This window comes from Ostrinia nubilalis, chromosome Z (genome assembly GCF_963855985.1).
Source record: "Ostrinia nubilalis chromosome Z, ilOstNubi1.1, whole genome shotgun sequence".
NCBI classification, from domain to species: Eukaryota; Metazoa; Arthropoda; class Insecta; order Lepidoptera; family Crambidae; genus Ostrinia; species Ostrinia nubilalis.
This window is the reverse complement of record NC_087119.1, coordinates 9,634,437-9,778,615: the sequence shown is the minus strand read 5'-3', so window position 1 is coordinate 9,778,615 and position 144,179 is coordinate 9,634,437. Positions and strand designations below refer to the sequence as shown.

The 144,179-nt window shown below is 37.3% G+C and overlaps 4 protein-coding genes and 1 long non-coding RNA gene across 5 annotated transcripts; 2 read left to right on the top strand and 3 right to left on the bottom strand.

Moving 5' to 3' along the window:
• Positions 1–68,245: 68,245 nt before the first annotated feature.
• Positions 68,246–70,286, bottom strand: LOC135086938 (lipase 3-like). Its single transcript, XM_063981762.1, has 2 exons — positions 70,276–70,286; positions 68,246–69,644 (listed from the first exon to the last, which is right to left on the bottom strand). Exons 1-2 carry the CDS (start codon positions 70,284–70,286, stop codon positions 68,246–68,248), a joined length of 1,410 nt encoding a protein of 469 aa, XP_063837832.1.
• A 2,818-nt stretch (positions 70,287–73,104) lies between these two features.
• LOC135087017 (lipase 3-like) lies at positions 73,105–74,559 on the bottom strand. Its single transcript, XM_063981870.1, has one exon. The coding sequence runs from the start codon at positions 74,540–74,542 to the stop codon at positions 73,121–73,123; it is 1,422 nt and encodes a 473-aa protein (XP_063837940.1). The 5' UTR covers positions 74,543–74,559; the 3' UTR covers positions 73,105–73,120.
• Positions 74,560–81,308: 6,749 nt separating this feature from the next.
• On the top strand, positions 81,309–91,643 carry LOC135086887 (uncharacterized). The gene is made up of 3 exons (XR_010260625.1): positions 81,309–81,391; positions 81,998–82,122; positions 91,473–91,643. It is a non-coding gene; the product is annotated as an uncharacterized LOC135086887 (long non-coding RNA).
• Positions 91,644–95,843: 4,200 nt separating this feature from the next.
• LOC135086843 (V-type proton ATPase 116 kDa subunit a 1-like) lies at positions 95,844–109,446 on the top strand. The gene is made up of 13 exons (XM_063981651.1): positions 95,844–96,009; positions 96,541–96,721; positions 96,938–97,114; positions 97,387–97,599; positions 97,970–98,120; positions 98,841–99,002; positions 99,382–99,590; positions 102,813–102,922; positions 103,109–103,233; positions 104,218–104,453; positions 107,084–107,294; positions 107,722–107,893; positions 109,039–109,446. Exons 1-13 carry the CDS (start codon positions 95,876–95,878, stop codon positions 109,190–109,192), a joined length of 2,235 nt encoding a protein of 744 aa, XP_063837721.1. The 5' UTR covers positions 95,844–95,875; the 3' UTR covers positions 109,193–109,446.
• A 12,116-nt stretch (positions 109,447–121,562) lies between these two features.
• Positions 121,563–132,249, bottom strand: LOC135086574 (uncharacterized). The gene is made up of 7 exons (XM_063981325.1): positions 131,992–132,249; positions 129,626–129,784; positions 128,282–128,462; positions 126,258–126,509; positions 125,416–125,490; positions 124,987–125,102; positions 121,563–121,814 (listed from the first exon to the last, which is right to left on the bottom strand). The coding sequence occupies exons 1-7, from the start codon at positions 132,157–132,159 to the stop codon at positions 121,623–121,625; spliced, it is 1,143 nt and encodes a 380-aa protein (XP_063837395.1). The 5' UTR covers positions 132,160–132,249; the 3' UTR covers positions 121,563–121,622.
• Positions 132,250–144,179: the final 11,930 nt, after the last annotated feature.

Sequence of the window (144,179 nt, the reverse complement as noted above, 5' to 3'; positions counted from 1 at the left end):
GATCTGCCCCCTAGACAAGTGGCAAAATCTGACATTCTATTCGGACGGATTCGATTTTCGAAAAGTGTGACTATATAGTCTAGTCTATTAAGTCATTGAACGCCGAGACGCTAGACACAATGGAAATTGTATTGTTCGAGGCTCACCGGTGAGCCGCGTGGCGTCCAAAGTGTTAATAGACCCACTGATCGCGTTCGAAGCACCTGTGCGGCGCTAAACTCGTCACAACATGCAACGAGACAATGGGCCAACTATCCGGCCGCCGGATATCCGGCTATCCGACCTAGCAGCTGGCCGGATATCCGGTATCCGGTATCCGGCCAAACAACTATCCGTTTCATCTCTAGTCGCGATATGAGTGACAATACGATACCTAGTGAGTGAAGCCACGGGCAATATCATACTCATTACTAACTTTAGTCTGAGTCTCGCAAATCTTAATCAACCTTTCGTCAGGCTAACGTCAGTCACAGGCCGCGGTTATCTTTGAGAAGTCCGCAAAAAGAAAAACAACAAAGGAAAATATCCAAGAAACTGCCTGAACCAAGGATTTATTCAAAACTGGACTTTGAAGAGCATTTTGATTTGGATTACGCAATATCGTTTTATCTGACGTAATCATATTTAGAGCACCTAAGCGTAGCTATTTTTGTTTGTATTTTGCTGTAACAGTTACTTTATTGGATGACGTCATTATTTAGCTCCGTGTGTGTCCTATTCTATAACTTAAAATGATAATGATCAAGACACGATCATGTTCAATGTTCATGACCTATACTCGTTTTTTTAATGGGTTTGCTCTTGATCCAAATAATGTCACCAGAAGGTTACAATGTTCATTTTAGATTGATGAACTCTACTGGTAAACATCAACTCCAGTTCTACTTGTGCTTTGAAGGTATTGAGATTACATGAATTTGAGAGCGGTGACGTACACAGCGACATGGTGACGTTTACAGCGTAAACTAAATTTTCCCTGTGAATATTTTAAAAGATGTGGCAAAGTGCATCGGTGTATCGATCACCTAAAGTAATATCATATAGCTCGTGTTTCAGACATGAAAGTGATATCATTATGCAGCACTAGAACACACTTTGAAGTCTAAAAAAGGACATAGAGACATGCGACTTTGACTATTCAATACTGCTTAAAATCGTAAAATATTTAGAGAAAAAAAGATTACTTAATGAAAAAAAAACTTAAAGTTTTGCTCTTATGGAGCCTTTACGTGTCTCATAATCTTTTCGCCCTACCAGCGCTTCGAGACCAACATTTGGCAAGTGCTGACAAGAAGCGCTCACAAACCGCAACAAACTCACTCACTTTCGACTTTATCTCCCAACTAGCGGCCGCCCGCGACTTCAAACGCGTGGATCCCGTTTTACCCCCTTAGGGGTGAAGTTTCGTAAAATCGTTTCTTAGCGGATGCCTACGTCATAACATCTACCTGCATGCCAAATTTCAGCACGATTCGTCGAGTGGTTTGGGCTGTGCGTTGATAGATCACTATGTCAGTCAGTCAGTCAGTCACCTTTGAGTTTTATATATTTAGATTGTAGGCTTAGTTGTGTTGTGATCAAAGTTCCTTGAGCTTTATGTTTTAGTAAGCTCCGTAGCAAATCAAGCGTTATTTTCCTACACAACGGGATTTATTAACGCACGAACATTTTCGATGTTTGTGGTTAATAAGGGTAAGGCCTAGGCCTCAAAGTTATTTCCGCTTTCCAGTCGGCGCACAACCGGTCTACTTCATGCCGATCTCGGTTTATCGGCTCTACCCTTCTCTATTTCTCCTTTACTCCAACATGAATTCAAGGGAGAGAGAAGGGGATAGTTGAGTACCTAAATAAAAATGTTTTTTCAGTAGAAGACCGCAGTTGGCATTAGTGTTGAATTAGCTAGCTTGGATAATTTTAAATTAAATGAACATGCAAAAGATGATAAAAATAGAAAAAATCCTGACAAGACTGTTATAAAACAACTGACGTGTACCCACTTGGATATCTCATAAGCTGAGTTGCACCATCTTACTTTAACTTTGACAAACGTCAAAAATCTGTCAAACTCCATATTAAAAGCACCGGTTATTGTTATTGTTACGGTTAAATAAGGTGGTGCAACTCAGCCTTACTGTCTTCAGGTAAGCTAACTTGGATATAGGAGTAGTCTGTCACACATAAAAATGTTGGAGTTTTCGTAAGAAGTTTTAACTAAGATCCTTTGAATCAACGATGTTCAGTTATTTAGTCACCACTAAAGAGAATATACATTATTTATCATACATCTATCATTCTGAACCACAACTGCCTTTTCGTGGAAAATTTCGCCTGTATTACAATGAATTAAGACGCCAATGTGTGGTGTGCTGTCGTCCGTACATCTCGTAAGTACTATGTTAATTTTAGCACACGTGTAAGCAGGTATTATAATTCCAAGGTAAGTTTAAGGTCGGTCACGTCATCAAAGTTTAGCGATTTTGCTCGATTCAGTGGTTAGCACATCGTGGGTAGTATTAGGTTAAATAATATCAAATGGTTTTACTGTAATTTTATAATCTGAAACTACCTATTCCCGCGACTTCGTACGCGTGAAAATAGTTTGAATAATATTTTCCGTTTGTTCAACTTTTTTTTTTGCTCCGCCCCTATTAGCTGTAGGGCGATGTTATACATCCTCTCTATTCCTCGATCAATGGGCTATCTAACAATCGAATTCGACTCGGTCCAGTAGGTAGGTACTTAATCTCAGAATTAGCGCGTTCAAGCAAACAAACAACTCTTCAGCTTTATAATAAATTAAAAATAATAAAAGTAGATTTTGACGATACCTTAGTATTAAGAGAGGATGTTTCTCCCTATTTTAAAAATCACGGAACCGGGAGACTCTCAAGTTCACCCTTGTCACCCAGGGGTTAAAACACCTCTTGGGTAAGGTCCCTCCACCATAGATCACCATCACCCTTACTGAGACTGTAGCTAGATTTATTATATTATCGAAGTCGTGTTGTGTACTGTTAAAAATGAAAGTAACTGTACATCTATTCGTATAGGTAAGCATTTAAACTAACCTTGAATTATTTCTGTAGCAAGATTGTTTTTGGGAAACGAAGATGAACTAGTTGTTGTTCTTAGCCATCCTGAAGTTGTGAAATAAGGCATGGAAGATTGGTCTCTACAAAGTGCGCCATTTTTCAATTGCTTTTGTTTAATTAGTATTTAAGTTCGCAAGAACTATAACTGAGTGAGATCCGCGACTTGTTTTTAGATTTCCTTGCAATATCAACTTTCAAAATCGATTTATCGAACGACGACGGGGAAAATGGCAATCTACAACTAATTTCCGCAGCCCCTGAATTTATTTCATTCATAGTTTTTGTTTCACATAATAGTTGGCTTGCAAAACTGACGTTCCACCTGACCTACTCGCAAACCGATTCAGCAAGCTCTAGGTCAGCTAAAAACGTCGGAACCGTTAACATATTCGCGCTCACGCGCCCCGTTATCTACCAACAGCAGCCGGCAGCCACGCGTGTCACTTGTTTATTTCTAGGGATAATCTTCGCAGACCTACTGTTAAATGGTTAAATGTATAATGTAAATATCATAAAGACGGATTACAATGGTAATATTGTTATTAAGACTGAGACCGAGCGGGGCTTGAATGATGGCCGGTTTATTCAGATTGAGGGTTAATATGGAAATCTGATTTGTTGGTGCTACATTTATCTATCTTGGGTTTATTCACCTTTTTGTGAGGTTTAGATATGATAACGCATTGTTCCTTTTGCTGCGAACAATTAGTAAAATTTAATTAATAATGTCAATTATAATTACAACATCTATAAATATAGGCCTTAGTCATTTAGCTACTCAGCGAAAAAATTGCTACTTTACTAGATTAGTATCGATTTTTTTAGTAAAAATATGTAAACGTTACTACTAACTACTATCTTTTAGTTAAAAAGTAGTTACATAGTAAAGCAAACATTTTTAAAGGGAAAATGTAGAGAAGTTTTACATTTTCCCTTTAAAAATGTTTGCTTTACATACGTTTAAAGACTTATACTTACCTAATCATGAATTTGTATTTTATACCGGCAACATTATGTAAAGTAGGCCCTAAAACAACTCCTCTTGAACATAATGCGTTATCAGTTCCACCCTATACACCGTATAATCTAAAGGGGTCTTAGTCTACAGCCGAATCCTCTTAAACAGGTTTTCATTTTACATTATGGTGCAATTCGGGCCCAAATTACCGAAGGAAAATCGGTAAATATTTTTAATATTTACGTTACAAACGGAACGTTTCTTCCAATGGATATATCCGAATTTTTTGTTCGAAAGAGACTGTTCAACATGTGATTGTTGGTATGGAAACCCGCCAAGTAATTCTGTTAGGATGAAATAAACTTACCAATACCGGAGTAAGAGTAGATATAAATTTCATGTTACCGGTTCTACGATGTAGTAAACCGGATAAATACTCAAATGTTTTAGACGGAATGAATAATTTATGGCTGTGGAAGTGTTAATGATAAATAAGGGGTAAGGTGGGTCGGTATAGCAAGAGGATCGATTGCGGCGGAATTAACAAGTTTAGATCAGGCGATAATTAGTTTTCTTTGGATACCTTTTGTTGGAAATTTTAAACTTAATAATGAATATTTTAAACCAATCTACTGGATTATCGGACTTTAAAATATACAAAATACACATTGTTGGACAACTTTGTTCTGCGATTATCAGAACTCATTTTATCTATGTACCTATATCCAACCCCAAAACATGATATCCAAAACGATCCGGCCCTTTCGTAGTGCTCTTTGTAATAGTATAGCGAGTAATAAAAAGGCTTCCTCGTTGCAGATTATAATTAAAACAGTTTACGAAAATAGTAATTAACCTGCTACCTTGTTTGAAATTTAATCAAGTCGTGCTGCTACCTTATTGTTGGGTTATGGTTGTGATTATCAGATTCTTGCGATAATAGCAGTTATATTGTTTCAAATAGGTATTATGTGCATATCTATGAAAATCCTGGGGATCATTACTTATGTTTATTATGACGTGCAACAAGTTTACAATAAAAATTATCTTTTAGCAGCTTTTGCCTACGGCTTCATTCAGTTTCTATTCTAATTCCTTCAGGGTCTCAATCAGGTGAAAACAGCTACGTTTATTCCAATCATACTGTTCCCCAATTGGTTTCGCCGTGTCATCTCGTTAAAGCAGGTCCGTTTAAAAAATAAAAAAAGAGGCGCAACATAAATTAGTGTCGGAAAAAATGGGTTCTCCGCATAACGTGAGATATGGCCAATATAACAGGCATGATGTACGCTGGATGGGAGTAGCGCGGTCAATATTGATACGCCTTTATGACCCATTTACCTTTTCGGTTGGCGCGTAACGCCGCCCGGAATTCCGTCGGAGCGCCGTTTAAAATTCACGCTGCTCTCAAAAGCGTAACCTGTTTACACAGCGAGCGGTCGACGGGCGATTTTTGCTTTCTTTGAGCGCTGACGTTGAGCGTGCGCGCACCGATTTCACGACGAAATGGCGTTAGCTGTCAATTGGACTGGACGGGAACGGGACTACTGCGTTTATTTTTCATCTGAGTCATCAAAAGAGTTAAAAGAAGGAATATTTGATGAGCGCCTGAATCTATTAACGAAAGTATTGAAGCTGATGGATATTCGCTCGTAGGACCGTTTCAGCCAAATGACGTCAACTGCTTGGCAATGGTCAAGGACCGCTCCTTCCAGATAGGTACTTCCAGGTGATCCAGGTACTTCTCGTGACCTTCACCAGATCTTCGGTCCTGGGGGAGGCCTGCGGTGTGGTGTCATTTCTATGACTGCTTGTGTTTAATGCTGTCCCGATTCAAAAATTGTCAAGTACTTTCAAACTCCAGTTATAAATAACCTTTTTGTCAACCACCCTTTTACTAATTTCGTTAGCGGCGACTAAGCAAAGTCTGGTGGTTTATTTTCTTTTGCTAGAAGGTTTATTGGTTCAATTTTGCCGTAGGCTTTGACTGTTGAGTACTGTTGACATTAAACTGGTATTTTATTTCTTTTCTTTGTTACCTTCGGTGACTTTGCTGGAATTGCTTGAAAATGTGCCTCGCTTTTACTCGAGAACATTCTTCTTTTAGCGTCAAGTAAAGACTTCACGTATTTTGCTCATTCTCACTTCAGCTTGTCAATTGTCAATCTTTAGGCTCCACCTCCCTTCATCCCATAGCTCATACTCATTTAATAGTAAAACTAAACTAGAAGGCTCTGACTTTGTAAGCAGTTAAGTACGACATGAACTAATTCGCCAAGGGTTTAACTCTGAGAGCGGAGGTATAACTCAAAGACGCGCTTGCATAATAACTAAGTGGTTTAATTACCGTTAAACGTCATTTCTACTTTATTTTTAGATTGGAAAAGTGTTAAGCGATCGGCGCAAGCTGGTGTTAATCCATATTAGTTAAACGCTTTAAGAGGTTAGTTACCTAACTGGCGACAGTTTGATCGGAATAATGAGGAAGTTAGCTTTCAAATTAGCAAGTTGTTATTAAAAGTGGCGTGACTTTTGTTTTTTTTTGTCTTTGAGAAGATTAATCAGATAGGTAACATAGATTCTACTTTTTGTACACTGTTAATTTTGGATAAATCGATTTTGCATTTGTCGTAATTTGAGAGGGTATAAACTTCCTGTAAAAAAAACGTAATATATTTTCAAGTTTATTTGCAAAATTACCAACTGGTTTTGTGTTTGGTTTCTCTATATGAAAGATTAAATATAGTAGCGGTATGAAGCCACTGTAGCTAGGTTATTATTTTAGGATACAAGTAAGGTCCGGCCGGCTCGTGATATCAAATAATCAAATAAGAATCATATTATACCAACACGTGTATGTAACCAACATTGAACTGTTAACCAAACAACATTGGTGTATTATTGTCATAATTTTTTTAACTTTATTTCGGTGAAAAGTTAGACTGAGTTGCACCACCCAACTTTGACCGTAACTACAACGATAACCGGTGTTTTTGTATGGAGTTTGACAGATTGATGACGTTTGTCAAAGTTAAAGTAAGATGGTGCAACCCAGCCTTAATGTTTGCGTCACAAAACGGTAAGTGAAACCAAAATGAATGCCTCGCACTATCAGTCTTCTTCGCCCTGACTACTCGGCAACTATTCGAAAAGCGTTCAACGCTTCCAACTGAAGCGGGTACTTTGAAGAACTTGAAAATTTAATAGTGGAGAATATTGAAATGCTGTATGGAGATCGACTTTGTTTTCAACTTCTTTTTTTACTCTTAATGGTTTGCAGATCAAACTTAGTTTACCTAGTATTTTAACAAGTGTAGAACTGATAAAGTTTTCAACTTTGTTTTTTGTTGACCGTATTAAAATTTGCATAATGCACATAGTTTTTTAATATAAAAACGAGAGCTAACTTTTATTAAAACTACTTTTCAATTAGATTGATTATTATGACATTCTTTCAGTCTATTATGAAAACTGCAATCAAGTGCTTCATTTGAAACGGTTTCTTTATCTACAATTTTTCATTCTTCGGTAGAAAACACTGATTGCGTGACTGTAGAACAATTGAATCGTTGCAGTGCGAAGCTTCAAACCTTTTTGCGGCTGGACGCGAGTGCGTCGGTTTTTTACCGACTATTGTCAGTTTATGCCAGTCTAAACTACTTTTTAATTTTTCATCTTCGCACCACCGTGCGATTTTTGAGCGAATTTTTTGTAATAAAATTCATCTTTGTTTTGGGGAATGTATTGTTTTCTCGGGTAAACAGACCGAATGGCGTCCTTTTAAGGTCTGGCCCCGGGTAAAAGGTGTCGACTCATAAAATAAATTGAAATGCTTGGTCGATTAAGATTCGCGGTGGAGCGCGAGACGGTCGCTCCGCTCCAGCGATAAATCAACTCGACGCTTTTATGTATAAAAAAGGAGAAAGAGTGGGGAATGACGTTTATTTGTTCCAAACTATATTTGAACGGTTCCAAGGATTCAATGCTTATTAGGTGCCTATGGAATTCTAATGAAGATTTTAAAGTATTTTTTTTTATGACGAATTGTATTTATGTGTATTGCTAGCATTTACAAAATATTACTAACATAATGTACATAATAATATTGGTAATTCTCGTAGTTGTGATTTTAAAGAAATGTCAAAAATGCCTCATGCCAATTATAGTTATCAAAATGTAAGCTAAGAACCTTAAACCAACTATAAAAAAAACAATAACGGACACAACTATCAGATTACCCAAATCGTGAATCCTCAAGAAAACTTAGTCAAATTTCATCCTAAAGTGCCTTACAATAAAAATCTAGCTGTGGAATTGAAATTTCACATTTCGTCGCACTGGGCATGGCGCGGAGGGCTGCCTGAGAAAAATTGATAACTGGAAAAAGTTTTCTGTCCCCGCTTTAATTAGGTAGAAAATACGTTGCCAGCGAATATGAAATGCATCTGCGAAGTTCCTGATGCTTGTTAGACTTGTTATTTAAACTAATAAAGTGGGGGAGATGTTTGCTATTTTTACGAAATGTTAGTGTAAATCATAAAGTATACCTAGTGGATTAGAGCAACAAAGAACTGAGTGAGCAAGATGTCACTACGGGACTATTCCCACCTCTCGTTCCCACCACTGCAACTCCTGTGTAGCCAGGATCTACAGCTTGACCGCCACAAAAACCCAACCAATGAAGGTCAAGTTTGTCCCGGGGGAAAGTTAAACTGTCATTGGACCCGAAATGAAATTAATCAGAAGAACATAGGAGGAGTTCGAAGCAAGATGTCACTAGCAGCAACACTGTGATAAAAAGAGACGCGTCGTCACGTCAAACTTGCGTCAAATAAAATAATTTTTAAATGTGTATATTTCTTAGCACGTCATTTTACATCAACAATATTGAACATAATCTCGTAATTTTAGAGTTACTTTTACGGTGAACATTGCCTGGCTAATAAGTTTATTAATTCTCTAATTAATCTTTTAATTAGTGATCATGTAATTATTAATTAATATTCACTATTCTACAGGGTGACAGGTAAAGCGATACATTCTTTGATAGGGGTTAAAGTAGAGCTTATTTGCAGTCATTTAAGTCATATGACACCATGTCCGAAACTTGTTCATTTCCAAGTTATTCAAGATTTAAGTATTTTTAAAAAAATCTCCAGTTTTTATGTTAAAATGTACCCTTGTAATGAAGAATACGGAATAATGTTAACTTTTTTGTTGTATTCGTATAGCTAAATAATAGGATTAACATTTTAAATTAAAATTTGCAAGAAAGAATCGTCATTACTCAAGTTAAAGCTAAAAAACCATGTATCATTTTGCAAAAAAAAATAAGTTTTAGGTAAATAAACGAACAATTTCCAAGAAAAAATGTATGGAATGTTGTGTACAAATTACAGAACTTAGTTCCTTGATTCATTAGCTATTCAAAAAGGTACAGGTGTTTAACAAACATTACATCATTATTTTTTATTTGAATTTAAACGTCTAGTAGATACTTTCATAAAAAAAATTAATTAATAAAAAAGTCACACTAACAACTATTCTTGGGTCTCAATAAATGAAAAACTTAGTATTTTAATAATAATTGTATCCCCTAATTTTATCTGGGTACATTATTTTAAGTCCTGCTCAAACTGTGAGCCCCGTCTTCTAATACAAGCTCGTAGTCTGTTTCTCACTTCTGTTTTTGTGACTCTTGTTGTCAAACTTTGCTGAATATCTTGAGCTGCCCTCTGAATGCGCTCAAGAAGCTTTCACACACACAGCACACTTTCGACTCAGTGTACGCCAATGGATGGATCAACAATATCCACTTCGTTGGATTGGGCGCGGTGGCCAGCCAGAAGTCCGGATCTGACCCCTTGCGATTTTTATTTATGGGGTAACATGAAGTATATCTTGTATGTAACCCCCGTAAACAACGAGCAAGAGCTTCGTGAGCGCATTCAGAGGGCAGCTTAAGATATTCAGCAGTTTGTCAACAAGAGTCACAAAATCAGAATTGAGAGACAGACTACGAGCTTGTATTAGAAGACGGGGCTCACAGTTTGAGCAGGACTTAAAATAATGTACCTAGATAAAATTAGGTGATACAATTATTATTAAAATACTAAGTTTTTCATTTATTGAGACCCAAGAATAGTTGTTAGTGTGACTTTTTTATTTATTACATTTGTACGCGCCAGCATTAAAACCTCATACATTTCAAACTCATGTCACACTATTCTATCACTCATTCTGACAGTCCTTTTCCTATCCTCTCCCTCCCACCTTCAGTCTCGCTCTCGCATCGCAACGCGCCGCTTCGCCTACCTATCTGGGCGTTAATAATAAATAAGTATCCAAAATAAACCAATTCAAATAAACTCAAATCGCGCGCTAAACTCATCTCAATAAAATTCAAGTGTTTGTGAAAGTGAAAGAAGAACCAAGCTTGGACCGTCCTGTGGAGTCTGCTTAATCGAAGGTATCCCATCCCATTCCTATCCCAATCTCCTACAACTCCTTTCTGGTCCTTCGAGCCGGATGGTTCATTTCCTATCCTTTACACTTACAGAAAATCACAACTACACATTTTCACGCATCCGTCATTTTGACAACCCTCTAGAAAATTCTAGAAAATTCGCTCGTGACACATTCTTTCTGGAAAGTTCGATTCGTTTGACATTTGGCACATTCTAGAAATTGCTATTCACTCAAACGTCAACTCGTTGTTTGTAAACACGTATATTTTTTAAATTCAATCTTTTAAAATTTTATTTCAATTCAATTTCAAATTCGCTTACATACGCTACGCATTTTATTTTCCTACTGGATTATAAATAAATACGCACAACTCAACTCATTTTTTAACGCTAGCTCTCGTGCGTGTGTTTGCTCACCTACAATACAATGGAGGGAGTAAAACGCAAAATTAATTTGCTTGAAGCTAAAAAAGAAGCGCTTTTTCAGAGGGTTCAGGAATTATACGACCTCAGCCTAAAGGTCTCCGACCCTCAGATTGAACAAATTTTCATGTCTCGCATGCATTCGATTGAAAAAACAAGATCGGATTTTCTTGATACTATTGACGAACTTAATTTGTGTTATATGAAAAATGATGAGGAACTCAAACCTACATTTGCCGCACTCAACTCGTTTGATGATTTGTACTGTAACATCCTTTCGGTGCAAAGCTCCATCGCACAACTAAAGGCCAACACAGAGCGTCGCAAACAGGATTTCGTAAAAAAATTACCGCCTTTAGAACTAGTCTCTTTCGACGGAGCCCCTTCCAAGTGGCCCGTTTTCTACCAAAATTTTAAAACGCTTATTCATGAGAACACTGATTTGTCTCCAGGTGAAAAGGCTCAATACCTTATAGGAAAACTTTCCGGAAAAGCACTTACAATTTGCTCGGGTATTCCACCGACTGGTGAGAACTATTACATAATTTGGAACAACCTATTAGAAAAATACCAAGACATAAGAGTACAAGCCTCTATGTATTTGGAACAATTAATAAACTTCAAATCGCAATCTTTAGATGAATTTTTGGAACAGTATTGCTCAGCTGAAGCTGCCTTACGACGTTTACAGATTGATGACCTTTCCGATTTCATTTTGACTCATATTGCTCTCAGTAAATTAGACAAAGACACTCTAAATTTATTTGAACAATCCATTAAGCACGTAAAAATGCCTACGTTTAATGATCTCAAGACTTTTATAAAAGAACAGAATAAGATCCATTCTTTACGCTCATCTTTTACGCAGAATAAGCTGTACGTTAATAATAAAACGAATTTCGCATCGCAGTCTAAAAACTCGAAACCGACACAGTCGTTTGTTTCTAATACAGCTTCTGGAGTAAAACCCAATCAACATTACTTCCAATCTCAACCGAATTCGCAAGGCTCATACACTCCATCCGCTGTACGCAAGAATTGTCAACTTTGTAAGACGGAACCTGAACATGCCCTGTTCAAATGCAGTTATTTTCTCTCGAAAAATGCGCCAACTCGCCACTCTTTAGTTACTAAATGTAACTTTTGCCTCAATTGTTTAGGCTTTCATAACATTAAAGATTGCAGATCTCAAAATCGTTGCTCAGTTTGCCAACGGAAACATCACACTCTTATTCATATAGATAATTTTAACGTGAATAGACCTATGACGTCACAACAGCTGACTTGCAGCGCGACGCTTTCGCCGACCGACGCGTCCATGTCCGCGCCCGGTCCGGTCACGCCGCCGTTGCAATCGATGCCAACCAACAATGTGTCTCTCTCTGCAGTCACGCCGTCGATCGCTGATGAATCTAGTACCACGGTCTTATTACCCACCGCGTCAGTGTATACTTATGACAATAATAAGACGTGTCAAAAATTACGCGTGTTTCTAGACACAGGTTCGATGAGCAACTTTATCACAAATAAATGTTGTGCGCGACTGAACTTAAAAGTCAATCCGCTACCTACCACTATTAAGGGCATAGGTCAGTCTGAAAGTGTGTCGCTAGGATATGTATCTTTCACAATTGCCTCACGCTTTGATCCCAGGTGTAAATACACTATTAAGGCCGGGTAGCAGAGAAAATGGCGAAAATGAGGTTTTCATTTTTCATTTTTGAGGTATTAAACAGTTAAATTAAAGGCTAAGATTTTTATTGGGCATAGTTGAGGATATTTTCTAGGGTTATTAACGGATGGAAACACGATTTGATGAAGTTGACTCGATAGAATAAATTCCCAAAGTTACCTCTATTCGTTTTCTATTTATGGTTTTATTTTTAAAATAAGCGATTTGAGATTCTAAATCTTTTACTAAACTAAAGTTCAGAAATAACTTGAGGGCTTTTAACGGATGAAATTTTTATATTGCGTTTTATTTAGTTACTATGTTAAAAAATGTGGAAAAAATCGTCCATGACGGCTTGGACAATCTCAATCAGTCGCGCGGTGGCGCTTACGGAGGACGGACGCGTGTCAGTTTTTTGGCCGTGACAGTTCGCGATTTGTCAATATTTTTGACAATGATGACTTTGATGAGTCACAGTATAATAATATCAGTGTTACTGGAGAAAGCTTAAATTTTTGATAATTAAGAATTATCAATTTTGTCTACCTATTGAAATTTAAATCGTTCGCATCCTTTTAGACGAAGACTCTACTCATGATACATAGTACATTCCTCAAATATGAGACAAAACCAATGAGTTAAAATTACATTTTAATAGTACCTACATACAATCGTCTTACACTCTTTAGAAGAGCACACTGACACAAATAAATAATAAAAAATACTGTCTAAGGTCTGTAGCTAAAGGTCTAAGCTGTAAGATAGAAGAATCTTCTAGCCAAAAAGATGGCAGATGCAGCAGATGTCAACGGATTTAAAACTGGAGTTCATGAGACTCCTTGTAGACTTGAGTGTCTAGAGCGTCCCTTCCTCCACCATGCGTAAGAATTTTCACAAAAATACTGTCTAAGGTCTGTAGCTAAAGGTCAAAGCTGCAAGATAGAAGAATCTTCTAGCCAAAAAGATGGCAGATGCAGCAGATGTCAACGGATTTAAAACTGCAGTTCATGAGACTCCTTGTAGACTTGAGTGTCTAGAGCGTCCCTTCCTCCACCATGCGTAAGAATTTTCACAAAAATACTGTCTAAGGTCTGTAGCTAAAGGTCTAAGCCGTAATATAGAAGAACCTTATAGCCAAAAACATGGCAGATGCAGCAGATATCAACGGATTTAAAACTGGAGTTCATGTGTATCCTTGTAGTTTTGAGTCTCTAGAGCAGTGGTTCTTAACCTTTAAGTCATGAGGGACCATTTTACCAAATTTCTGTCATGTCAGGGACCACCTCATAATCGGTCAAAACCAGTTTGACTGCAAAAATCAGTTAAAAGTGGTTTTGACCAAGGTGTGCAAGTGCACATCGTGGACCACTTGGAATGCCTCCAGGGACCACCAGTGGTCCGCGGACCACCGGTTAAGAACCACTGCTCTAGAGCGTCCCTTCCTCCACCATGCGTAAAAGTTTTCCAAAAATACTGTCTGAGGTCTGTAACAAAAGTCTAAACTGCAAGATAGAAGAATATTTTAGCCAAAAACATAATGTGGTTATAAAGGTGTACCAAGGGTACATGCTACACCTTTTTGTTCGATTGTAAGAGTACTGGTTTACTCACAAATCCGTTTTATCTGATTTTCTGAAATCTTTTAATTACACTGGTGTTTATCATTCAAATCAATGACTAATGTTTGAACTAATTTGGACATATCAAGGTCTATCATTGGTATTTTTTTCAAACTTCTGCGTTGAGCCATTTACGAGATCTGGGACATCACAAAACATTACCCCAGCAAAATTCTAAATAACTTGAGAACCTCAACACGAACAAATTTTGCTATTCGTGGACAAATTACTACGCAACAAGAGCTATCTATCCATGTATTTGGTTCCGGGATAGAACGACTTTAAAAAAAAAATTGCCAGGGTAATGTTTGAAACGTTACCCCAGCAAAATCTGTGTTTTCCTAATAACTTTAAAACTATAATTTGAACGAATTTTGCTATTAGTGGACAAATTTCTGCTCACGATGGACTAATTATCTGCTATACTCTCGACTCTCTAAAGCACAACATTTATAAAAATTTTGCTGCGGTAATGCACTCCAGGTAACCGTGTGTGATGCTCATTGCTCATAGTGATTTTCGATACAGAGCCCCTTACATACGTTATACATAAATTATGGAAAGAAAACACCCAGAACAATACAAACAAATATGTATGCAATTTTAGTAAGATATTTTTATTTATTAATAAACAAAAAGACTGAACAAAATTGATGCGTGTACTGATTAATGTAATTAACTACATGCAAAGCTTTGTGAATTGCAACAACTATAATTTATTATCCAAGCTCTAAATAATCGCTACTACGAGTAACTGATCATAAAATGTTTTTCCAATCGCTCAAGCTCCTGAGGATCTACCGATAGGTCGGGTGACGTAATCTTGAAATTCTTTTAGCCGGCGCGGAACTTCCGGAAGGTCGGGTGACGCCACGCCTCTTTAAACCGTGTTTACTTTGGCAGTTATATTCTATATTTATTCGATTCTAAAAATTAAATATATTCCCAAAAATTTTGAAAGTTGTTTTAATTTGTATCACTTGGATATGATTTGTATTAGAAAGTGCTGTGAGTGTGACGCTTGAACGGAAGGAAGTCAACCTATCCTAACCAACTGCGTATTTCTAAACTGCGTATTTCTATACTGTGTAGCCGCGAGAGCTCTTTGGCGCGCTGTCTTCGGCGAAGTATTGCGCGCGCAGATTTTGACAGCGCGAAATACCTACTTTAGCAGAAATACCAAGCCTTAACGCACGCGTCATTGATACAATAACTGATTATTTACCTAATGTAAAGGTTGACATAACCCAGTTATCGCATTTACAAGGTCTTCCTATGGCTGATGACAGCTTCGATATCCCTGCTGAAATCGATTGTTTGTTAGGCAATGAGATATTCCCGCTTCTTTTAGGTAGTAATAAAATAACTTCACCGCAATCCTCTGTCATCGCTATCGAAACCACGCTCGGATATCTCGCTATGGGACGCGCTCAGTGCTACTCAGCTCATTCACGCAATGATAATAAAGCATTCTTTTGCAATGTAGACTCGCACTCATTAGAATCACTCACGCAACGCTTTTGGGAGCTTGAAAGTGTACCTACTAAGAGACACATCAGCCCTGACGATGATATATGTGAAAACATTTTCCAATCAACTCATTCTCGCGACGACTCTGGGACGTATACCGTTTCTTTGCCATTTAAACTCGACCCATCAGAACTCGGCGATTCTTACTTTACTGCTAGGCGTCGCTTCTATAACTTAGAGAAAAAGTTAGACTCAACTCCGGGCTTACGCACTAACTATAATGAAAATATTCAAGACTGTATCGATCGCGGTTTTCTGTCAAAAGTCGAAAACGCATCGAATTCAGAGGAAAATACTCCAAATTATTATATACCTCATCATGCAGTATACCGACCAGATAAACTCACTTCAAAAACTCGAGTCGTTTTAGATGCAAGTTGTAAAACAACCTCTGGAAAGTCGTTAAATGATGTTCTTTACACTGGCCCAAACTTACAAAGTAATATTTTTGATCTTTTAATTAACTTACGCATTTTCTCAGTCGCTTTATCTGCTGATATTGAAAAGATGTATTTCTGTGTGAAGCTTGATCAAAATCACCACCCGTTTCAACGCATATTATTTCGATTTGATCCTGAATCACCGATTGATACTTATCAATACAATAGGGTTTCTTTTGGCGTTTCTAGCTCGCCTTACCTCGCTATGCGTGTCGTTCGCCAACTCGCTGAGGACGAGCGCGCGAATTATCCTATCGCCGCGTCTGAAGCTCAATCCTGTATGTATATGGACGATTATGTCTCATCGATGGACGGGTTAGAAAAAGCTGAACAATCTTACCATCAAATGGTTAAGATGTTCATGGCCGGGGGGTTTAAAATGGTTAAGTGGATCTCGAACAACCCTGAGCTTATAAATAAGATTCCCGATTCGCATAAAAATCCACAGCTCGTCGATTTTGACACTGACTCAGAAATTACGACAAAAATCATAGGCATGCAGTGGCTTCCTAATGATGACGTTTTTCTTTACAAAATTAACTCTACTAACTCTGACCAATGCACAAAACGCACGATTCTTTCCGCAACCGCTAGATTATTCGACCCTTTGGGTTTGCTAGGCCCTGTGACAGCGTTTCTTAAACTCTTAATTCAAGAATGCTGGCAGCGCGAACTTGAATGGGATCAGCCAGTTCCAGACTCAATAAAAAATAAATGGAATCGGTTTGATAGTGAGATTAACTATTTATCGCAATTAAAAATACCTCGTCACATAGGAATCACCGCGGGTTGTCACGTCACTATCATGGGCTTCGCGGACGCCAGCGAAGTATGCTACGGAGCTGTAGTTTATGTGCGCGTGAGCTCTGATGCAGATTCACCCGGTGAAGTCTTTCTTATCGCATCCAAATCGCGCGTCGCGCCTTTAAAGAAAATATCTCTTGCGCGGCTTGAACTGTGCGCAGCGCTGCTCTTAACAAATCTTTTGTTATCGGTTCGCGATAGTATAGAGAATCGTTATCCTGTTAACTCAATTTACGCATTTTCAGACTCGACTGTCACTCTCACGTGGATACATTCTCCCGCGTACAAATTTCACACATTTGTTGCGAATAGAATTACTGAAATTAATTCGAAACTCAACGCAAAAATTTGGCATCATGTTAATGGAAATGAAAATCCTGCAGATGTAATATCGCGACCTGTAACTCCTAAAGCATTATTAAATCAATTAAATTGGTTTCACTCTCCTCAATGGACAGCTCAGCCAATCTCGCAATGGCCTATCGAGCCATTTCAAGTTTCATCTAACAGTGTTCGACTGGAAGAGAAAACTATCGCTCTTGTTTCAGAGACAAGCTCTCAATCGAACTCTCACCCTTTCGATCGATTAACACCTTTGCTGCGGCAGTAAATTTCTAATACTTTCCATTCCTTCGGTACAAGGTCATTAAACCTGGTATTAAAACTTACATTGTGGCGGCACAAGGCTTAAAGACCTTGTAATATTTAAGATATATTAATTTTATTTTTTGCTTCATGTTAATAGATATTGTGTTTTTTTTCTTTGAATATTAATAATAATGCATTTATTGACATACACCTGAAGGCGTTCGTGAATAACTTGTTTAGTATAAAAATTATAGCTATATTCAAAATACAAGGCTTATGCACCCTGTGCCGCACTGAAGTAGGGAAGTCTGGTGGGTATTCTAGGGATGTGAAATACAAATATCGATAGTTTAAATTAAGTTTTAATAAAAATTTAAAAAAGTAAGAAACAAAGATGTTTTAATAATTTAGTCTAAATATTTTACAAATAAGACATACGTGCATAAATACTTAAATAAGCTATATTTAAAGAAAACATATTATTTAATAACATTTAGTTACAACTTAAATGTACTTAAATGTTTGTCACGAAAAACATTATTTAAATTAGCAATAAATCGTGTAGCAAATTAAATTATAATCAATTTGCAGTTTTGATTTTGTTTGTTTCTCTTGTCGCCATGTCGACATGTGCGTTTCTTACGAATGCGAGGCAACACTGGCTGCACGAAACTAGCGTGGGGTGCGGTACCAGGTGCGCAGGGTACAAGGTGCTTCGACCTGGTTTCGCATTGTGAAGACATTTTATTACTTCCGTGCGGTACCAGGTCTAAAAACCTGGTATTAAGGTAGGTACATCATTGGATTCTATTTTAAGAATACATCATAGATATATATTCATCACTTTCCTACACCGGACCCAATTGAAGTTATGCCTTTCGCACGACAAGGAAGACTATAATTTTCTTAGCCGCACGGTAAGCGAGACGTACACAAGGTCGATAGACCTGGTTTCGCACTCAACGTGTTAATTGATCGCATTTCCACGTACCCAAAATTATTACGCGCTACTGTGTACGTGTTACGCTTCGCAAAAATACTACGTTCAAACGGAGTGGTTACATCCTCTGATTTAGAACTCGCTGAACTCTATTTAGTACGCCATATACAGGCACTATTTTTTACTCAAGATATGCACGCAATTAAAAATAATAAACCCTTTAACAAATCGCTTCTCAAACTTAACCCTTTCATTGACTCTGATAATATACTTCGTGTCGGAGGTCGACTCACTCACTCTCAACTCAACTATGGACAAAGGCATCCAATCATTCTATCGCCTAAACATCGCTTCACTCAACTTTTAGTTGATTACTTTCATGTATGTAATTTACATACTGGTCCTTCACTTCTACTCAGTCTGCTTAGACAGAAATTTTGGATACTTTCCGCACGTAACTTAGTACGTCAAAGAGTGCATCAATGCAATATCTGTTTTCGTTTAAACCCTAAATCTACAAACCCTCTTATGGGCGACTTGCCATCATTTCGCGTTTCAGAAGCTAAAGCCTTTGTTTATACATCGGTCGATTATGCAGGTCCCTTCTTTATTACTCACATTCGCCGCAGAGGTGTTAAAAGCCAGAAGGCTTATATTTGTTTATTTTGCTGTCTTACAACTAAGGCTCTACACATAGAGTTAGTTTCAGACTTAAGCTCTGATCTATTTCTCGCCGCTTTTCGTCGATTCATTTGTAGAAGAGGCCCCGTTTCCATGATATATAGCGACGGAGGTACTAACTTCATTGGCGCTAAACGCAAGCTTGACGAAATTTACGCTCTTTTAGAATCTGACTCTCACAAAAATTATTTAAGTTCACATTTGGCTGAACAACGCATTAAGTTTCTTCATAGTCCACCATATGGTCCGCACTTTAACGGCATCACAGAGATAAATGTTCGTTATGTAAAAACGCATCTTTATAAAGTTATTGGTCTTCAAGTGTTAACATACGAAGAGTTCAACACTGTACTTGTACAAATAGAAGGCTTATTGAATAGTAGACCATTGTGTGTTCTTAGCTCTGACCCATCTGATATATCCGCTCTCACTCCCAATCACTTTCTCAATATAACTCCACTGAAATTCTTACCAGTAGAGAATGTCTCTGATATTTTTGACAATCGGTTAACGCGTTATCAGTTAGTCAATAAATTAGTGCAAAGCTTTTGGCGTCGCTGGAGTCAGGAGTATTTAACTTCTCTACAACGCCGTGAAAAGTGGAATACGGTGACCAAACCGATAGATGTGGGCTCTGTTGTTGTTATAAAAGATGACAATGCGCATCCTCTTTGTTGGCCATTGGGTGTGGTTGTGGAAGTATACCCCGGAAAGGACAAAATCATTCGCACCTTAAAGATTCGCACTGCAACCGGTACTTATGTTCGGCCTGTAGTTAGAGTTTGTCCTCTTCCTTTACAGTAACTCAAATAATGCTCTTAATTTTAATATTCTTAACTTTAATTTAACTCAACTTTAATTTTAATTTAACTCAACTTTAACGCTAATTTAACTCGTTTAGTTCTCTCTAACGCATGCTTTTTACGTTTTTAACTTTATTTTTTCTTACAAACGCTACTCAATCTAGAGGAAGACCTCTAGGCCGGGGGAGTTGTACGCGCCAGCATTAAAACCTCATACATTTCAAACTCATGTCACACTATTCTATCACTCATTCTGACAGTCCTTTTCCTATCCTCTCCCTCCCACCTTCAGTCTCGCTCTCGCATCGCAACGCGCCGCTTCGCCTACCTATCTGGGCGTTAATAATAAATAAGTATCCAAAATAAACCAATTCAAATAAACTCAAATCGCGCGCTAAACTCATCTCAATAAAATTCAAGTGTTTGTGAAAGTGAAAGAAGAACCAAGCTTGGACCGTCCTGTGGAGTCTGGTTAATCGAAGGTATCCCATCCCATTCCTATCCCAATCTCCTACAACATTTTTTTATGAAAGTATCTACTAGACGTTTAAATTCAAATAAAAAATAATGATGTAGTGTTTGTTAAATACCTGTACCTTTTTGAATAGCTAATGAATCAAGGAACTAAGTTCTGTAATTTGTACACAACATTCCGTACATTTTTTCTTGGAAATTTTTCGTTTATTTACCTAAAACTTATTTTTTTTGCAAAATGATACATGGCTTTTTAGCTTTAACTTGAGTAATGACGATTCTTTCTTGCAAATTTTAATTTAAAATGTTAATCCTATTATTTAGCTATACGAATACAACAAAAAAGTTAACATTATTCCGTATTCTTCATTACAAGGGTACATTTTAAGATAAAACTGGCGATTTTTAAAAAAATACTTAAATCTTAAATAACTTGGAAATGAACAAGTTTCGGACATGGTGTCATATGACTTAAATGACTGCAAATAAGCTCTACTTTAACCATTATCAAGGAATGTATCGCTTTTCCTGTCACCCGTATAGCTTGTAATCAGAATCAAATTTTTGGTTCAATTTCAAAGTTTTTGCCAAACTCTGTAAATAACTGAAGAGTCAATAAAATTCAAAGACAAACAGTAACAGAGTTATACAATCCAATCTAAAGACACAAAATAAGAATTCCTACTTGTATCTTTAAATAAGAACTCGTTAGTTACGTCGGTACAAAGCTTTGTCGTACTCGCATTGATTTAGAAACAAAATAGAATTTGTTTGGAAGAGTTCTCAAACTCGGTACATGGTTCCGAGACGTGTAGTTTCCATCATATGAAAAGTTTACGAAATGTAACGAGAGGAGGAGAAAATTTTAACAATGCTATGCTCAGTTTGTATCAAAACATCTAGGGGCGGTGTAGGGAAACTTCTAACGGTACCGTGCGGCCCGAACATCGGCTCGCATGCAACTTCGCCCACTGAGTTGCAAAATTATCAACTGGAAGACTGATGCAACGACTCGCATTCGAAGAAAGCCAGATCATAGTTATTTGTAAGTTGCTGACCTTATGATAGTTAGATCAGTTGGATGACTAATTGATATTGTGTATTTTTCCGAGAGTTCAAACTTTTCCTTCAGATTAATGGCCCTGTCGTTTTTGATTACCTACCTACCTATCTACATCTAGTTAATTTGTGGACAAATGCTCAAGAAAAATGATTATTGCGTAGGAGTTTTAGATGCGATATACACACTAAATATTTTACGGTATTAAACAAAATATGTATTTTTGTGTGATTGTTAAATTCACAAAAAGTGACGTCGACAATTTACCTCACCCTATCGCAAAATTACCTTCCTCAATTGATTTCGAACCCAAATGCTGAAGACTTAAAGTCCATTAGGAACTTAACATGTCATCATGGTTGTTGTGACGTTTGTCACTATCTGTACGTTTGGTACAGCGGCTCGACAAATAAAAGTTATTTTTACTGTTACCGCTATTAAAATGCAAATTTTATGCCAACCATTGATGCTAGGGTTAATTCGTTCTATCAGGCTGACATTTTATCTGTCCATCGAAGTATAAAATTATTTTTCTCAATTGAATAAGTATTCAGGCCATTTGATCTTGATTATTCTACGAGTAACTTGAGCCACCATTGAATGTTTCAAGTTCTTGCAACTAATATCCTTAAAAAAACATAGTCCAATGTGTCCAACACCAGTTATATTATGAGTAGGCACTTACTAAAGCACCGTAACGTCTTTGCCTGTTCAAGAATCAAACCCAGAACTTATCAGTCGTCCACACTCAAGATGGTCTAGAAACTCCATCCAACAGAACAAAAACAAGGCATTAGCACTTCGGTGAAGTACGAGTACCTAACTGTGTATTAACATTTACTTGGCCCCATCACGTTTGTTCTCGTGTAGTTCGCAATCAAAGCCAAGTCGAGTTTAGTTTTGCTATGATAAGTGTTATAACAGTATTAACGTTACATTTGATGCAGTTTAATCTTGCTTGTGAGACTTAAGTTCGCTCAAACACTCTCGTCTACGTCAAATGTGTCTAAAGTTATGGAACTGCGTCAGCCATAGCGGAGGAAAGTTGGACAGCCTTGATTTTATGGCCGTGCCTCAGACGTGAAATACTAACATCGGTTGTATTTCAAAGAACCTCTGTGTATACTACAACGAGTTTTTAGAGTTCCGTAGCAAATCCAATTTTAGAAATCATTTGTTTTTCAAGTATAAGTCGAAATATTTACAAACAAGTGTTGTGTAATAAAAAGTGCGAGTTGTAATTTAAGCATTGTGGGAAAGACTCAAAATGGCGAAACTGTGCAAAATGGCGACGAGGTTAAACGCAATGCGCTATTTTTGGATATTACTTACACACTTTAAGTTAGGTAGGTACTGAAGGAACAGATAGATTGTTCAAAATCTTTCAGTGACTGTAAGCTCCTTTTTCCTATTATGTTATTCAATACTCATCAATGTGTCTAATCTATACTAATATTATAAATGCGAAAGTAACTCTGTCTGTCTTGCGATCACGCCTAAAACAATGAACTTATTTTAATGAAATTTGGCATAGAGATAGTTCGAGTCCCGGGAAAGGACATAGGATGGTTTTTTCGCTTGAAGCAAGCCCTTTCTTTGTATTTTTATTAACCAAAGTACATAAGTAGGTAGTAGTTTAGCTACTATTGTATAAGTATACAAAGTAGCTTCAAGTATGCCTTGAAGTAAGTAAGTAGGTTACGTTTCTAATGCCCCTACTTTGTAATTCTTTTTATAAGGTAAAATAATGAAAGTGAGGCTTTTTATATCATTTTCCATAGAAAATAACTAATGCACTTTGTGTTACCTTAGACTTCTTTTGTCTAGAGACTATGCATTATTAATGGAACCGGTTCTAATAACGAGTTAATAAAAGGATATTCTTTGTGAAATATTTCTTACAACCCTGTGGCCCATTATGAGACGATAATAATAAAGTTTAGTTCATTTTTCTTTGTTTTCAGTACTAGGTCAGCCACTAGACGAAAAATACAGTTTCATGTTCCGTAATGGATGAATTAGTCTTTATTTTACTCAATCATTGACTAGGACAACTATTTTTTACTTGGTTAAAATTTTTCAATTTCTTTTTATTTAGTTTTTCCGTTTTCCATGAAGTGTTCCATAATACTTATTACTTATTTTACTATTCGGGGTAGAAGCGAATTCTACAAAGCAGAGATTCATCCCTTATTGATTTTTTTAATGGTGTTACTTTGTTTTATACTTTCATAAGTAGAATAACATTATTTTTTTTATTACCAAATCCCTTCAAATTCCCTTCCTTCTTAACATCTTAAGGGATTTTTCTTAAAGCAAACGAAAGAACGTAAAACGTGATTCGGGAAGTTGTAATATGTCCATAGGCACGCAATGCGCGTACATTAATGTTTCGCTACATGTGTTGCGTACAATAACGGGGGTTCCCCCCATGCCAACATTCCGGTATTTTGGCACATTAAATTGTTTGGAGTTTCATAACTGGATGTGTGGAATCAATGAGTAGGTACTTTTTCTTCAATTTCTAATGGGTGCATAAAGATTTATTTGTCTTATTTCATTATTTTACTGTCGTGAGCCGATAAATTAAATAAATAACTGTGCGTTGCAGTTTGATTCAAAATAATATTTATATTATGTAACTAGCGGCCGCCCGCGACTTCGTACGCGTGGATCCCGTTTTACCCCCTTCATCTACCTATCTTACGCGGTTTAGATTTTTTCATACAAATGTTTTTTCCCGCTAACTCCCGTTCCCGTGGGAATTTTGCAATATCCTGTTGTAACTAAGCTTTTAGTTTACTAAGGTATCTGCATGCCAAAGAAGAACGGTCACGCCCCATACAAAAAAAACCCAGACCCGACAGAAACGAGACATACCTCAGTTTTTTTATCATGTCTTAATTAGTTAAATTATATATTTCTTATATTCGAAATCTATGTAGGTATAACACCAAAATATTACCCTTTGTTTTTGTTCAGGCGTTATACAAAAACTAATACAAAATGCCTATTTATCACCAACATTGGTAAATGTATGTACCTAAATGTCTATTACAGCTGCTATGGAATGTATCTAGGTGACCTGGAGATACAGCCGGATTATACAGGGTGGAAACGATAAGTGATCTTACTCGATTATTTCTAAACTATACAAGATATTGAAAAACTAGTTACTGATTCTGAAAGTGCTTCACGAGCTCTTTCAAGTGGTACCAATAATAGGAAGGAATTATGGAAGCTGATAACATTGAATTTTTGGATTTTGTAACTTATTATTTTTTCCACCCTGTATAATCCGGCTGCATCTCCAGGTCACCTAGATACATTCCATAGCAACTGTAATAGACATTTAGGTACATACATTTACCAATGTTGGTGATAAATAGGCATTTTGTATTAGTTTTTGTATAACGCCTGAACAAAAACAAAGGGTAATATTTTGGTGTTATACATAGATTTCGAATATAAAAAATATATAATTTAACTAATCAAGACATGACAAAAAAACTGAGGTATGTCTCGTTTCTGTCGGGCCTGGGTCACAAATGACCGTTCTTCTTTCAAGCGTCTAACTTAAGCGAATTAGATTTTTCCCGTGGGAATTCCTAAATATACTATAACCTGTCCAGGAGTATGAAGAATAATTGTACCAAGTTTCGTTAAAATCCGTCGAGTAGTTTTTGTCTCTATAAGGAACATACAAACAGACAGACAAAAATTTTACTGATTGCATTTTTGGCATCAGTATCGATCACTAATCACCCCCTGATAGTTATTTTGAAAATATATTTCATGTATGAGCATTTCTTATTATTTTTACTATAATACTTCTTATAATTTGTGAAAATAGTGTATTAAACTTGATAATATTTAAATGTATCTACTATATGAAACCTATAACATCTAATGAATGTTAATTATAGTTTTAAAATTGATATCATACGTCCTTTGAGTTTTAATAAAGAAGTAATTAAATGAAATGCTGAGTATTAATTAGTAAAGTATGAGAAAGAAAAATGACTTCGTTTCAGACGGTGTATTATTTTAATAAATAATTTCAACTCATTAAGACTTTTTAAAACAAGCATTTAAGACTTTCATAGTTTTAATATTTTTTCAATCATAATTTGTTTTACAATTATGCACTTAATTATACTTTAACTTTTGTTTTTACTTCGCGATATACTTTTTTAGGGTTCCGTAGTCCTGAAAAGGAACCCTTATAGTTTCGATATGTCTGTCTGTCTGTCCGAGGTTTTGCTTGGAAACTATTAGCACTAGAGAGCTGTACTTTTGTTTTTTTTTTCATCTTCTACCCCATCGTGTGGGGTATCGTTGGATAGATCTTCTATAATGACTTAGGGGTTCCGAAACCTATTTTCCATTTAGGTATCCGATTGCAAATTATTAAAGTTTAAAGTGCCAATTTTTGTTCGCGTAGGGCGTCCCCCCCCCCCCCCCCCCTAAAAACTAAACTATTGGCTTTAAAAATCTGGAAAAATTTGTAATGATACTGCTTTTCATAAACTTTCTATAGAGGTTAAGATACATCAGTTAGTTTAAGAGTAATAGTCAACTTATGTATTATAAAATTTATTAACTAGTGAAAATTCCTTACAAGAAAATATTAAAAGTGACTTTAGATGAAGTGATTGCTTGTTTCTGAAATATATTGTGTTAACGACGGACAACTACGGAACCCTACACTGCACGTGGCATGACACGCACTTGGCAATTTTTTTCTACTCAGGTGTTAAAGTAGTATAAACATATTTTACAGCTTATTTAATTTGAGCATTTAATCAATAAATGAATATCATTTAAAAAAACATTTAATCACTACACGGTGTCAAAATTAAGCTTATGAATTTTAATTCTCCCCTCTATATGTCATCGCACAAATTAATTTGCTAAACTGATGGATCTCTTGAGAAAACGTTGATAAGGGCGCGTAAAATATATAATTATAAATATTTAATCTCCGGAACTCCCCTACGTTTACTAAACGGTCTGTTGTTTAAAGCACTTGGCTTTATAATAATACCGTAAATTTTCTCTCACTCGTTCCAAACAACAGAATATTAACTTACAAAAAGAAATAAGTTTAGAAAATTCAGACCTAATTATAATGTATTTTTAAAACTTGAACACACTCGTAAAATTTTAATGTAACATTTGTAAAGCGACACAAAAAGGTACGCAAGCCTTTTTTATCTCTTAGGCCCAAAAACATTTACAACGAAAATAATTTAAAACCTTCATTATAATAGAGACCTTAAAGCATCGTTTCCGTGAATATTTTAAAATTTTCAACATTTACGAAATCACTTTCACGAATATCGAAATGTAAAATTCGCGTTAATTTAAACAAACGATTATTTTCTTTTTAGTTTTTATTTTATAATGATGTTAAAGGTAAAATACACTTGATTTCTAAGAACCGAGAACTTTTTTATTCACAATTTGTAAAAAAGCAAGAAATATCCGACTGAACAAATTTAAAAAAGCCGTAACCTTTACAAATTGATCTGTTTTTTTTTTCACCTTTGCCATATTTTGTTTTATTCAACGTTAAACGTTGAAATGTTTGTTTCCAAAAATATTCTCAAATGATGAAATTTCAGTTTTAATTCCAGGAAATCCAAACGATTAATTCCAGGAAAAACATTCGCGGCAGGTTAACACGCGCTCGTAAATGTTTTAAATGATAAAATTTATCGAATCGAAATCATGTAAAATATTATATATGTCATAGTCAAAGGACGATATGCAGTCTCTTCGCTGAATGACTGGTTTATCCTAGGTTTGACCAAGGCCTTCAGGCAAACCCCGAAGTGAATTCTTATTTCGGCCTTTGACTAAGTCAAACCTAGAAGTGCCTAAACTGTTCAGTCAAACGTCGAAACCTAAATAACCTGTATCGGGCTTTGCCTAGTCAATCCTAGAAACGACTGTCAGACTCAGTCAAAAGTTGACGGCTAATAGAAAACCGGCCAAGTGCGAGTCGGATTCGCTCACGAAGGGTTCCGTGCGTGCGACTCTTTTATGGGAGTCTTTAAATATTTATTTTATTTTAATTTTATGATTTATTTTTAAAGTAAATAATATGCAACTAAATATTATGTGAATATTCAAGGGTTCACATTTTTACGTCTTAATATCGGGCAGAAAACTTCAAAAAGTCACGTTTGCTGTAAAGAAGCCCCCCATGAAACATTTAATTTGTTATTGAATTATTTATTTTTAAAGTGAATAAATAATTAAATATTTTGAGAATTATTCATGAGATAAGTACGAGCCTGGTAACAGTCAAAATTCAGCGAAATCATAGTAATAAGGTCTCGTTTTAACTCTTTATCCTCTAAGGTACAGAACCCTAAAAATTAGTAATTTCAAGATCGGTCTAGAAACACTGATAAACAACCGCAGTAAATAAGTTTAGTTACTCGTACCTTCACCTAAAGAGATAGCTGCGCGTGTAAATAATAAGTTGGATATCAGAACAGAATGAAGTATAGTTTACTTTAAAGTCTTAATTGAGGTTTGACTAGTCAAACCCCGATTTCATCAAATTGAGTTTCGACGTTTGCCTGACCAAATTAGTTACTCCTAGGTTTGACTAACATTCTTTAGTCAAAGGCCGAAATGTTTGGGCTTTGACTAAGACTTCTAGTCAGACCTGAGGATTGACTAGTCAAACCTAGGAGTGCCGGAACTTCGAGGTTTGACTATAACATATACACGATAAATTATTCACTGAGATAACACTGCTAATTTTTGATTAACGATTCAATTTTAAAATTAACAGTCGGAAAGTAAAATCAAAGGCGAAAATTCTGATGTGTTTAAAATACAAAAGTGCCGGCACTCACGTTTAGGATTGTATATAAGAAAATCGGTTTGAGTATTTATTTTAAAAATTACTTCTTAACCGAATGAACTATGAATATTTATTTGAATTACTCATTTATTTTATGAGCCATTAAATGCTGTTTTGGTGTAACTTTTTAAAATGTGAGAAAATATCTCTATATTACTTCACGAGCGGTCTCGTTTAAAATACCTTTTATATTTTCACTTAAAAGAAATCGAAACCAGCAATTTTTTCTACTATCCTAATATTTTAAAACTGTAACTAAACGATCACGGGAACACACCGGTAAAAATATTCGAAAATCACAAAAAATAATCAGCAAACTCAGCTCTCCTCCATAAAAAAGCACCGTCTCAGCACTGCCGACACCTGGAGTACTTACCCGAAACTCGTAGCCGTCTCGTAGTTCGTAGCACTTTGGCCGCCGGGTACTTAAAAACTAAACTTACCTTTCAAAATCTGCACCGGTCTCCACCGCAACACCAGAATGTCATTGCCACACTTATAAAGTCATGTTCACCCACAAATAATAGCCACTTTAAATCCAGTCAATATTGAGAAATTTAAACAGGTAACTTGCACATTGCTTCGCGGGGGAACGGTTCGCGGAGTTTCTTCAGGAGAGCCGGTTGGCTCGTCAACTGCTGGCTCGGATCTGAGGGCCGAAGAGTCCCGCCGGTCCATTTATGGGGTAACGGGGGTGGCAACGCGCAGGCGTCCAGCACCCTGTTGCTTCATAAGGGTGCCAGGATTCGATGGGTTGTCGATAAAAATATTAGGAATTTTTTTGCACGTAAATTTTTTTTCGCTTATAAGAGATTAAAATTAATACTGAACGCATTCATTTGATGAGACTAGTGAGAATATGCCGTAAAAAAATAAAATATAATTTTTTCAGCATTGAAGCGTTTTAAATCGCAACAAGATAGTGTGATATACAATTATAAGCTAATTTGTAAATCAAATTATTGACTTTTTGCTTTGTTATTAATAAAAATCTTATTTTGTAATTTTTTTTTGAATATTTTATTTAAAACTGATGTAAAAGTAATAAATATTCATGTAAACGTCAATATAAGTACGACAAAAATGAATTATATTACTATTTGAATTTGAACAAAAAAAATTAAGTTTTATACAAAAATATCGAAGTAACTGAATATTTAGACCTCATATAATTTCAATATGAAATCTCTTCTATAAACAGCAAGAACTTGTGAAAATTGTATTAAAAAAAAATTATTATCTTCATCGATAACACAGCATCGCACCCTCACTGGCGTGACCTCCCCTCACACCCATGCCACCTGTAACGGCCCACCCCCCTATCGTTTAAACACTGACTTATCAAAAAACTTATGTTTAAGTTGGCCGATGCTACAAGTTCGGCCACAGTGACGTGGGTGGGGGATCCACCTTGTGGCTTCTGGCCGCTGCTAGCCGATGAACGATCCCTCTTAATTAAGATATTTGCTGGCCGACTCCTTAGATCCCGAAAGTTGTATCGTAATAACGCGTTAATGTTATATCCCGTAAATGTATAATCTTGTTTGACACTAATTTCGGTCGCATAAAAATAAAACGGTGGCGGGAAGGTAATTATCTAAAAAAAATAACTACAGAGACTTAAAAAATTGTGACAAAAATAGGTGACTATTTTTACAAAATATGAAATAAGGCGTCCATGATAGCACATCTAACATCTTCACCTATCAATTAGATCACTACTCTCGGTATTTTGTTATTACTAAATGTTACAAACCAACGAGCGAAATAGTAACGTAACATTGCGTCGAGCGGAGATACGAGAGTCCACAAAACCTGCGGTGCGGTGTGAGGTAAAAACAAATTAATATTACAGGTAATGCTCACTCACCATGTACCTACTGTGCGTTAAATTGAACACCACATTCGGTGAAACGGTACATTCACCGGGATCCCGTTTAATCGAGCTTTTGTTTGTATTGTAGCATCCGCAAGAATGTTGCATGGGAAATCTGTATAGTGTAAAATTCTGTGACACAATAAAATACTCGCAACGTTTACATTGAAATTCAATATCGTTATTCTATTTTTCATTGCAATTCGAATTAACTCAGACAATTATTGAGTGTGTTGTGAAATGATCGGCATACTCGCTGCGCCTTTGTTCTCTGTATTTATTTTTAATTCGGGATACGCCACCCAAGCAAATTCACAGCCGGTTTATAAAACCTCCCGGCTAAAAATGAAAGACAAAGAGTAAAAAAATCATCCATTCAGATGCAAACAAGGAGCCTCCTGCGATTTTATTGATTCACACCGTCTGTAAACGTACGCTCTCGAACGAATTTCACGGCAGCTAATTTTTCAGTTTTGATTTAAAAAAAACAAAAGGTATTTTTGCAGTAATAATACGTAATTTTTGTAGTAATAATAAGTAATGTTTGCAGTAATAATAAGTATTTTTTGCAGTACTTAATAAAAAATATTTACTGATGGCCGTTAGGGCACAAATTTTCTCGAGTGGTGACCACGGACCGGTCGACATAGTGCGGGCTGGGAGGTATACCACCGGAAGGTGTCCATTCCGGTGAAGGTAGCGGAAAGCACATGGATGTGGGCAGCGCTTGATCGGTCGTTTTGGAAATCCTCGGGGGAGGCCTTTGTTCTACAGTGGACGTCATTTGGCTGAAGGAAAGATGTATAAAATATTAATCAATTTAAAACTGTTTCCTACTCAAATAATGAAGGTTTAAGGCTTTGCAGAAAAAAATAAATTATAAAAATAAATATGACCGAAGAGATACACATTGAGTCAGTCATTGGTGTGACTGTATGCATCTTTCTCATAAGTTACAAAGACAAAGTCGTAGAATTAATTATAATTTACTATTTACTTAGTAGTTACAAGTTCTCATAGGCATTACATTGCACAGACTTATTACCTACTGTAATACATTTGTCTTCAAAATTTCAAAGCCTTTGTGCGCTCAGTTACTCGTATTATCGAATGAAATGTACCCTTATTATGTGTGATAAAAGATCTGCATGACAAAGAATTATTAGAATATTAGTGCTCATTTTATTGTCAGTAAATTAAAATATTCCCGCACACCTAATCACACTTAGTACAGTCAGCATCAAATAATTCGTGACACCCAAAAAGTTCGCAAGTTTCGCAACACGTGTTTGTTACAAATAAAGTCGTGTTATCAGCTTTTTGATAATTTTGGCTGTCGCAAACTATTTGACGCTGACTGTACCTACAAACCTGCATTCACGATCACGCTGTATCAATCAGCACGCTTGATTACACGATTGAATGCACTGCAAGTAAATGTTTGTTTGCACCAAAATGTCATTTCTCATTGTAATTGTCAAAGCGCATTAGGACACATTTGCGTGTTTCGATGCTTTGAAACTGCCCGCCATGATATTTGAAGCTTAGCGCAAATTGGAAATAGAATTATGCCCGGCGAAGCCTGAAGGCTGGTACAGTATCGGTACAAAATAGAAATGAACAGAAGACAATCTACTTAACACACACATAGACACCACTCACGCACGCATTATCTCGGACCAGGTCGGACCAGTGCGAGTGCGAGTGCCGTCCGCTTCAGAAAGCGAACATGACTTTAAGGCCTTGTAACAAATATTGTTACAATTTATACCGGTATTATTTGCAGTACTTGTAAGATGCGTAAGCCCTATGTTCTATAATCTAATGAGGAAGATGTAAATGTAAATTATTCGCATTTTTTGTGTTCAAAATGGTTTCAGAATTCCATGTTTGTATTTATGTATGGATGATGATAAAAATACGCACATCTCATAAACAGTTAATAGGAACTGCTCCGTAAGCGCGTAGCCGCCGCCGTCAGCCCTAGCGTGACCGCCGAGCGTAGGTAAGCAGTGTGCTTACCATGAGTTTACGTTAGGTGTGCTCGCTAGCGACTACGTAAAAAAATGACATTAATTGTATGACATATTGTGCAGCGCCCCTAGCGGCTACTTTCAAGAAACAAAATCTTCATAGAGATTTTTGACGTACCGCTAGCGAGCACACCTAACGTAAACTCATGGTAAGCACACTGTTCATTTCTGTTTTGTGGTATCATCGGTGTGTTTCAGTTTCAGAGAATATTAATGTCGCTTATATTTTACTGTAATTGAAACAGCGGTAATTACAATTCGTGGAACTATGAGACGCGTGATTTAACAATTATCGAGTGAGACAGGAATTTATACTAAATCTTTTGTTTGGAATGGAACTTATTAATTTTCACTTGCAGTTTTCTGTTAGCCTGTATCTTTTCTTTTACATACTTAATAACTTTTACTTTTTGTTGACGTGGTTTGAGACAAATAAATACCTACCTACTATAAATTTCCACTTTAACATTTAATAACATATTGCTTTAGCCTAGGCGCAGACCATCGATTTTTAGTCGGCCGATAGTTGGTTCTAATTTGTATGAAGAATCAATCGGTGTAATGTGCGCACTTTCATACATGCCCGGCATAACTGCCCGACTACACTATTGGTCTATAAAAAATCGGTGGTCTGCACCTAGGCTTAGGGTCCAAATAAAATTGCAATCCAAAAATGACAGTAAACAAATAAATCTAAATCTACTCAAAGATTTTACACTAAAACTTAAAGCTGATTCTGTTTCACGAAAAAGCAATATCGTGATGGTGGTCTACACATGGAACACTCAGGAACAACAGGATTTAGCTTAGTTCGATAAAAGCGGTTTTGATTTGAGTGCAAATGGAGTGGGCTTACCTACGTCTACGGATTACCTAGTTACTAGAAATAATACGAAACAAAGTTATTATAGGTATACATATAAGCCGATGGGGCAGCAAGGTTCTGGAGTGGAGGCCGGGTACCGGAAAACGCAGCGTGGGATGTCCACCGGGTACAAGGTGGACCTACGACATCGTAAAGGTAGCAGGATGGCACTGGACGAAGGCCGCTACCAACTGGGCAACACGGAAAGCATTGGGGGAGGCCTATGTTCAACAGTGGACGTCCTATGGCTGAGATGATGATGATGATGAGTTTAAAAATAATAATTCAATATTTTGCAATGTGTCTATGATAATGATATGTCGAGGACAAGAATCCGCATAATACTGGTCAATCGACCTTGCAGAGATAATATAAAACCTACGGTGTAACCACAGTACAGCCCGATCGAGCTAACTGCGCACCTTGCGGCCGTGATGTCACATCGACGGGAAAAACGCGGGGGAGGTGTGCGTGTAAGTGGGAGGGAGAGTCACATTCCAGCGAGGTGCGCATTTAGCTAGATCGGGTTGTACAACTGGAGACAACTGATCAATCGAGATAATGTAAAACCTATAGCCACAGTACAGTTGTAATCAATGATTGTAACTGTACCTACTGTACGCGCCAGCATTAAAACCTCATACATTTCAAACTCATGTCACACTATTCTATCACTCATTCTGACAGTCCTTTTCCTATCCTCTCCCTCCCACCTTCAGTCTCGCTCTCGCATCGCAACAGAAAAAGGAGTTGTAGGAGATTGGGATAGGAACGGGATGGGATACCTTCGATTGAGCAGACTCCACAGGACGGTCCAAGCTTGGTTCTTCTTTCACTTTCACAAACACTTGAATTTTTATTGAGATGAGTTTAGCGCGCGATTTGTGTTTATTTGAATTGGTTTATTTTTGGATACTTATTTATTATTAACGCCCAGATAGGTAGGCGAAGCGGCGCGTTGCGATGCGAGAGCGAGACTGAAGGTGGGAGGGAGAGGATAGGAAAAGGACTGTCAGAATGAGTGATAGAATAGTGTGACATGAGTTTGAAATGTATGAGGTTTTAATGCTGGCGCGTACACCTACTATGGCTATAGATAGGTGTTACATTATGTTACAAAAACATTATGACCTCAAGCACGAAAATGGTTCCTTCTAAAATACATCATATATAATAATATTATTACCTAAATTACCTTTAAACTCAAGGCACACCAGCTAACAAGCTGATGGATGCCAGTTCCGCTGAGTAGATAATAATGCCGCTTACCATAACGATTGTTCTTAACCAACTTTTAAGCCGCAACTGTTTATTTCCCGCATTAAAACCTCTCCTAATCCTATTAAAATAAAAATAAAACAGGGTATAGAGCAACAAATTTTAAAGTCGGCGCTGGAGCGCGGCAGTGCCTCGTCCCGACGGAAAACTTTTCTAATATATTAAAAATTTCCCGTACAAACATGCTGCATTAAAATCGGAAGGCATGTAGAAAGTTACTTAAATACCAACACACACGGGAATTTATTGACTGTGGCGCTGACGATCTTCTACGTGAGATGACGTAACTTTTTGAAATGCATTTCCAAGTTTTAACAACACTACGCAAATGTGTAGTAACCTTTGACATACGAGTTAAACTGGTTTAGCTGCAACTTTTATTTCTGAAATGGAAGTTCCATTTCGAAGTTTTTCAGTTTGTTTTTTTAAGATACAAAGGTACGGGACTATTCCCACCTCTCTTTCCCACCGCTACAACTTCTGTATAGCCAGGATCTACAGTTTGACCGCCAATAAAAACCCAACCAGTGAAGGTCAAGTTTGTCCCGGGGGAAAGTTAAACTGTCATTGGACCCGCAACGAAATTAATCAGAAGAACATAGAAGGAGTTTTCCGTCTGTTTTACGAAGATACAAAGGTAATTTTCATGTATCATTTGCATCTAGTAACATCATTGAAGATGGGGTGTCTTTTTTTTAAAGAACTTCAGACTAAAATATCCGCTCGACTACGACTTCAAACCGTTTATCAACTCCGCATGAAAATGAAGAATTTAACGTATTCGCAACTTTTTGAAAGATGAAATTTAATTTCCTGTTACGGCTAGATTAGCATCACAATGTGACGATCGGCGATGATAACGATCCCATTCCATATAGAAACGTTTCAAAAAAAGGTATTATTGTCCCGCTTGACAATAATAATTCGAAAATAGCTTGCGAACATCGAAGAGTCGTATTCAGAATCGAAATACCTTTAACGGTTAGTATTTAAAATGTAAGGTACACTCGTTTATAAATAAGAAAATTTGGTTAGATGCTCATTATTTTTTACAAATAACAAAATGGGCACTAGACCAACATTACAATTTACAATTAATATTCTTCCAGAAATCGAATAAATATAGTCACTTACTGAATTCTTTTCTACAAATAATATTTTTGGAAATATTAATATTAGCCAGAGTACTGTAGTGTGTTAAAATATTAAAAATGAAGGGCACATCTATTGTGGGCATTGTGGCTTAAAATACTACACAAAAGATTCAACTAGGCGTCATTGTTCACAGTAAAGGCGAGAATGTTCCTGAGTTTCCTGACAGAAACCTTGAAAATAGTTCAATTCACGCACAGATATAGCTGCACGTGTCCTATACACGTGGAGATTGCCGTCGGGAAGCATGGGAATTGTCGTATGGATGCATGTGTTATGAGGATACAACAGAAATACATTTACTTTGTATCCCACACATTGTAGAAATCACAATATACTCGTATTTACACAGTCAAGCAATTCCATTTTATTGAACTTATTAAAATTGTTTGAAGAATCTCCCAATTCCGTTACGTCATGGAAGAAGACTATGACGTCACCTCATAGCAATTAGACCTACGTTGTATTACCACAGAATAATAATGCGGTATTACTTCAGTCGAAAGGATCACAAGGACCACGTTACTGTACCCATACCTACCTTTCAGAGGGCCTAGTGTGAGTTTACTTCAAACGCCTTCACTAGTGACTTCGTAAATTAAATGTATGACGGATTGTACAGCGACCCTAGCGGAGACTTCGCGCTCGCTAGTGACGACGTTTGTAAAATCACACTAAGCCCTCTGTAAGATAAGTTACACACAAGCGACACAACTGGGAGCAAAACAATCCAACCACGTCAAGCAAAAACAGTCGTATCGCTTTACGCAAAAGGTGCATAGGTTCGAGCCATCAGATTAAACGACACTTGTCATACTGGATGCGTTCTGACGGCTGTTGGGGCAGCAAGGTTCTGGAGTGGAGGCCGCGTACTGGAAAACGCAGCGTGGGACGTCCATCCACAAGGTGGACTGACGACATCATTAAGGTAGCAGGAAAGCACTGGACGCAGGCCGCTACCAACCGGGTAACATGGAAAGCATTGGGGGAGGCCTATGTTCAGCAGTGGACGTCCTATGGCTGAGATAATGATTTTTTTTATGCTAGATAAGGCAGGTATTTGACCACATGATGATGGTGATGCGTTCTGCGGGCTGCGGTCAAGTCAAAGTTAACGCAGCCCGTATCATGTAGGTACGAACAACATTGTCGGTCAGGGCAACGGTTGCAGCGATCCGGGCAAAACAATTTGATTTGCGTTCTTTGCTCGTGCCCGCACGATCGGATCGCAGCGATACAAAATGTATACAGAACGAATAAGTTGTTTATACCATAATGTGAAAATGAACGCTGTTTTGACCTGACGGCCTGCAAAACGCATCCAGTTTGATAAATCCTTATGTAGACGATGTATGGTGTACACCGTATGCACATCGCATTACGACTTTATTCGCCACTTGACAAATGCTCGCTGCGTCTTAGTATATTTTATGCGTACCTTCAGTCTCAGCACGGCGCGGCGTCGGTGACAAGTATGTAGTTGCTCAAATTATTAAACACCTCATAGATTTGTCTCTTCCTTCCAAACCCGATGCTCACTTCTACAACGTAGGGATGTTTCAGGTGCCGTATCTCGATACGATCCAATAATACCGATTTTGGAACAAATTATATTGTAATTATGCACTGTATCGATAAAATGTTTTATTCGTATTATAATACTTACATTTCGTTACAAAAAGTTACTTAAGTTGTGAATTTATAAATAGGTAAGTATTTTAAATTGTGACGAATTCAACGCATTGAATGCTATTTTACAATACAATTCCAAGATCGAGTGGATTGTATTGCTATCGTGTCGATCCACCAAACGTTGGATTGGATCGAACATCCCTACCATACGATATTGAAAACTTGAACCAAACGGATAATAAATGGAGGAAACAAAAATCCTTGCGCTTCACCCGGCCGCAGTCCAAAAGTGTAAATGTGAAAATGTTATTATTTCATTCGTATTTTTAATATCAAGTCGTAATTTAAATTTGAAAATGATAAATGTTTCTTTTATATTTGTTATTCTGCACCCCAAAGTGATTTTTATTGCCCTCGCCCGGGCAATATGTTTATCGGGAGATGGAATTATATGGCGGATTAAAGTAGTCAGCTGTGAATCAATATTATTCATTACGCGTGACGCCATTGTACATTTGTACTTATTATGTCCCCTCGTAGTTTTTCTTGGAGAGGGGACGCACGTGTTCTGGCATTTAATCGATTTTTGGTTACGAACATACCCACAGGTCTTTGATTTCAACTGCAAAGTTAATCAGACACCTGAAATTGCGTAAATGTAACTCAATATTTTAAGTGTATTTTTTCTGTGATATAACATTTTTAGAGACTATTTACTACCACCTACCTAGGAATTTGTGGTCAGTAAATTACTAATATTCCAGTTAACCCATCTAGGCTGCGAACCGTGCGCGTTATTTAATACTGGCTTCATGACATTAGCCCGGCGAGCGGCGGGATCGAATTAACTTACGTCCTCTGGAATCAGCATCGCGGCAGTAAGGGGTTAAACCAATAGGCTTCGTGGCGGCCAAATGGAAATTACCTTTAATAAATCATTGCAAGTTGAAAATAAGACTAATGACAAATCAAACCTGACATGAGCCGACATGTTGAACATATTATGAGTCGTCAACTTTTGAAATGTTGTCAAAAATCAAAAAAAGTACAAGTCGACGACATGATTCTTTTGAAATAAGACAACAAGCCGCAAGGCTGTCGGCGATGTTGGTGTGTAGTCCATAATAAAACTTGTCAATGAACAGCAGCATTTACATTTACTAACAGTAATCGCCTTGAAAGGTCTGAAAAATAAGGAAATTTCTAGAAATATGCATAACAAAAATCGGATCAAACCAGGTGCATTGAATATGCAAGCAGTGGGCATGCTACTATTTATTGATTGATGCATCCAAAATACGTACAGACAGCATTGGGTGATCAATAACACAGCGCGAACAAAAAATATTGCATCCATCTACCGCCATAATCTCTTTGGTACTTATATATTCCCGAACGGAAAGGATGGATCGATCTGCGTTTCACTCATATTTTCTATATTTTCCGTTCCTGGTATTAATTAAATAGCAAGAACAAACTTGTTACGCTGATGTTTCAAAGAACTTGCGATGGAATACTACAGAAGGCTGCTCACGATAATCACGGATATTTCCCGCATGAGCAAAAATATGCTCTAAGAGCATTGTCATAGAGAAATGTCTCTGTCGATGCTAATAAGCAAGCGAAACAAGGCGTTAACGCGATATGCGTATTAGCTTAATGCTCATTACTTCAGAGCTTCTTATCGCTTGATAACTCAGTCTACTGAATAATAAAATTATCTCTGCTAAAAACAAAGCAGTATCAGGCCTGGCTCACTCCGCGCGGTACATCCGATAATTACCTACAGCGAAGCACCCCGCCGGCGGGTATTATATCAGTCGAGTGTCACGCGCCCGCCCGTCAAGACGCTGACGTGCGTTGTAGTATGATTATAATTCTATGATCGAAGTATTATTTAAAAATGGACATAAAGAGAAAGAAATATTGTGCGGCGTTCGGGTGTTTAAATTCGAAAAGAAATCTACCGGATTTATCTTTTTTTTTCGCTTCCCAAAGATGCTGAAAGGTATGTTGGCCATGTAGGTAATCAATAATTCTTAGGATAGTCTATACTATGCTCAGAATGCGTTCGTTCGTTTCAGCCAAATGACGTCCACTGCTGGACAAAGGCCTCTCCCAAGGTTTTCCATAATGAATGCATACTTACCTACATACGTACCTCATTACAAATAAGTAGATTAATTATTTTTTCACTAGACAGCAACCCTAACAGCGTAAGAAGAGTTCAGAGGCACGCGATAGAAAGAGACAAAACTTGTAGGTGAATAAAATTGTAGGTACGTAGTGCTGTGCGAGCTGAATTCCACTGTATCGCGTCGTAGCAAGACTCGCATTTATTTAAATCGTCTTGCGGAGTAATCCTTCTGTACCTGTACTATTACTTATTCTGTGGCAGTATTGTCTAACTTACTGCACAGATTTTAAACTGAACGTTGAACAATAGACCTTTAGCGTAACTTGCATGAAGGTTCTTAAATAAAAATTTAGTCAAAATCGTACTTTGCTTCTCTTCACTTTACACAGTGAAAATAACTTTTAAAAAGTTTCATCCTTTACATTTTATTCCACGTGAAAATAAATTGACTTATTTTTCACAATAAAAACCGGCCAAGTGCGTGTCGGACTCACGCACAAAGGGTTCCGTACCATTGATTTATGATTTTTTTTTTAATTTAAGTTATTTGTATGAAAGATTACGCGGTAATAAGCGGTTTACGATTTACGAGGTATTAAAAAAAACTGCTTACTAGATCTCGTTCAAAACAATTTTCGTTGGTAGTTTTTATAGTAATGTACATCATAATAATATGTTTTTTTTAGATTTTTCATTTTCTTATTTTAGAAGTTAGTTAGTTTAGGACCAACTTTTTTCCACTTTGGAAGCATCTGTCACGCAAACTATTCGGTTTAGAAAAAAAGTATCTTAGAAACCTCGATATCATTTTTGAAGACCTATCCATATATACCCCACACGTATGTGTTTGACGAAAAAAAAATTTTTGAGTTATTATTAGTAGCCCCCAATATTTATTATTATTTTTTTATTTTTGCATCAAAATCTTAATGCGGTTCACAGAATACATCTACTTACCAAGTTTCAACAGTATAGCTCTTATAATTTCGGAAAAAATGGCTGTGACATACGGACGGACAGACGGACGGACAGACAGACATGACGATAAATTGGAAAAATAAATGGTCATTATTGAAAAACATTCTTGTAAAACAACTGCATTCTTACATTCTCTAGTCTTTTGTTTCACGCTTTCTTTCTACACTCCTCAAACGTCACCCACCGCACGTTATGAACTTCGTGAACAAAAGGTACGAAGGTAAAGCTTACAAACGTTCGATGGCTGTATCCTGCGGCGGTGATGAAACCTATGCTAATTAAATAACTCAACGTTCATCCGAGACTGGCCGGTATTATCGACTACCCCCGGCCACGCGATAATGGCAAACTATCTGAGGGTTTGCTAAAGCTATAAGGACGATATTGGCAAATTTTGACAGCGGCCAAGCCGCTGATGACGCGTCTACCTAAAGGTGCTCTTACACGGGCAATTTGTTTTCTTCGTCATTCAAAGGTATTTTGCCAATTATGGCGGAAGAAAACGGAGCATTATATGGGACAATATTTAGGTACCTAATTTTGAGCATTATTTAGGTACTTAAGGCAAAAATGGCAATATAAAGAAATCGAAAAGGCAGTGATAGAGCAATATAAAAATCTTTCTTGCGAAAGCGCACTTTACTTTTAAGTAAACTATGTAGGTAAATGGGTTTATAAGCACTAGCCCATGTTAACATGTGCATATAAATACATAGTATGGGGAAGTAAAAAATTTGATATCATCATTTTAATTTGTTAAATTTTCATACAATCTGTTTTTATAAATTTTATTTTATATGCAAATTAAAAAAAATGTTTAGTTTGTTCAGCAATTCTGTATGTATTCAATAATGACAGCAATTAATAATTAGGATTGTCTGATTGTTCACTAATTGTTCCGTATGCAGGTACAGCTAATGTTCAATAATAAAATTGCTTTATACAACAATAATAAATAATATTGTTCAAAAAATTGTCCGTGTAAAAGCTCTCTAATAGTACAGAAGCCGCCGCTCCCCTCGCACCTGACTCCCGCGGGGTAAGCCGTGGCTACGCCGACTCTGTGTTTTAATTGATGCGCTATAATACAGCTATATTCATTGATATTTTATATTACTTTGCGTTCACTTTGTTATGAATACTGACACATTTTAATAAAACATACTAAAACAAGATGATTTTGTGAAAAAGGCATTTGAAAACCTTAAAAACTTACTGGGAATTACTACCCGTTCGCGCTAAATTTGCCGGTCCGTGGAATGCGCGTCCCCTTCCCCAACCGCGATTAAACGCAATTAGTTAGTGATTAAACGTAATTAATATTATTATGTTTTATTTTACGCAAATACACAATTTTATAAATTAATAATAATAAATGAAAAATATTTTAAATATAGTTTGATAAAGTTATAGACGCTTCCCTTCGAGTGACGTCATATTGCCAGCGGCAACCTTAAAGCGAACGGATAGTAGGTACCTACCTACGACTTCTTGGCGGAAAAGTGAAGCAACATATTCAGCTGTTTTGTTAAATGTATTTTCCAAAATTTTTGCTCTGCTGACATTATTTGACACTGGCTGGCTATAATAATATGCAAACCGCACGAAACCATAATTATTAAAAAAATATTTACTCTAAACAAATGATATCAATTATGAATATGAGTAAGCTACCTAGGAGACTGAGTATAATAGAGAGTATTTCAAACTATACAGGGTGGAAACGATAAGTGATCTCACTCGATTTTTTCTAAACTATACGAGATATCGAAAAACTGGTTACTGATCCTGAAAGTGCTTCACGAGCTCCTTCAAATGGTATCAATTATAGGTTACAGAATAAACTGGAACTATCCGAAAATTCAATCTTTCCAGCTTCCATACATTTGGTAAAGTCACATAATATTAAAAACTACACAAGATATCGCAGAACTAGTTACTGATCCTAAAAGTGCTTTACGAGCTTTTTCCAACGGTATCAACAATAGCTTACAGAATAAATGGGATCTATTAAAAAATTCAATGTTTTCATCTTCCATACATTTAGTACTAACACAGTCATGGCACTCATCTCTTGATAATATTATAGCAAGTAAAGCCTAAAACTAATGTTTTCCACAAATAATTTTAAATGAATTGCAAGTTACGAGTTTATTTAACCGACTATTTAAGTTTATTATTTAACAAAAAATAAATTACAATTCTAATATTGTGTGGTTGGCATACATTTAGTATGGAAGCTGGAAACTTTGAATTTTCGGATAGTTCCAGTTTATTGTGTAACCTATTATTGGTACCGTTTGAAAGAGCTTGTGAAGCACTTCCAGGATCAGTAACCAGTTTTTCGATATCTTGTATAGTTTAGAAATAATCGAGTGAGATCACTTATCGTTTCCACCCTGTATAGGTACAAGTGTTGTAAAATCATACTTAACTATTACAATTACAAGAATGCCAAATTGTTAAACTGGATAAGATAACTTATTCTTAGAAAAACTTAGACACAAAAAGAAAATAAAAACAGAACAAAGGGACTTAAAACTGTACATATTAGTATAAATTGTAGATCAAAGGCCAAAGCTCTGGACAGGGCCATTATAACTGTAATGGCTGATGTAAAATCACTGTTAATTGATAAATTAATTAGTTACGGCGAGGCAGAGGCGTAATGCGTATGCGCTCGCTGCATTCGAACTTGAAATTTTGCGCAAAAAGGGTAATTTAAAAGCATTGTTTAGGGCTTTGATGGATAAAAATGAGGATCAAGAACTTTGCGAAATAATGGCCTCATCACATTTACAAACATTAACCGGAGCAAAATTTAAATGCCAGATTGTGCAAATAAAGTAAAGGTAGTATTGGTAGAGTTACGTTGAACGCAGAGAATCCAAGTTTTGGTTTCTAGTATGTAATGAATAAAAGTAAAGAATATCTGATTGAAAGAATATCTGGTAGGTATTTCAAAAGACAGAGGTGTATTTGTACGTATCGTACCTAATTGGCGGGTTGCAGTTTTCTCATTCTTAACTTTTTACCATGGCTTCACCCACGTAGCTTTTGGTAAGCTTACTTACCCATATGAAAGACTAGCTTTCCGCCGTGGAATTTTGTCTGTCACAGTTTGAAAAACCGGGATAAAAACTATCCTATGTCCTTTCCCGGGACTCAAACTATCTCCCTGCCAAATTTAATCAAAATCGGTTCATTGGTTTAGGCGTGAAAGCAAGACAGACAGACAGAGTTACTTTCTCATTTATAATATTAGTAAAGATAGTATAGAAGTATAGATTACATCAGAGGAAGATATTTACGATGTACTCGTAGGTATATCTCGCTCCAACCGGCTAAAAATGATGTTTTTTCCGAAATCTTTAATCTCTTTAGATTAATTCATCAACATATTGAGCAGTTTAGCTTACTATTACCTACATATTGCAGTTAATAAACAAGTTTATTATAATAATAGATCGTCCACCAACCGATAACTGTATGTATAGTAAAAGTTGCTGATAGATTCCCGTCGTTACTAAAGAACTCCCAATCGCGCAGGGAGTTATTTTTCTTCCCGTTCAATCTAAAGGAATAGTTGCCCTCTTAAAGACTGCCATAACTTAGGAGGTGATGTAGATCAGGTGTTCCGGGTTACAGGACGTCTGTTTGGGTGTTCGGGAATAGGGGACATTTACTGTGTGAAGATAAATTGCGATAGTTTCGATAGGGAACGCACTTTGGTGACGGTGGGGGCTCGTTTGAGTGTTTGTAACCCTATTTGTAACGCATCTGTCACTTGGAGAGGTGAGATGACTTGGCAATGTCTTTTTTAAGCCTTGTTTTTAGTAGTTTCAAGTGTAAGTTAAGGTTAATAAAAGTGTAGGTACCTACTTATTTACATACCCACAAGGTGGAAAGATGATCCTAGAGATTGCGGGAAGGCGTTGGATGCAGGCAGTTACCAATCATAAAATTTAGTATAGGCCTATGTTCAGCAGTGGATGTCCGGTGGCTGATGACAATGATAATTATGACTTATACTCTGTTTGGGGTACTTAATGATCCCGATAATTGACACGAGCCTACCTACCTGTTATTGCAGGATTTTCTTTTCGCCCGCCTGTAAAAATTACCTATTGATTTACTCAATGTTTCTTAATAAGCTACAACAATACTTCTTCAAGCACTCCCGTAACTTATGAAAAAGTATTTCCTTCATCAAGTACACTCCATAAAGACTAATCCACAAAGACAAAAGACCGAGTAATTTAATCACGTCACAACTGCTTCCAGCATGGAGTACAATCATCTAAAACAAACGCAGTTCAAAATAATACAAAAAACACGGCACCTCTTGCACTAAAACGGGACTCTGCCTCCCCTACTCTTAGTCCCGGCGAGGGCCGACAAAGCCGTACATTACCGCATCAAATAATAACACTTAGCAAAAAAAGCTTCCTGCCAACCGTGGGTCGGTCGATAGGCTTATTGATAAATATGATGCACGACATAAGGGTGATTCTAGGGTAAAGGTATGTTCACAATAGCGCGGGGCGTGCGCGTGTCTTGTGTCATGACGCTGTATGAGTCGGCGTTTGCGCTTGCTTCTTCGAAAGTTGTAAGTAATAAAAGTACCGCTCATGCCCCGTGAAGACGAGTATACAGCTTCTTGGCTTTGAGAATTTAATTACGTCTCTGTCTAATTATTCAAATGCTTGAAATATTGACTTATAATAAACTAGCTTTCCGCCCGCGGCTTCGCTCGCGTGGAATTTTGTCTGTCACAGAAAAACTTTATCACTTGTTTCAAAAACTGGGATAAAAACTATCCTATGTAAGGACATAGGATAGTTTTTATCCCAGTTGAGTTGATGTCAAATTTCACCAAAATCTGTTCAGTGGTTTAGGCGTGAACACAAGACAGACAGGCAGACAAAGTTACTTTCGCATTTATAATATTAGTACAGATAGTAGGTACTCGTATAGATTACTGTTAGTATTCAGTGCTATTTCTAAATATTTTCTCTTATTTGCAGGGACATTAATTAACCCGCTTAAAATAAAATTCCATGCCATTTTCAAGTGTCTTGTAAAGTTTTTATTAAATAACAGCAGTATAACAGAAATAAAAAGACACGGGTCTTCTTAACGCGACATTTAAGACTTTTACGATGATATCCATAACCGAATTAGTAAGATAAACATCAATATAACTCCAAGAAAAACAATCAACAAATGCAACTTTGTTAAGCCAATACAAAAAACAAACACGGCAAGTACAAGCATAGCTAATGCACCGCAGCTGCATTCGCCGAGTTTATTGCAAAATAAAACATTAAATAGTATTACTGTGGGGCGAGCATTCAATGATTCCGTCGGGATGCTATGGGGTCGGTCAAGGAGATTAAAAGGGAAACTAGAGTGGACTTTTTCAAGTTAATTTGCTTCTGTCTGCACTTGTTTTTATTTTTGTACCTAATTATATGAAGCCAAGTGTTACCAATAACTTTATCGATGGGGAACTTTACCTCAAAAATGAGGGAAAAAATTGTGGATTCCATTGTGTGCGATACATGCGTGGGTCATGTCTTTTTTGCAAGACAGCTACCTATAATTTAGAATAGATTTTATCAGGTGACCAGACAGACAGTAATATTGATGATTAATTACAGATCTTATTGTTAATGTTACATTAGTTTTGTTTGTTTGAGCCGTTTACAATTATGTAAATATTATTCTTACTCAGTTGCTATAATATATCATTAGGGGTGTATGTGTCACCGTAAAATTGTGAATTCCGTCAGATTGTAATCTGACGTAGTTAAATTACAATCTAACCTAACCTAACCCACTGTTAGTTTACAATCTAACGTGTTCCTATTATAAACTGACAGAGTTCACAATTTCGCGTTGACATATGTATAGACAATGCGAGGCTGTTTGATGCACCGCGAGATGTCGCGAGTATACATTTTAGTGATCAACCCTTCATGCTTTTACATAATTTATTTTGCTTTTATCAAAATATATACTATCAACGTCGTCGTCGTGATCTATCAACGCACAGCCCAAACCACTGGACGGATCGGGCTGAAATTTGGCATGCAGGTAGATGTTTCGACGTAGGCATCCGCTAAGAAAGAATTTTACGAAACTCCACCCTTAAGGAGGTAAAACGGGATCCACGGGTACGAAGTCGCGGGCGGTCGCATAAACCTTAACGAACACACCATTACTGTCTCCAACACCAGCCTACTCGTACCTGTTTTAGGTAACTTATGCGACAGACATTAATATTTTAAAGTCTACAATAACTTAGTGTCTTCTCGTTCTGTGCCTCAAAGTACACTTTCACTAACGTTACCTGGACGTCTGGCAGCCTGCCAAAGTACATTAGTATCCGCACTTATTTGTTGCATTATGAACCTTATTGCATCTAAATAATACGTGGTGAAATCGTGTTCGCAACTGTACCTATAATATGTGGGCGCAGTAAGCACACCAGCCTAGTACAAATGAATCGTCAACTCACTTGATTTTGACCTTATGCCAAAGTCGCAAAGCTCAAAATTAATTGAGGTAATCCGTAACTTTGTGGTTATCTGATAACGTACCTGTAACGTTCAGGGAAACTATGGCTTGATCTCGCCGAATTGTTTCCTTTGCGTTACAGCATGGAGCCTGCATAAGCCGAAGTTGAAAGGCAACTCAATAATCAGCCCTCAGTAGGCTCAGTGTGAGTTTACATCAAACATCATCACTAGAGAGCGCGTTAAAAAAAATGAAAATTTTAGTTCTTGAACGTTTTCGTTACGGGCGCTGTACAATACGTCATACGTCATAATGTCATTTTTTTACGCCCTCACTAATGACGACGTTTGATATTGTAACCTCACACTCGGAATAACCGCTCGAGGGGTGGGTTAGATCGTCTGCCGTCTGTCTATGTACAGTCGCGGAATGAAAAGGTTCGTCAGTTTTCAAATTGATTCCTTCAACGAATCGCGAGCACATATTACCTTTTGAAACTATGTTACAGAATAATCTCGAGTTAGAGAAAATAATCTTTAACTGTTCGTCAGTAAAGTTCAAAATTATTCAGATCAAAGTCGATTTATCTTGTCAAGAAGATTATTATCTACACTAATATTATAAAGAGGAAAACTTTGTTTGTTTGTTTGTTTGTTTAGTTGTAATGGATAGGCTCAAAAACTACTGGACCGATTTTAAAAATTCTTATACCATTCGAAAGCTACATAACTCACGAGTAACATAGGCTAAATTTTATTTTGGAAAAAAGTAGGGTCCCGTAAAATAATTGGGATTTTCATAAGACGTGGAAAAGCGCCATCTATCGTCATTGATTAAAATCTTCTTGCGCCTGACAAAAATTTTTGAGGTAGGTACGTAAATATTCATGAAGGCAAAGCTGTCAAACGCCATCTATCGACATCATTAGTAAATTAGTAACTAAATATTACATGTACTATGAATAACGCTGTTCGTAAATAATATTGAAAATTTAATAAATAAAGATATTTTATGTAATTGAACTATTCACTGTATGTACCTATTTGAATCATTCACTGTGTTTAAACGAGCAAATCAAAGTGTTAATTAGTGACTTTTTACAAACTTCCTTGCAAATTCTTATTAAGTGCCGCCATCTACCGAGATGAATATTAGGGTACGGTTCAGCGGCGGACAAATGGGATGGGCGCGTGGGCGATTGTAGTTAAATAGGATAAGAATGAATAAATAAAGGGCAGGCCTCCTACTAGGTGGACCGACGATCTGGTAAAGGTCGCGGGAAGAGCCTGGATGCGGGCAGCGCAGGACCGTTCATTGTGGAAAACCTTGGGGGAGGCCTTTGTCCAGCAGTGGACGTCATTTGGCTGAAACGAAGGATAAGAATTACTTCGTTTTTGTTTTCTGTATGTAATTTGTTAATTTTTTGGTAGGGTCTTTATTTTAATTACTTAGGTTGGTAGGTACTTACTTATTTGATTTTAATGATAATTACTATAGGTACGTATAATTTTTGGCTGAAACGAACGAACGAACGAACGTATAATTTTAGTAGAAAGAAAGGTCATTGAATGTCTAAGTGACTCACTCACTCATCACGAAGTCTCAGAAACTACAAGTCTCAAAAGAGTTCTCATAGGGGTTAATGGTCTATTCCACCTGGCTTTGATCACCAAGATGATTAAAGTGGACTCCAGTTAAATTATTTTTTTTTAGTGTTCTTTGATCACCTATAAATAAATCATACCTCTGAATTGTCACATACATGTCCAATTTGTTTATTGCGTTATTATTAGAAAATATCAAAAATGTTACATAACAAAATATGTAGTAAGTACAACAATTGGACATGTGACTATTCAGAGGAGGTGTGATTTGTTTGTAGATAATCAAAGGACACTAAAATAATAATTTAACTAGAGTCCACTTGGCTCAAGGCACAATGCTCGAAGTCCTTAATCGATTTTCCCAACAGGTAAGCCTGAGGATGAACATGGACAAAACGAAGCTTATGTCGAATGTCCATGTTGCGCCCTACCCAGTTTCAGTTGGGAGCTTAATTCTCGAGATTGTCGACAAGTAGGTAAAATAGGTATGTCTACCTCGGACAAACGATCCAGCTAGGTAGGTCCAATTTCGAGAAGGAGGTCAATCGTCGAATCCAACTCGGCTGGGCAGCGTTCGGGAAACTACGCAACATCTTTTCGTCCAAAATACCTCAATACCTGAAGACTAGAGTGTATAACCAATGTGTGTTACCAGTGATAACTTATGGCTCGGAAACGTGGCCTCTCACTATAGGCCGAACAGTTACAGAAGCTCAGTTGCACAGCGTGCTATGAAGAGGGCTATGCTTGGTGTTTCTTTGCGAGATCGAATCAGAAATGAGGAGATCCGTAAACGAACCAAAGTCGCTGACATAGCCCGACGGATTAGCAAGCTGAAGTGGCAATGGGCAGGGCACATAGTATGCAGAACTGATGGCCGATGGGGCAGAATGGTTCTGGAATGGAGGCCGCGTACCGGAAAACGTAGCGTGGGACTTCCACCTACAAGGTGGACCGACGACATCGTAAAGGTAGCAGGGAAGCGCTGGACGCAGGCCGCTTCCAATCGATCAACATGGAAAGCATTGGGGGAGGCCTATGTTCAGCAGTGGACGTCCTATGGCTGAAATGGTGGTGGTGGTGGTGGTACATATACTGAAAATGTATCATTAGAAATCAACTACGGGGGCTAAGGAGATAAAAGGAGGGTTGGAAGTTTATATTATGAAAGTCCTATGTGTTTAAAGTAAGAGAGTTGAAATTTAAAATGTATGCGCTATAGATGCTAAGAGCGGATTTTACGAAACTCCACCCCTAATGGAGTAAAACGAGGTCCACGCGTACGAAGTCGCGGGCGGCCGCTAGTTTATAAGATAAAGTTGTTTATTTGCTGTCGAAAAATTCTAAGTTTTCTAAGAGTGGGTACTCGTACATTTTGTGAATTCAGAAGCAAATATAAATTAATCTATAATATCTGTTGGCTGTAGGGTATTTATTTTACTCCAAATAAATTCACTGTGAATGTGCGAGTGGAAAGCCGACCGCAGACGGCTACAGGCGAGGGCTTTCGTATTTGCGCTCGCCAATTATTGGCGCTACAGCCGAGTAAAGATCTTATCACTCGCTATTGGAGATGTATACGTAGGTAGATACTAGAGCCTACTTGTGATCTGTATTAATTAATAAGCTGGGCTTCGTTCGTTCGTTGGTTTCAGCCGAAAGATGTCCTTTACTGGACAAAGGCCTCCCCAAAGGATTTCCACAAAGACCGGTCCTGCGCCGCTCGCATCCAGGCACCTCCCGCGACCTTCACCAGATCGTCGGTCCACCTAGTGGGAGGCCTGCTAGTGGGAGGCCTGCTAGTGGGAGGCCTGCTAGTGGGAGGCCTGCTAGTGGGAGGCCTGCTAGTGGGAGGCCTGCTAGTGGGAGAGTGAAGCTGGGCTTGTGGAATGTATATTCAAAGTGTTGGCCCCACTGCTGTCGAGTAAGTCCTGACTCCTCTCCTGCCGCACAATTTATAAACGCAGTAAGTACCACTTACTGCATTTATGATTGTTTTGAATATTCTGAATCCTGACATCGCGATCTATAAGAATCAAAGACCCGTTTTTTTCTATCTATCTTAGAACGGAAGATACATATTATCATAAACGCAGTAAAGAGCAGATTGTAGGTTTCTTCACATACTATGTTAGCAGTAAGAGCACATAATAACTTAATATTACGTGAATACTCGCGCTTACTTAATTTGCTACACAGTAATAGTGCAGTATGTGCCAATTACATCATTCTTATTATGTTTCTACAATTGTTAAGTTCACCTTGCACATAGTATATGTGCAGTAATTCCACTTAAACACACACTGATATTATGTTTCCATAGGAAAAACAGATGACTTGTACTTAATATTAATGCAGTAATTACAATTATACTGCGTACATACTAAGGATTGTCAGAGTGCTGCCTAGGTGTTAACATGTTATGAACGCAGTGGCTGACTCTTACGTTATTGGAAGAAGTTGAAAACCTGTCCAAATGACAAATCTAGCCGAAGACCCAAGAGCTAGATTGACCCGACACTATACCGAAGATATCCCGGACGTGTCTGTACGAGATTAGAATGGCTCTCAAACAGCTGAAAAACAACAAGGCACCGGGCGATGATGGAATCACGGCTGAGCTTCTGAAATCAGGCGGAACGCCGGTACTAAAGGCTCTTTAGAAGCTATTCGATTCCGTCATCCTTGAGGGAAAAACGCCTACGGCATGGCACAGAAGTGTGGTGATACTCTTCTTCAAAAAAGGCAACAAAACCTTGTTGAAGAATTTATTTTATACCCATCTCACTTCTGATTCTGTTTTTGAGAGTCATCATGAATGGTTTCACGCGACATCTAGTCTCCCGAACAAATCGGTTTCCGATAAGGCTTTAGTACGATAGACCACACACTTATCTATGGCAGAAAACTGAGGAGAATAATCAGCAACTTTGTCTGGCATTTGTGGTCTATGAGAAAGACTTTTCTCTTCAAGCTACAGTCTCTCCAACGGTGCCAAATTTACTATAGATATAATCGTTGAAGGGCTTGTACGAAGACGCCACAATGTCAGTCCGTCTCCGGGATCAGGACTCCAGATGCAGCGAGGGGTCAGACAGGGAGATGTCATATTTCTAAAACTGTTCACTACCACTCTGGAAGATGTTTTCAAGCTTCTGGACTGGAGCGGATTGGGCATAAATATCATCAGCGAGTACATCACCCATCTTTGATTCGCGGACGATCTAGTCATGGCTGAGAACGTGGAGGATCTAAGCTCAATCCTCGATTGCCTCAATAGAGCCTCTCAACAAATGGGTCTTTAATGGACAAGACAAAAATCATGTCAAATGCCGTGATGTACCCACTCCTCTGAAGGTTGGAGACACTATGAGTTGTCTGATGGCCGCTGGGGCAGGAAAGTTCTTGAGTGGCGACCATGAGCTGGAAGACGCAGCTTGGGCAAGCCTCACACTAGGTGGACCGATGATCTGGTGAAGGTCGCGTCAGGTGCCTGTATGCGAGCGGCACAGGACCGGTCTTTGTGGAAATCCTTGGGGGAGGCCGTTGTCCAGCAGTGGACGTATTTCGGCTGAAACGAACGACCGAGTCTTTATTTTATTAGATTGGTATATTTAAGATCTAAAAGTGGGTGCCATATCTTAATTTTTGATTGAATAACAAGCGATCTTAGCAATTATTTTGTAATACTTGTTTCATTTACCCCTTGGTCATTTGGGAAAGTTCAACATGAAAGCGTTATTGGCTTATGATAAGCGCAGTATAATTGTATTATTACTGCGCATTTAAAGTTTTGATAAATTATTTTGATTCACACTCCCACTCATAAATGCAGTAAGTTATAAAGATACGGCGCATATATTACGTTGTAAGAACTAAAATTTAAATCAATCATTTAACACATGTACCGTAAGTAACGAAAACTACTGATAAACGCAGTAAGGAACAATCATACTGCATTCATGGGTAGTAAGTATCGAACGAAATCTTAGTTAATCCATAACATAAACAGTTTTTTAATAATTTTAAATACAAAATATTAATTAAAATACAAAAACCTCATATCAAAATAAACTTTGAGTTTAGCTCTATAAGCCCATATATTTTTTTTTACAAATATTTGCGTAACTAATTGTAGACACCCCAAAATAAAATTTCAACTTTGATCGCGTTTTTCTCGAAACTGTTCACGTGTTACTTACTGCGTTTATAAATTGTGCGGCAGTCTCACTGACCGATACGAAGCGCGAGCATGCACACCGAAGTATGGGCGACTCACGGCGAAACATCTCGACCAATTTCGCGCACAGGTTACCATAGTGGCGTCTATTGATGATCGAGCACTAATATGACAGGAAGGCTAACTATAATATAAACGACAATAGTGCACTTTTATTCACACTACAAGTGTTTTGTTTGTAGAAGGCAGAAATCTGTAACAGTGTCTACATTTCAACAGAGCAAAAAACTCTAAGAATCTATTAAAATATTGTAGGTACATTTAAATAAGCTAGAACACAATTTCAACGCGATGCGAAACCTATCCAACTTGTCTCTGAAATAAGTTGTATAACTTTTTAACAACTAGGTATGATTGGTTCATGCGACCGGTGTAGACTACTAACGTTGCACTTTATAAATTGTTTGATTCAGCAGATAGTTAAGTACTTGTTACCGCTTGTTTAGTTTCTATAGAACTTCTCCAGATCGTCCGTCCACCTAGCCTAGGCCCCCCGCCTACCCACGCTGAGTCTTTCGGCCCTATGGAAATCCTTAGGAGAGGCCTTTGTCCAGCGGTGGACGTCATTTGACTAAAACGAACGAACGAAATAAAAATCGCATATTTAATTAAACAACAAAATATTATTAAAGCGCCAAATCCTTTTTATATAAATAAATTATTAGGTATTACACGTATTCGACGAACCGCATCGCTTTATGGATTTTTCGCAAACAATCGGGCAGACATTTCAGCACACCCACAGAGCTGAGTTTCTATAAAATCCCTGTATTGTACTTTTTTGTTTGTATTTTTACCGATATTGTAAAATATATTTATTTATAAAATATTTTATGGATTAAAAAAAATAAACTAGGCATTCCTTTCACTGCGGATTATTCAGTTTAAAAACTACAAACAGATAATATTATAAAGAGGATAACAAAAGGTACACTACAAGAAAAGACTGATTGAAATCTTTGTTTGGTTAGACAAGTTTCAGAAAAGAAATAAAATACTAAAAACTTGAAGCCTGTTCATTGTAAGAACGAAGTTTAAACCCAAATAATATATTTTCAATAGAGTTCTTTCTGAAAACATTTTGAGGTTTTTCGGCATATTGCGTACTATTTTGCGTCCGTTTAGTGACCAAATTTAGGTTCTGCGGTACATACGAATTGTAATTACAGCGGTGAGTTGCCACGGGTTTGCTTTATTAAAATGAAATGTACAGGACCACTCGAAAAGGGCAATGAAAATTTTGTAATTAAACGTGCAATATCTAGCATAGCAAATATACGGGATGGAAGTACCAGATAAATATTATAAAGTGTAGGTGGATTTAAAGCGATATTAAACGTACCTACCTGTTTACCGAATGTTTTAAAACGTTTTTCATTATAGCATTCAGTGCGAGGATCAACAAACATTGCATCCGATGCAATCACGGAAAGTACTGCATTTTATTTGTTTAATTAACCTGTAAGCAAATAAAATACTTGCTAGTTATTAGACTGTACTGAAACGAACTTATATACAAGTTTTTAAAACTATAGCTCTGGCACTTAGCTGAATCAGTGCCTGAGGTGAGCGGCACGGGAGGGTGTGTTTGAGACGAGTAGGTACGTCATAAGTACGTCATAGAGACTACAGATTAGTACAGACTAGCTTTTGCCCGCGGCTTCTCCCGCGTGAAATTTAGTTTGTAACAAATCGTCATAAATGTTTAACATTTGTTAATCTGGGTTATAAACTATAATACTGTAAAGTTTCATCAAAATCCGTTCAGCAGTTTTTGCGTGAAAGAGTAACAAACATCCAGACATCGAGACATCCAAACTTTCGCATTTACGAGTATAATATTAGTAGGATTTATAATATTAAGTAGGATGTGCTTCAGGAGGCGTAATGTGAGCTTACTTCAAACGCATTCGATATCGACAGCGTTAAAAAATATTATGAAGATTTTAGTTCTTGAAAGTTTTCGCTATGGGCGCTGTAGGTACAATCCGTCATACATTAAGGCTGAGTTGCACAACCTAACTTTGACCGTAACTATGACGATAACCGGTGTCTTTTGTATGGAGTTTGACAGATTTTTGACGTTTGTCAAAGTTAAAGTAAAAAAAAACACTGGTTGTCGTTATAGTTAAGGTCAAAGTTAGATGGTGCAACTCAACCTTAGGCGGTTATCACACTGCACCGCGCTCCGTCGCGGAGCGCGGGGTGACAGATTTAATAATTGTATGCAAGTACCTCAGTTTGTATGGAAAACACGCGCGGCACTTCACACTGACAACGCATCCGCGCGCGTGATTTTTTATATGAAATCACGCGGCGTAGTGTGATAACCGCCTTAATGTTACTTTTTTACGCAGTCGATATCGAATGCATTTGACGTAAACTCACACTACGCCCCCAGTGTGCATATCATGAGTTTACGTTAGGTGTGCTCGCTAACGAGTACGTCAAATAAATCTATGAAGATTTTGATTTTTGAAAGTAGCCGCTACGGGCGCTACACAATATATCATACATTCAACGTCATTTTTTTACGCAGTCGCTAGCGAGCACACCTAACGTCAACTCATGGTAAGCACAGTGATTTGTATGCTCTGTCACATCATAATTGTCAATGTCATTCCCACCGTATCACTCCCATACCTCAGGCACAGTCTGAGTCATGTGCTACACCTATAACGTAAGGTAGAGTAAATAGTTTCTTGAAAGGAGACCACGTCTATGCAAATGTTGTGTTGGATGCACCTTCATGATCTAAAGAAGAGAGTTGAACATTTTTTGACGAAACAAGTGGTAAGTATACAAGTGCTTTGCACTGCTCTTTGGTTGAATTTAATTGAACATCGTCTGCTAAACCAATTTCGAGTAGGTACTCGTATAATGAATTTGAATTGCTACATTTTGTCGCAAAAAGCAATGAAATACTCGTGGTTTTCCACCGTGTTTTTTTCTAATAAGATTGGTCTGTTAAAGTTATATTGATTTATTCGTAGGAGATTTACACTATGAACTAATGATTCTATCTTATAGCATCAAAGTTCTTAGTGCTAATTTAAATAGAAGTAAAACACGATCTACCTTTGACAAAGCAAAGTAGGTACCTAAATGCGGTTCTACGAGTAAACTTGCTAGTGGCCTTTTAAAAGCTTAGATTGCGTAGTTTTTTTATGACCTTAATCAACTTATTGGAGCTTTTTACTAACCAGTGGAGGAGTTATCTCTCTCCTGTAGATTGAATAAAACCTAATCAGTGAAGGTTCACTATACAGGGTGTCTATGACAGACAGCTTCACATCACTATCGTTCAATCTCATTCGGTCCGCGCGCGCGTTCACTCTCCCATTCACTGTATCCCTCTCTCGCCTATCAGCCACCGAACCGGCTTGACTTGCCGGCCGGCACGTTAACTCACAAATTATTTCAATGTAATATTGTCCAAAGTACAATAAATTCTCAAACTCAAGAATGCATTTTATTAACTAGTTCTGCGTGAACACAGGGTGTTAGGTAAATGGGTATATGAGCCGACACTAGCCCATGTTAACATATGCATATAAATGGTATGGTGAAGTCAGAAATTTTATATCATCATTTTAATTTTTTAAATGTTCATACAATATAAAATTTATTAAATCAGATTTGTATGAAAATTAAAATAATTAAAATGATGATATCAATTTTCTGACTTCACCATACTATTTATATGCATATGTTAACATGGGCTAGTGTCGGCTCATATACCCATTTACCTAACACCCTGTATTTTGTGATAATGTGATGTACTTAGATCATGGAGAAACATCACGTGAGGCATTTCACGGTAGGTTCATAATGGTAATTACGAAAAATAAGTGTTATAACTATTTTTTAAAAGCTTGCTAACTACTAACTATCAAACCACAAACTGTGGCTTAAGTTAAAAATCGTTTGGACATTGACACTAATAAAAATGGCGCTGCCAAAACTTATGATGTTGAGAGCAACTTGGGACAAAAATTGTATAATTCAGAAAATGGTATTCTTACATTAGAACCTAATGAAGATAATAGATAAGTACAATAAATACGTATCACGCGATATTTATTTGACAACTAGCTTTCCGCCCGCGGCTTCGCCCGCGTGGAATTTTGTCTGTTACAGAAAAACAATATCGCGCGCGTATTTGCTCACCGTTTAGACCTACCCTGGACTACGACAAACATTTTAAAACCAAAATCAGCTCAATCGGCCCAGCCGTTCTCGAGTTTTAATCAGACTAACGAACATCAATTCATTTTTATTTATATAACTAGCTTTCCGCCCGCGGCTTCGCCAGCGTGGAATTTTGTCTGTCACAGAAAAACAATATCGCGCGCGTATTTACTCACCGTTTAGACCTGAACTACGACAAACATTTTAAAACCAAAATCAGTTCTCGAGTTATAATCAGACTAACGAACATCAATTCATTTTTATTTATATAGATAGATAGATGATAGCTAGCGGCCGCCCGCGACTTCGTACGCGTGGATCCCGTTTTACCCCCTTCATCTATCTTAAGTGGTTTAGATTTTTTTCATACAAATGTTTTTTCCCGCTAAGTCCCGTTCCCGTAGGAATTTTGCAATATCCTGTTGTAACTAAGCTTTAAGTTTACTAAGGTACCTGCATGCCAAATTTCAAGCGTCTATCTTACGCAGTTTAGATTTTTTCATACATATGTTTTTTCCCGCTAACTCCCGTTCCCGTGGGAATTTTACGATATCCTGTTGTACCTAAGCTTTAAGTTTACTAAGGTACCTGCACACCAAATTTCAAGCATCTAACTTAAGCGGTTTAGATTTTTCATACAAAAGGATTTTTCCGCTAATTCCCGTTCCCGTGGGAATTTCGGGAATTCCTTTCTTAGTGCACCTCTACGGTACCTAAACTACGTCCCTTCCAAATTTCAAGTGCCTACGTTTAGCCGTTTAGGCTGTGCGTTGATCTGTCAGTCAGTCAGTCAGTTTCTCCTTTTATATATTTAGATAATAATAACTATTTTTATTTATATAGATTACTTATGTGTAATCGCTTGCGATGTTGTAAATGTAAACCGCATACGTACTAATACGATTTCATGTAATCGAAATAAATGGCAAAAAAGCTTACTTGAACAGGTTTTTATCTTCAGACGTCCAACCAATGTTTAAGCTTTTGTAGCCATTTAAGAAAGTATTTTTTTAATTTTTATTTAACTACTAGCTCGACTTTGAATATAAAAATAAGAACTTTGATTCTGAGCTACATTATTTATTTTATTTGAAACCAGCGGCCGCGGCTACGCCCGGGGTTTTCCCGGAAATTATTCCAATTTGTCTCCCCGTAAAAACCATCCTCGGACTTCAACGAACAATCATCATCATCATCTTCATATTTTCAGCCATAAAACGTCCACTGCTGAACATAGGCCTCCCCCAATGTCAGTGTCAGTCATGTTCAACGAACAGTAAAAAAAAAGAATTGGAAAAATTGGTCCAGGCGTTGTTAAGTTATGCGCTTACCAACACATTTTGCGATTCATTTGTATATTATTAGATAATAATACCTTATTGAAATAATATAATCACTTTTTCAGATAGAGTTTCACACATTAAATATCATAGTTTTAAAACAGAAAATCTTTTCAAAAATTTCAAAAAACACCCTATTAGTAAAACCGTCTTGCAAATGCGAACCGCGTTGTAATAAGTATTAGGGCAATTTGGGGTAAACGCGCCGAAAGTTGTCACATTACCAGTCTCAAATTACCCCGGATGGTCGAATGCTTTACCGCAATATTTTAGCGCTGAACCTGAGGAAATATTGGCGGCATTATACCGTTCATGACGATTAATGGGGAAATTAATTATACACCATCACTGCACCGTGTCTTTACGGGCAAAGTATTCTTCATTGACAGAAAGTCTTTGCCAAATCATATTTACAATGAGTGAGAGAGAGAGAGAGAGAGGGGTGGAGGGGAGAGAGGAAGAGAACGATACTTAAAAAACTCCTTACTTAACCGGGTGATATACCGGATTTTAGTTGGTTCGATTTCCGGGTGTGGCAAGCTAATTTTCAAAAATATAAGAATGCAGTTTCCTTTCCATTAAAAAATAAAATTTTCTATCTATAGAATTAAGAGTAGACTTACTTTCCCTTCAGGTGGCATTACAAAATTACACCCTATATAGTATTTTTATCTTGTATCGCACGTCGCATCGTCCCGTTAACCCGTCGTGGTACGCTAAAATGCTTGTTTTACGAGCGGTGTCATCAGTACAATAGTCTAGCAGCGCGTCGGCCAGATTTTAACCAGCGTTACTCCGATCACGAGTCGGTAAATAACGGTCAATAATCAATAATCATTAGCGCTCCTGCACATGACGCCGCTACCACGCCGCCGCCGCGCCGTCGCCGCGCCGTCGCCGCGCCTTTGCACTGTTTATACGTGCCGCGTGAACACCGCTGCCGCGCCGCCGCCGCGCCGCGGGCGAAATTATGCTTTGATGGCGCTTAGCATGTAAAAATAGAGTAGGTACAAAACTGATCTTCCTTCCACATCATTAATTAAGTCAGCAATTAAACTAATTTGAACCCAGCATCTTGTATTAATTCAAATATAATAATAAGCTAATAGCAAGCAATCAGAGTCTACAAACAAATTGTGCAAAATAAATCACAAAAATTTAAAGCACTAAAGAATTTCGTTAGCTGCAACCGGAGGTTCCAAAAAAAAGCAAACTTTATTTAATTAAATTAAATTTAAAAGAAAGAAATTACAATAAAAGTAAAATTAGGTAAGCTAGTGATACCGTCTCGAAGTATGAAACAAATATGATTATAGAATAATTAGTAAAATTAATGAAACTTCGCCGCTGTCGTCATGAGAGGCGCATTTTGCTGATGATGCTCCGCGCGGTCCATAGTGCAGTTGCAATGTTGATTTGGGTAAACTGGGTCAGCGTCGATGCAGCGATCTTCATAGATTAGGCGTACGTAACAAAAGAGTAAATACCCGAGAGGCATTGAAGCGTGTATTTTTAATTTTCTCATAACATTATTAAATTACATTTTTAGTGGAAAGGTTTATAATATTTAGCTATAACTAATATACAGATTGGTTTTGAACGTAGTTATCCAGTAGATTAGAGCTGTCTGATGAACATGTTACAATATCCGAAACACAATGCATCTATTCACTTTGTCACTCCAGTGCAATCACATTGGAATAGGGATGTTATGGATATGTAGTTTCGGTTATAGATACGGTTACGGATATAGGAATAATTTATACCGGTTTCGGTTACGATTACGGATATCTGTTTATCTGTGCTTTAGAATGCAATTTGCAATAGTTGTCCAACACGGTTAATTCATGGCCGCACACTTTACATCGAATAAAAAGTAATAAAAATGGATTATAGATGGCATTATAAAGGTAAATCAGGCTGTTATGCCTTTACATATAAAGCTATACAAAAAACAATTTAAACTGCCTATATCCGAAACTATCCGAAACTTTTGAATCTTTTGAATGAAAGTTTCGGTTACTGTTACGGATACCCATAACATCCCTGCATTGGAACGCCTATTGTTTTATCTCGATTGATCCGAAAGCGAAGATACTATAGCAATCACTATGACATGCTATCAGTCTGCTTGATGGATATTAGTTATTGATTTAGGTACCTATTCATGTGAAGTCTGCGTCAGTCAAGAGACTTGACACTTTGTAAAAAAATACGATATACCTATCAAAACAAAAGGCTTAACTGTTTAAGAATAAAATCAATCAAAAGTGATATTGACCAAGAGCATCAGTTAAAACCACTTTTGACTGGTTTTTGCAGTCAAAAGTGGTTTTGACCGATTATGAGTTTTGACTATAACATATTGATAGGTAGGTTTTATGACACAAATAGCAAATAGGTTCAATCGTGTTTTAGGTTTTTCGTGATAGTATTTTATATGCCTTAATATTATTAGTAAGATCCAATAACATCTTTATTACATAGAACAGAAAAAAACCACAAGATAATATGTATTTTTGCTTTTAAAGATCGGATAAATGGATTTGTAATTTTCCACAAACAGATTTCTAAAATAAAAAAAATAAATCAGGATTCTCCTAAATAAGTAAGTAAATACTTTGAAATACCAAACCACAAGTTATGTAATCCTAAAGAGTACCTAGCAATGAAGCAAAACCATGTTATCGGCATTAGAAATAACGAGAAGTGAGATTTTCTATCTAAACAGACAAGAAGGTACAGCCCGCTCTAGCTAACTGCGTACCTGGCAGCCGTGACGTCACATCGACGCTCTGGTACGGACGGGGTGAACGCAGGGAGGTGAGCGGGTAGCGAGAGGGAGAGTCGCATTCCATCAAGGTGCGCAGTTAGCTTGATCGGGTCGTCGTACCACTCAATCTACCAATCTTTGTTCGTTTGTTCGTTTCAGCCGAAAGACGTCTACTGTTGGACAAAGGCCTCCCCCAAGCTTTTCCACAAAGACCGGTTCTGCGCCGTTCGCATCCAAGCACCTCCTGCGACCTTCACCAGATCGTCGAGGCCTGCCCACATTACGTCTTCCGGCTACCAAACTTACCATAACATAAAAGCCTACAATTTCAATAACAAGACTAGAAACTACTATTACTGGATAGGGTGAATGTAAAGCTATGTTCAATCAATACCACAAACAGGTCTCATAAAGCTTATCCTAGATCAGGGATGGCGAACCAATGGCACGCGCCACAATATTTATAGCGCGCTACCAATCACAAAATTCACTATAAAACAAAATGGTAAATAATGTCTTTTGAATAAGGGCTATCGTATTTGCCCTCGTCATTTAGTGACACTGTTAAATAAGGTCCTGTCACTCACCAGTGGCGCCACTTGTACTACCCCTCATTGATAGCATTAGGTGATATTTGATGGCACGTCTATGACTAAGTACATAAATTATTTTTTTCGGAAAAGTGGCACGTTGATACATAAAGGTTTTCCATCCCTGTCCTAGATGAAACATTCCAAATACTGCACGCGGTAATAACTACGCATCACTCTAATGGATATGTTCCAGCTAACAGATTACAGCCTACTGCCTAATGCACATCTATACTTATAATAAATCTGTAGAGAGGTCAATTCTGTACATGAAATATATTTTCAAAATAACTATCAGGGGGTGATTAGTGATCGATACTGATGCCAAAAATGCAATCAGTAAAATTTTTGTCTGTCTGTCTGTCTTGCTTATAGAAAGAAAAACTACTCGACGGATTTTAACGAAACTTGGTACAATTATTCTTCATACTCCTGGGCAGGTTATAGTATACTTAGGAATTCCCACGGGAACAGAAATTAGCGGGAAAATCCTTTTGTATGAAAAATCTAAACCGCTTGAGTTAGACGCTTAAAATTTGGCATGCAGGTACCTTAGTAAACTTAAAGCTTAGTTACAACAGGATATTGCAAAATTCCCACGGGAACGGGAGTTAGCGGGAAAAAACATTTGAATGAAAAAATCGATGAAGAGGGTAAAACGGGATTCACGCGTACGAAGTCGCGGGTGTCCGCTAGTTTCAAATAAAACATTTGGATCATTTATGTGGCGTATAAACTCATAAATCCGCGCTTATAACATTTAAATGCGAAAGTGTGTATTTGCACTGAAAAAAATGGGTTGCTTGCTGCTTACACAAAAAAGTGACTTGCGAACTGGAGGTTACCACTAACTGCTAACTTTGGTTATGAGGAATAAAATGTTGTGTTAATTAAACAAACTATTTAGTAGTGAGCTAAACCACAGAATAATAATAAGTACTACGTACAGAAGTTTTACTTCGCGAAGGTATTTAAAAAAATGTATGCTCAATGTCATTAACAATATGGTGTAATTTAGCCTGTCTCAAGAGTCAAGCACCATTTTGTTGACAAACGTCAGTGATCGGCACTGCGCCGAAGCTATAGGGCTGACTTCGGTAAATTGATGTGACGTGAGGTGCCAAACTGCGGAAAATGGCGGAGGAAATACATGATTAGCATGAATTATCATGAATAATATTAACTACTTATTTACCTCTCAGTGTCTTGAGGCAACTTAAAAAAGTACATTCTGTGTTTTTATTATTATTTAGGCAGTTAAACACTGCACAGTATTTAGTACACCATTTTCTTTATTTTCTTCCATCATACACAAGAATACGCGTGTTTGAGTCAATGTTCGCTCGTAAGTCGTATGTGAGGCCTTGTCGAATAGTATCCTGTAGGTGGGCCATCGTGCGTGTTTTGTTTTCGATGTAAACTCGCGGAGATGAACAGGCCTGGCTAAACTTGCAATCAGCTGCAAGTATTTTTTTTTTGTGTAAGCAGTAGGTAACTTAAACATTTTTTTCAGTGTCTATTATCGGTTACCTTTTTATTTAATTTCATTTAGATGGTGTCTGTTATCTCTTAAATGACTCTTCACATCAAGCCCGCTTTTTTAAAAGGAAATAAATCAACGACTTTGCTTTTAATTACTTTGACAAATGTAAAAGTCGAGTTTAGGATAGTTTTTGTCCCAGTTTTTGATACAGGGATGTAATGTCAACACATTGACATTAGCGAACGAAGCCACGGGAAAAAGCTAGTTCTGACTATGCAAATCAGATTTTCTAGTAACTTGAAAGTACATTTTCTAAAGTGAGCAATCTCCTTTAGAAAATTCCTTTACTGATAGACAAGTGGGTAGTAGGTACTAACGCGAAGATTCGTTGCTCTGTGCTAGAGCGAGACGTAAGTATTTAGTTTTTCATTACTAACATAACTAGGAATAAACCTTTGCTTAGGCTGAGTTGCACCAACTGACATTAACCGTAACTACAACATTAACCGGTGCTTTTTGTATGGAGTTTGACAGACCTTTGACGTTTGTTAATGTCAAAGTAAGATGGTGCAACCCAGCATAAGTTTGCGGTCATTTTGAAAAGTATAGAACCCTAAGGTTAGTAGTTTTAAAAGGTTATAGTACATTGTTTTAGTAAGACTCTAACTGATATAAAATTAAGGGTACTACATTTTATTTTTATTAGTAGATCCATATGTTAATTGACCTCTGTCTACAAGTAGTCTCAAATAATTTGAAAATTATAAACAACTTGAAAAAATCAAACTGCCTAAGGCAGTTCCTTAGTTGGAAGAGCAGTCGCCCGGCAAGCAGAAGGTCGTGGGTTCAATTCCCGCCTTAGGCAGTTCGATTTTTTCAAGTTATTTATAATTTTCAAATTAGTTTGAGATGCATCCCTTAATGCGAAAAATAAAATAACTATAGTCTGAAATAAATGAGAGATACTTATTGGCTTACTAACTAAACTTACTAAACATAAACGTTTTTAAACACAGAGTAGTGAGAGAAAAGCCAGTTAGTTACAGATTAACCAATTACATAAAAGTTAGCCGGCAAAATTATTGAAACAAAATGGGTTAGTCGCACTCGTATTAGATTTCTCGCGACCTGATATTGTTTGTGGCCGAGTGCATTATTACTGCGGTTACGGGAATTGTACCTAATTATAAATCATTAGTAGGTAAATGTAATTAGTATAAATGCTGGTGTTCGCTAATATAATTTAGTTAACTCAATCTTTAGTGATTTTTTATATTGACGCGTTTGTTACGCGTAACTGAGTCTTCTAGGTACTGCCTAAGCGCTCCTGCACATGACGCCGCTACCGCGCCGCCACCGCGCCGCCACCGCGCCGTCGCCGCGCCTTTGCACTGTTTATACGCGCCGCGTGAACACCGCTGCCGCGCCGCCGCCGCGCCACGGGCGAAATTATACTTTGATGGCGCGGTGGCGGCGCGGCGGTGGTTTTACTCGGTGCGGCATGGGAGAGACACGGGAGGGTGTTTTTGTGATGTCAAAGTCAAACGTCAGCGAGACTTCAGATGTACTTCAGACTTGTATGCTCTCATCATATTCATATTTATTTATGTGTACGTACAGTAAGGTCTTATAAAATAGGTAAGGTAAACATATGGGCTCTGCAAGGGCACTTCAATTTTACTCGTATTCAAATGTCACCCCTCCAGTGCCGCTTCCATACCTCAGACACTGACTCAGTAGCGGTAGAGCTTATAACTTATACATTTTATTTAAAGTAACAACTGCACAAATATAAATCCAAAAATAAAACAGAGATTTGTTAAAAAAAGTTTTAAAAACAAGCTTGCCCATAACATGTCGACATAGTGATGGATCGACACTCAAGCTTACTAGATTCATGCACAGACAGTTTATTGACAAATGACACTGACATAACTATGCAAAAACAACTCAATCGAGCTCGGGAAGTCGTTCAATGCAATTTAAAAGGTTTGACATCCCACGAACAGGCATTGGGACAGGTTTAATTAATGACAGACAGATTGTAAAAAGGGTTGTTCATGTTCATTCCCATTCAGTAAAAGGGGAAAACAGGCCGTATGTAAAGTTGTAGTGCTGTCAAATAGTCTACTCTATATTTATCAACAAACCGCGTTTAGCAAAGCAAATGACAACATCCAAAACATTCCGATCGTATCATTTAAAATGGGGTGCCCTCTTAGACGCATAACATTTTTCATCATAATTTAGTTTGGTATAACAGTATTTGCATAAAGTTTTTTCGCATAAACTTTGATATGCATAGTTTTCTAAATGCATAATGGTTTCTTAGGCATAATAATAACTTTCTCTAATTTTCAATACCATAATTTAAATAATCATAAATGTAAAGAACATAATTTTTATATACATAAAGTTTGTTTTTAATAAAATACTATAAACATAATTTAATTATTTATAACATTTAAAGTCATAAATATTGTCTATAAGAGCAACCAACATTGAAGAGTAAATAATTATGTATTTGTGATGTTGCGAACGATCCTCCTTCCACCTTTATACTCTTTCGGCCTATAGATTTGCAAAAACTAAATTCTCTGTATCATTGTCATTTTTGTTCTTAATTTTTGACCTGTTTCTTAGAAAACTTAAGCTCGTGAAACTACATTCTGTTTGATCTTGAATCCCTCTTATCTATTATAACGCACATATTATACAGTCCACATTTCTTTTACAACATTAAGCTTGCCTGGTCTGAAATTATGTAGATCCCGACTGGCCGTGGTCTCTTCCACGTGGTACTAGTCTGCCCTATACTAGAGTGTAATTTAAAAGCCGGAGGCGCGGAGGGAGTACGGTCCTCGCTCGCTGTAACATATATCCGGCAGCCGTGCGAGCTGGAGCGGCTGAGGCTGGTCGCCGAAGGCGACCAGCAAGCCGAAGCTGCGGAAGCGAGCATGGCATGCCGGGTATATGTTACGCCAGAGCGGAAGGACCGCACTTCCCGCAGCGCCGGAGATAAGGCAATCCTAATGCTTGCTTGCATGCTTGCTTGCTTGCATGCTTGCTTGCTTGCATGCTTGCTTGCTTGCATGCTTGCATGCATGCTTCCTTGCTGCTTGCTTGCATGCTTGCTTGCTGCTTGCTTGCATGCTTGCGTGCTTGCTGCTTGCTTGCATGCTTGCTTGCTGCTTGCTTGCTGCTTGCTTGCTGCTTGCTTGCTGCTTGCTTGCTGCTTGCTTGCTGCTTGCTTGCAGGCTTGCTTGTTTGCATCCTTGCTTGCATGCATGCTTACATGCTTCCTTGCAGCTTGCTTGCATGCTTGCTGTTTGATTGCATGCTTGCTGCTTGCTTGCATGCTTGTTTGCATGCTTGCTTGTCTATTTATATTTGTTAACTTATAACATTTTTATATTTCATATTTGTTAAAATTATGGTATTTTGTATATTATGAATGATAATATTTATGGCATTGGTTTAGATGCCAATAAATGTTATGCCTAGAAATCGTTATTAAAAAAACGAGTATACAGAAAAAATATATACTAAAATATTATTATAATAAAAGTGGTAATGGCAAAAAAAATATGCCTTATGAATTATTCTGTATGAACGTTATGCGAAATGATGAGTATGCCAAAAAACTTTATGCACTCTTAAATTATGACAATATTTTTTATGCAACCGAATATGGACCCTTTAAAATGATCCCTTTCAGCGTTCATTAGCAAGCGCTGGCAGCGCTATAAATATTCGCAAAGATAAATTTCCAAATTCAGCTTTCACAAATGTGTGGCGCGGAGGCAGGTTTGTCGCGCTAACTGTACACACCATGAATAGGGCACGTGGGAAATTAACAACATTTGTCCAGCCTGCGGGGTGGAGCAGACGAGCGACTTTTAGACGCAATAGACAGACGTTAAAATCCGTACATAAACTAATTAAAGCTTGTGTAATAATAATTTTTAGATTGTGGAGGGGTAAATAACGAGTCTCAAACTAATTTAATACACCCTGATATCGCCCTAAGCTTCCTGAATACATCTTGCGAACATCCCAAATACCTTTAACTTGTTTTCGAAAGATAGATGAGAGATTACATATATGTATAGATGATTTATTTTTAGATGTCCTAAAACTACGAAATCCGGTCACAAAAGTGCAGCATTGATTCAGTCTACAGTCATTATAGATATCGACTGCAAAGTAGACAATATACGTAACACAGGAGTCGAAGCCACGATAGCCGAACGGTGAAGGGGTGACTCGTGCGTCACACGAGGAACGCGGGTTCGGTCCCCGCCGCCGCTCGACTATTGTGGTGAGCTCACTCGTGATACAAGCATACTTTAGCTTAGTACGAGGGGCTAACGGGACTATTAGTAATTTGTGTAATAACAAAAACATCGATGCATCCGCATAAAGTAGCCCGTCTGCTCCGCTCCTAAGCTATAGCGCGGTAAAAACCTGCAGCTGACGCTCACTGATAGCGTGTCTGTCACGTAGCACAAGCTATTATTTTATGTACCTTTAATGTTATTTAAATAAAATAAAATGACACAGAAAGTTCAACTCAGCTCAACTTCTATTAATTTAATTTATCGCATAATAAAAATATGCACACAAACAAGGGGTATAATTTTATGCACTTTTATACCTTTTTCTCAGTTTTTCGTATCTTTTTCCTTTATTTATGTCATTACCTTTCACCGCACCCCTTTTTTCGCCATGGCTATTGCACAAGTCGTGCTGAGCCATGGAAAGAACTTCAATCGGTCTCTGGAGAGGTGAAAAAATGGACTGTCGTTTAAGTCACTCATTGCAGTCTTCGAAAAAAGGTGTGATATTTAATTTCTTGGTAGTTTTCGAAATGAAAATATAAAATAAACTTTATGATTTTTCTTGTAATAAAAATTCCATTATGGCGCTCTATAATATTATTAATTATTGTGAAAATAGAAAATTATTAATCTAATTAAATGACACTAAAAATTATCAAAATACCAATAACATTACCGCAAGGTAGTAATAATAGGTACCTATTTAATTTGGTAGAGCTTATTAGGCTTTATAGTCAAACTCATTAATCGAAATAAATAATTTTAATGGTATTATTGTTACATATTTTTATCATTTCTTCCTTCAGTTATTTGCTTCAATACGTCTAAAATAAGGTAATAAACCAATACATCTGCGTCTTCTGCCCATACAAAGTCGGTGTGACTGAATTCATGTCTTTTGATTACATGGTGTATTACAGGGTTCAGTATATTAGATAACAAACTCTGAATATCTGGAATTGTTGATAACCAATCATCTGAAGATGAAAATATAGCCACTGGTAATGTAACATCGTTCAAACGGTATATTGGAGGCGCCACTCTCCCATACTTTTTCAAATTCTGCGATCTACCCATATCAAACATTTGGAATTGACCACTTTTCACAAGCTGGATATAATGAATTATAGTTTTCATTGACCCTCCTGCTGGCACACGATTCAAAATGTTTTGTCTTAGAGTTTTATTTGCTATCTCTCGTCCTCCATTTGCTAATAATAATAAAGGATTTAAGCACATAATTTTAGTACCTTTGCAAAATTTTTCAATGAAATTCCTTGGAAAGTATTCCAGTGGTGCGAAATCATGTGCACCTAAAAATTTTAATGACACAAACGTGTTTTGATTATAAAATTCAGCGAGAAGTCGTATTGGTCCTTTCACTTCATACATGAATGCTAAAGGAGCTAACAGAACAGCCGATTTTAAGACCTGGTTGTAAGTAGGATAAGTCGACAAAAGTGCTAAAAGTGCTGTAGCTCCCATCGAATGCCCAACGTAGTGCAAAGGTTGATCTTTATCGTTTTGTTCTCGTATGTAGTCAATTACTGCTGATAGATCAAACTGCCCAATCTCATGCCAGGAAAAGTTCCAAAATTCATCATCAGTCATTGTCCGACTCATATGTGCTTTCGAGTATTTGTTTCCTCTTGCATTAGTCAGCCAAACATCGTAATGAGCATTAACCAGTAAATAGGGAAGGGATTTCTTTGGTCCTAGTAATACCCAATCTTCGGAGCTACCAAAAAGACCATGGTGCAACAACACTATACCACTTTTTGTTGCAGACTCATTAAGGGTGGCGGGCAATATCCTGTGAACAATCAATACATAGCCGTCTGTGGTCACCACTGCATGACTTTCTGCTTTGTAGCCATGTGATTTCACTAATTCTTCCATTAGAACACCAGCTTCAGAGTTTTCTTCATGGCTCATGACAGTTGTGTTTAATTTGGCGGGAATATCGTCAGCAAAGGCTTCATTGATGAATTTGAAAAATGCCTTCTTTATTGTCACTCTCCTGCGTTCCATCTGTTTCATGTTTGCTTTAAAAAATGATTCTACTTCATTTCTGAATTTTTCGAAAGACGATACCAGACCGCCTCCTGCACGCTCCACTGCTCCTCGAAATTGTTGTTCCATGCAGGCGCCATTTGCATAGTCTTCGGTATTGGCACTAGAAATTAAAAGTATAAAAATTAACCACATTGCTGTTGAAATCTGAATCAGACTGCTCAGTGTACGTTGTAGTGTCCAATTTATATGCCGAAAAAATGTTCGCAGGTATTTTATATTATTAATCACTGACCTAGAATAGGTTCATAGATGACAATATTTTTAATATCTAATAAAACAATGTCCTTTGTTAATAAAATGTACTATTAAATAGCTATTGTCTATTCATGTCATGTGAATGATAGACTCATAGACTCACTCACGCACATAAATCTAGGCATTTCTCATTCTCAATGGGTGCAGGATGTTTTTACGCTTGCTAACTTAAATAATATTATAATCTAAATTATAATATTATGCTATGTGATGAAAACACTAAATCATTTTCGCTAGTTTTCTTCTAGGATTGTAACAAATACGATCTCAATTCAGGTGTCAAGCTTAATGAGGCCTAACTTGCTCTCTGAACTCCAATTTCTCTCATTCAGTATTTTTTAAACCATTACTAATAGTCCCGTGTACCTCTCCTGCTAAGCTAATTTATGTTTGTGTTACGAGTGGGTTCACCACTAGTCCAGTGGCGGCGAACCATCGTTCCTCGTTTCTCAAGTCAGCCAATCCAACACCTTCACCTTTGGGCCATTGTCGCTTTTTCAACCGACTTCAAAAAAAGGAGGAGGTTCTCAATTCGACCCGTATGTTTTTTTTTTTTTTTTTTTTTTTCTATGTTTGTTACGCGATAACTCCGCCAATTATGAACCGATTTGAACAAAACTTTTTTTTTAGCGTATAGGTAATACCTCAAGGGTGGTCCCATTTAAATTTAATAATAAAAAAAACAACCCCCAAGGGTGGAAAATTGGGGATGAACTTTTTTATACGCAATATCTCCGCCGATTATAAACTAATTAGAACGATTACTTTTTTGTTGAATAGGTATTATCAAAAGGGTGGTTTCATGCGAATTTGAAGAAAATATTTCACCCCCAAGGGTGGAAAATTGGGGATGAACTTTTTTATAATATACATTAAGAATATTATGGTCTCAATGTACTGCCTACCTTCAGTGGTAACATCAAGGTAATAATTAGTTAACTAAAAAGCAAGAAATAAGTTAAATTTTATAAAAAAAAAAAACCGACTCCAAAAAACCTACACTAAAAAGTAGAATAATAATTACTAATTACCTACTTATTTATTAGGACGAATTATTAATATTTATGTAGGTATACCATGATTGATACTTTTGGAGTCGGTGCAGGCAAACTTTACATGTTTCATAATCTTGGCACCGACTCCAGAAGTATCAATCATGGTATACCTACATAAATATTAATAATTCGTCCTAATAAATAAGTAGGTAATTAGTAATTATTATTCTACTTTTTAGTGTAGGTTTTTTGGAGTCGGTTTTTTTTTTTAATTAATTGTTAGTGTTTTTATTCAGCTGTTTAAACATTGAGCTATTTTGGTCCAATTTCTCAACTTTGGCCTACAGCATTGAAAATGATTGCTTGTATGTAACCAAGCAAAAAGCAGATAGATATTGACTTGTTATGATGCCCAGGTCAATATCTAAGGCGAACATGGTGTTCCGATACATTTTCAGATGTAAGAAACCACAAAATTCACAACATCAAAACAAATTTTGAAAGTGTTTAGGCGGATAATGGTGTGATTAATAACCATTGATTTTTTCGTGAAAATGTATGAGGGCAATTTATGCCCAAAACAGTTCAACGCCCTACTTCAAATTCTCTCACCAAGTTTGCGTGTGGTGTCAGTACTTTACTTCAGTATTACTACTTTACTTCAGTACTACTTTCAAGTCAAGGAGAACGGGGGGATAAAACATCTATCACTCATTAAAATAATAATAGTAATTATTTTACAACAATAATTGAGTAAAACGCGATCTTGTCGCAACAACGAAAAAAACTGTACTGCGATTTTGTGAAAAATATTATTGGCAGGTTAGTTGCTAATTATTCATAAGATAGGCCCCCTTAATTGATATTTATTGTCCGTGGTGCATAATCTTTTCTTAAGGTTTTAAACCTTTGTTTGTCACCTGTACCTGTCATCCGCTTTGTAACTTGCCCTTCATTGGTTGGGTTTTTATGGCGGTCAAGCTGTAGATCCTGGCTAGTGGCTACACAGAAGTTGCAGTGGTGGGAACGAGAGGTGGGAATAGTCCCGTTTAATTAAGTAAAACGTTTTTACTTGAATTGTTAATGTTAGATAAGTTTATTTTTGTACTTGACACTGGATATAATATGTGCAAAACCCACACGAAGCCATATTTACTAACATAGTAGATACCTGGTCGAGAATGCTTTAGAGCATTAAGTTCGCCTTATGTTCAATTTTGGCATTAAAGTTTTAAATAAATAAATAAATACCTATCTACAATTTGTTGGTTTCGCACGTACACACCTAGAGTTCACAGACTAATTTACTTCAAACCCCTATCCTTCTTTGAATATGAAAACAGTCGTTTTATTGAACAATGGATTTAATATCATTCTGCGTTTTAAACTCTATTTGCATTAGAATTCTTTCATGCAGGAAATTAAAATAAAGCAGTTTAAGTAAAACAATGTGGCCCGACTAATGTTCTCCAAGTGGAATAAATGCAAATCTGTTTTGCAAATTATTCCCCCGTTTTTTTATTATTTTGTTCCTTTCCACAATGTCTGCCTCATTCCATTGGTGGTTGGTTTTCTTTGTATTGTCAATGAACAAAAGCTGATTTGTATAAAGTTGAGTGAAGTTTTGCCGGGACCTATTCTAGAGCGATATAATAGTAGATGTTGTTTTTCTTTATCCATAAAGGAAGAGAAAAATGCTTTAAGGTGGGAATTGTGCTAAGATTTTTCCGTTTTACTTCGTTCTTTACAGAGCGCTTATTTGTGAAATTGAGGTACGCTTTCTTTTAGAGTCTGATATATTTGTTTATTTTTTCAAGCTTTACCTCAGAGCACGTACATTGGTCATTTATCTTTAGGGGTCGTTCCCAAAATCATAAACAGAAGTTTGCTTTTACTAGCAGTAAAGAGCGCACGTCAAACAAAGTTGGACATTTATTACAAAACTTACTAAGATTAATCTAAAATGGACGTAACTAAAAGTTTTGTCGTTTGATGAGATTGGTGATGCGAGTGTGGCTTATTTGGAGTCTCCTTAATGAATTGTAGATGTGTGCCCATTTATTCCTTTTTAGCTAAACTTTCTTATTAACAGTACTTCTCATTATTTATTAGATTGTATGATACCTACTACTATTTGTGTTCTCTCTCAGTGGTGGTAAACTAGGCCATATTTTATTTGAAATGCACAGTATTAAGTTTCACCTACGTATTGATTTTGTATTTATATTTGGGAATATTATTAAGAAGGGGAATTCAATAAAAAACAAATAATGCTGTACATCTTTAAATGGTTACAATATTGTACGATCTATTGTCATTCATCAGTTCAAACCTCGTTCGCCTTAACAAAATTAACATTCAAACCATTTTCTAAGTAATCCATCAGTTTCGGGAACACCAATACGTTAGCTTCGGACCCCCAAACGAATTCGGTATGGCTCAGGTTCTGACCACGGATTACGTAATGGTCAATAGGGTTTGAAATACTAAAGTACAGCCTCAGGACATCAGGAACTGTAGCGAGCCAGTCGGTGCTCGAACTGAACATAGCAATCGGGAGCTTAACTTGGTTCAATGGAAATTCAGACTTAACCCGACCAAATCTATGGAACTTCCCGCTCTTGACAAGCTGTCCGTAATGCATTATGGTATCAGTTGATCCCCCGGCGGGCACGTGGTACAACAATCTGGCCATGAAGCTTGCATCCTGCGGCTCCTGTTCGGGTATACTGCCCGTCAAAAAAAGCAACGGATTGCTGCAGTAAATATTTGCTCCTTTACAAAATTTTGATGCCATCATTTTCGGGATCTTCCTGGATGGCACGAACTCTGTGTCGCCGATGGCTTTAAGCAATTGATCGGGAGGATCGGTCGACATACTCGTAAGAATTTTTAGTGGACCTTGGATATTGGTCATAAATGCCAACGGTGCCAACAATATCCCGATTCGTAAGTACTGGTTGTAACGCGGAGCAGTTGATAGCAGCACCAATAATGCTGTAGCACCCATGGAATGGCCAATATAATTTATTTTCTTGGTAGAATTTTTTAAGGTTCGAACATAGTCAATGGCGGCGGGCAGGTCGTATTCGCCCATTTCTTGAAATGTGAACCTCCAGTATGACCGTGAATTCACAGGTTTTGACTTATGACCTCTGGAATAGTAATTACCTCTGGCATTGGTCATCCATACATCGTAACCAGCGTCACTTAGAATATATGGTAACGATTTTTCCGGCCCTAAAAGTATCCAGTCAGCTGAGCTGCCAAGAAGACCGTGGTGTAGTAAAATGGTTTCATTACTAAATTTTGTGTCATTTTGGTTGTGTTTACTTAATATTCGATGCAACGTTAACAGATACCCGTCTCTTGTCTTGATGACATGGGATTCAATTCTTCTTCCATGTATGGTAGCCAGCTGCGGTGTAGACATCAATGCTGTTGGTTCGGACTTCATGCTGGCATATTCAGGACTTTCAGTATCCGCATCAGCTGCAGTTTTCTCAACAAAATCATTGAAAGCTTGCTTAATCCTTTCTTCTAAAATGTATTGTTCTATCGATTTCTGAGCATCTCGGACTCGCGGGACAAAGATGCTTTTCACTTTAGAAAATAGCCCATCAAAACTATTGGACATGATCCTTGTAAAATCATTGAACTTCACAGTCATTACTCTGAAAAAGTCATGACAACGCACATTATGATTATGGTATAGAAATGTAACAATTAATATAGTAAAAATTTTCATTATCAGGCTTGTGCTCACTTTCACTTCCCGGTCTACACTGATGCAAGCATCAAGCGGTGTCATTTCTCTGTTATGACAAGTGTTAGCAATATTATTTACTAAAATGAACAATAGAGTAGTCAAAACATCACTTACATAAAAGAAAAGACAATGATTACATTTGCCGACGCAATCACTCAAAGGAAGTGCGTGCAAACATTTTGATAGCAGTCGTATGCCTTCTAAATCAATGGAATAGTAACAAAACAATACTATTACAACATGCCCATAGCTCCTATTATATCAATCCATCTAGAAGCATTTCCCAACCGTAAACAAGAAAGTACGTTACGTTGTTCGACAATTTGATTTACTGTCGTTGTATATCAAAGTTACTTTCGAAATTAAAAAAGAAGGTCACAACAATTCCCATACGATTATGCGGAAAAATTAAACATCCCAAGAACTTTTCTGCGCCTCGAACAGTTGAGGAGAACTTTCTTTCTTAACGACGTAAACAATTTAAATCTAATGCAATATGCAGACCGGGCAGGCGACTCCGCCCTCCCGCCTCCCTACCTGCGTCTTCATAAAAAATTCACCCTAATTCTGAAGCAAGCATTCAGGAAGCCCTGGGTCACTCACAGCTCGCGATATAGCCACTAAACTGTATTTCGGCTGGATTATTTTCTATGTTATGACCACTTTCATCCTTTATGTCGTAGTAGTGCTGCTACGTCGTTATGAATTAAATATAGGAATACGTGATTGATACATAATGAAAGCGAATGTGAACGTAGGATTGTGGTTTTGATTTGAGGAAATCAAATCGTATAATGTTAAAATTAATCTTTCTTTATATTCATGCGTTTCAAACAAACGTAGGAGTTGAATATCTTAAAGTGTTTTGCTATGTTGCAATGAGGAAGTACGATAAGTAATTACTTTTATGGTAAATTTTATGTATGAGTAAGGATAAGTACTTTCGTTGAGAGTACAAACAAGGCGTATATAACTATTCTATAGGTAAATTTTTTTTTATCTTATAATTGTTATGTTTTAGAGAACCTACAAAGTGAGTGTAAATTGTAGTAGTGACTTCAATTTGTTGAAAAGATCACCTCCTTCTGAAATTAAGTAAGTAGTAAGTAACCTATTAACAAAACAAGTCAAAATAATAATAATGTCTTTCGCTTAAACGGAAGTGTAGTTCTTACAGACTAACTCACAGTTCAATAACAGCCACTAAAAATAATAACAATAAAACGATCAGATACATGTAGTGGAGAGAAATGAGGTAGATCGGCCAACCGACAGAGCTCATGCAAAATGCAGTTCGGCACCTTTCCCCTCCTATATCGCCGCCCAGTCACCCCCATTTATAAATGATTCGGGTCTCAATTCCACTAGCTCTCTGACTGGATATTGTTTGACTTGTGGACACGGTGAACCGACGAGATTTTTTCAGACCTTTGAATATGTAAAATAAAGTTTTGGTAGGTTCAAGTTTTAGGAACTTCTTAGGAACTACTGCTAGGAACAATAAATCATAAAAAGGAGGAAATAGGAGACGAAGTATACTGGTGGTCAACAATTTCACAGAAGTATTAACATTTTTATTGTTAATGAATCTGGACTAACTATAGTGGGGAAGCAAAGTCGCAGCTAGAAGCAGGTAAGTAAACTAAGTAATTATTAATAAATTAAATTCGTTAACGAAAAACTTTTCAATATTCAAAAATCTTAATTTACACTGACCGACAAAATAATGTTAATTTAAACGGACTGTATGAATATTATTTCATTATTTTCATAATTGTAGGTATCATGCAACAGCGATCATTGTTCCAATATATTCATTAATGTGAATTTAAATAACGAAAATTTTATCACACTACGTGAATTACGATTCTCATAGCGACAGCTTTTGCATTAATTAAAAATATTTGTCATCACAAAGGAGTAATTAATTTGTGGACCGACGTACGTGGATAAAGAACTCCACTAATGTAAATGAAGCGACTTTACTGTAGATATTGATATGAGACATGAAAGATAAGCACGACACAAAGCAGCAAAGTTTTGCTGCATCAAGTAAAAGATATTAAATTAATTAATTAACATGATACGGAGAACTGCATCAACGTGTCTTCCCTTTGAACCTCCTCGTTACTAACAACATATTCGCAACATAGATTTTAAGCTGCTTACAGTCTTGCATTCACATAAATGCTATGTCGAAACAGGTAACGCAAGCGTACCTATGTTATTACAATCGTATCACAAATTCAGACGTAAACTAGCGTCTAATTTAACTAACGTAGCACGATAGCAAAATGGATATCAAAATAGATCCTAAACCGGTGCTAAGATTTAATTAAAAGACCACCTTTGAGAATTAAAGAAGAACGGTCACGCCCCATACAAAAAAAACCCAGACCCGACAGAAACGAGACATACCTCAGTTTTTTTGTCATGTCTTAATTAGTTAAATTATATATTTTTTATATTCGAAATCTATGTATAACACCAAAATATTACCCTTTGTTTTTGATTAGGCGTTATACAAAAACTAATACAAAATGCTTATTTATCACCAAAATTGGTAAATGTATGTACCTAAATGTCTATTACAGCTGCTATGGAATGTATCTAGGTGACCTGGAGATACAACCGGATTATACAGGATGGTTATACATATGGAACGATAAGTGATCTCACTCGATTATTTCTAAACTATACAAGATATGGGTCATTCTACGATAGGGTAGGTGAAAAGAAAAAAAAAGTAAAATCCACTTTTTTAATTATTTATGGTATCAAAAATATTTCTCTAACATAAAGAATCTTATAAAAAATAACGACAGAGATCAAACTTAATTAATCAATTTTAAAATGAACTTTTTTTAAATAATGAGATAGACAGAAGTGACCTTAAAATCGACAAATGTGACACTTTGTGTTGTAGGTCCTAAGAATTATAAAAATTAAAACAAAATCAAGCCGTAATATTATAACCTTTAACGTTAAAAACTAGTTCTCAGTCTCAAATAATTCAAGGTAATCAAAAGTTTAGAATTAAAAATATAAGAAAAAATGTCGTCAGAAATGTAAATCATTTCTGTCGACGAATCAAAACATAGCCTCATCACTAGACGATCACATTAAATGAATGCGTTTTTGTTTTACGGAATTAGGAAGATCGTCAAATTCTTCAAACTATGTCTCAGAAATGTTTTATATAAATAAAAAAAATGTTGCATGCAATACTTCATGCATGGCAATATTAACAGAGCGATCACAACAAATACGTTTCGTTCTACCGATTTTGTAATAAAATTTATAAAAATGTAAAAATATAGCACAAAAAAAATCACAAACTAATGTTTTTTATTTTGAAATCACTAATGTTTCATGTTATAAAAAGTAATTGCATTTGCAATTGCTCATTGCTAACAATCATGTTTTTATTGAATAATTTCCAAAGAACGAAACGCTCTTGATAGAATTGACCTAATATCGAGCCCTAAAGTCGTAATAATATGCTTAACTGGCAGATAAAAGATAAACAATCATGTTTCTATCTGACAGCGCCATTTTAAAATTCCTAAATAATTTAGACGGAAGCATGGATAATTGTAGTGCCACAATGTCACAGACAGATACGTACATCAAACACACAATAAAACACCCTTCTGTTTGAGTCAGGAATTGAAAACAATATTAAAAGCATGAATATATCATTTCTGTCGACAAAACTATAGACAAGTGTGACATAGACAGAAATGACAATTTGAAGTAATTTGTAAATTGTGGTTTTAATTTTGCAGTTAGATTGTAAATAATTTAGGCACAGTAAATAATTCCACATTTACTGTTATCAATTGTTATAAATTAAATTAAATTAAATTAAATTAGAGAGTAGTTAGGGTAAAAATAGTTTTCATCTTTGTTATAATCGTGATTGTATTAGGCATTGTCATTGAACTAGTATGCAGAAACGCTACCACCATGTTAACGGTCTTTGAAGTAACAGGCCATTCAGCTATTGAGAATTTGATCCGGTGGCTGCTGTGCGGCCGGCCGGAGCGCTCACTATTTTGTGGCTCACGCGTGTAATGTTCCTTATTCCGTTGAATTAAGGCTCACACACGAACACGTCAGTGTCACTTTGCCAGATCATGAAACCCAAGCCTCAGACAAATCGAATTGAAGAGCAGGGGGGAACATTGCAATTTCAATATTGAAATAAAGTATTGGATGGAAAATGGAAAGTCCATCATTGTAAATTAAAACTTCATCAGTGTACGCACGTGGAGATTCATCAAAGGCAAGGTGCAGCAATATTTAATTTAAAATGTCAGTTGTTTTATAATCTACTACAAAGGCTTCGAGAACGTCAAAGCTTCAAACTGGTATTGGATATGTGAATTACAAAAGATTTTACAGTCTGACACACAACAATTTTAAAATCAATCGCAGAGTGGAGCGGGAATGTATACGTGAGGTGCAATCCAAAGGGTTCAGAATGAATGCACAACTGCAAATAACAAATATTGAATCCAATTGCAAAACGCCAAATAACACCGTCTTATCTGTATAAACGCGACTTTAGTCAAATATTATTTTTAAATTTTTACCTGACTACGAAGGCAAAAGGAAGGGTTATGATTTTAAGTTATTGTCTAATGTGATGTTTGTATTTACGTATGTCCCTTTGTAGTGCCTACTCGTAAAGTATAAATCTGACTAATGAATATGGTGTCAATCGATTTAATAATATAGCCGGTACTTTAACAATTTAAGGAGTAAATTATTCCACAAGTTACAGTATTTTTCACTTTTAGTCGTCTATTTTGGAACCGTCGTCGATTTTTATTTTTTCACAGCACAGAGTAATGTCTACTACAAACTGAAATGAAAAATTATTCAGTACTTTCCGCTGCTTCCAATCAAAGTTTCAAAAGATGCAAACTGTACGAAAATGCATTTTCAACTGCCCTGAAAGATATTTTGTCTCTTGCTATAAATCTGTGCAAAGGCGTACTTAATTATGGAAAAAGCTGTGTATTTGTCTGTTTTCTAAAATCCAAATTAGATTTTGGAAACCTTTTTGTGCGCTCTGAAAGTGTTGATTAGAAGTTGCGTATTTCTTTAAAAAATAAGCGAGAGCGAGTCGGACTCGCGCACTGAAAGTTGCTTGATAGTCTTGATACTTTTTTTTCATAAGTTTGGCATGCACTATGCAGTCCATCTTAACCTTACAAATGTACCCAGGTGTCAAGTATAGTATAGGTCATATGCAAATGCAATAACCGTTATTATAATACCTGAAGCTAAATGCTTAGACACCTCACAGAAATTCCGCGTACCTACTCGTAGTAGGTAGGTAGGTTTCCCCGTATATTGCTTCATTTGTCCCCTACTGTATCTTTCCTAATCAGAATATTCAATGCATGCCTAACTCCACTAACTAAAATTAATTTACATGGACATCTGAGATTCTCGCTGCCTTTACGCTGCTTTTAGTTACGACTGTCCATTGCAATCTGATTGCCTTGAGCGCGGGCACGTATATGAGCTGGCTAATGAATATCATTCATGCCCCCGACATTGCCTGGGGATAGATGGACATAGGTAAATAAATCCAATTCTGAGCGACCGAGCACCTGTCGTAATGCGACGCTTTAAGGTCATGACGCATTTTTACGTCCGTGTACCCTCGAAGGACCTTTCCTGAAATAGGTACCTACCTATGAATAATTTTTATTTATTTATTTGAGTTAAGTGATGACCAGAGCTGAGTTGTACCATCTTATTTTAACCGTAACAACAACAATAACCGGTGATTTTTGTATAGAGTGACAGATTTGTGACGTTTGTCAAAGTTAAAGTAAGATGGTGCAACTCAGCCTTAAAGTTTCTTACAGGATGTAATAATTACGTCAAGAAAGTATACAAATCTGTTTATCATAAAATACCTGCTCTCTTTACCTCTTTACCTCTGTAACAAAGATAAACTTTCTAAGATAAAAAAATGTAACTATATAAGTATTTAATATTACAAAAAAGAAAATGTCTTTAATTTTAAGTACAGTTAGTGGAAAATAATTACCTATACCAACACGCTAATAAAAACCGGAAGCCTTTTTTAATGTCTGGGTGTATTGCATATGTCACTCCTGAGTATTTTCCACTTTTTTTAAGGTGTGATCGTCCAAATAGTCCGAACAGACTTAAATATTTAGGTGGACTAAAAAGGCGATATTACCCTAACGTATGTTCGAGATGGTAGTTTGCTAATCGAATGTGTTGGGAAGGCTGGATAACGTCATTGAGTGGCAAAAGTTTTTAAATAACACCGTGTTATAAAGCTGTTAAGGATTTAATTTGGAAATATTTCATGATGTAAAATTGTTATTTTGGATATAGACCTTACAACAGGGAAATAGGTATCTGTTATTTAGGTACTAATAAACAAAATGAGGTAATAAATGCACACTCAGACGCTGCCTTTACTATAATGGAGATTTGAACAATGCATTCAGAATATTATTCCCGTGAAATGAGAAGAGTCATTATTATTAAGTTTAATAAGCTTATAGACTGAACGTTTTTAATATGAACTTCAGTTCATTTAAATGATAAAACATATTATTGCTGTAGAGGTAGAGCTGTTTTTGTTTTTTCATATCGTAAAAAAATATTTGGATTGATTTGACAATCCTCTTTTCGTCGAAGCTTTAAAAACTATTTCTCTGTGGTGCGAAATGTTTAAATGTTTGGTGTCAAAAGCCTGTCATGTTAATATTTTGCAAACACGAAAAGTTTATTTGTTTTGTTTTGATAACTGCAGGATTCTGATAAAATGTAAGTATTTGTATAACTTACAAAATATTTTATTTATCACTTATATTGAGGGTATTTTTCGAAGAAACTTATCTCTCAAAAAATGCTCAAAAATTGTAATTTTTAGAACCATGAACTTGAAAGACAAATTTTAATGTAATGACCACCCGGCCCCTTTAATAATGGTTAATTAACACATAAATAATGAGTAAGTACTTAAGACTAGTGATACTGACTATCTATAAAGAGTAGAACATTAAAATAGTCCTTAGTTTCTATCCAATCGGAAATCAGTTAAGATCTTGTTACGATACTAATGATATCGATAATGAGCAGGTCAATCGAGGGACGCCACTAATAGCACCCCTTAGGCCATGAGCTACCAAGCTGGTTTCGCTTTTCATCAGACTCTGCCCCTGTGAGTTCAGACTTAAGCTTCAACCACACCAACGCGTGCAGATCGCCATCGCCGGCGCGATCATAGGCTAATGACAGGTCGCGCGACCCATGACAGTCCGAACGACTAGTCATTGGCCTATGATCGCGCCAGCGATAACGATATGCACGCGTTGGTGTGGTTGAAGCATAACAATGAGTACACTCAATAGCTGGAATGGTTAATTTCAGAGCTCACAATGGGGTGTATGCTGCGCAGTGACTTGATGACGCTGTGTGATATGTATCTCCAACGAGAGGCCGGCTTTGAGACTCTCTCGCAACTTGGCGAGATGGGCTGTGTCCAGTTTTTGGATGTAAGTATTAACCTTTTTTATTTAACAAGTTTCCTTCATAAACTTCCAAAGTTCGAGTATATTTAGGTGTCTTGTGGACATAGAGACCTCAAAAAATGTAGGAAAACCCGTCATAGTCACATAAATTGTCATGTCACGTGGACGTTTTATTTTTAAGAATTTAACCTCAGGAATTTACGTAATATCCTTAAAAATACAGTTGGTACAGTTAAATTGCGTCTTTTACATTATAATTAAACATACTATTAATCTCTTAATAAATACTTTATAAATATAATTAATCGACTCCTTTCAATAACACTATTACCAACTCTATAACCCTATCTGTCAAGTCTACCCAACTATAATTGATCCTTATTAAACAACCATCAATTTTAATCTTTTAATACAATTAGCTGAGAGATATTTATTTCCAAATTATTCTAGAACATAGTCACAAAACTTAAATTAGGTTCTGGCGGAACTAGAAATACTACTTAGCAAATTCCAGGTAAAGTTTGCAAGGCAAATATTTAATGCAATATTCTCACCTCGGTATAAATAAAGGTTTCTTTTGTTAGTCTTGTAAATTCCGTAAACAAGAAAGGCCTTCTATTCAACACTACTCTGGGAGCTCACATACGAGCAACAGTATATCGGCAACTTAAGTCGGCGACAGTCGCCGACAATCGCTGACGACAGATATATTTTGTCGACCACTTTACGATTATCCAACTGAGTAGCTATCTTAATAAATAGAGGTCAAAATAAAATTTACACATTGCCGGTGGGCTTGCAGGTATTCTATAAAGTATGTAATGGAAAATAGTATTCATAATTTTAGTAGTATAATCTGTTAAAAGTCGCGGGAGGAACCTGGATGCGGGCAGCGCAGGACCGTTCATTGTGGAAACCCTTGGGGGAGGCCTTTGGAGCAGTGGACGTCATTTGGCTGAAACGAACGATATCCGTTAAGCTAGCACCCATTTATAACAAGCATATTAATTGCTTAATTTGGGGCTAGAATGGCACTGTGTGAAATTGTCCACAGATGTTTATTATTTATTTTATACATTGCTTAAATACTCCAGGCATTCTTTAGATTACAAGTATAGTATAGAATACCTGAATTATAATTCAGGTTCACACTGCCGGTAATATGAATATGTTATGAAGCTGACCGTCACCTACCACTATCGCAAGCCGTCGCCGACGTAATGTCGCTCGTCTGTGAGCTCTCTCTTATTGTTAGATAGATCCCCAGGTGTCTCAGTGGCACAAAACAGGAGTGCGGTGTACCTAGGTGGCTTATTTTGATACGATTTGTGAGGACAACTCGCACGTGAATCAAAGTATGTTAGGGGAATTGTTCAGAAGTGAACACGGAAATTTTAAGACGCTTACATCTGTGAAGGTAGTGCTTGTTTTCACTAAGATGTTAAGCATTTGTGGAACAATGAAGCTAATTTTTAATGTCTTGCCATGTTGGAAACTTTAACGATGTGTACAGGGTATTCAGTGCATACTATGCACAAAATACATTCATGACTTGGTGTGAAGAAATGGTAACTGAACTTTTTAATAAAATTCAGGGTTCGTTTTCTTTTTTTTTTCCATATACTATAAGGCTGGGTTGCACCATCTTACCTAATTATAACAAACGTCAAAAGTCTGATAAACTCCAAACAAAAACATCAGTGATGGCTAAAGTTACTGTCAAAAGTAAGGGTGGTGGTGCAACTGAACCTTAAAGTTCAGAGAGAGAGCGCAGCTGTAACAGATCGTGTGGCTATCGCCACAATATTCTTTCAGTTGTTATTAATTAATACCTACCCAAGGGGTTAAAGAAGGGGGGTTATAAAGTACCTAATTCATCTAAAAGTATCGTGAGGGTTACAATGACTGAAGTTTCAACCCTGTTATCGGATTTTGTGATCCTCCATACGCCTCAGACTTGGTTTCATTCAACCGGCAACGGCTTAGCGTACCCTCCAAAGCACAAAATCACAGGAGTAGTTTATTTTCTTACAATGAGGGTTTTCGCTATTGAAAAATCCGCCAGATGGCAATACGTCGACGCGAGGTCCAAATGCTGCATGATTGGTTATTTTTGACGTGACATTGACAGATATGTCAAAATCCACCAATCATGCAGCATTTGGACCTCCCGTCTACGTATTGCCACCTGGCGGATTTTTCAATCGCGAAAACCCTCATTGGTTGATTTAAGTCTGCCATGGCCAAGCAAAAGTGGAAATAAATGAATGAAAAAATATACAGCACAAATGGATTTTATGTCCCTCGTGGAAATAAAACCTAGACAAAAAGTGTCCAACAGATTACCAAAGGCGTATTTTGTTATGAATTAACCTTGTACCATCCCACAGTTGGGAAAATTATCTCAATCTCACCCACAGATTCCTATTAATAGTCATTCGACTCTCAGTCCCTACAAGTTTGATCAAATCGTCTCACCATCTGTATGGTTTGTAGGGCCATACATTTATCTAAGTAGAGTTGAAGTTAGTTGAAGTCGAGTTGAAGAGCACGTCGAGAAGAATAGATCTCCAAAGTTTAAAGTTTATATTGTAGTAAAATACTGACAGAGTTATCGTGGCAAATCTTTTCTTGAGTAGTAGTGTTACGTGGGATGGTTGTTGACGTACTGAGTTATAATAAAGAAAAATACTTAAAATAGTAACTAACGCGCGCCCAAAAAGTAGGACGCAAACGTAAGCGTAAAAGTAAGTGCAATGTACGATGGCTTGCCCGTACATTGGCAACCCGAAAAGAAAATAAGATAAACTAGGAAGTAAAACTATCAAGATTAAGATATGCCATTACAAAGCAAACAATTTTTTAAATACTAATCGTCAAAACTAAAAGTAACGTGGTTCTTCTTTGGTGCCGCAGTAGCAGGCGTTGGAGGCCGGGACTCGCGGGGGCGCGGCGCCGGCGGCTGGGCTGGGGCTGTGTGTTCTTGACCCACCCCGTAGTGTGTCTTTATTTCTTCCAGTTCAAATGCTTCATTTGTATGAGTTGTCATGCCGTTGTGCTTGGTACGGTAAGAGTTGACAAGTTTTCTGGTAATCCATACACTCATTCCAATTATTGCTGCACTGAGGAGTGCATAGCATATGGTGTATTGATGAATGTCGTGATTGGAAATAGATGTGGGTAAAACTTCGTTTTCATGCAGGGAATGTAGTCGCTCGTCAATTTCTTGAAGTTCAGTATCATGTGTTTCTCGGAGTACTTTCCATGACACATTATGGCGAGTTAATTGGATAATGTTGTTTGCCGTAGAGTTGAGAGTTGGGATTTCGGAGTAGTGGTCGATGTTAATAATTTTGCTGTTGTATTCATTGTGCGAGTGAATAGTGAAGTCCTTGGATTGTAGTACACATCCTTGCGCTAGGTTTACTATTCCAGATGACGTCATAGAGTGCGACGTCACGTCAAAGTTGCAAACCGTGCGCAAAGTGCAAGCCTCGCAGCAAACGGCCAGCCAGCTGTTCGCTTCGTGTAATTCGATCCAGGCGTCATTGCACGACGCTGGCCTGACGTCACAAGTTGTCCCCGAGCTGTGACTCAGTAACTTAGCCTCGCACGGAGCATTGTAGTTATGCAGGTTGAAAATAGGCACATTTTTGTAACATAGATAATTATCTGTTTTGACTTGAGTACACAACTTCAAATCAGTTTCTGTAACAGATATGTAGGTGTTCTTGTGGAAGTTGACAGCAATGTATTGAGATTGCAGGTTTATAATTGTTGTACCCTTTTCAGTCTTGACAGGCAGTGGAATCATCTTGTAGATGAGGAAATCTTCGTCTGAAGTGAGTGGAATGTGAACTTCAAACAAAAAGTAATCTGAAGTAACTCTTGCTTTTGCATACAGTAGTTTGTAGACTGTTTTGATGTCTTCTCTTATGTTTTCCACAGGTAAGGTTAATGATTTCGGCAATTTTCCAGAAATGTCATTAAGTTGGTCAATCAGGTTTACTGGAGTAAGTAAGTGCACGTCCATATGTCCTTTATAGACGTCAGTGAGTGTGTCGAATAGCATGTCTTGCATAACTCGCATATTTTTAATGAGTAAATATGCTGTCAGTGACGCTGAGTTGAAATAACTAGTGGCCATCATGGCTTCCATAGTTGATTCGATCTTGGCTAAGTTGGTGTCAGTTTGGTTCATGTAGCCTTCCATCACGGAGACTTGGCGATTTATGTTGTCTTCAGTTTTCTTTATTACATGTGGAAGTCTGGATCTGCGAGCTTCAAGTTTTCTAAGTGTGGCCATTCATTTGGCTCAAATGACGAGTTTGGCAATTTGTTAGTGAGCTTTTTCATTACGAGGGCTTGTACCTCAAACTCGTAACTGGAGTAAATGGACTTGCAAGACAGATTTAGACGTCCTTTGCAGTCTCCAGAAACAGATCCTACTCCTGTTATGGTTGCGTTCAGACGCTTCCTAGGCAGACGTAGCAGTTGCGCCGCCCTTTCAGTAATTAAGTTCACTTGCGAGACTTGATCTAGTAAAGCTCGAAGTTTAATTTGAGTGCCGTTTGTAGACAGCACTTGCAGCTGTACAGTTGGCAGTAAGATCTCCACATCTTCCGTCGATAGATGATTGGAAGATGGTTGAGAAGAAGTTGAAAGTCGTGGTTTTGAGCTAGTTTCGTTCGATGTTTTAGTTGTTGGTGAATATTTCTTTGTAGAGTTGTGCAATAAAGTGTGGTGTCGCATGTTGCATTCTTTGCAAGTTTTTGTAGAATTGCATTTGTCGTTGCCGTGCCTGTATAAGCAGTTTTCGCACAAATGCAGTTTTGCAACAGTGTTATTGCGTTGAGTGGGGTTCATGTCGATGAACTTTGGACATTGCATCAACACGTGATTCTCGTTACAGTTTGGGCACTTTCCATAAGTAGTGTAATAAGTTTTCTTAGGTTCGTTGTTGTATTTCTTGAATGAATAGTTTCTCTCGTTAGTATTCCACGATGTAATGTTTCTGTTTGAAGTTGAAGTCTTCGTAAAAGTATGCTTCTGATTTTGAGTACCAAAAGCTTCTTTTTTGGTGTTTTTCATGGACTCGTAGGCCATGAACTTGCACTCGAGAAATTATAGAAAGTCGTTTAGTGGCTGCAATTCTCTGTGGTCTTGTAGTTCTTTCATGTATTCCGAGTAAGTACTTCTGTCAAGTTTTAGTGACATCAGGTGGACAATAAGTGGGTCCCACGTAGTCGTGTCAATGCCAATGTTTGTGATTCCATTCAAACATTCAGTGATGACGTCGTGCATCTTTTTCAAGTTGTAGCTCTCAGGATTTTATATAGTAGGCAAGTTGAGCATGGTGTTGATGAAAGATGTAAACTGAAGGCGTCGGTTTCCATAGCGTTGCGTTAGTATCTCCCAGCATGAGTTGTAGTTGTCGGCACTGATACTGAGATGCTGCACTATGCGCTCTGCCTCGCCTCTCAGTTTAGATTTGAGATGCTGCATCTTCTGAGAGTTGTTTATCATTGGATTGTTGTGAATGGTTTCCATGAAAAGATCTTTAAAGGAAATCCATTGAGTATAGTTGCCAGAAAATTCAGGTATTTCCATTTTCGGCGCTGATGTTTCGTAATGCACAGTCGACCATATTCTTGAGTTTAAAACTCGTCGGATGTCGTCATACTTGTCTTCCATTTCGACAAATATGTTGTAGTATTTGTCATTAGAGCCCTTGTACTTAGCTTCTAATTCCCAATGTAGTTTGTCAATATCTTGCCACTTGGATTTTAGTATAGAGAGATGGTCTTGAAGCTCCCACTTCTCTGTGATTGTTTTGAGGTCAATTTTGGACATAGCACGGTCAAGAGCCTTGAAGTTACACATTTGTTTTTCCAGCAGTGAGTTTGAAGATGAAGTTTCATCCGAGCTGTCCTCCAGCATTCCTGATAGGTCGAATTCCAGAGACTTGGGCTCAGATAGTTTTTTCAGTAAGCTCTCCATGCTTGTTTTAGTAGTTTCGTAAAGTTGTTTCGTATTCTCGTAGATGTTTTCGGTGAAGTAGTTGATGTTCTTGTCTTCGAACGTTTCTAGTAGTATTTATGTCGTGCACTGAAGTCGCTCCACTGTGCCTCGAGAGACTCCAGTCGTTTAAGTAAGTATTCTTGGTTTTTTCGGTTTTCGCTGTCTTTCTTGTAGTTAGAGCAGAGAGTTTTGATGTTGTTGAAACACTGTTGTTGTAGTTCCAGCATGATGTTGTTGAAGTAGTTGATTGTAGTTGTAGAAGTTGGATGAAGTTTCGTAAGTAGTTCGTAGCTTAGTGATCTGGCACGTAGTTGACGGTGGCAGATGAAGCTTGGTGTTGGTTCGTTCCAGGAGGTAGTGCAAGTACGTGATAGGATTCCTCTGCGATATGTGCGCCTTCTCAATTGATCTGGGGATTTCCTCTTCCGGAAGGCCAGTCAACCGATTCGCTACCGCAGATTTATCACTGATCACACACTGTACACTTCACTGGTGAATTTATACTCGAAGGACCATTAAATGTATGGTTTGTAGGGCCATACATTTATCTAAGTAGAGTTGAAGTTAGTTGAAGTCGAGTTGAAGAACACGTCGAGAAGAATAGATCTCCAAAGTTTAAAGTTTAATTGTAGTAAAATACTGACAGAGTTATCGTAGCAAATCTTTTCTTGAGTAGTAGTGTTACGTGGGATGGTTGTTGACGTACTGAGTTATAATAAAGAAAAATACTTAAAATAGTAACTAACGCGCGCCCAAAAAGTAGGACACAAACGTAAGCGTAAAAGTAAGTGCAATGTACGATGGCTTGCCCGTACACCATCTTTTATGTGCGATCTCTTTGGCGGTAACCGTCTGCCACTAGTCGTATGACGTGAATGTTTAATAAGTTCTAAATGTAACGAACTCCTAACAACATTGAACAAGGTTGGGAAATAGTTGTTGCAGAATCATTCGGTACCATTTCGGTTAGCCTAAGCACTAAAGTTAATGAAAATAGCTCAAAGCGGAATGCTCTCACTGGTTCGGACTAACAAATAAATGAGTCCACGAGCACTGGACTTTGCTTGGCCATGTGGATAATCTTGAAATTAATAAGGATATAGCTTTCAAACCACTAATGTTAACTCCGAACAGCCATTTCAATTCAGCAAGTAAAGTTTGTCACTGCCAAGTTTTCAAACTAGTTGGCATGAATAGTGTAAAGGAAAAAGAAAAAATACGAACCCTGCATTTTTAAGTAGAAGTTTGTGGGTACGAACTAAATACCAGTATTTTAGTCCATGAAATGAAGAAAATGGTTCTAAAAACATTTTGCACAGTGTTAAAAATGTTTGTTCGAATTTTTATTCTCTTGCTGTTACCTACCAGGTATAACCTATTTACAATTTATCTGACTGATAAAGATACTTGTAATAAGCTAACTTAGCTTAATAAATATTGTTTTAGGTCAGCCTTAACCACATTAAATTATTTCAACTTATATTACAATTAAAATTACTTATAATTCAGCTAAAAACAAAGTTGAAGATTTTTGTTTACTGACGCGACACGTGGAAGCTATTAGCTTACTAAGCCTCTATTAATAGATTAATCTATTGGAATATTTCACGAAACATGAAATATTAAATTATTATGGACAATAAGGTCATGCTAATTTATTAGAATAATAACCAAAAGATAAGGAACACGAGTCACCCAAAATACTCCGTGCCAATTATTTTGGTAACTTAGTAATTTTAATTATTACTAGCGGCCGCCCGCGACTTCGTACGCCTGGATCCCATTTTACCCCCTTCATCTATCTTACGCGGTTTAGATTTTTTCATACAAATGTTTTTTCCCGCTAACTCCCGTTCCCGTTGGAATTTCGCAATATCCTGTTGTAACTAAGCTTTAAGTTTACTAAGAGACCTTCATGCCAAATTTCAAGCGTCTAACTTAAGCGGTTTAGATTTTTCATACAAAAGGATTTTCCCGGTAATTCCTGTTCCTGTGGGAATTTCGGGAATTCTTTTCTTAGTGCACCTCTACGGTACCTAAGCTACGTCCCTTATAAATTTCAAGTGCCTACGTTTAGCCGTTTAGGCTGTGCGTGGGTATGTCAGTGAGTCAGTCATACAAAAGGAATTTCCCGCTAATTCCAGTTCCCGTGGGAATTTTGCAATATCCTGTTGTAACTAAGCTTTAAGTTTACTAAGGTACCTGCATGCCAAATTTCAAGCGTCTAACTTACGCGGTTTAGATATTTTCATACAAATGTTTTTTCCCGCTAACTCCCGTTCCCGTGGGAATTCCTAAGTATCCTATAACCTGCCCAGGAGTATGAAGAATAATTGTACCAAGTTTCGTTAAAATCCGTCGAGTAGTTTTTGTTTCTATAAGGAACATACAGACAGACAGACAGACAGACAGACAGACAAAAATTTTACTGATTGCATTTTTGGCATCAGTATCGATCACTAATCACCCCCTGATAGTTATTTTGAAAATATATTTCATGTACAGAATTGACCTCTCTACAGATTTATTATAAGTATAGATGTCAGGATAATGAATTGTTTTGACTAAATACCTTTAAGTGCTAATAGAAACATATTTATTTTCCTATTATCTGTTTCTGTAGTTCCACAATGACACTGTTTATTAAGAAATCCATTATATACGTTTTCTTGACAAAGAAGAAAATTACGAAGGCCCCGGACGCAATTCCATTTCTAATAAACTTGTGTGTGTTAATGTTTAAGTAATAGACTTGGGAACTTGAAAGAATTGTGATTTTACAAAAGAGCTTTTTATAATTAAACTCTGTAAAAAATACTATAAAATTACTTCTACGACTGTTTCTCGGCGTCGCAAAGCTACTTAGAGCTTAGATAGTGAATAAAGTACGCGCTTACTCTTAGGTCATAACTGAAACAAATCGCAGAACATGATGCAAAGCGCGCACACAATAGTCAAAATATATACTACTTGCGTACTACGGTACAACATTAAAGGATGCGCTATTATCCTTGTCATATTTTCATTTTTAAGCCAGTGAATTTAAGGGTGCTCTTCCTCTGTGAAACGGATTTATCATGCTCTTGTCGTTTTAAAATAGGCGCGGGCGCGGGCGCGGGCGTCGTATTTATAAAGACACAGAGCCACCACTTTCTTTTTAACTTAAGTGTGTTTTCACCATCAATCCCTAATTTTTAATTGACCCCTATGGTAACACATAACAGGAAATTGGTTTTCATAGGGTTCACATAAAAATTAGGGATTGATGGTGAAAACGGGCATTAAGCCTACTGCCATCGTAAGGAAGCCCCTTAATAAAGCAAATAACACATTTCTCATAAAATCTCTTTCAGTTAAATGCAGATGTGCAGCCCTTCCAAAAACAATACGTAGCGGACTTGTGTCGATGCGCGGAAATGGAGCGCAAACTGCGCTACATGGAATCTGAAATGATTAAAGATAACATAGAAGTTGTTAGACATGACAAAGAACCTCGAGCCTTGCACCCGAATGAAATGCTACACTTTGAGGTAATGCCACAGAATAATAATAAGTAGGTACTTCGTACAGAAGATTTTCTTCGTGAAGGTATTTAAAAAAATGTATGCTCAATGTCGTTAACAATAATATTACACCATAATATTATTATGGTGTAATTTAGCTTTTCTCAAGAGTCGAGCACCATTTTGTTGACAAAAATCAGTGATCGGTACTGCGCTGAAGCCATAGGGCTGACTTCGGTAAAATGATGTGTGACGTGAGGTGCCAAACTGCGGAAAATGGTGGAGGAAATGCATGAATAAGCATGAATATATTTTTTGTTTCTATTATTATTCAGGCAGTTAAAATACTGCACAGTATTAATTACACCACCGTTTTTTTTTCTACTTTCCATCAAACATGTTTATTGTCTTTACAATGCAAATGGGTCCAGATGGGTGTCCTGTCGATTAAATATCCCAGTAGGTGCCGTCGCGCGTGTTTTGTTTTCCATGCAAACTCGCGGAGATGAACAGGCCTGGTAATGCTTTAAGGCTTGGTATTTCTGCTAAAGTAGGTATTTCGCGCTGTCAAAATCTGCGCGCGCAATACTTCGCCGAAGACAGCGCGCCAAAGAGCTCTCGCGGCTACACAGTATAGAAATACGCAGTTGGTTAGGTTAGGTTGACTTCCTTCCGTTCAAGCGTCATACTCACAGCACTTACTAATACAAATCATATCCAAGTGATACAAATTAAAACAACTTTCAAAATTTTTGTATTTTATATTTTAGAATCGAATAAATATAGAATATAACTGCCAAAGTAAACACGGTTCAAAGAGGCGTGGCGTCACCCGACCTTCCGGAAGTTCCGCGCCGGCTAAAAGAATTTCAAGATTACGTCACCCGACCTATCGGTAGATCCTCGGGAGCTTGAGCGATTGGAAAAACATTTTATGATCAGTTACTCGTAGTAGCGATTATTTAGCTTGGATAATAAATTATAGTTGTTGCAATTCACAAAGCTTTGCATGTGGTTAATTACATTAATCAGTACACGCATCAATTTTGTTCAGTCTTTTTGTTTATTAATAAATAAAAATATCATACTGAAATTGCATACATATTTGTTTGTATTGGTCTGGGTGTTTTCTTTCCATAATTTATGTATAACGTATGTACGGGGCTCTGTATCGAAAATCACTATGAGCAATAAGCATCACACACGGTTACCTGGAGTGCATTACCGCAGCAAAAAGCTTGCCATCTTAAATGAACGGTATAATATCGAGGTTTCGTCAGTACAGTTGCGAACAAAGGTGTTTGTGTAGTGTAGTTGAGTTGAGAGGTCAGATTATTGAAATAATAAAACGAACATTTAATCTTTTAAATACATTTTAAAAATAATTTATATCACAGATAACAATGAGAGGATGACATTGCAAGGTGGTGCCAGTCCAGTCTTAAATCCGTTGACATCTGCTGCATCTGCCATCTTTTTGGCTAGAAGATTCTTCTATCTTGCAGCTTAGACCTTTAGCTACAGACCTTAGACAGTATTTTTGAAACATTCTTACGCATAGAGGAGGAAGGGACGCTCTAGAGAAGTGGTTCTTAACCGGTGGTCCGCGGACCACTGGTGGTCCCTGGAGGCATTCCAAGTGGTCCACGATGTGCACTTGCACACCTTGGTCAAAACCACTTTTAACTGATTTTTGCAGTCAAACTGGTTTTGACCGATTATGAGGTGGTCCCTGACAAGACAAAAATTTGGTAAAATGGTCCCTCATGACTTAAAGGTTAAGAACCACTGCTCTAGAGACTCAAAACTACAAGGATACACATGAACTCCAGTTTTAAATCCGTTGATATCTGCTGCATCTGCCATGTTTTTGTAAGATTCTTCTATCTTGCAGCTTAGACCTTTAGCTACAGACCTTAGACAGTATTTTTGTGAAAATTCTTATGCATGGTGGAGGAAGGGATGCTCTAGACACTCAAGTCTACAAGGAGTCACATCAACTCCAGTTTTAAATCCGTTGACATCTACTGCATCTGCCATCTTTTTGGTTAGAAGATTCTTCCATCTTGCAGCGTAGACCTTTAGCTACAGACCTTAGACAGTATTTTTGTGAAAATTCTTACGCATGGTGGAGGAAGGGACGCTCTAGACACTCAAGTCTACAAGGAGTCACATCAACTCCAGTTTTAAATCCGTTGACATCTGCTGCATCTGCCATCTTTTTGGCTAGAAGATTCTTCTATCTTGCAGCTTAGACCTGTAGCTACAAACCTTAGACAGTATTTTTGTGAAAATTCTTACGTATGGTGGAGGAAGGGACGCTCTAGAGACTCAAGTCTACAAGGAGTCATATGAACTCCAGTTTTAAATCCGTTGACATCTGCTGCATCTGCCATCTTTTTGGCTAGAAGATTCTTCTATCTTACAGCTTAGACCTTTAGCTACAGACCTTAGACAGTATTTTTTATTATTTATTTTTGTCAGTGTGCTCTTCTAAAGAGTGTAAGACGATTGTATGTAAGTACTATTAAAATGTAATTTTAACTCATTGGTTTTGTCTCATATTTGAGGAATGTACTATGTATCATGAGTAGAGTCTTCGTTTAAAAGGATGCGAACGATTAAAATTTCAATAGGTAGACAAAATTGATAATTTTTAATTATCAAAAATTTAAGCTTTCTCCAGTAACACTGATATTATTATACTGTGACTCATCAAAGTCATCATTGTCAAAAATATTGACAAACCGCGAACTGTCACGGGCAAAAAACTGACACGCGTCCGTCCTCCGTAAGCGCCACCGCGCGACTGATTGAGATTGTCCAAGCCGTCATGGACGATTTTTTCCACATTTTTTAACATTGTAACTAAATAAGACGCAATATAAAAATTTCATCCGTTAAAAGCCCTCAAGTTATTTCTGAACTTTAGTTTAGTAAAAGATTTAGAATCTCAAATCGCTTATTTTAAAAATAAAACCATAAATAGAAAACGAATAGAGGTAATTTTGGGAATTTATTCTATCGAGTCAACTTCATCAAATCGTGTTTCCATCCGTTAATAGCCCTAGAAAATATCCTCAACTATGCCCAATAAAAATCTTAGCCTTTAATTTTACTGTTTAGTACCTCAAAAATGAAAAATGAAAACCTCATTTTCGCCATTTTCTCTGCTACCCGGCCTTAAAATATAAATATCAGTAGTCAGTAAGTAAATATTTTAGAGATATATAATGAACTACACTGAAATGTCCCACCAAACTCATTGACAGGCAGGCGCCACCATCGTTCAACTGTATAGTTTCCAACATGACAAAAATCGGAACTAGCGATCCGGTATTGATGGTGGCGCCTCCCTGTCAATGTTACTGATAGGACGGGTCGTTGTAGTTAGACAAAAAGTGACGTAATCAACGCACAGTTGTTTTATTTTCAGTCAATTTGAAAGTGATTGTCTTGCATTGTGCGACGCACACAGGCTATCAATTTTTGTGAAAATGAAATGGGTTTGCCAGTCTTAGTTTCGTTTAGTTCGTTTCAGCCAAATGACGTTCACTACAATAGTTTATTACAACATGATTTTTAAAAAGATTTCCCTTTCAAGTCCTTACATTATTTAATTGGGCAGGCACGAAAAGGGCACTACGTGTTCGAATAGACCCTACCCCTCAGGCGACTCGCTTCAGTCTCGCTAGATTGTGGTAGTGCATTTACCTCCACAGTAAGCGGATTGCCAAGTGAAAATTTCGTGAGCGTTGTCACCAAGCCGCCTAAGCATGACCGTTCTTTGCAATTCATTGAACTTTTGTCAGGCTTGCTATAAAAGTATCTTAAATCCATGAGACAGGCCGCCTACGACCAGCAGTTCCATGGTTGCCTACCTGGAGATTCGCCCACATTGACTAATTGGAGACAGATATTCGGGTTCAAAGACATTTATTTATAAAATAAATGTTTTTTAACTTTGTCTGCGTCTACGCTGCTATTTATAATAAATCAAAATTAATTAACCATAATATAAGAAGTATTATTTTTCCAATACCAAAAAATTAAGATATTACATAGTTCATAGTATTCACTTATGAAAATCATTTCAAAACCAATCTCGAATTTCAAAAATAGGCAATTATGTACTGGAAATACTATTGTTCAACGGTTTTTCCAAACGTTTTTAGCTGGGTCCCTTTTGATATCCCATTTGACTTTAATTTGTACAGAACATACTAGAAAAATGGGAGGACGACATCGTGGAAATGTCGACTAACCACGTCAACCTGCTGAAGAATTACGTGGAACTAACCGAGATGTATTACGTGCTTGACCAAATCGGACCTCTGTTGGGGGACACGGAATTTAGACGGGAATCTTTGTTAAACAAAGATAAAAGGTAAATTAGTACACTCTCTGACAATTTATGGACTAAGCATTCTGAATTATTTGAATGATAACAGCTGTCTGCTAATAAGTTCCACAGAAAAGCAACGACAATGCTAAAAAGTCTTGACTTACTCGACTTAACCATGAAAGCAAGATGCCCTCGATTACGACCCGACCTTGTTGTTTGGTCGTAAAAATATAAGTTGAATTTGAATTTGAATTTGAATTAACCCACAGCAGATGCTGATAGCGAAGCCAAATTATCGACTCTTGTTCTGCATATTCACTAAAAGAGATGTTCGTTCGTTCGTTTCAGCCAAATGACAGCCACTGCTGGACAAAGGCCTCCCCCAAGGCTTTCCAAAATGAACGGTCCTGCGCTGCCCGCATCCAGGTTCTTCCCGCGACCTTTACCAGATCGTCGGTCTACCTAGAAGGAGGCCTGCCAACGCTACGTCTTCCAGCCCGTGGTCACCACTTGAGAACTTTTACTTTAACACTCGAGAAAAGAGATGATACTTTTCTTATTCTATCCTCACAGCAGCAGCAAATCTCCACGTTTAGTTGAACAAGGCCAGTTGGGAGCCCAGCTGGTCATCTTCACGGGAGTGGTCAGACGCAGCAGAAGCTTCCCCTTCGAGATGATGCTGTGGAGGATCTCTCGTGGCAACATCTACTACCGACAGGCCAGCCATGATAAACTGATTCAAGACCCGAAAACTGTAAGTCATCAAAACTTAACTTGACTTTCAGTCCATTCCCAAATGGACTACCGAGTTCTAAGTGAAAATGGAGAGTCAATGAAGACTGCGCATTGGATGTTAGTATTTTTTGTGTGACTGTCGAGTTAGGCTCTTAACATATTTATCGAGGTGCTACGCCACATAGTTTTTGTGATAATATAGTAACATACCCCGACCCAGCATTTACCTTTTTAGAACCAAGAAATACGAAAGGTGGCGTTTCTTGCAATTTGCCAAGGGGAAGAACTGAATAACCGCATGCAGAAGGTATGCAGCGGGTTTGGTGTGAACGTCTACCCATGTCCGAAGACCTTCGATGAGAGAATGGAAATGATCGCCAAGATCGGTTACCGGATCCTCGATTTAGAACAGGTCATATCAGTTTTGCTAATGTTTTTAAGTAAATAAAAAGTACTTACGTTTGTAGAATTTTGTCATGCATAAAAGAGATGCTTAAGACACATAAGATATAGAGCAGTTTTTTCTTGCTTCCAAAAATCATGGAATCTTTAAGCTAACAAGTTAGAGGTTAATGACTAAAAATTACACCCCAAAAGGATTTCTCAATTTCCACCTCCCTAAAAACCTGAACAAATCCTTATTTTTTTATCTTATTCCATACTCATTTTAAATAAATCTTGTAGGTGATAAAAAAGACGCACTACCATAGATGCAAAGCGTTACGAGTGATAGCTCGGCAGTGGCACACGTGGATGATCCAAGTGAAGAAAGCCAAGGCCATATACCACAATCTAAATCTCTTCAACCTGGACATAACGAAGAACTGCCTGATCGGTCAGTGCTGGGTCCCCGATACAGATTTGCGACTCGTACAAGATAGTTTGGAGATTACATCGGTAAGTTTTTCCGTAAAAATTATTAACTTTTAACTTACTGTAACAGCCTAACCTCACTACGAGTTTAATACCTATTTCAAAGTAAATCACTTTAAGTGAATTTATGCTCTACATATCCTAGTTTTTGCTAGCGATAGGCCCATACCTATAGCCTATCTCTGAAAACACAGTTCACAGCATTTTTGTTGCAAAATATTATACTTTTCACAACCACATTAGTTATCTTTATGTGTAATCGACTATACATAAAGAACGCCCGTTTTTAATAATATATTTAAAAAATCGGCTGTTCTCTCTTGCTGTTTCAGATGAGGCAATGATTTTGTTTATGCAGGTTCTTATAACTATCAACCCCATTCCATCATTTCAGCAATCAGTCGGTACTACCGTGCCATCGTTTATGTCAAAAACGGAAACTAACGCAAAGCCTCCGACGTATCATCGCACCAATAAATTTACGTACGGATTTCAAAATCTTATCAACGCATATGGCGAGTCCACTTACAGAGAGCTTAATCCAGGTAAGACTACTTTACGTGTTGAAGGTTAGCCGATTTTAGGAGGTATCAAATATTTAACATTGGTGGTGATAGTTAATTCATGTCAGGTTACATCAAGAACTAAATTAAGTTAGTTTGGCTTAGCTCCTTGCTTGAGAGAGATAATACCGTCGGGTTTTAGTGGGGATCTTCTGGCAGGGAGAGTCCCACATATAACCCACTCACCATCCCCATCAGCTAGTGAGTAGGTATGTGCAAAGCATTTCCCGACGGAAAATGTCGCATGGCTGACGCAGTTTCTCTTTGTATGGTACACAAACTATGGAAAACTGCGTCAGCTATGCGAGTTAAGCTGAACTAACTTAGCCTGGCCTTTGGTCTGACTCTGCAAGTTCTACAACTCTCTTAAGAGCTGGCCAAAGGCTACCAGGGTCGCCGTCGTAACTTAAAAATATGACTACGCAGCTACGGTATCTCGTCCGTCTGACCTTTTCCGGACATAACGAAAGCTAAAGCTGAAGATGCCTTATACTTCAACATCATCATTATCATTTCAGTCTTAGGACGTCCACTGCTGAACATAAGCCTCCCCCAATGAATTCCATGATTGTCGTTTGGTAGCGGCCTCCATTCAGCGCCTTACTGCTACCTTTATGATGTTGTCCACCAACAAGGTGGACGCCCCACGCTGTTTTTCAGTACGCTTTTACTTATTTTATAATTCACAGAACTATTTTACAGGGCTATACACGCTGATTACTTTTCCATTTCTCTTTGCACTGATGTTCGCTGACATCGGCCATGGGTTGATCATGTTAATGTTTGGCATATGGATGGTGGTGGATGAAAAGAAATTGATGGCGCAGAGATCTACCAACGAAATCTGGAAAATATTTTTTGGGGGTAAGTGATCCAGAACAGCATTTACTATTAGTCATTTGATTATCAATAAGTGTTTAGAATGATTACGTTGATCAAAGAGAACATCATGGAATTAGACATATTGAAATTCATAATAAGCATCAGAAACTACAGGTGTAGCGTTTAACATAGCCCGTGTATGCGGTAGTAGAGCGGTACAGAGGTGTTTTTGATACGTCAAAACGTCATCGAACTTGTGTGCCGTGGACAGCTCTGTTACGTCACGTCACCCCTTTTGTACCGCTCCATACCGCAGGAACTGACTCAGTTATACATATACCATGACTGTAACAGTAGTTGTACCCACAAAAAGTGTGACAATATAGATCACAATATACGAGTAATGTTCTTTTTATCTCAGGCCGTTATGTGATTCTGATGATGGGCATGTTCTCAATCTACGCTGGCTTCATCTACAACGACTGTTTCTCCAAACCTTTCAACATGATGGGCTCTTACTGGTTGAACCACTACACCAGAACTGAACTTGCAGACTTTGAGCAGCTCGACCTGAATCCTAGCTTGGACACACGTAAAGTGTACTGGTTTGGAATAGACCCAGTATGGGCGGTAAGTTACCGATTTAAAATCTTCAAATCACTTTTCATACAACATGATTTACGAGTAGGTACTTGAAAGACAAGAACGATCGCCAGGATGCATATCCACGACCTTAAATGGTCAAAACTAATAATTTCATTTGGATACCTAACGTATTAGATTTTTGAAATCAATAGGATACCTCTTTAATTTTTCACATTGATAAAGTCGTGCTCGTTTTAAATCGGCAATTAGGGCAAGAAACTACGCTCTTATTAATATTAGAAAACCACTTTAATTACTCGAAAAATTATTTAACTTTGATTTACTAATGCTAAAAATAAGGTAAAGTATAAGAAAGAGTTGCTCACAGAACCGTCGACCTGATTAAGGTTGTAGAAAGCCATCGATGCAGACCACCATGGACTATTCTCGCGGAAACTACACGACAAAGGCTCGGCACTGGACATTTATAGCACAAAACCTTTTTACTCAGAATTAAGTGAAATCCTTTAATGCTTTTAAAAACATGATTATTTTTAGCAAGATTAACAACAATAGTGTATCATGGCAAGGGTATAAAGGGTTAATGGTGCGCTCACCACAATGCATGCCCTAGTGATAGCTTTTAAGTCATTTACGTCGCAAATTATGTTATGAGTAACTCACCTACAGTAAATAGAAACCTCCTCTTTCAATCATAATCTTCAACGATCATTTACAAAAACAAAATAATAATCGTACGCTATGTAATATTAATTTATTAGAAATAAAGTATGATCATATCCAATCAGTCAATAAATTATTCTTTATTACCAGCGTTACAGTAATTCTTAGCTATATACTAAAAACCGCTTTTCAGCCCATTCGTGAAGCATGCACTATCTTATTTACGAGGGGCGGCTGAAAAGTTTTGAGCCTAGGGTATTAAAAATGCCGATAGAAAAGTATAAAAAATATATTTTTCTATTTAATCTCCCTCTACTACAACGGACTTCTTACATTTGTGTAAAAGAGCTTTTAACCCATTGAAAAAACATTCGCAATCTTTGCCTTCGAAATGAGCCTTTAACGCTGCCTTAATTTCTTTGTCACTCAAAAATCTTCGTTCCTGGAGGACTTTTTTCCAATTTGAGAATTAGACAAAATAGCTAGGGATTCGGACTAAACTGTGTGGTGGGTGATTAATTTCTTGAAATCCAGTTTTACCCGGGGCAAGTCATGCAACATGCGCGGTGTGCACGGGCGAATTGTCTTGCAATAAAAGATTTCCTTTCGCCAGTTTGCCTCTTAATATTTCAACAACCACTTGACGTACTCTTATCAGCAGTACAGCATAATAATCCCCGTTTATTGTAGTTTTTTTTAAGTAGGTAGTCAATGAATAAAATTCCTCCACAATCCCAAATATAGTGGCTATGAGCTTGGGTATCGATTGCTCCACTTGAATTTCCGCGGCGGCGTTTTCCCTTTTGAATCCATTGCATTGACTCTTATTTTGACTCTAGATCGTACTGCCGGATCTATTATTTATCAGTCGTGACAATGTGAGAAAAAAAATTGTTAGGATTATGACCAAAGATGTCCTAAAACTCCTGCGAAGTTGTGACTCGACGCTGGTTGTCGAGCGGCGTGAGCATTATTGGCACCCATCGCGCGTACCCCTATTTCATGTGTAAATGAGTATGAAAAATATCGCCAATATGCTCCTTGCTAATGCCTATAGCTTCAGCTATCTGTCACAGCTTAATTCGCTGATCTCTTAAGCAAGATTCTTTAAATTTTCATTATTTTATTCGTTAATGGCGAAATCTGGCCGCCCTGACTTGCGGTCATCTTTAAGCGACTTCCTGCCATGCTTGAACTATCGGATCCAATCTTTCATGGTGGCAAATGAAGGCCCAGACTCCCCATAAACTGTAGACATCTCTTCAAATGTTACCGTCAGCTTTTTGTTCCTCTTTTTGAGGAATTTTATGACAACTGTGTACTTCAATTTCGTACATTGCGCGGATGACTGAGACATGATGTTGTTTACGGATTAATTACTAAAAGCGTAATGACGCTAATGAAATGAAACTTTGTACATATACTAAGGAGGTTATTGGCAAATTAATTCAATCAAAATAAAGTCAATAATAACACTTGAACATACTTAGGCTCAAAACTTTTCAGCCGCCCCTCGTACGTAACTAGCGGCCGCCCGCGCCCGCGACATCCCACGCGTGGATCCCGTTTTACCCCCTTAGGAGTGGAGTTTCGTAAAATCCTTTCTTAGCGGATGCCTACGTCATAACATCTATCTGCATGCCAAATTTCAGCCCGATCCGTCCAGTGGTTTGGGCTGTGCGTTGATAGATCACTATGTCACTCAGTCAGTCAGTCACCTTTGAGTTATATTTTAGATTATCACTGTAGAGACGTATCGCAGTCTAGTTCATAATCATGCCTGGTTGGCCTCTAAGTCTAGTAGTTCCATAGACACACGCTTGTTGGCATTAAGGGTCTATTTAGTATTGCCAGTCAAGGAGGTAATGTGCCGTCCTAATTAAGATCGTATTAACTTTGATCCATTGACTGCCCAGTCATCTAGTCAATTACATGCGTGCACGCCCTTTGTTTAACGTTACACGTGATTGCTCGCAATGAGTGACCAACGTAATGAATTAATTAGCGCTTCTCGCACTGCGTGAATGAACTAGCTAGGTCTAAAAATTTAAATATATCAAAAATTTCTAGGTTGAAAAACCCTTATATTCCTAAATCACATTCACACTATAAATCATACAGCTTAAAAAGGGATAAAAAGATAATTTTATAAAAAGAAAATGAAAACGTGGAACGTTAATAAAACTGTAAGCGTACAGTAAATTATTGTACTTAATTTGTAAAATTTTGAAACAAGAGGCTGAAAATTTTAACTTAGTTTCAGCACTGAAATCGTATAAAATCCTAAGGCCCGGTTTCCACCAAGGCTGAGTGGAGCGGAGCAAAGCGGAAAAGTGTTTTGAATAATCAATCAGGTTTCATTATTATTTCCACTTCTCTCATCCGCTCCGCACAGCTCCGCTCCGCACCGCCTTCTGCCGCTGTCAAATTCTATAGAAACATTCGTCCGCCCGACATTTCTTCACTCTGCTGCGCTCTGCTCCGCTTTGCTACGCTCTGCTCAGCTCTCTTCGGCTGGAAACCGGGCCAAATGTCACTTTTCCTTTTTTAACAATTTCATGAAGTAATTTGTATGACTTTTAGCTATCAGCAAATCACATCATGGTAACAAATTCCATCAAGATGAAGCTCTCCATCATAGTCGGTGTCGTGCACATGATATTTGGGATTGTTTTGAGTTTGTTTGATCACATGTAAGTTTTGTTGCAAAACTTATTTTGTTTGTTAACTTTCGAGAAGTACCTATTTCCTAAAATAATAAAAATTTTTTGAAGCAAACAATAAAGTATCAAAATCATTCACTCACTTAGATTTTTGGCCTCAGTCCTATGGAAAACCTTAAAAAAATTTTTTCGTACTCTCTCATTGATTTTTTTCAGGTACTTCAAACGCTACTATGCAATTGTCTTGGAATTCATACCACAAATATTATTTTTGACGTGCATTTTCTTCTGGTTGGTTTTTATGATTTTCTTCAAATGGTTCACTTACGGCGCTAAAGAAAGTAAGTATTACCTTACGTTCATAAAGATTTCATGATTTAGTAAAAAAATTTTTTCGATGAGAGGAGACAACTATGTCAGGTTCGCTAATGTAGTTCGCTATTTGGTTCTAAGGCCGCATACACACTCGCGTTGGTCAGCCGAAGGCGATATTTCAGCATCTAATAACATCTTTAAACCTGAATGTTGATGACTGGTTGGATTGGTTGGTACTAACTAGGTAGCGTTAACCACCCCAGACCTTCAACGCTAATGTAGTTCTAGTGTTATCTGTCCTCTTTAATTGCAATAACCGTGGTCAATTCTCAGATGCATATTGTATGTTTTAAAACGTCAAACTAAAAACCCTATAGAATGATATAACTTTATTTAAGCCAAGGTAACTAGCGCTTAGTTACTTTAACTGTGTGCCCTTGGCCTAAACAACTCCTGATCCGACCGCGTAATTTGATTTGACACAGTAAAACTTCATCGTACGTTCTTCGGGAACTAAGTATCGGAGTCACTTTTTAAAGTGGCACTTAGGAGTTTGCATGCTCAAGGAGTTCTGTAAATATTGACGCTAAGTGCTAGGAAACCAGACCCTTATCTTTCTTGTCTGTTTGTTGACCAGACCAATTTATTTTTATTATGTTTGCAGTGTAGTCAATTTGGGGTTAAGCGTAATTATAGGTGGGTGAATTTTTAAAAAATCTCACAATTAAGTACACAGTTATTTTATAGACTGAATTTGTCATCGAGTGTCAGAACTCGGTGATCTATTGTATTTTTAAGAACTCCTCTTTTTGTATACTAAAATATCGTGGAAATTAATTTGTACCAACTTCATTTTGATTTAATATACCTAAGCCCAACATCTAGAAACTATGTAGGTAGGTATATGACGAGATGAGTTCAAAATTATGAGAGAATAACTCGCCAGTTGTTATCGAGTTATCTTGTATTGCAGTTGAAGTGTTAATAATTTACAATGATTATCATTACAGCAAACATAGTAAAGACTCCAGGATGCGCTCCCCAGATCTTAATTCTCTTCATCGACATGGTTCTGCTAAGCAAGACCAAACCGCTGGAAGAGGACTGTGAGGCTTACATGTTTGAGATCCAGCGGGAGTTCCAGCTGGGTTTGGTAGCAGCTGCAGGTCTGTGCGTCCCGGTACTGCTATTCGGTACCCCATTGTACCTTGTCCGCCAGAACAAAAAGAGAAGGGATGCAGCTCTGGTAAGCATGCTGAATACACAGCGAGTAAAGGCTGATCAAAATGTATTTAAATAATCAAGCTCTTGTTTATAGACCCAATATACTGAACTGACCTATCCGTGACATTGACAGCGGGGCGCCACCGTCAACCGGATCGCTGCTGGTTCTGATTTTTTTCATGTTGGAATTATTTTTTTATCTATCTATACAGGGTGTTAGGTAAATGGGTATATGAGCCGACACTAGCCCATGTTAATATGGTCATATAAATGGTATGGTGAAGTCAGAAATTTGATATCATGATTTTATTTTTTTTAATTTTCATACAAAATAAATTTTATAAAATTCGATTTGTATGAAAATTTAAATAATTAAAATGAATATTGTTTTTCTGTGACAGACAAAATTCCACGCGGGCGAAGCTGCGGGCGGAAAGCTAGTTAAAAATAATATTAATATTGCCACACGGTATTGTTATACAAATAAAGATAATTTTGATTTTGAAAGTTTTAGAAGAAGCTAAGTTTGTTTTGTTTTGACCAAAATTCACGCAGATGAAGCTTAATTATATTTTTAATTTTTAATAGACCTACTTCAAATAATATTTATTTCTTAGCTTGAAAAATTAATAGTCCAGTCATTATAGTAAGTTCACCTCGGAATTCGAGATACCCAGCTGTAAGTCTGTAAATACTTGTATATTGACACCCTAAAAGTAGTCTCAAAACCTACATATGGTAGGGTGTAAGCAACTATTAAATTTCAAGGTCAACGGTCACAAAAATCGGTTTTTTGCGCTTTTTTTAGAAATATCTCATTTCCTGTGGGTTTTTTGCTATTTGTATTTATTATCAATATTGTAGAATACTAAATTCTCTACAAATTTTGTTTAAAAACTTTTTTTATACGGTGAACCGTTTTCGAGATAGAGGGCGGAGAGCGCGCGGTCACTGCATCACTTCAGGTCTACTTAAGCGGTTTAGATTTTTCATACAAAAGGATTTTCCCGCTAATTCCTGTGGGAATTTCGGGAATTCCTTGTTGTAACTAAGCTTTGAGTTTACTAAGGTACCTACATGCCAAATTTCAAGCGTCTAACTTCCGTTAAGCGTTTAGATTTTTCATACAAAAGGATTTTCCCGCTAATTCCTGTTACCGTGGGAATTCCTAAGTATACTATAACCTGCCCAGGTGTATGAAGAATAATTGTACCAAGTTTCGTTAAAATCCGTCGAGTAGTTTTTGTTTCTGTAAGAAACATACAGACGGACAGAATTCTATACATGAAATATATTTTCAAAATAACTATCAGGGGGTGATTAGTGATCGATACTGATGCCAAAAATGCAATCAGTAAAATTTTTGTCTGTCTGTCTGTCCGTCTGTATGTTCCTTATAGAAACAAAAACTACTCGACGGATTTTAACGAAACTTGGTACAATTATTCTTCATACACCTGGGCAGGTTATAGTTTACTTAGGAATTCCCACGGGAACAGGAATTAGCGGGAAAATCCTTTTGTATGAAAAATCTAAACGCTTAACGGAAGTTTTAGACGCTTGAAATTTGGCATGTAGGTACCTTAGTAAACTTAAAGCTTATTTACAACAAGTAATTACCGAAATTCCCACGGGAATTAGCGGGAAAATCCTTTTGTATGAAAAACCTAAACCGCTTAAGTTGACCTGAAGTGATGCAGTGACCGCGCGCTCTCCGCCCTCTATCTCGAAAACGGTTCACCGTATAAAAAAATTTTTTAAACAAAATTTGTAGAGAATTTAGTATTCTACAATATTGATAATAAATACAAATAGCAAAAAACCCATAGGAAATGAGATATTTCCAAAAAAAGCGCAAAAAACCGATTTTTGTGACCTTTGACCTTAAAATTTAATAGTTGCTTACACCCTACCATATGTAGGTTTTGAGACAACTTTTAGGGTGTCAATATACAAGTATTTACAGACTTACAGCTGGGTATCTCTAATTCCGAGATTCTTACCTAATTTAAGCTTAAATGACTGGACTATAAGCCATAAATGTAAAAAGTAATCAGCGTTCGAGAGAAAATTGAAATCAAAGGGAAACTATTTTTATATTCTATTTTCAAGTCTAAGCGGCTTGCAAATGTCAAATCAAAGCAATCGTACTTGTAAATGCAAGGCTGAATAAAATTATATTGCTATTCTTTGTATTGATGAAACCTTGTAATGTCGTATCATTTCATTTTCCCTAGCTGTGGGCAGCATCAAACGGCTTTTGGAGCATTTTAAACTCCATAAATACTTACTTATTGATAGATTTGTAATAAATTGTAATTTTCCTTTGCCTACGTGATTTCTAGAAAATTCTACCTACACACTCGGTCTACCTTAAAATTAAAAGAACAGTAATGAGCTATGACTGATTTCTAAAACACACATTACACACTCATACTAGTAAACTTGCCAAAATAATATGTCGTCGTATTAAAAACAAAATTGGCACCCACGCTCGAAAATTTCAGCTTTCAATTTCGTTAAAAAGACAGCTTTGCTTCCGCAATTTCTTGGCCGATAGGTTATTAAGTGTCACGATAAAGCACGTTTCCTTTTATAAAATGTCTTCGTAATTATTTTTTGTTTTGTATGAATACGAATGTTTTGTTTCAGAATAAAATAAGCAATTTTCGGCGATATCAGCAGAGAAGGGAATCCGATAAGAAGGCGGAGGAAAAAATTCTGGCTGACATAGAGAGGTACAGCCAGCCATTTGGAGAGCTGATGATACACCAAGGAGTCAGCACCATCGAATTCGTTTTGAGCACCATATCTCATACTGCTTCGTATCTTCGTTTGTGGGCACTATCCCTAGCTCATGCAGGTAAAACAAAGTACAGGTATTTTGTCGACGCACATTTGGTTTTTTACCCCCTACGGGGAAGTTCTTGGCCGGAATCTTACCTAAAGACTATAGATGGAAGCAAGCATTCGAAATCCTCAACTGTATAGAAATGGCTTGGAAACGGGCTACCTTAGATTACTCTGCTCTTGTTTTGCCTTCTGTACCGTAGAAGTAACCAAGTATTGATATAATAATATGTCAAACAAAGAAACACATAATGGAAATCGCAGCGTAGGACGTTCACCCACAAGGTGGACCGACAACCTGACAAAGGTAGCGGATAGAAGGCGCTGGCTGCAGGCCGCCACTAACCGGCCATTGTGGAAATCATTGGGGGAGTTCAGCAGTGGACGTCTTATGGCTGAAATGATGATGATGATGAAACAAAGACTATTGTATGTTTCAGAGCTGTCAGATATCCTGTGGAACATGGTCTTACAAGCCGGCCGCGACTACGAGAACACTATAAAGTGTGTGCTGCTGCCGATCAAGTTCGCCTGCTGGGCCTTCTTCACGGTCACCATCCTCGTCGTGATGGAGGGGCTGTCGGCCTTCTTGCACACTCTGCGGCTGCATTGGTGAGCTGGTTTTGTCTTTGGGCGAGACAGTGCTCTCGGTCGAGTACTCGGTGTGTATGAACATTACGCCGAGTGCTCGGCCGAGCGCTCGAGTATGTGACTCGCTCACCCAACTGTCTCGACCGAGTAAACATTTTACTGTCTCGCCCATTTACTCGGTACGTGTGATTAAGGCATAATACTCAAATTCAAATTATTTATTAGTATGTAGACCCTTTTCAGGCTTGTAATATAGCTTTCAACACCACAACTTTTGAACAACAAAGCGGCTGGTGCTGAGAAGAAGTGCCGAAAGAAAATCGAAAGAAGTTTTCATCTGCGAATTCTAATAAATACGCAAAAGTTTGTTACAAAAACTACTGGATAGTTTTTGACGAAACCTTAAAATGTTTTGAAATCAGATTACTGAAAGGGTAAAGGTTAGGAACGACTAGTGAAGCTAATGAACCTATTGTGCTTGGCACCAAGACATTGATAATGTCGATAGCACCAAACGCCTTAGAGTGCCTGGAGGCAGCGTCAGCGAATATCTCTAGCTTCGTCGGCGAAGTGCGTCAGATGTCAGTTGTCAGTAGCCATCAGCGTCATAATTGCATGACATCGATACAAAGGCATGTCAAACACAATACTATCTGTTGCATCGGCATTAGGCGGATTCTGGAATTGCGATGGTCTGAAACTGATAGCTTTGTAATGGTTTCCAATTAAGACAATGATTGAATATAATATTAGGTTTGCAGGAAGCTATCAAAGCTGCTACATTGTGTACGAATGTCTTTTACAAACATTATTTTAGTATGCTTTATCATTTGTCGTTAAGAACTAAACAGTATTTTCTCTGTCTAAGACGAATATCGCAGCAGGTCTTCCGAACGACTGAACAGATTTTGAAAAGATTTTACCGTACGTCTAGCGCATAACTCAGTGCTTGAGATATGGGAGCGGTACAGGAGGGTAATTTCATGGCGATCAAACGTCAGTTAGACTTCAGATGCCATGCCACATGCCCTGTCACGTTATAATATGTCAATATCAATCCCCTCCCATACCTCAACAACTCAACCTTTAAGTTCCAGTTAACTTTTGGGCCAAACTGAAAATCATGGGCTATTTTGTCTGATTTTTTCACTTTTTTTTGTTTCCAGGGTTGAATTTATGAGCAAGTTCTACCTGGGTCGGGGATGGATGTTCCACCCCTTCAGCTTCAAGACCATCTGCGCAGAGGGCGATGACAAGGCCGACAACATCTGCAAGAAGAAGGCGAAGGCCGAAGACACGGTGGAGTCTCACAAAGTGTAGATGGATATAGGTACATAGATCGTGTCATCCACGAAGACGCGCCCCACCATTCTTCCGCTAATGTTTGAATGTTATCGGCACACGCTAAATTATCCATGAGTGCACACGCACACTACAAATATGACGCTCGAATTGCTCGGATCAAACTACCCGCATCCCGCGCTTCCCTCGACAAAAAATTGGTGGGGCTCGTCTTCGTGGATGAAACGATCTATACCTACCCGTATTTGTTTTCATATTATTTATTTATTAGCTTTAATAATTTATATTTGAATTAAATCTTATTTATTAAAATTTTGTTTCATTTGTATAGATTTTTTAAAATTATTTATATCCTATCATATAAGTATTTCAACACCAATTACTTCAGCTTCAAACTAAGTAATTTTTGTTGTCGATGGCACATACAAATACAAATACAAATACAAATCTATTTATTCAAAAGTAAGTACATGCATATAAAAACAAGCAACAAATGTTTAAGTACAGACATTAATGTATCTTACAAAATATTATGATTCTAAAAACATTGAGCTTTGCTTCCTAAGTTAGGGCAGAGCCCTGTATTTTAGGATAAGCAAGCGCTCTTCCCATAGCGAAAATTCGCAAAAAGATACATTTTATAGCTAACTAGGTAAATGTAATTTTTGACACTGGTAGGTATCTCGAAACAAAACGTGTTATAACAAGTTTAACAAAATTAAAATCTATTCACATTACAATGCATTATAAAGCATATTTCCCTTGAGTGTAATGATAAAGGGCATTTGTAATCAGGACTATAAATTACAGAAGTAGAAGAAAATAGTAATGATTTGACTTAAAGTTAATAAGAAGTATTGACTATTCAATCACAGTCCATAACTCTTCAGTCTCATCGTATGTTTTCTGTTGTAGCCACGCCTTAAGAACTGTGCTACATTCATACCTACTCAATGGATAAATTTTAAGATGTCTATTTATTTTATTATACAAAAATGGTCCAATGGAAGAAAAAAATTTTTTACTAAATTTTGTTTTTGAAATTACTCTAGATTCGATAACAATGTCTTTACGACGCTTGGTTTTTATCCTCTCTGGCTCAAAATTCAATAACTGATGTTGTCTTTTAATAGTACAAAGAATAAACAGCTGACGAACTGTAAGTACTTGACAATCTTTATATAAAAATGTCGTGTAATAGGAAAAAGGTCTAAAAGTGCAAACTTTTAACACAGCTCTTTGGGCCCTCTCTAAAGTTATCATGTTAGATTTGGGAGCACCTCCCCAACAGGATATGCAATAACTTATAAGAGACTCACACAGGGCTTGATAGACCTGTAGTAGTAGACCTCGTTGAGCTACATTTCTTAAGTTTTACATGCATGTCACATACCTATTATCAGACTACAATGGTAGACTTTCCAATAATATTTAATTTTGCATGAATCGTTCATTAGGTTTGAATGTCTTCGTATAATCAACATAACCTCTCATACCTGGTCGAGTATCATATTTTATGATTTGCTTATATTCGAAAACACACTACCGCCATCTGCCGGTGCCACTGCGAGACACTTGCTTGCGATTTCGGTCCTTGCTCGATGCTGTTTGCCCTATCTGGCGCACGCTATAGCTTTCATAAATCCCAATAGAGGGCACTAGAGTCTTGACACAACTTATTTTCGTAAGCACATCATAACAACATAACATCAACAATGGTTTGCGGAGCTTGTAATAAGTCTACAAAAAACAAGAACGGGACAGAAGACGGTGCAGCTACCATTACATGCTCTAAATGCTCAACAGTATACCACACGCTTTGCTTGAACATGACCCGGGAGGACCACAAGGTGCTTAGAACAAAACAAAACCAATATATCTGCCCCACCTGTAAGTTGAAAAGTAAGAGCGTGAAAACAGACAACACCCCAATTAGAACAAAGCAACAGAGACCTGAGCAGGAATTGGCCGGCTGCGATTTTACGTTGTCTGCTCAACAGTTGGCTGCCATGGAGGTGCCGGCCCAGACAATGGCTGCGTTCACCAATGCTGTTGCTGACTTAAAAACCATTTTCATTACAATGAAAAATGAAATGATTGACTTCACTAAGTCGTTAAACTCGACCACGGACGAGATCGCTGCTTTTCGGCAGGAACTAGCCGACATAAAAAGTCAAATGAAGGAAATGGACAGATGCAAAGCTGAAGTTATCGAACTACGCGCCGAAGTGACTGAACTGCGTCAGGTTATAGCCGCAAAGGAACAACGAAGCTTTCTTAAAGACGTGGAGATCACTGGAATTACAGAAAATAGTACAGAAAACCTGCAACAACTTGTAAGCGTGGTGTCCGCTAGCCTTGGCGTCGAACTGGACCCCCGTGACATCGACGACGTCAGGCGTGTAGGACCCCGAGGTGGTGCAAGTGCGTCAGACCGCCCCAGACCCATTGTAGTCTCGATGACGCGTCGCGCGCCGCGAGACCAGCTGCTGCGCGCGGCCCGAGTCCGGCGGGGCCTCACTACCGACAAGCTGAACCTTCAGGGCACCCTGCGCCGCGTTTTTCTGAATGAACATCTGACGAAAGAAAATAGAATACTCTTCAGTAAGGCTAGAAAGCTGGGCAATGAACTACGTTTTAAATTTGTCTGGACGTCAAACGGCAATATCTTCATGCGTCGCACCGAGACAAGCTCTGTTCTCCACGTTACATCTTTAGCGGTCCTGGAGAAACTAGAGGTCCAGAACAGACCCTCCTTAGCCCCTATGGAGCCTCTAAACTGTTCCTAACAAACGTATAACAATTGTTACTCTTGCTTACCTCCTACTACTTACCTCGGCCTCCTGGCTGTTACTACCTTTACTTTTTAATTGTTCTTTATTAAGAAACACTCTCAATTTTAACTCAATACTTTTATTGTATAGATTATTTGTTGTGCCACAAGTTACTCTTACTAATTTAACTCGTTTTTGCTTAGAACTTTATTTGAATTTTGTCAATATTGCTGCGAAACATCAATTTATAAACACACTTCACTGCTTCCTAAAACTGTCTAGATTAAACTGCTACCGGCGCTCTCTTCTGACGGCTGACCTTGTTAATTCTGCTTACTCAACTCTTTATTTTATGAAAACTATTCCTAATAATGGGTAATTTAGACCTAATTGCTGATATTGATAAAATTCCTGATATTCCATGTTATGAACTGATCGACCCAGAGTCATGTGGCGCTGTAATCACCCCTACATTTAATTTTACCGTACTAACTATGAATATCAGAAGTATCGCTAAAAATCTCGACGCTTTCTTGATTTACCTCCACAGGTTAAATATTAACTTTGATGTCCTAATTCTAACTGAGTGCAGACTTGACGAATCTACTATAATTGAAAAAATTCCTGGGTATAACTCCTACTCAACCAAACACAATATTAACCAAAATGGAGGTGTAGTTGCATTTGTTAAGTCCACATGGCCTGCTGTAGTGATGGAGCCATTTTTCAGTGAGGCATGTTGTCTATCAATAACCATTGACAATCAGTTTACAATCCTAGGAATATATAGATCGCCATCCTTCAGAAACATTAATAACTTTCTGTTCTCACTGGACGAACTTCTCGGTACTACGAAAGACCAGCGGTGCATCATTGTGGCCGGTGATATTAACATCGACATCCTCGGTTCAGAATCAACTGATTACCTGTGTTGCTACACAGAGCATGGTCTGGAACCTGCTATCACAAAACCTACTCGATTAGATGCCTGTCTCGATCACATCTTCGTTAAAACAAAAACCAAAGCCATCGGTGTTGTATGCGACGCTGATATCACCGACCACAGGATCGCCATGCTTGCTCTCACAACCAAATCCAAGCATCCCAGCAATGGTCAAGCCAGGTTTAGAACTATTACTGACTACACCGGAGTTTGCAAATACTTGGAGGAAGTAGACTGGAACCCATTATATTCTATGACTAACGTTAATGAAGCTGTGGATGCGTTCATGGCAAAGATCAATGAATCAATTAAACTGAACTCCAAAACAGTTAAATTGAGTCGTTCGAGATTCGTCATCAGGCCGTGGATGACCCCCGGCCTGCTTAGGTGCTCACGGCACAAGGATAGGCTCCACGCTAAACTTAAACAAAACCCAAATGATGAAATCTTAAGTATTTCATATCGTAGGTATAGAAACTTCTACGTTGACATAATAAGAAAGGTAAAGCTAGCTTATGAAAGGGAAGAACTCTTAAAAAACAGCAAAGATTCTAGGCTTCTCTGGAAATCTATAAAGAAAACTTACAACTCTAAACTTAATCAGCAATCGAACGACCTAATTTCAGATAAAAATAACCCTATGGTTTCCTTAAACGAATGTAATGCTTTCTTCTCCGGCGTCGGACAGTCACTGGCAAATAACATAATGTCTCAGACTGGAGAAACTGAAGACCATCTAGCTTCCAGTGTTAAGCACACACACTCACCTGCACACTCCTTCTTCATCGACCCAACTGATCAAGATGAAATACTTGATATGATTGCCCAACTAAAAATTGACAGTGCGCCCGGAGTAGACGAAGTCAGTACCGCTCTTGTTAAATGTGCTAGAAGTATTATCTGTGCACCCTTAGAACACATATTCAACTTGAGTTTGGGAACTGGCTGCTTTCCTGCATCCTGGAAGATTGCTCTGGTAACTCCTATTTACAAAGACGGTCCTAAAGATAAACCGGGTAATTACAGACCTATCTCGTTACTCTGTGTCTTCTCCAAGATGCTGGAGAAAATTGTCAATAACCGCCTGACCAGGTTCATTGAGCAAAACGAGTTACTATCCCCAAGACAATTCGGATTCAGACGCCACAAATCAACCGAAGACGCTGTCACGTTACTCACTGAGATTGTCTCTGGCTCCCTGGATAAGGGCCAGCAATGTGTAGGGGTTTTCTTGGATTTGGCCAAGGCTTTCGACACCGTGTCCACAAAAATACTGTACCGTAAATTGGAGGGCTTGGGTGTGAGGGGTCTTGCGCTGGATTGGTTTAAAAGTTACCTTTCGGATAGGCAACAATTTACCAGGGTAGGCCAACTAAGAAGTGATTCTCTACCTATACATTTCGGCGTACCCCAGGGTAGCATACTTGGCCCCACCCTTTTCATTATATACATGAATGATATTCATGATCTACACCTTTTAAATGCCGAGGTGATATGCTACGCAGACGACACTGCTGTTCTGTTCAATGGTAATAATTGGTCCTCCACACTTCACTCTGCTGAGCTCGGAATGTCCTTAATTTGTAAATGGGTACTTCTCATTTACACTCAAATTTGATGGTCACACAATAATATTTCATAAACGGTATAAGTTAGAACAATAACTTTGAAATCAGATGATAAAATATCTATTTAGCTACATACAAAATAAATTTCATTGTAATAGAAGCAAAAATAATACGAAAAAATCACATGAAACGATAAAAAACGGGGTCATTTTTCGCGTTCTCATCGTGTCACACCTTCGGTTGCAATGAAACATTTAGTTACTGCATTCACAATTTTCATTCAATTTGTGTGTAGCATATACTGAAATCATCGTAATTAAATATACTTTCCACACAAAAATAAAAAAAATATCTTCTTATAATTATTTTGAATTGAGAAAACGAAATACGTTGGTCACACGATTTTAGGTACCTAAAATTTTGAGTAATAATGCAAGATTGCCGTTAAACCGAACACCAGTAACCAATCACAGCATTCTATTCCGTTAACGTCAGTCGCGCTTCGACCATTGGGGAGGTGAGATAGGTCGATCGTCGCTTCGCGAAAAAAATACGTAACTTTTTGTGATTATCCATAGACATACCGTCGCTTGCTTGAACAATATTTTCTACCTCTAAAATTTAAACAATTTAATTGAAACTTTGCCATTGAAAACTTAACATGTTAGACTTATTTGTGTAGTATTCGACTTGAACCGTTAAATTCAAATTTAAGGATAATTCATAAAAAACTAAAATTTTCGTCACCTTCGTGGCATTACCTTCGTGGTGTTTTATACACGAAGGTGATTTTAGGCCACGAAAGTGATTTCTCGCTTTGGTTTATTTTAAAATATAGTGACTGGTGTTTATGTTTTTACAATATTTTAATAACTAATAAATTATACGTGGTAAGTAGAGATCAGTACATCAATAAATAAATAAGGGCCTCGTATTTTTGTTGTCTGTCTGTATGACTGTATGTATGTCTGTATATGTGACTGTGTATCTGGTTGTAAGATAAATGGCAATGCCAGATTTTGTATGGAAAGTGGCGTCTTTTCTTTTCGCGCGGCCATCGACCAAACTTTGCGCGATGTTGCAATTTCTTACAAAACTTTGCGCGAAAAAAGCAAATCTAGTATGAAAATCATCAAACTTCTAATGCTCGTAACTCAGTTCAGACTGAGTTTACAGGTATACATGTCATAGTATGTTTGTTTTATTACACTATTTTGTAATCAAAAAACAAAGTTTGGTCGATGGCCGCGCGAAAAAAAAAAGACCCCAATTTCCGGCATTGTCTTTTAATCTGAAGTTCGAGTTAAAAGTTGTACAACAAAAATACGAGGCCCTCTGGCCTAAATAAAAAATATATTTTTGTTGAGGGACTGATAATCAGTTAGAGTTCTTTTTTATTGAGGTACCTACTGATAATCCGTTTTTTACTTCTTTAGCATTTCAGAATGCCACCAGTGTCACCCTTAAAACCAATTGCGTAGAATCTTGTAACTTAGTAGGTGACGTAATCGGTAAATTTTTATCTTGTAATTAAGTAGGTACCTATTTATATTATGTTATTGCTATTTATCTATGAAAATAAGACAAAATATATGTTTTATAAACACTTAAGAGTCATTTACAGTAGTAAAGTTTGAAAAAATTATTGCTGTGAAGTACAGCATCACTTTCGTGGCATCAAAAAATTCAAAACGTTATAGCTTCCAAACGAGACTCACTATTTGACTGATTTACTGAGAATACAATCTTCACATCAAGTGCTACAATTTTTGTTTAAAAAAAGTTGAAATAAGTTAGAAATAAAATTCGCCACGAAGGTGACGATGAGAACCGTGGCGGTGAGAAATACCCAAATGGCTTAAATATAACCTACTTACCCTAAATCACTCTAAAACTAACTTCATCTGCTTTCATAAAACGGCAGCGTCCAGTCCTAATTCCGAAAACAAACTAGTAATACATTCTTGCGATCTGTCCTCATCTCAAAATTGCACTTGTAACTACATTAGCCGTATCAATGTCACAAAATACCTGGGAGTAATGATAGACGAGCATCTTAACTTCAAAATCCATATCCAGCAGCTGGCTAAACGTCTGAGAAAGCTATCAGGTATTTTCAGGAAGCTTAGAGATACAGCCAACTTCGAGTTACTGATTATTATTTACAAAGCGCTCATCGTGTCTTTGATTGGTTACTGTGTCTCAGTCTGGGGCAGTGCTGCCAAGACTTCACTCCTGGTAGCTGAACGAGCAAACAGATCCATTTTAAAAATAATGCTCATGAAACCTTTTAGATACCCTACAACGGACCTCTATAGGGAGGCTCAGGTTCTTACAGTGCGTCAGTTGTTCATCCTTAAAACCACCCTGATTGCCCACAAACGATTAATCTCATCTGATGAATACAATACTCTCATTAAAAAGCGCGTATTCAAAATCCCCACTCCCTCCGTAAATTCTCGATTTGCAAGCAGATTTGGTGACTATGTTAAGGCGCGTATTTATAATAAGGCAGCAAGCTCTTGTAATATAAAATCTTGTTCTGTTTCGGAAGCAAAGATAGCCCTAAGCAAGTGGTTACTCTCGCTGGATTATTTAAGTACAGAAAACCTGATAAATTGATGTTTTTAGGCTACTCATGATGTTTCTTTTGCACCAGAAATTGCATTGTTGTACGCTGGTTTTCCTTTTCTCTGCAAGTTACACACTTAATTTTATTGGTTTTCCAAGATACAGGCTTGGCCTAGTTTGGAAACCTCTGTATATTTACTCTGTGTCTCCTTCAGCAATGCACTATTTATATTTATATTTAAATTGTGTTACTACCATTGTAAAAGTTTTGTGCAATAAAGAAATATTAATCAATGGAAAATGTTATTAATCATCATGCTTAGATGTTTGTGATCTTCATACCAAAAGATCGCTGAGGATCCTAGGCAACCTAAAGAACTATAATAGGTCTTACGCTTAACTTCGTCAGTAGGTATAGTTCCAAAATACTGAACTGTCCTATGCATGACATTGACAGTGGGGCGCCACCGTCAATACCGGATCGCTGGTTCCGATTTTTGCCATGTTGGAAACCATATAGTTGAACGATGGTAGCGCCCCCCTGTCATTGAGTTTGGTGGGACAGTTCAGCGTGGGTCATCTATACCTAAGATCATATGGAAGGGGTTTTGGGACGTCAAACGTCAGCGAGACTTCAATGTGCTTCAGATTTTTCTTTTGTAGGAGTTATTTCCGATTTCAGCTCTAATTCTACACTGGCATATATTGAAATCGGATTGGAAACAAACCACCTGCTTCAGACGCAGAGGTCCCGGGTTCAATTCCCAGTGGGGGCAGACTTTTCTGTTCGGTTTGGTTGGTGGTAGGGCTTGTTCTAAGTCCGCCTGGCTAGCTACCACAATCTTACCTAAGTCTGTCGCCATAACAACAATGTTAACAGCATTGTTGTGTTCCGGCAGTTAGAGGTAAGATAGCCAGTTCCTCGTGGTTGAAGATTCCGGGTGAAGCTCGCTTCCACCTTCGGCCACTCATCATCATCATCTCAGCCATAGGACGTCCACTGCTGAACATAGGCCTCCCTCAATGCTTTCCATGTTGCCTGGTTGGTAGCGGGTTGCATCCAGTGCTTTCCTGCTACCTTTATGATGTCGTCGGTCCACCTTGTAGGTGCACGTCTCACGCTGCGTTTTCCGGTACGCGGCCTCCACTCCAGAACCACTGCCACATCGGCCGTCAGTTCTGCGTACTATGTGCCCTGCCCATTGCCACTTCAGCTAGCTAATCAGTCGGGCTATGTCAGTGACTTTAGTTCGTTTACCTAACACCGAGCATAGCCCTCTCCATAGCACGCTGTGCAACTTTGAGCTTCTGTACTTATACAGAAGGTAAGGTCTTAGCCTATAGTGAGAGGCCACGTTTCCGAACCATAAGGGCTCCTGCTCCTGCACACGACGCCGCTACCGCGCCGCCGCCGCGCCGCGGGCGAAATTATGCTTTGATGGTGTGGTGGCGGCGCGGCGGCGGCATGGCGGCGGCATGGTATGAATGAAACATCTTAAGGCGATTAGAGTCCTCAATGACCTTGGGCGTTTGACCTTCACGCCGCGAGCAACACCCGCGTACCCCGCACCAAAAACTCCGATTTGACACCGATCAAAAATACACGGGCATAGGTAGATACAGAATAGAAGCTCTTTCTTCATACATTACTGCCTATTATTTTAAACTTAAATTGATGAACCTTGATGTCGGTGTCATTTAACTCAGGCGTAAAGGTATTTAATAAAAATAACAAAATCCATGAACATTTTGTACGGGATAAAATTTTATTTTATTTTTCGTAAATTTTCTAATGCTTTTGTCGGTTCAGTCGTTCTCGAAATTTGAACAAACCCGACTTTATTACAAGCTTTTATTTAGCTTGCAATTTATGATGTATGTAGGTAATTACATAAATGTTTGTTCGGGTGGAATCTTGCAAGCTGAATTAGTTAGACCAACTTCCTGACGACAACTAGGCTAGATGACAAAATTTCAATTATTTGTCCGTCAGACAGATAATTAGAAAATATTAGACTCACATTTTTTATTTTCTTTCATAATTAAATAATAACAGTGCTACATCGAGTTGAAATGGCGCGATACGCCACGCTTGAGTAGAATTTTTACTCAAATGTGACGTCACGCGACGTTTCAACTCAATAAAATACTGTAATTATTCGATTATGGAAAAAATTAAAAAATATGAGTCTAATATTTTGTAAACAATAGACTAAAGTTTAAGTACAGTAACTTATTTGTTTGTTTGTGTCAGTATCTTTTAGCCTTCGTTCCGGCAGCATTTCTTTGCACACTGTGAGTGAAAATGAATTCAAAACGAAAAATGAAAGCATTAACATAATTATGCTGAGAAGTTAAAAGCGATTGAAGCTGTGGAAAGTGGATTGAAGAGAAAAGACGTTGCAGTCCAGTTTGGAATACATGAGAGTACATTATCCATCATATTCAAAAACAAATCTGAATTCTTGAAGAAGCAAGAATCGGGCGAAAGTCTTCTATGTAAAAGACGAAGAATTGCTGAGTTCCCTAATTTAGAACAATGCTTGTTTACATGGTTTAAACAGTGTAGAAATAAAAACATCAGTGTTAGCGGACCCATACTAAAGGAAAAAGCTGAAGAGTTTGCTAAATCACTGCAAATCCATAATTTTAAAGCTATCAATGGTTGGTTGGAAAAATATAAACCGATAAAAACTCTTTAACTTAAACCCTTAGTAAGTAAAAACCTCTATAACTCAAATTATTTAACGTTTCCCTTGGTCTTTATCTTATCGAGGTTCTACTGTATTTATCTAGTGCAGTTGTTTTGGAGTCAATTAAAGTTTTTTTACACTAATAGATTCTATTCAGGTAGAAAATAGCGTCTGAGCGCGTCATAATTCAATTGTATCGTCTGACTGCACGTACTCTATGAACAATTCTGACATAAAATCTATTGTCGAACAAAAGCTGGGTTGCACCATCTTACTTCAACTTTGACAAGCGTCAAAACTCTGTCTAACTCCATACAAAAAACACCGGTTATCACCAAAGCTACGGTCAAAGTTAGGTCACGTCAGGTGGTGCAACTCAGCCAAAGAAAAAATTCATTTTGATCGCTAATGTCAGTTTGCAGCGAGTGACACAACCTCCCCGTCTGAAGGCCAGCGGCCGACTGCCGCCCGCACCCCGCGAAGGCCCCCTCAACAGCAAAACGTTCGGAATTTATCAAAAGTAAAATTTATGAATGAAAGTAATGTTCGATTGAAAAACGCAACGTGTCATTTAAAGATTAAAGAATTCCTAATCTATTCGTGCAAAAATCTTTTAAATTAACATAGCCGTTTTGGAGGAGTAGGGAATTTAAGTAAAAAATCGATGTCCCGTATTTATTTTTTTAATCCAAAACAAAGAGACGTAGCGAAAATTCAAACGTCACAAATGTAGTCCTTGAACTGTTGTATAACATATATTTTTTTCAACTATTTCTATCCAGCAGTAAAAGAGGAGTAGGCTTTACAAAATGCCCATTTGGCGCGGATTGAGGACTCTAATCGCCTTAAGGCTTTGATTCTCAAACCCTAAAGGATTACTCGACGTAAAATCGTTCCTTTACCGTTGACAATGGGTTCTAATTCTTGACAGAGAAAAATTCCATACAATCTTAAGCGAATTATTCCTTTTATACTTTGTGTCTATTGTGTACCTATCCCGTGCTATTCTACTTGAGGGTTTTCTTTTTTCCTTATTAATTGGTTGGTAGAATTAATTGTGGAGATTGTTGCAGCTTTCATGGTGTTAATGGTGGCATTAATAATAAACAATAATAATAAAAATATTTTTATTTAGGCTGTTTCACCACCTAACTTTGACCGTAACTATAACGGTAACCGGTGCTGTTTGTATGGAGTTTAACAGATTTTTGACGTTTGTCAAAGTTAAAGTAACAAAAGAAAGTGGTGCAACTCAGCCTTAGACTCGAGGCCTCACAACAACTTAGGCTGAGTTGCACCAAGTAACTTTGACCGTAATATGACGATAACTGGTGTTTTTTGTATGGAGTTTGACAGATTTTTGACGTTTGTCAATGTTAAAGTAAGATGGTGCAACCAAGCCTTAATGATTAATGATACGTCATGATGCGTTTTATGCAATGATATGGAACTCAAAAGCCCAAAGTGATTGGGAGGGGCTTTGAGAAAGGGGGTTAAACAATGTACAGGTTGTAATAACTAGCATTTCCGAGATCTATTCCTTGAGGTATCTAAAGAAACAGCTACTGAAAACATTTTTCCAAACTGATTTTATGTAGGTATTTCTTTGGAAAATACATTTTTTTGCAACCACAACGGTGACAACATCGATTCGATGAGAGCTGTGAGACCTAACGGGTTGGGCGGAGAAAAAACCATTTGACCTATCATCAGAAATAACTTTGTCCCGGTAAAATTACCAATAATGTTCTATGAAAACACTCTTCTTCGATGCTTAATTAAATAGTTAAGAAATAAAGAAGAGTCGGTTCAACAAAAATATATGTTTATTAGGTTCAATTTAAATACTCTAATCCGAAAACAATAAAATAACTAAATCTCTCATATAAATATCATCACTTAAGTTTTGAAGGTGGTTTTCTTGCTGACTGTGCTCTTCGCGGAGACAACAGACTTCCTGCTGATGATGGACTTGGTGTCGACTGCTTCTCCCTCGTCCTCGTTGAGGCTCTCCAAAGAGATGGCGGGAGTAACGGTCACGTTGTTGTCGGTGGCCCCAGTCTCTCTTGGCAGGTAAATTCCAAAACGGTCCTGTAGATGAAAAAGTTATGATAGCTATTTATTGCACACCAAACAAGAAAGACAAAGAAATCAAAAATCGAATTGGCACAGTTTAGAGGCCCGGTTTTCACCAAGGCGGAGCAGATAAGTGTTTTGAATAACCAATCAGATTTCATAATTTCCACATCTCTTGTCCGCTCGACGCCGCACAGTGTGTTATGGGACTGTATAATCGGACATTCTCATTTATTTGATGAACCGTATAGAGCTCAGTTATACAAACATGATAGTAAAACTCCCGTTTGAAAATTCCACGTAGTTTTCGCGGTATAAAAATTCAAAGTTACCTATTTTTTTACTTCAAAATTATGCAAAAATATTCTAACTCGTTAACTAATAACATTTAATTCAGAAATGTTATAATACTTCATAGATTACTTAAAACTACAAGTAATAAGCGTATTAAGTGCTTCGTAAACGCATTCAGTTAATTAGGAAAAATTATTTTAGTGATTTTTGTTTTTATTTTTTTTCTCAATTATACCTTAACATATGCAACCATTTTTAATTGCAAGATATAGTCTGATATTTAATCTAATTGTATAAAAAAACCGGCCAAGTGCGAGTCGGACTCGCACACCGAGGGTTCCGCCGTACAAACGTAGCGGTTTACAATTTATGACGTATTAAATCAAATTACTTACTAGATATCGTAGTAGTCTTTAAGTTTTGATTCCGTTGCGAGTAGTGGCGAATTTCAAAATATGCGGTATGATTATAGGTAGGTACACCTACCTCAGCGTTTTGAATTTTTGCGTTGATTTAGAATTTTTCACAGTTTAGAGGCAATTAGATTTAAGAAGTGTTTGATATGAATTTCAACTTTAATATCTCTACGCGTTCATGTGAAAAAGGGTAGGTATTAAGTTTATAATTCTTAAAAAAATATTTTATGTCATGTACAAGCAAAAATAATATTTTAATATTTTATGTAACTTCAAATTTATCATTTTCGCAATTTTTCCTTTATCTGTACTATATAACGTTGCTTCGTGCCGAATTTCAAGATTCTGAGTTCACGGGAAGTACCTTGTAGGTTTTGATTCCCTGGCGTGTGACGGAAATCCGTCTAAGGTGTCGGTATAAACTGCTGTATCTTTTGATCGCGTTAACTTAGAAGTTTGATTTTTTCACTGCTAAAAGGGACAATAGACCTAGGTATTTGGTATACATTTCAATTTGATACCTTTATTCGTTCGTGAGAAATAAGGTAGTACGTTTCATTTTATTAAAATATTTTTATTATATTATATAACTAAAAAAATGTGATTTTTGCAATTTTTCCTATATTTGCATTATATGACAATGCTTCATGCCAAATTTCAAGATTCTGAGTTTACGGGAAGTATCCTGTAGGTTTTGATTCCTTTGCGAGTGTCGAAAATTTGTTGAAAATATCGACATAATCGGCTGTATCTTTTGATTGCGTTGGCTTAGAAGTTTGATTTTTTCACAGCTTCAAGGGACAGTAGACCTGAGTAATTGATATAAATTTCAGCTTCATACCTCCACGCGTTCCTGAGAAAAAGGGTCTTGACAGACGGACGGACAGACGGACAACAAAGTGATCCTATAAGGGTTCCGTTTTTTCCTTTTGAGGTACGGAACCCTAAAAATCAGCTTTAAATTCCGTGACATATTTGAGGAAAATCAAATTGAAAATATGCGCCAGGGCTGTCACATAGAATTGTAAATTTCCCATCACTGTTTAATAGCAATATTTCTTTTGGATGTTTAAATATCATCAGCTCGAATGTACCAAATTATTGTATTGACATCCGATTTACATAGGTTTCAAATCGATGAGAAAATTATTAAAGGTAGAATAAATTCGACTTCCTACATTTGTTTACATACTTTTTTAGTTACTTACTTACATACAACTTAAGTTAATATAAGAGTGTTAAAAAAGAAAAAAAACTCGACTTGAGAACCTCCTCCTTTTTTTGAAGTCGGTTAAAACAATGTGAATGTGACTTTTTAGAACCTTCAACACTATGCACATAACAGGCGGGATTTGAAACTTTTTAGACATGAATTATTCCTATAAAATTATTCCTTCCAAAATTGACGACCTTAGACGCGTAAAAATTTTATTAAGACGTTTTATGTTTTTCCTCAAATATGTCACGAAATTTAAATATCAGACTATATCTTGCAATTAAAAATGGTTGCATATATTAAGGTATAATTGAGAAAAAAAAATAAAAACAAAAATCACTAAAATAATTTTTCCTTATTAACTGAATGCGTTTACGAAGCACTTAATACGCTTATTACTTGTAGTTTTAAGTAATCTATGAAGTATTATAACATTTCTGAAATAAATGTTATTAGTTAACGAGTTAGAATATTTTTGCATAATTTTGAAGTAAAAAAATAGGTAACTTTGAATTTTTATACCGCGAAAACTACGTGGAATTTTCAAACGGGAGTTTTACTATCATGTTTGTATAACTGAGCTCTATACGGTTCATCAAATAAATGAGAATGTCCGATTATACAGTCCCATAACATACTGTGCGCCGCTTTCAAATTCCATAGAAAAATTCGACCGTCTGACACTTCTTCGCTCCGCTCTTCTTTGGTAGAAACCAGGCCTTATAGCAATAAGGCCTCTTCTAGCTAGCCAGGGAGAGGACAGTAGCTTAAAATAAAAGGTAAAGTTGTATTGAAACAAACTGAGATTCAACTGAGATTATCAATTTAATACTCAAATAAAGAACTAACTAACTAAGTCTCTCTAATATTTATTAAACCTATTTTTGAGAGCTCGAGATTCTTACTTAAGCATAAAAATCTTACTAATATTATAAACGCGAAAGTTTGTATGGATATCTGGATGTCTGGATGTTAACATGTTTGTTACTCTTTCACCCAAAAACTACTGAACGGATTTTTATTAAACTTTACAATATTATTGTTTATAACCTAGAACTAAATTTCACGCGGGTGAAGCCGCGTGCTAAAGCTAGTATTTTATATACTTCAAATGCTTAAGATTACCTTCTGAAGGTTATAATTTTATATTATGTATTTTTAGTGTTCATAAGTCTAAAATTTTATTAAACTCAACAACCCGACCCAACTACTTATCGGCTGATAAAAAGTCTATAGTCGGCGGCTAGGCTAACCTTCATACCTTTGCATATCGGTTGTAATAGAACTGGGGATGGCACACGCACGGCCTTGGCGGTGGCTTCTTGTAGCTCTCATGGGACGAAATCTCGCTTTTTGGCGAAGGCGGAGTCTCGTAACCTTTAAAATATAACAGTTCAAAACCTATTAAATACACGCCAATTAAAAGGGTAAAACGTCTATCAAACTCCAATTATAGCAAAAACTAATAACTCATTGAAAATCACAACTGATATTGAAAAATAAAAGTGTGAGGTCAACAAAGTAATAAAGCACCACCCACCACCCATGAAAGTTTATTTGATAGAAAATATTATCACAATGAATTTTTACAGTAATTTTGATAACACAAAATTTGACAGAAAACCATAGACTGCTTTCGAATCGTTTCGTAATAGTAAAGCAATAAGGTTTGAAAGAACAATGTACGCACCTCTAAAGTTGTTCAATCTTCTCAGTGTTCTCTTCAACTTCTTCCTCATCCTTTTCTCCCATGCAATTTCAGCCGCTGCAAAAATAATCCTCAAAATTAATACCCTTTAAACAAAGTCTATTTTGTTTTACAGAGCTGAAACATCATTATTTTTCATCAGACCACTAATGAATGGTCAGGGTGTAAGTTTTTCGCATAACATGTCAGCCATTACAACAGACAGTGCCCGTGCACCCGCGTCGGATATTGAATAATAACAGAGCGTCAACACAATGTAAGCATTAATTAGTGCCCGCGTCGGTTTATCGATGTTGATATTCGTTGTGTATTTCGAATTCCCAGCCAGGTATTCGATCCCCTTGTTAGTTACCGACCAGGTATCAGCACACGGATTCCAGCGTTAGTTATGGGTGAAAGGAATTCGTAGTCTAGACTGATTGTACTTGTGTTCACAATTAAAACGTTGTTTCGGCGGCATATTTCATGCGGAATCGTAAATTACAAACGCGACGAGTCGCATGAATTGAATTCCGAACTGTCTCAAATACGGGATTATGAGATGCAAAATAAGGGAGAAAACACCTTTTTACTAATTGATATGCGAGTATAAAGAGCAGATTAAAATAATGATAAAACTATGCTCTAAAATTATGATTGAAAATCTATTTATTTTAAAACTGCAGTCTTCTTTCCTGGACTCTATGGCTACATGAAGCTCGGTTTCCACCAAGTCGGAGCGGTGCAGATATCTATGATCCTACGTTTTGATGATTTCTCCTATCAAAGATTAGATATTGATCTTATCAACAGGAATACCTAGATAGTCAACTAAAGATACTTACCAATTCTTTCTTTCTCCATGATATCAAGTTCGAATAGTTTGTAGGCGTTATAGAACAGCTCAGCTATGTCCTCTCGTATTTCTATCACTGGAATCTCCATGGCTTGTTCTACAGCTTTCATGAGTTCCACATATGCAGTATCGTATCTCAACGCAGCATCATCAATGTGGGTGAAGATCGCCTTGTCCACGGTGTTTGAGACAACGGCGAACAGGGTCTCCGAGAGAGTTGCTTCAGGAGTACGAACTGGTTCTGTAGAAGTAAATTGAGGATCAGTTGATTTGCATTAGACCATGATGAAAGATTTGGGCGCAGAAAAAACGTCGAGTGGTTTGCGGTCCAAAGTAAAAAACTGACTCGCAGTTTTGGGTGCATAGCTTGAGTTCAATACAACACCTAAGTTACAACATAGTTATATTAAAAGCTTATTTCTTCAAAATAAATAACTGCAAGAATTTTTCCCTTATGTAACATAATATTTCAAGACATATTTCAAGAAAACTCTTAAATAAATACAGGTTTTTCTTTACTTTGAGTGGCATTCAAACAGCTTGTTTGTCTATAATAAGAGCATCAAGATGCAACGTATCCACATTCAATTACTTTCAAGTAGTGCAGAGAAAACGTAAACTGAATAAATACTCATTAGTCCGCGTGAGACGTTGATGTAAAGCCCTCATTAGTTGGAAACACTTTATCCGATACGCTATTGTCTTTCAGTGCTTTACTTCAGCCTTTCTTCTCGATTTTATAACAGTAATGCGTTACTTACACCCCTGCATTGTTCATTCACCTATCAGTTTGCGGATAGTGGATAGACGTGTTGAAGGGAGCTCTCAGGCAAAATATAAAAGACCGATGAAGGTAATGTCTGTTGTAAAGGCAGGCTGACAGCGCACTTGAGCGTGGAGTCTTTGTCGTGCTAATTTCTATGGAAATGTTTGAGTTGATACATAGAAAGTCGCGCTGCTCCACGTCAAACATCGGCAAAGGCTGTCAAATAGATATACCCCCGTTTGACGGGGCCTTTATTACACACTGCGCTGTAAATATTTATATTTTCCGCTATCAACTTTATTTAAATTTTGCTCGTTATTGCTACCTACGAGGTCAGGTAAACGGGATACTAAGTAAAATGCTCTGAGGCCACGTGGTCCTACTGCTTTCGTCCTACCAGGTTTTCTCGAAGTGGGGTACACGAACCCCTAGGGATTCGCCATTCGATGGCAGGGGGTTCGCGACAAGATTTACGTAATGGTGGCAGATAAGACAAGAAACAAGCATAACCATCACAAAATCAAACGTTTCTTTGGCACTTTATTTGGTACTAAGGTTTGGTTGAATTTAAACCTTATTTTCTTCAATAGTCATTTTTATTATTTTTTTTGAGGGAAGGGGGGAACTAATTACAGGGTTTCATGGAGCTGAAAGTTTGAGAAACCCTGGCCTACCGATCGGACTACATGAACTTTTTTCCGGTTGGCAATTGGATTAGATTGAATTAGATTGCATGATTTATATCTTAAATCTATTATTCGTGATTTATTATATTTTTAACATATTTTAGTTGAAGTTGAACATAGTTGAAGTTCCGCGTGACGTCTCAAAGTGCTACACTTTTAAGCACTTCTTGACGTCACGGGCCTCTTCCATTGTACTTTAGCAGGCTTTTTCTCTTTAAATTTTCAATAGTTTGAAAAAGTGAAAAATACGTGTCGAGTATTTTTCGATAAGTTAACTGACGGACTACTCCTACTTTTCCCACGGGTGTCGTAAGAGGCGACTTAGGGACTACACATCAAACAGAGAACGGGCAGCAGCGCTCTCTGAAAAACATCAATCTTTTAAACTCCAACCCGCCTGCAAAGCGTGGAGATTATGGCAAAACCCTCCACTATAGTGGAGGAGGCTCATAGGCCAGCAGTGGACTGTAAAGGGCTATTGATGATGATGATGAACTAACGGACTAATTTAAACACTTGCTTTATTACCCAGGAAACATCCCAATCATATTGTAATCTTACCTGGGGTTGGTAAAGTTGTATCGGACGTGATAATGGACAAGAAGTCCGAAGACACCGTGTTAGGAGTGCTGACGACAGGCGTAGGGATCTTCCACTGTTCTGGAGGGTAGTTCCGCATCACGATGTTCTTCAGGTCATACTCCAAATCAAGGTCTTTGTACCGAAAAGGTGGTTTTTGGTCCTGAAATAAATGCATTATAAAATACTGGAGATCGGATAAAGATTAACGCCCGTATTCACGAACGATGCTTGTTAAAGTGAAGCAGCAAATCAAACGCACAGCGTTGAATGGAGATCTGTGATTGGTTCATGTGTCACCCAATGCATCCACGCGCACTGTGAAACCTCATAGTAATGTTTGTGAATACGGGCGTAAGTATTCTCAGATAATTTTACTTTGCTTTTTATACAAACAGTCAATAAAAAATCCAAAGTTAAATAAAATCCAAGTTATGTAAAGAATATTAATGTTTAATATTCACTAAACGGAATGCGTTGCAACAAGTTTTAATTTTATCAAGGAAAACTCTTCAAGGATGCAATAAGACATTCTTGCGGCACCGCTACTACTTGTAACTCCCACGTCGTCCTTATAAAGTAATAAAATTGTGTACTCCGCCGTGAAGCGTTCAACATTGCTATATGCATTACTTTTGCTTTTGTTTTATAATGTGAACGGCGAGGGATTGGAATACCAAAAATCCGCGCGGACCTTTTCATACTGTTCAAGGCGAGAGTGAATACCTAGGCACTTACAGGGTAGGTTTGTAACATCCTAGACTGCATCTCACTTAACATCAGGTGTAATTACAGTCAAATAACTACTTGGGTATGTATAAAAATACTTTATTAGGCATAATACGAGGCTCCTCGAGTAGGCATCGAAAACAAAACACGCGGCGTACCCGCCGTTTTATCTAAAAGGGATTTACGAGTGAGCAGTTATAGTGACGTATGCGCGCGTATTCTTTACCCATTGTAAAATAAATATTCGTTATGAAAATTAAAGAAGAAAATACACGTACTATGGTGCGCTAGCTTCTTATAGCAGTCGTCCCTATCGCATCGGCACAGTACCGATCACTGATCTATGTACGTAACGATACTCGACTTTGAGACAAGCTAAATTACCTACACCATATTGTTGACGACATTGAGTAGACATTTTTTTAAAAACCTTCGCGAAAAAATCTTTCTGTACGTATAATCCGGTCGAGTTAACTGCGTACTTGGCTACCGTGACGTCGTATCGATGCTGCGGCGAACGCGAGAGTATTCCAGCGAGGTGCGCAGCAGTTAGCTCGATCGGGTAGTAGTACATTTATTATTATTCTGTGATAATACCTGCACGTATGGACTGGATTGCACACCAATTCGCTCTTTGATCTCAGCGTCGAGAACCTCGGCTGGCCGAGTGAAAAATCTTGCCGCCTCGCCGAGCAAGTCCTTCCTTTTTGGTTGCAGGACGATTCCCGTGAAAAAGTTTTCCAGCATAGCTCTAACCTGTGTCAAAAACTTGATTGAATTAACAATACAATTTAAGCCATCGAAGTTGGAGGATCAATGGAAAGCTGTAAGAAAACAATACGGTTTATATGATTCTGATTGTCTCTTGTGTACAAAATGCTTTTAAAAAAATAATACGTTTGTAACGAGGATATCTAAGGTTAGTTCTGACATGACTTAACATTTAACTTAGTTTTCCGAAGCACAAAATGACGTACCTATTTTTGAACAATCAAGTGAATTCAATAGAATAAAACAGAAAATGATATTACCTACATGATGGAAAATCCTATACACCTAGTTAAAACTACGAAGGCTTCGTAAATTAGTCTACTTCGAGAAAAATAATAAAATAGCAGTAGATTCTGCGGAAAGTAAAAATAACCGGCAACAGAACAAATATATAACCTACAAAGGGTCGGATCTGCGTTAAGAATAAACAGTTTTCTATTGAAGCAAGCACACAATTAGCGACAAATAAAATCATTTTTAAAATAACAGTCTTTGTTACTGTAAAAGCTCGAACTACGGTTAATCTTAAGATTTAAGTGTAAGTCTTAGGATTTACCGACATGAGTTGGTAAATGTAAGTATTTCTGAAAATACGACGATTTTTTCGAGCTTTTACCATTCGAATTCAGTATATGCTAGGTTTTACCTCTGTCAGCTGGTAGATGTTGGTTTTAGGAATAAAACAATGAGTAATTCTTAATGGGGAATTATAAAACGATCGACTAAAAAATAACTTAGCGATTGATGATGGCATACTTACTGTTTTAATAACTTGAGCGGTATGAATTTGAGTAAGCGAAAAATTAACTTAACTAACGACGAATATTGATTAATATAATCAAATGCAGAACGAGCTTACAAAAAGTGGGTAATGTTTAATCCATTTTAGATATTAAAATTCTGTCCGTGCGACTAAATTACTTTAATATTAAGATAGATTCGATTTTTTCCAATTGAAGTAATTTCTGATGATGATGATGATGATGATGATGAGATGCGCTGAGCACATTATGACATGTTTTGTTTTTCAACATTTACCGTGCCATTAATGTAAATCTTAAGATTTACCAACGAAATGGTGGTAAGAGTTCGAATCGCAAACCTTTTGGGACATTTACCATTAGAATTTGGTAGATCTTAGGTTGTACTGGAATATCTTAGGATTTACTGCAATTCGAGCTTTTACAGTAACATCTTCATCAGTTCTCAGACATGACGTAGTTTCGAAGTGGTTGGTTAGTGGTTACACAGGGAAGCCTTAGTAGTAGGCGAGACTGCGAACTTCAGTTTTACCACACAATTGCCGCGGAAAAAGTTATTTATGATTAGAACACGAAGTTGGAGACAGCTGCTAAATTAAGAACATGTACAGATAAATAAATACTACTAAGAAAAAAAAGTTTTAACTTTGGCTACATATTCTTCTGGAAGTCCACTATACAAGGCCGGTTGCAATAGAAATCCTCGGGGGAAGGGGGGACCTTTAACTTACTTTATTTAACTAGGTAGACACATTAAATTAAATTTAATATTCTGCTTTTTTTCTTGAGGGTGGCGGGATGGTAGGGTGGTACCTATGTGGGATTCATTTTATCAAAAAGACGTAAAATAGTCCCGGTACTCCGTTTGCCTTATTTGGGAGGATCTGTGGTTCCTTAATTTAGAATTCAGACAAAGTGACCAAAGTAACGTCCCACTGGATTGAATTTTATGATCCAAACTGAATTTTTTTCAATTTTCTCTACATTGAAAATAAAACTGCCTACTACACTGCCTTTTTAAAGTTGTTTACTGATACATTCTAATATTCTTGGACAGGAAGACGTAGTGTAGGCTGGCTACCCACTCTTTGGCCCTACGATCTGTTGAAGCTCGCAGGAAGCGCGGAATGGACTGCGTAGAACCGCTCGTTGTAGAAATCATTGGGGAAGGCACGTCCAGCAGTGGACGTCTTAGCCTAGGCGCAAACCACCGACTTTTAGCTGGCCGATTCTTGGGTCGGTCTGTTAATCTGTATGGACAATGGACATGTATGAAAGTGCGAACAAATTAAAATCGGTGGTCTGCGCCTAGGTTTATAGTTGATAGATGCGGTTAGTGTAGAACCAGCCGTTGTGGTAATCTGTGGGAAACTCCTTTTCCAGCAGAGGGCATGGTCTGATTAAACCGAATGATTCGTTAACTTAATTTACCTCTGGATGCTCAGTAAGGTAAGCCTCCTGTTCCAACTGGATGGTCATCCCAAGCCTGGTGATGCACTCCCTTTGACATGTAGTCAGCGCGTCCCAATCTTGGTACATTAAGCCCTCCGCAACCAAGAGGTCAGAAGGCAGCCCCTTCATTACTTTCTTTAACGACATTATGTTACTATTTCTAAGCTAAAATTATTACTAATTTACAAATTTTGATTCTGAGAGCCCAATTTCGTCAAACGAAAAAAAAAGTAAAAATGTCAAAGAGACGGCTTGTTTTTGGTTTTTAGTGTCCATAAATAAGTAAAGTAAATACTTTTCTGATTATAATATAACCTCATTTGCTTTAGCGTTCGGATCGGTTCCTAAAGACCCGTAGTAGGTATATAAATAAGATGACCCACGATAATAAAATATGTATTGATCATCAATCATCATTATCGTCATCATAATCAACTTGGATTAGGTATATAAAATTGGCATCATTCTTGTTCTTTAAATAGGCTTGTATCCACAGTGAATAAATCTGCAGTATAAGATTGTATAACTATTAAGATAGTCGTATACCTACTTAATGAAAAACGAAACTACATAAAATAATAATTAAAGATTATTTATATTTTTAGCAAATAAATTCGGAAAAATGGCCCATAAGTCACGTGACAGCAAACACCAATCAGAAAGCGTTACGTCACGTTTTCTATTTTTTTAAATATAGTTTTTTACGGCTCTGGGTGCAAGCCCTTTTAAGCCAGATTGTCATTGCCAACATTTGAGTGTTGCTAGAAGGTTATTTTTGTAACCTGTTAGGTGATTTTTCGAAATTTGTAGATATTTTTCCTTTATAGGGCTCTACAAATAATTTTACATTGTCTCGAGTTTTGGCAAATAATGTTAGATATAGGTACTGTACAGTACAACTAAGTGATATAAAACATACACCGTTACTATAGTTTCCCATATGAATAAGATGAGAGAGTACATTTTAAAAATAGGTTAAATTTTTTTATATTTCTGGTAATTTCTGACAAGACCCGACTGGCAACACTTTTCTTCATGTGAAGTCTTGACCCAGAGCCGTGAAAATCTATATTTAAAAAAAAGTGAAGTTTGTTGGTATAGCCTGACCAGGAACATAAAAACCCTGGCATAGAGGCGCGTCAATTGCATTTGATAGTGCAACACTGAGTACAGTCGTACCTGTGTTAAATTAATAGGCTAACTTTATGTATCAGGATTCAGGATTACGGGCTAATTTGATATTTTCATAAATTAACGAAAAAATATTATTATAGGTAACCTGGTTTAAATAAATTAAATGAAACCATCAATCGAGCTAGTAGGATTTATTTTATTATTCATCAATAATAAATGTGTCTTTCTTTCTTTCTTTCTTTCAATAATCAAATTCAGAACTTTAATATTCAACTGCAATGTCTGCTCATGAACGCTTCAAACTCGGTACTTCTTTCCCAATTCCATAAAATTCAACACTTAGAAAGTGACAAAAAATTTTAAAATTGGTAGTTGAAACAAACCACAGCTAATTTTCATAGTGGACTGTACTATACGATAAACATGTCAGTCAATTTGACAACCTTTGTCGGAAACATTATTCAATGAAAATATTGTCCGAATCCTTAGTATTTCTCTTCGACAAATACTTTAACACATTGTGAACCACTTTTGGAGGCGAGGATGGTGACCTTCTTGATAAATGTGTCTACTACTGGTCAAAGGCCTCCCCTACGGATTTCCTGCGGATAAATGCGTAAATACCGCGTTATTCAGCAGTTTAACCAAGCAATATGAAGGTTGAAATTTATACCCGCTATCTGAAAGTTTCAAGAGCAATTGTAAACTTGCCTGCGCCGGTTTTAGGCCGTTTTAAATAAGGCTACAGTTGCATACAGCCGTATTTATTACAGCTAAAATTAAATTTTGGTCTTACAAAACGGCGTTGCTGACTTTACAATAGTTGAAAAACTGTTATAAAGCGATAAAATAGGGGTTGCTTATTATTGCTCAATATCGTCTACGAATTCAGAACTCATGATCAAGTAGAGAGAGAGAGAAGTTCATAAGTGCCACTTACATTTTGACGTTCATAAGTGCCACTTGTGGTCTAAACTGAATAAATATTTTAGATTTTTATTTTGAATTTTTTTTTGAAGAGAAAAAGACCGAGAGAGAGAGAGACTGAGAGAGAGAGAGAGATGACGCTGTTAAACTCTTCGACAGATAGGTTCTAGGATGTGACACATACACCTTTGCTTGCAATTTGACAGATGCTTAAGGACTGGGTTTTAAAGCAATGAGGGCTATCGTTTTAGCGCTCACCAGTTAGCGCCACTGTAGAGTAAGGTCCTGTCACTTGCTAGTAGCGAAGACAGTGGCACCAACTTGTGAGCGTTAAAGTGGTAGGAGGACTATCGCATTTGCACTCATCAAGATGGCGCCACTGTAGAGTAAGGTCCTGTCAATCGCCAGGGGTGCCAACTGTTAAGTATAAAAACGATAGCCCTCATTACAAGCGCTGCAAACAGTAAAACCATTTAGAAAGTTAGCACATTTAATATTCATCCAGTTATTATAATAATGGAAGCATCAAAATAGTGTCTAACTTCACTCTTACAATTTTGAAATGGCTGCTAAATTAATTTTAAATACCTCCAGAAAGGAATTTGTAAAATAATTAGGAGACAAGATCCGTCTCCTTTCCCCTTTTCCCTGCAACGGTGAATAATAATTAAAAGTAAGTAATAATGGGCAGGCAAATAAAGCAAACCGTACTGGTATGCATATTTCACAAACTAATTTGGCCCGTCGTGTCGATCCAATTATACGAATGTTGCCCTCTCGCCGATGTCCCCTTAGTTTCACCAGTTATAAATTTGATATTCAGCTAGGGCTGCCAAAACGAAGCTTATAAGTTATAACGCTCGGCGTTAAAAATGTTTTTGGGGTGCCTCAGTTTTACATTGCTCGGTGTTAGGTAAATATTGTTTTTGGGGTTACAAAATTATTTTAATGGTTGAAGTTTATATTATGTTTTAAATTATATTTAATAATAACATCTGCGGATCTGTTACAAAAGTAAAAGTTTTGATTTGCGTGGTTTTGAGAAACAGAGAAGAAGACACTTTGGTGAATAAAAAATATAAAATTTCTTAATAATTGTAGCAATATTGAGCACACCGTCTGTTTATAAACAAATTAAATGTAATTGCACTATAACATGTTATATTTTTTTTAAGTAAGTAATGTAATTTTAGTGATAAATCAAACGCTTATTGATGTTAAATAATCAATTAACCCATTTATTAAGTGTATATCCAGTTCTGGGAATAATAACAGTACAGCAAAACGGGTATTTATTTGGAACTAAAGACAAATATTATTTTCATCATTTGCATAAATACGGCAGCACATAAACATACATATTAATTTAATAATGTGCAGACAACATCACGTAAGCATTGTCATAGGTTTCATTTTACAACAAGAATTAAAATGTGCTGCTGCTATACAAGGGTATGTTATCGAAAAAATAATACGTCACGTACAGGTCACACAACAAGAGCATAGGGTCATTCCACCGGCCAAGAAAATCACGTGTCCGTGGCCAAAAAGTACCCGAATATCATAATATTTTAGTAACAAATATTTTTATCTAATAGTATAACTTTGGTTCTTGTTGTTAAACCACAGAGATAGTTAATAATAGTTAATTAAGTAATTTAAAAAAAATCGTAAGTCGTCAAAAATTATGCCTGCTATTTGGACCTATCAAAGGCGTTCGACCTAGTCTCATATAACATACTATGGGAAAAGCTAAGCAACGAAACAAACATACCGCCTGAGATCGTGTCAATGTTTGGGTATTGGTACAACAATCAAAAGAACAGTGTTAAGTGGGCGGGGGCTTTCTCGGACGTGTACACGTTGGAGTGCGGGGTGAGGCAGGGGGGGTTGACCTCGCCAAGCCTCTTCAACTTGTACATGAACCGACTGATCGAGGGGCTCAGCAGCACCAAGGTCGGGTGTCATATCGACGGCGTTTGTATTAATAATATTAGTTATGCTGATGACATGGTGCTGCTGACCCCGTCTATTGCAGCTATGCGTAAACTGCTTAAGATATGCGAGGAGTATGCGATGGCACATGGACTCAAATATAATGTGTCGAAGAGTGAGTTCATGATCTTCAAATCGCGGACTAAAACATACTCATCAGTTCCGCACTTAACACTTTGTGGTATGCCTCTGAAACGGGTTAACTCATTTAAATACCTTGGTCACTGGGTTACAGATGACTTAAAGGATAATGTAGACATAGAAAGGGAGCGCAGGGCGCTGTCAGTGCGTTGTAATATGCTGGCACGTAGGTTTGCGCGTTGTAAGGATGAAGTAAAAATCACGCTTTTTAAAGCTTACTGCCAGTCTCTTTACACGTGCAGCCTATGGGTCAGCTTTACCCAGCGCGCTTACAGCGCACTGCGTGTGCAGTACAACAATGCGTTCAGGGTGCTACTTGGCCTGCCGCGGTTCTGCAGCGCGTCAACCATGTTTGCGGAAGCGCACACCGACGGCTTCCACGCGATAATTCGGAAGCGGAGCGCATCGCTCCTAGAGCGTCTCCGCGCCAGTACAAATGGCATCCTGAGGGCATTGGCTGACAGGTGGGACTCGCCGCTGCTGGGGCGCTGGCTTAGCTTGCACGTCTCCAGTGCTATGTAAGCGGCTTCATATTTCATTATTTGTATCTTACTAACATAGGCTAAGTGAAAATTGTTACTAACACGATTATGGACCCCGGTCTGACAATAAATTTTTTCAATTTCAATTTCAATTCAATTTCAAAAATTGATTACCACGACGTGTCCGCGCTCCCGATTTCAGAACAAATTTGCTCGTATAAATTAATCCGTTATTATTACCGCTTTCAATGCTTATGTAATCGATTACTGATTAAATAAACATTGATAAATTAAATACGATATAACTATATCACTAAAAGGTTTTGTAAAATAACTATTTGAAGTTGTGTCCGGGCGTTAACCGTGATTACCCCGACACGTCACTAATGTGCGCCTACGTCCCTAGCTACGCAATTTAGAAACGAGCTCTATCCTCCCCCGTGAACCTTTAGTGGTGGCCTGCGTGCCGAGGTGATCGGTAATGCAACTCGTCGCAGGATTTCGGAGTTATCGAGATAAGAATATGATTACCCCGACCTTGGTTCAGTGCACGATTGATTTACTCTATCCTGTTTTTTTAGGTTTCTTTACATGGAAAGTTCTTGAGAATGTACAGGAATAATGGTCCATGTAACCGCATTTTTGTGTATTAAAACATATGGGATTCAACTTACAGATTGGGCAGGGCTCAGGATAAACCTTAATTTTTTGACTACCCCGACCTTGATTACCCCGATTTTTGTCACCGAGTAATCAATAATACTGTAATTTTTACTAATGAATGATTAACTAAATAACGTTTAATAAGCAAAATTACCCTTTACTAAAATGAAATCCTATCTCCTATTAATACATAATATTATTATCCCTCAAAATTGGCAAGACCCCTGGACTCGACCTTATCACCGCTGAAATGCTGTAAGCCGATGTAAACTCCGCCGTTAACGTCCTGACACCTGTCTTCGAAAACATCTGGATGGAAGAGGAACTCCCAGACGACTGGCATAAGGGGCTTCTAATTATTGTGCCGAAAAAAGGGTAAAGCAAGGGTATCAGTACCGGAAGACCCAAGAGATGCGATCTGGAGTGAGGATTGCACACCGTTGGTGCAGAGGATGTCCAACGAATCCACAATTTCACTTACCTCGGGAGCATCGTTTCAGAGCCTAGAGGTACCGAAGAGGACATCACTTCGCGCATTGCCAAGGCCAGAGCTATTTTCGCACAACTTCGAGCCGTATGGCAGTCACGGAAATTGACCCAAGCAAGATCAAAATATTCGGGTCCAACGTCAAACCAGTTCTGCTCTATAAGCGTGAAACGTGGAAGGTCACTAAGGTTATCTCGCACCAGCTGCAGATCTTCTTCAGCCGCTGTCTTCGCCGAATTCTCCAAAATCTTCAAACGACGAACTTTTGGAGCGCTGCCACGAAATACCGATCTTTCAGCAGAATAAACGCTGCAAGTGGAACTGGATCGGCCATACTCTCCGAAGGGACCCCGATCACATCCCCAAGCAGGCTCTAGATTGGAACCCCCAGGGAAAATGCAAACGTGGTCGCGCCAAAAAAACATAGCGGCGCACTGTTAAGACTTGGAGCGAGATCAAATACGAAGCTCAAGACCGAATGCGATGGAGGACTGTTGTGGACGCCTTCTGTCCCATATAGGAGACATAGGACATTGAGTCACTAATATTATATGTATATGTATGTTTTTTACTCTTTTACGCAACAACTACTTAACAGATTTTGTTGAAACTTTACAATATTGTCGCTTATACATCAAAATAACAAATGGCTAGTTATAATAACATTTATTTTACCATAACTTAAAAAAAACCTTAGAAAATAAAATATTTTGTTTTATTTTTGATTACTCTGACTCCCAACTTTGATTACCCCGACCATGAAAATGTTGATGTCGCATAACTTTTTATTCCTGCTTGCTACAGATGGGCCAATATAAAAAATATGCTCGTAATAATGTCTATTTTGAAATGTTTTACCTAAACTTACTCTAAATTCAAAAATAAAAAAGGTCGGGGTAATCAACAAAATAATCCAGATCCGGAGAATGACCGAGTAACACAAGCAAAGATTTTGTATCTGTATACTCAGGCCAAATAAGTCTGTGGGTCTAGACAAAGTGCAAATTATAATCGCAAACCAGTCGAAAAGTGGTCGAAAAGCCCCTTTTTTGTATGGAGTTTTGACGGATTCGATTTTCGATTCGATCAAAAAGTGCGTTTTGTAAAATAACACACCACGCAGTAGGTACTATCGAATGTGGCAACCCTAACCACCCCTTCTTTGTTAAAAACGATATGCTCATTTATAGAAAAAGTTCTATAGCTATAAATTATAAATTTGCTCTTAATTATTAATATTCACGTTAATTAAAGTTGCTCGATGGAAAGAGAGCTTTTATTGTATGCTATCACGATACTGAGTGACCTTGTTTATTTAGTTAATGAGTTTTTTTCTATGTTTTTTCTATGTTTGGACACTACGGTGTGCTTTGTGCAGTTAGTTCGTGATTATTTTCTCATTACTGTGGATTATTAACTAAAGTACGGCCAACGAGAAGCGATACCAAATGTAAACAAACCCAATGTCATGGTCATTGGGAATAGCAGGGGTGCATAACTTTTTAATAGTAGATTACATAAGTTGTTGAAAATAAATAAATAAAAAAAGAAAATGATACCAGCTACAAATTCGATTCTCGATTTAGCAGTATACTTACCAGATACCACGTTTGAACTAATTTAATCATTTTATCAATAAAAAATAAAAAATGTTTTTGTAAACAATATAGTTTTGAAGAATTTTGTTTTTGTTATAATTTGAATTATTATATAATGTAGATTTAAATGAAATTACGAGAATAATAATAATATTTCTGCTTCACAATGTGCCCGGTGTATGGCCACAGGCCTACCCTTTTTTCATAGAGACTTAATAAAATAAGAACCGACAAGTAACAGATTCGCCCTCGTGTTATAGGTACTAAATGTTGACGAAACCGTCTGACTTTGATATATTTTGGCGGGAGAACGAGACATTTTGACATATTTCAGAAGTGTTGCCAACATTGAAACATTCCCACTAAGAATGGAGAGCATTTTCACAAATTAAAAAATAATCCTTTCTGGAATTCAAGGTGAAAAACTAAGGCTTAAAAATGTACTGATCATTGAAAATGGTTATTTGAATTTTTATTATCATATTTTTGAAGTTACAAAAAAAATTGGGAAATTATTTTTCTATTACTGGACTCCCTGGCCAATAATCCATGGGTTACAAACATTTTCATGAAAATCCTTTTGTTAATAAAATCTTAGCTTCATAAAATAACCAATAGGCTTTTCGCCCAAATTTCAATAATTAGTTAATAATATACCTTGATGCCTATTTTATACAAATGCGCTCTTATCTTGGAAAAAATCTCATCTCCAAGGATTATTTTGCATTTTCAATAATATTTGACATTATAGCCCTCAAAAACGCTCACGACCGTCATAGCGTCTTGAATGACGTCACGCCTTGCAAAACACAGCTGTTTTAGTACGGAAATTGTAAAGTTAAATTAATTACAAATGGATCCATCGTATTTCAAGTCATGTATAGTGCCCCAATGTACAAGCACAAGTATAAAAACGCCAAACAAGTTATTTATTAGTATGTACGTACCAAACAATCAGCAGATACGTAAAATATGATGTCCATTGTTTAGCAACAAAATCAAGGATGTATAGCCTGACCAGGAACATAAAAACCCTGGCATAGAGGCGCGTCAATTGCATTTGATAGTGCAACACTGAGTACAGTCGTACCTGTGTTAAATTAATAGGCTAACTTTATGTATCAGGATTCAGGATTACGGGCTAATTTGATATTTTCATAAATTAACGAAAAAATATTATTATAGGTAACCTGGTTTAAATAAATTAAATGAAACCATCAATCGAGCTAGTAGGATTTATTTTATTATTCATCAATAATAAATGTGTCTTTCTTTCTTTCTTTCTTTCAATAATCAAATTCAGAACTTTAATATTCAACTGCAATGTCTGCTCATGAACGCTTCAAACTCGGTACTTCTTTCCCAATTCCATAAAATTCAACACTTAGAAAGTGACAAAAAATTTTAAAATTGGTAGTTGAAACAAACCACAGCTAATTTTCATAGTGGACTGTACTATACGATAAACATGTCAGTCAATTTGACAACCTTTGTCGGAAACATTATTCAATGAAAATATTGTCCGAATCCTTAGTATTTCTCTTCGACAAATACTTTAACACATTGTGAACCACTTTTCTGTCACGACTATAAAAAGATTTTAGCAATTTAATTCACAAAATCAATTGCGCACATTTAAAATAAAGTTTGTTTACACTTTGAAAGCAATAGACTGACATGCAAGGTGACATGTCAATGAAGTTTTCAGTTACTGTTGCCATTAAAAGAAATTAGTACCATTAGTTTTCCGCAACATGGCGAGGGTTTTTATGTTCCTGGTCAGGCTATATTTAAATATGTCATGAATAGTTCCTAACCTCATTTTGTTGTTATCATTATTCTTAAACAAAGTTCAACAATTTCATTATAATATGTAGGTATATGATATCAGATTATGTTGTGTGATATATCTAACTTACTGTTTCGGACCATTTCCCCTAAATTAATTAAAATTTCGGAAAATCTAAATGCTGGCTCTTTCCTTGCACAAAGGCTTAGTATTGCCATTCAGCGAGGAAATGCAGCCAGCATTCTCGCCTCTTTGCCTCACGGACACACTTTTATTTTTGAGTAAAATAAGTTTATATTTTTATTTCGTTTAGAGTTAAGTTTGCCTTAGTTTTAAAAAAAAAAATCTGTTTTTTGTAAATAAAATCTTTCTACTTACATTGAAATGATCTTCACAAAAATATAGCCTGACCAGGAACATAAAAACCCTCGCCATGCTGCGGAAAACTAATGGTACTAATTTCTTTTAATGGCAACAGTAACTGAAAACTTCATTGCATGTCAGTCTATTGCTGTCAAAGTGTAAACAAACTTTATTTTAAATGTGCGCAATTGATTTTGTGAATTAAATTGCTAAAAGAAAAGTGGTTCACAATGTGTTAAAGTATTTGTCGAAGAGAAATACTAAGGATTCGGACAATATTTTCATTGAATAATGTTTCCGACAAAGGTTGTCAAATTGACTGACATGTTTATCGTATAGTACAGTCCACTATGAAAATTAGCTGTGGTTTGTTTCAACTACCAATTTTAAAATTTTTTGTCACTTTCTAAGTGTTGAATTTTATGGAATTGGGAAAGAAGTACCGAGTTTGAAGCGTTCATGAGCAGACATTGCAGTTGAATATTAAAGTTCTGAATTTGATTATTGAAAGAAAGAAAGAAAGAAAGACACATTTATTATTGATGAATAATAAAATAAATCCTACTAGCTCGATTGATGGTTTCATTTAATTTATTTAAACCAGGTTACCTATAATAATATTTTTTCGTTAATTTATGAAAATATCAAATTAGCCCGTAATCCTGAATCCTGATACATAAAGTTAGCCTATTAATTTAACACAGGTACGACTGTACTCAGTGTTGCACTATCAAATGCAATTGACGCGCCTCTATGCCAGGGTTTTTATGTTCCTGGTCAGGCTATACATCCTTGATTTTGTTGCTAAACAATGGACATCATATTTTACGTATCTGCTGATTGTTTGGTACGTACATACTAATAAATAACTTGTTTGGCGTTTTTATACTTGTGCTTGTACATTGGGGCACTATACATGACTTGAAATACGATGGATCCATTTGTAATTAATTTAACTTTACAATTTCCGTACTAAAACAGCTGTGTTTTGCAAGGCGTGACGTCATTCAAGACGCTATGACGGTCGTGAGCGTTTTTGAGGGCTATAATGTCAAATATTATTGAAAATGCAAAATAATCCTTGGAGATGAGATTTTTTCCAAGATAAGAGCGCATTTGTATAAAATAGGCATCAAGGTATATTATTAACTAATTATTGAAATTTGGGCGAAAAGCCTATTGGTTATTTTATGAAGCTAAGATTTTATTAACAAAAGGATTTTCATGAAAATGTTTGTAACCCATGGATTATTGGCCAGGGAGTCCAGTAATAGAAAAATAATTTCCCAATTTTTTTTGTAACTTCAAAAATATGATAATAAAAATTCAAATAACCATTTTCAATGATCAGTACATTTTTAAGCCTTAGTTTTTCACCTTGAATTCCAGAAAGGATTATTTTTTAATTTGTGAAAATGCTCTCCATTCTTAGTGGGAATGTTTCAATGTTGGCAACACTTCTGAAATATGTCAAAATGTCTCGTTCTCCCGCCAAAATATATCAAAGTCAGACGGTTTCGTCAACATTTAGTACCTATAACACGAGGGCGAATCTGTTACTTGTCGGTTCTTATTTTATTAAGTCTCTATGAAAAAAGGGTAGGCCTGTGGCCATACACCGGGCACATTGTGAAGCAGAAATATTATTATTATTCTCGTAATTTCATTTAAATCTACATTATATAATAATTCAAATTATAACAAAAACAAAATTCTTCAAAACTATATTGTTTACAAAAACATTTTTTATTTTTTATTGATAAAATGATTAAATTAGTTCAAACGTGGTATCTGGTAAGTATACTGCTAAATCGAGAATCGAATTTGTAGCTGGTATCATTTTCTTTTTTTATTTATTTATTTTCAACAACTTATGTAATCTACTATTAAAAAGTTATGCACCCCTGCTATTCCCAATGACCATGACATTGGGTTTGTTTACATTTGGTATCGCTTCTCGTTGGCCGTACTTTAGTTAATAATCCACAGTAATGAGAAAATAATCACGAACTAACTGCACAAAGCACACCGTAGTGTCCAAACATAGAAAAAACATAGAAAAAAACTCATTAACTAAATAAACAAGGTCACTCAGTATCGTGATAGCATACAATAAAAGCTCTCTTTCCATCGAGCAACTTTAATTAACGTGAATATTAATAATTAAGAGCAAATTTATAATTTATAGCTATAGAACTTTTTCTATAAATGAGCATATCGTTTTTAACAAAGAAGGGGTGGTTAGGGTTGCCACATTCGATAGTACCTACTGCGTGGTGTGTTATTTTACAAAACGCACTTTTTGATCGAATCGAAAATCGAATCCGTCAAAACTCCATACAAAAAAGGGGCTTTTCGACCACTTTTCGACTGGTTTGCGATTATAATTTGCACTTTGTCTAGACCCACAGACTTATTTGGCCTGAGTATACAGATACAAAATCTTTGCTTGTGTTACTCGGTCATTCTCCGGATCTGGATTATTTTGTTGATTACCCCGACCTTTTTTATTTTTGAATTTAGAGTAAGTTTAGGTAAAACATTTCAAAATAGACATTATTACGAGCATATTTTTTATATTGGCCCAT

Excerpts from the sequence above, each read along its gene's own strand:
- LOC135087017 (XM_063981870.1), bottom strand. The coding sequence starts at position 74,542 with ATGAAAATTTTTACTATATTAATTGTTACATTTCTATACCATAATCAT.
- LOC135086574 (XM_063981325.1), bottom strand. The coding sequence starts at position 132,159 with ATGTCGTTAAAGAAAGTAATGAAGGGGCTGCCTTCTGACCTCTTGGTT. Across the intron at positions 126,510-128,281 it reads TACAACTTTACCAACCCCAG|AACCAGTTCGTACTCCTGAA; the intron begins GTAAGATTACAA and ends TTACTTCTACAG. Across the intron at positions 121,815-124,986 it reads ATTACAACCGATATGCAAAG|GACCGTTTTGGAATTTACCT; the intron begins GTATGAAGGTTA and ends TTTCATCTACAG.
- LOC135086843 (XM_063981651.1), top strand. The coding sequence starts at position 95,876 with ATGTCGACTAACCACGTCAACCTGCTGAAGAATTACGTGGAACTAACC. Across the intron at positions 96,010-96,540 it reads TTGTTAAACAAAGATAAAAG|CAGCAGCAAATCTCCACGTT; the intron begins GTAAATTAGTAC and ends CTATCCTCACAG. Across the intron at positions 104,454-107,083 it reads AGAGAAGGGATGCAGCTCTG|AATAAAATAAGCAATTTTCG; the intron begins GTAAGCATGCTG and ends GTTTTGTTTCAG.